The sequence below is a fragment of the Styela clava genome, chromosome 8 (assembly GCF_964204865.1).
Source record: "Styela clava chromosome 8, kaStyClav1.hap1.2, whole genome shotgun sequence".
In the NCBI taxonomy this organism is placed as follows: domain Eukaryota; kingdom Metazoa; phylum Chordata; class Ascidiacea; order Stolidobranchia; family Styelidae; genus Styela; species Styela clava.
This window is the reverse complement of record NC_135257.1, coordinates 22,201,896-22,346,074: the sequence shown is the minus strand read 5'-3', so window position 1 is coordinate 22,346,074 and position 144,179 is coordinate 22,201,896. Positions and strand designations below refer to the sequence as shown.

Here is a 144,179-nt window from a genome sequence, read left to right as displayed (position 1 = left end):
TTTCTTATTTTCTTTCAATACCTCAACTTTTCTGTTTTCTGAGTAATTTTGCGGCCTTTTTGACTGAATCTGTCGCGTCGCCATCCGTTATTACCCAGACCATGTCGGGCACTTTTTCTCTGTTGTGGTGTTTCAGCATTGCCGTTCTTGTGTAGGAGAGAGCGCATCCAAGAGATGTTTCTGTGGGGTTGAATATCAGGGTAGTTATTTGTTTTAAACAACCGTTTCACGCCTTCACTAAAAGTAAAGCCTAAGTACACGTGGCTTTGTGGTCCAAGATTTAGGCTTTGCTGAATGGTACCGTAGGTCAAAAATTTTGAATTCAAATTCCATGCCCAGCTTTTCGCACAGGTTGTATTTAATCGAGTTGGTCTCTATAATTATTTGATGCGCATCTTTTATGAAGGTATTAAACGGAAATGTGGGTAAAATAGATACTTTTCAATAGAAATGTATTGTAAAGCATAATCCTAAAACAGTCTACTCAAAAATTTCCGTGAAATATAAAATTCGCGACCCTTGTCAGCAAGATTAAATCAGAGGTAAAAAGAATTTTGGAATATTCAGTTATTCGTATATACTATATAGGCTTCTCTGCTAAAAGCATTATCACGTATATCGTTTAAACATAATCAAATACGTATTATTAAATTAAAAACTCGATTCGCTGTCAACATATTATTGGAAATTGGCATTTCTCCACGGGCCGCACAATTTTCCCCCGCGGACCGCAGCTTGCACATCCTGTTCAAGTATTGATTATAAACTTACTTCCTCCTGGACCGGAAGTAGCTCGACCTTTTTCACCATGTCATTTATGCCATACTTTCCAAACAGTATTTTGTTTCTGGTGTCAACATTTGTTGCAAATCGGACTGCCGAGAATTGAACCTTGTTGTCCTCAAAAGATCTGGATATTTTGAACTAATTTTATTACATACCGGTATCTCTAGAGTTTCAGTGGTTCTCAAACTTTATTCTTCTGTGACCACTTTTGTTGCACAAAAACTTATCTGTGGTACATTAACTTTCTCATGCAAGATATAAACTACAAGAAAAACAAGACAAAAAAATATTCAAAGACAGACACTTCCACTTTAATAATTAAAAAAAGAATTATCATAAAAACAACATCATCATTTATTCAAAGTTTAACTAGTTTATCAATAGCACCAGTAATTTTTATAGGTTTGTGGTAATGTTTCTGTGACCCAGAAGTGGGCCATGGCCCACCGGTTGAGAACCGGTGCTCTGGATCAAGGTTTTTTGAACTTGTCATTTGGTTATTATTGTTAATTAAGTAAATTGTCGAAAATTTGTTTGATTCTTCCACTGTAACGAATTCATTCTTTTGCTATCACTGTTTGGCTTTTGTTCTATTAAAAGTGGCGAACAACATAACTAATGTAAATTCGTCAAAACAAAGCTAGTTTGGAAAGCCCTGAACTACACAATCAAAGTTTAAAACGTCAAAGAGTACTCTTCATATCAGTTTTAAGAGCTTTATATCAATCCAAGCATCATCTAATTTTAAACTGGGCGGCAACAAAATTTGATATTCTGGATCACAATGCAGGAAACGAATTTGGGTTGGGCCTTTTCGGGGCCTCGCGAAGTAAACGCCGTAACTACTTAACTAACGCTGACCACAACTATGGTGAGAAACTGAACGCTGTAGGTGCTCAAATAACGCCAAATAAAAATGGAATGTGGAAATACAACCCAAATTTTTATTTTTTTGTTTAAATAAAAGTCCGCCTTGTGCGAACACAATTCCCTAAACGGCATGGGACATAGCTGCTTAGCTGAAAATTGAGTAGGCTTAATTTGAACTAAACGCGTGTTTCAAGGATTCTGTAACCGAGGTCAGACTTCTTCAGACAAGCATTTTACAACTGCTTTACTTTTCAAATGAAGTAAAAAAAATTTGGCGTTATTTACTAACGTAATGTGTGTACCAGGTTAGGGTTTGGCCATAATTTCATTCAGATTTTCCTTCTTTTAGTTCTACGAGTTCGGGGACTATCTGTGTTAGCCAAGTGAATATACCCCCTGCCCATAGGTTTTAGTCCCTTTACACAACTTGATTTAAAGTAAGCGAACAAAACTAGTCACCTCCATATTGATACACACACTTCTGGAGCGCCGTTATTTGAGCAGTTCCGGTATTTACTTTACTAGGTCCCAAATCTGAGAGAGATGCTTTTGGTTATTCCAATAAATACTAGCTCGTTATCTGACAGTGGCAGCTAGTCCAGAGTAGAGGTAAGATCGGGCCCAAAAATTCCAGCCCGACCCGACCCAGACCCGTGGGTATCAAACCCGAGCACGACTAAAAAACTAGATTTGCAGGCCCGAGCCCGAAGCAAACCTGAATTTTCACATTTTATTTAAGAGTTCTTTGAATTGTCATTGCAAAAGTTCGGAACAGTATATGTCGTGTTGATGAGGCAACTTCTGTTTTTTGCATATCATGGTTACTCGTGGCCAAAACACGGCCAAAACGCCTCATTTAAAAAAAAGAAAGCGCCGTGTGAGAAAATTATTACACTAATCTCACCCAATAACCTTCGCTATGAAGTGCTTCGTTTTCCCGTAGTCGTCTCTCGTGATTGAACCGGATGAGTCGACGACAATCACAATATCAGCGGCTTTTTCACACTCTGAGAATTAAAAACAAATATTTTTATGAAGGGGGCACTAGGATATAGCGCAGAGGTGGGCAAAATTTTTCAGTATAAGAGCCGCATGCAGCAAGTCAGAAATATCTGGGAGCCGCATAATTTTTGAAATCAATAATATTAGAATACCGTAAACTGAAAAGAACTTTACACGTATAATAACAATATTGCAAAGTATATATATTCTTCAACCGCCTAATGATTTAAAAAATAACTGTTGCGATACAGTTTCTTTTAGTTAAATTTGGATAATATATAATTATTGTCAGCGAGAAAAGACGCACAAAAACTCCGGCGAGCCGCGGTTAGCCCACAAATGATATAGAACTTACCGCCTTTCGCATTATCTATCGTATTTTATGGTTTACAAGGCGCACGTCAGTAAATTGTAAGTAAAAAATATGAGCAACATAATCTGGAATACGGCTACACACTTTACCTCAGGTAGAAAAATAAACTTACTTTGACAGCATGGAAATTTCTTGTCCCATTCTCCAGTTGGCAAGCATGTAACAATTGAATTCATGGGACGCACAAGCTCGTATTTATCATCCGTGCATCTTAATTCACACGAGGACCCGACAGCGCCATCGTAAGAAGTGCAAGTCACTTCACCATGAGGTAAAACATTCATTGGCTCGAAGCTATCCCTCCCTGAAAACATCGAATCAAAATGAGTTAATGGGCTATTTTTCTCAGCAAATGAAGTTGTCAGATTGCTTTCCGGACAAAAAAATGGATGGAATATTAGATCTCATAAGCTTCATAGAAAATTTAGGAACAAATTCCAATAAAAGTCCACTAGCGAAAAATACAAGCTTTAACCACTGAAAATTTTAAAGCAAATGATCCATCAGTGAATGAGAAAAACGATATTTTCATAACAGGAAGAAAAACACCACCATCAACAACAACAATAACATTATATAGCAATACGATTCATGGGGTCCACGCATTCATAGGACGCACAAGTTTGTATTCATCATCCGTGCATCTGAACTCACAAAGAATAATTCTTCCAAAATTTTATATGATATTCGGTGCAATTCTTTTGGCATTTTATATGACATTCGGTGAAATTATTGTAAAATTCTATATGGCATTCGGTATAATTCTTTTGAATATTTCATATGATATTGTGTCCAATTCTCCTGCAAGTTGATATGACATTTGGTATTGATAATTCTTCTGGGATTCTTCTATATGGCACCCGGGTCAATTCTTTTGAAATATTATATGACATTCGGTACTATTTTTCCGAATTTGATATGAATTCGGTGCATTTCTTTTTATTTATGACATTTGATACAGTATTTGTCACCCGAAAGAATGGACGCCACCTTAACATGAAGTAACACAGTCATTTGCTCAAAACATCACTCCCCTCAAAAAGTTTGAAGGAAGAAATATGTTAGCGCAGCGGTTCCCAAAGGGTATGCATTTGCTTTATAAATGAAGCACACAAATTATGTTGATTGGGGTTAAGGCAGAAAAGCGAATATTGTGTTGTGTGATGATATTTTTCCGCGTTTGGCTCCCAGTTGTTTTTAACTTAATTGCTGTTTTGATTGAGTGTTGTAATTGGTTTGAATGGTTCCGCGGGACATAAAATGTTGTCGCGTGCCAAGTTTCAGCTGGGACCGATAGATTCGTGTTTCGTTTTTGGGTTTAGCGCATCTGTCTGCGTTATTGTTTATGTCTGTTTAGTTGCTTTTAGTCTATTTGTGCTGTTTACAAAATAAAGTCGTAGTCGGGCACTATGATTTTACGATTTTATTGTAGCATGTCACGTTTTCAAAAGGTAGATATAAAGGGATAAAAACCTGCGACAGTTACAGTTTGTTTTAAGTCTCGGGTTCAGAGACGGTTCAAATTTTGCCATACATTTAGCTGAGTGATATCTTTCGCGAGGATTGCTTCCTCGGACCAAGCTAACTACAGAACAACTTTGTTAAGCGTTAATAAAAGACTGTGAAGCCACACACACCTGAAATTATTAGAGTCGGTAGTTTTTCATATGTGACATCGCTTACTTAGGAAATAATAACGCTGCGTTTCCAATTACAGCGTCCGCGGTCGCATTACTCGGAATTTAAATCAGTTTATTCTATTGCAAATCATTTTTGCTCGACTTTTCTTATCCTCGATTTGCAAAAACGAAGCCAATATCTTGCATTCGGTCGGAAATTGTTTTTTTTAATTTATCTAACATTCGGCGCAATTCTTACGAAATTTCATCTGAAAATCGTTGCAGTTTTTCTAAATTTACATATGAAATTCGGAGTTATTTTTCTTAAATTCTTTATCCATTCGATCTAATTATTCTGGCATTTTCTGTGGCATTCGGTGCTGTTTTTCTTCACCTTCTAAAATTTTATATGACATTCGGTACAATCAATCGTGAAAATTTACATAACATTCGATATGATTTTTTCAATATTCTATGTGACATTCACGCAATTTTTCTAATTATTATGACATTCGGTACCTTTTTTCTAAAATTCAATATGACGTTCTTCCAAACTTTTATATGACTTTCGGTGTTATGATTTTAAAATCCTTTATTATGACGTTCGGTACAATGCTCGGAATTTTATTATTATTACATCATTTTTAACGCCTTCGTAACACGGAATATCAATTTACATACGAGTAAGCAAAATAGTTCATAAGTTTGATACATCATATATATCAGTGGTTCCCAACCACGGGTCCGCGGACTGGTGCCGGTCCGCGAAGCTTTTTTGCCGGTCCGCGAGAGATTTCGTCGTTTAGTTTTTCTGCCTTTTCAGTCAATTTACCGATACCGAGAAGATGAAGTTGCGTTGATTTATTATGCAATTTCTCTTTCGTCGTCACTCTTTTCCGAGTGATGCACAGCAGGATTTTGAGCCTGGTGCAAGTTGGCAACGACTTTATCATTGTAATATAACTCCATTTTGTTTGAGCCGTCAATCAACTGCAGAAGAATTGATATGATGAACCCGATTAAATCTCTACTTTACAGTCTAGATTCATGAAGGAATCACTGTCACAATTCATTCTAGAGCTCTCTTGATAACGAATATCGATCGCTAAGTTAACAAGTAATCAAATTGTTGTCCTAATTTTCAATCAGTTACTCCTAGCTTTAATTAAAACGAAGCAAATAAATCAACTGTCAGCCGCTGCAGAGCTAAGTGTTACAAAACCCTTTTTTGATGCCAGAATTGATGATTTTTTTGATGAACCAGAAGCAAAATTCTCACTGGAGATAATTATGTTTGTACATGATTTGGCATGTAAATGTTTTTTAGGTGAGATGTGTGCCTTTTTTACGCTTGATGGGTGTCCAGCACTGCATTTTAATACGCAAATATATGTTGATATTTTATATTCCATCCATTTCAATTTTTGGTGGGCACATTATTTGATAGTTTATCCTCATGTTAAATGTTTTTAAGTGTGCCTTTTTCTTCCAAAAGCATAGTGATTGCTCGACATTACGCAAATATATGTAATTATTTCCTGTTCAACTCATTTCAATTTTGCCGGTCCGCGAGTACATATTATTTAATTTTACCGGTCCAATGTAGAAAGGTTGGGAACTACTAATATATATATATATATAACAAGGTAGCCCAAAAACCTATATTAGGTAATTCGGGACAAATTCTAGAGAGAACAAGTGCAGAGTGTCCTAGATTGCTGAAAATTTTGTGAATACTCATAAAAGCTTGAACAACGCAAGCTTTAAAGTGAAAAATGGAGATTTTTATTCTTGTAAAAATAAATTCATAGGTTCCATTTTTTTGGATCGCCCTGCGGTAGTTTCAATAACTTTTGGTATTCATAATCACAGACGCTCGTCCCGGAGCGTCTTCAACTTCTAAGTGAATACGGGTGACTTTTCTTCCAATTTTTTTTTTTTAAATATTATATATTTGTAATGCCTATAAATAGATAAATATCGTGATATCCGTCGTTTATGTTTTTTTTGTACCATTAGAAAGCCATCAGAATTCCAGACAATGCTTAATAGAGTACATGGGAGTTTTATATGACCAAGATGCTATTTTTGTCATTCAAATATTGACTCCTCTAGAAGGCTATTCATTGGACTCCCATCTAGATAATAAGTTGTGGTAGGGTGGATATATAGTCCTAATCGCCACATAAATTGTCACCTCCGTATGACACACTGGGCAATCATATAAAAAATTAAAGAATACATAGGCCATCTTTGTTAGAGCGATATTTTACGCTGTCATAGAGACAGCGGGTCTTCCTTGTGTTTACCAATTATGAACTTGCATGGCAAACAATTCAGGTAATAATAAATGAAGTGGTAAATGAAGTAAAAATGTCGCCGTTTATTCCATTAAAAGAGTTACTGCATATTAGTCGAAAGAAAAGATCTTTATTGAATTCGTCATTGTTTAATATTGGAAATTATCTTGAACTAAAAAAAACACAAGCCGTGCTCAACCTTATCCTGTCGAGAAACAGTATTAAGAAAAACGAAATATTTTACACAGAAACTGAATTTATTTCTTGTTAATTCGAATTTTTGTATCATCACTATATTCATGCTTCTGAACTTAGTAAATGAATCTCTAAGCCTTGCTAAATAGATATCAAACACAATCAGAGTTTATTACTAGTTAATGAGTTCAATATTCAATAATATTTTGAGATGCAAGTAAAAGAATTATTGCTATTTTGTTTAACAATTATAATTTATTTCACTTATTATTTAATATTTACTGTTATTTGCTATAATTAATACAAATTACTAACGTATAAATTTTAAACAGATATCACTGATTTATGTTTTATTGATGATAGCCCAAAAGAATAAAATATCACCAGGCAGACATTTAATCAGATCAGGATCTCACAAAGAACTCCATTGCTCTGTCGGGTAGGAACACCATTTCTTATTCCTTGATATCGATTATTCGGGTTAAAATCAACCGCAAGGTATACATTTGTATAATCTTCATTATCAATTCCTGCGGATGGATAACCTGGACTCCATTTAGTGAATGAATCTGTAGGTGTGACGTCACGAGTCTGCAAAGAAAAGAATAATTATGTATCGCCTATCACAGGATAATACTTGCTCATGCATTTTATTAAATATCAGAAATGACAAATTTATCAGTCAAAATGCGACAATTGTAAACGATGGTCCTTCTAGTGAAATATTGTCGCTCACGTGTTGTCAGGGGAAACCCCGCGTTCTTACGCTTGGCAACAATTTCACTGAACATTTAGCAGTTCCGTAAAATACGAATTTTCTAATATAATGAGATTAGGTTGTTTTAAATGACTTTAATTAACTCCTAATGTAATTTTAAGCAAGTTTTCCATAACAAACGATTTTATGATAAGGGTCAGAGCACTTCACGCCCGTAGCGGCAAGCTGGGACAAACAGCGCAGGATGATCGTGTGACTTAGTGGTAATACATATTGCTTAAAATGCGTTGTGTTATTGCTCATGCACCTTTTCCAAATTTTGTCTTAACTATGGATATTCTGGCTACAATTAATATGGTCATTGTGTGTACAATATTTGAGTCTGGGGTTAACAAGTAGTGGGATAGCTGAGTGACAGATCAACTGAAACTTCTGTTGAAAAGTTTAATGTTACGATGGCGCACAAAAATTTTACATAAATAAATTTCAGTCTAAATTTTCTCGAAATCCAAAACAGGCAACCTCTAAATTTTTTTAAAAATACTGCCGCCGCAGTTCCACTATTAATCAAAAGTATTAACCATTGGATCAATGTGGATTCCGGTCCATATGAGAATCCAAGTTCTTCCTTTTGGAATATTCTTTCTCAAGTAATTCACAATCGCATTGTAAGATTCTTCATCCCGTGTTAAACCAACACTCGCGTTGCGTTTCTTACAAATATCTAGTGCCTTGCCATAGTAGACGTCATCTTTAACAAATATCACAGCGAAATAACAGGTATTTCCAACCTGTAATTTGCAGTTTTCTGAAATGCAACGACAGTATATCTAAAAACATATCGATTGTTGCTGTGAGCAAGATGTGTAGGCCCTTTCAAATAATGCTGTACTTATATATATATATATATATACCAATACCTCAATACTCCCAAATCAAAATATCTCACTTGAAAAATTACAATGAAGTCTTTAACGCAACGCAGATGTTTTTTTCTAGTTGTAGTTATGCAAAAGAATATCCTAAAGCATTCATCACTGGCTGACATAACTCGGCCCCATCGAATGCAGAAAGATAGTTTTATTTTAGAATCACTGTGACGCCATTTTTTTATAACTACTATTCATACCATTCTGATTGAAAAAGAAGTATTTACCTGAATTTGGTTTCAATGTTGTTGTTGGTCTGGTGATCTGTCTGAATTTGTTTGGAACTCGCTGAGGCGTTTCCGACGCAGCAATTTTATGTTCAATCCGTGTGATTGCTAAATTTTAATATAAGTTAATTTATCAGTGTTACAATTGAAAATGCATTTGTCAATGAACTAATATCAGACAGGCGCACTCTAGTAATGTCCTTGTTCTGATTTGTAGTAACAATGTCATTTTGAACTGTTTTCTGTAATTTTTTTTTTTTATACTTTTCAATGTTTTTCTACTGTCAAACGCAAAATCCCAAGATCTCACAAATTGTTGACAAATCCATATACGAATAGAATTGTCATTTGATAATGACGTATCCCGTTTGGGAACCTTTTAACCACGTTGCTGGAATACTTATATGACCTTGTAGATGTACCATCACCCCTAAAATATTTGTCAAGATGTTCTCTGCCCTGTAAAATATATCCCGGTTAACTACAATGTCAACAAAGAAAATTATTTCACAGATTTTACCTTTTTTCATATTTTCGTTGTCTTCTGTCAACTTATTATTCATGTCTTGTACTTTAGCCAAATCTAATAAAAAATATCATTTCAGAATAAAATTGACAATAATATTTTTTTAGTTCAATTTATACAATATAAGTGCAAGAAATGTATAATAATTCTTGTAGAAAGCTGCATTAAGTCAGGGTAGTTTTTTACCAAAAGGCTATTCAAAGTCAGTATATATAACTAACCTTCCTTCAATTGTTTAATTTCATTAGACTGATTTTCAACTTTACTCTGAAGATTGCTAATTTTTGCAGATTGTTTTTCAACTTTGCTGTCACTTCCTGATGAAAATAAAATATATTGATTAATATACCATAAACAGTCCTGGTGAATATACAAATAAAACTACAAATTATTTACAAAAAAAGTACGCGTAGAATATTTGTAACTACATTCCTATCTATTCATCAACAAAAATTATTTGAATACAGTATTTCAGATTCCAACCGTCATTTTCAGAGCCATCCATTATTTTCATTTTTTCTTCGAAGTTTTTCCCCAGTTCCGTTAAATCTGATTTGAAATTTTCGATATCTGAAATAAAACTTTTTGAATTATTGATATGATTTCGAATGAATTTTTGAGACAAAACAAATTACATAGTTGAGTAATGAATAAAAGGTTGATTCTTGTTTTGCACTTAAAAAAAAAACTTGAAATATTGCAGATGTAATGAAAAAAATATCAACATTTTTTAAAGAAAGGCCTAAGTTGGGATAAGTTTTTGTTGCATTATTTGCTGTTTTGTCATTTTTCTGCTAACAGAATAAATGTGAAACTTTACAGTACCGATATTTCGACGAGATCGCTGAAATTCGTCACGGAACCACGGCACATGTACATCATCCCGCAAAAAGTTGAACCGAAAAAAAAATTTCATAGAGCACACGGAATTTTTCGAATTGAGTAAAAGTAATATACTTCTACAGAAAATAACAAAATTTCGAAACATTTGTTATTTTAGTTAAACAGAAAAACGATTATTTCACAACAAGAAGAAGAATGACAACGTTATCCTATAACGCAAATCTAATTGCTCTTCCTTCGTGGACATCAGTTTGAGAGCTAATGTGTTAGAGTACCCAAACGAAAAGGTTCAAACGTCATCGTTTTCAGAGATTGAGGTTTTTCTCTTTCATTAAATAATGCTCGTCAAAAACTCAATTTCGTTACAATTCATAACAATAATTTTATGTAAGAAAGAATAAAAAAATATACTTGCCTAAAATATTCCTTGATACTATAGGAAACAAGTTGACAGTATTCTGAGATTGTGCCGCATTCTTAGATTTGCATGTAATTGGGAATTCTTTGTCTCGCAGATGTTCATCAATGTTAAAACCTGGTTTGTCCCATCCTACAGCCAACGGATCACATTGTACAATCTGACAACCAGGCTTAGGAGAGCAGTGAAACACTGTTTCATCGTGACAACAGCATGGCGCGATGACGTAGATTAAGATAAAAACGATTGAGATTTTCATCTCGAGGTTTCTGTGTAGTTAAGAATTAACTAAATGAAAAAAGTTCAAGTTTAAACCTCTTTATATTTATATTTCAATGTGAAATAAAATCTATGGTTTTTGCTATAGTTACCGCTAATGGGGTTAACTTATTCTTAGAGAGTTTCACGTACCGTGGTTCTTTAGCACTACAAATCCAAGTGAACTTCATCGGAGACCTAGTTATTATTGGCGGCAAGGTTACGCCATGGCAAATTCAGATTCTGTTTATCACATTCAAATTTCATATGGAATTTTATTCGATCAAAAATTGGAATTCCTGTGAAGCAGTTTTAGTGTTTAGACGAATGATAAATGTTCTACAAATTTGTCATTTCATGGTAACATAGCATTATTATTTCGTACTTTTCCTGGATGAATAATATCAGTATCATAAGCTGTTTCTTGTATTCAAACTCTGAGAAACTGGCAAACTATTCTATTCTACCAGTTGCCTTCATATATATAAATGACATTGAACTAACTGCTAATATAGTTTCCATCGTCTCGCTTTTATGCTTGAAAATATACCGCATTCAAATATATTTGGAACCAGAGGCTTGTTATGTCGTGACGAAGTTTCGGATCTTAATCGGATTTGCGGTTGCGCGTGACGTTCATTATGTGATATACAATGACATTGTAAAATTAATTTAGGTATTTTGCAATATTCTATTTTTAATGAAATTACAATGAATTTGAAAATATAAGTTTACATATGCCATTAAAATCTACACGTAATTCAACAGAAATCAAAATGTATGTTCAGTTTATGGCGCTAAAAATGATAATAAAAATGACTGAGAAATTACTCGGACTTTTCGGTAATTTATGAATAAAACAAAATCTAATACTTTACTTATTTAACTTACGAAGAGTTTGCCAATCGCTGAGAAAAATTTTGTGGGATATCCGTACAATAAAGTAAATGAAAGGGCTGTTTGAAATTAGGACCATAAGATTTTTCTTGGCGGTCTTTGTTTGAGACCCAAATTTAAAATTTTCTTAAAGCAAGGTTCCGAGCCTTCAACGAATTGTAAAAAATAATGAAAGAGAAGCTGCCGAAACTCTACAAAAATATATGAGTCAGTCATGTATTTAAAATATCTGTAGATTTTTCGAAATGTGGTATGCCGGTTATTCCGCGTGGCTATTAAGAACAAAATGTGGTACACTATTTCCATGAAGTAAGTTAGTTCAGAAAAAAAACTTGTTTTAATATGTTGTCCTTATGTTGTCGTATATTACCCGTTAGGCTTGCCAATCATACTGAAAGACTATTGGATGTGTCTGAAACGATCATTTAGTACAAAATTGCCACAGTAACGGTCTTGGACGATGGGTTATGGGCTTATGGCAACTTTAGTTATTCTAAAAAAAAAATTCCTAAATGATGCATTACTTGCTAACTATTATATGACTGATAAAATAAAAGCAATTTGGCTAAAAATATTTATTTTCATTGCGTTTTTATCTCGTACTACTGACATTAGGCATGAAATATTTTCATTTTATTTTTAACTTTTGTCTTGATATATTGACGCAAATACCTCTTTACTTCAGGATTGCCTATCACTAGTGCGTTGGAAGAGTCAAATAAAAACGATGGCAAATAGGCAAATAACAGACTGTTACAGAAAAAATTGAGCAATGTTTCCCATATTGAAGATTTTAAATTAAAGGTTCCGCGCCAATTCCAATTGAAATTTTTATTTTTTTTACATGTTTAGGATAATCTAATCTAAAGTAATTCAACTTCATTTTACCTCTTTGTTTTGTCTGTTAGGACAAAATATTAGTTGACCCAGAATCAGGATGAAATTAATTTACGAATTTAGGCTCCAAATTCATTCTTATAATTGCGCTCAGCGATCGTTCCCAATGATCGCGCAATATCTTTCGAGTTCGTGGAACAAAACGCACAGTTCTTGCAGGAAATAAAACAAAATAAATAACGTCGATGTCCAACAGGGCGCAATACTTGACACGTACGTAATAATAAGAACCGAAATTTGGATGTAGATAGATGGCAGGAATAATCAAACCAAAATCACGGAAAATATTTAAGCCTATATAACATAGTAAAATTTAAAAAGTCTGCTCACAAACTCATCTATAGGGCGGGCCGCAAATAACAGTCCCACGGGCCGCGGGTTGGCCAGCCTTGATCTATCGGATTGGCCCAGACTCGTCGTATTTTGCGCATATACAGTAACTTACTCGACTGTTTAAAATCACATGAGCGCCGACTGAAACTGGTCCAAGGCAATTTTTTGGGTTCCTTATTAAATTAACTAAATATCAGGCGGGATCGACCCGAGACGTATACAGTATTTTTTGTGAATATAGCTTATCAGTTATTGAAATTTTTCATATTGTGTATATATTATATTTTGTATATATTTTTCCATATAGTGTATAATCGGTAGATACTGGGAGTATATAGACAAATATTCCAGTTCGTATCCACTTCGCAATGTCGAGCTGTGCCGTTGTGTAGTTATTCCATCGGAAGCGCAAATAAAATGATTATTTTAAAGATTGTCACATTACCAAAAAAAGTTCCACCATATTTATGATTTTTCGTGCGTGCGCAATCTTCTCAAAACGCAATAAATTGATGCATTATATTAATGTTCACAAATATGCTCTTGTCGAGAAGATTTTTTGATAAAATTTTGCTTCAAATATAACCTTCGATCTGATCAATTTGATTATGTGTAATATATCTATTTGTCTATTTGTTATATATCAAATGTTTCAGCAATTGTGTAGATTGAGTGTCGACTTTCTCCATTGTTTGCATGTGTCGTGCAAAATACTTTATGTGTTTGCTCTAAATTTTGCTGTTCGTTCTCTATTTTAGATGGATAGGAAATTAAAAGATTCTCGTTGCATGACGTAGTGAATATATTACTATCGTCAAAGTACGGCTCTGAATCCGAGGAATCTCTGAATTCTTCGTCTTCATGCTGAAAGGGGGAAATCAGCCAAGTGACGAATGCTTGTAATCAAAGCACACGAAACAGTGCCTCGGGATATATTAACCAGTTGTCTAATTTTATTGTTTATACATTGTTTAGAATAGGTAATAGTTATAGGTACAGAATGATGCAACAGTACATCTCGTATCTGGCGTATTATGCACACAAGACTTTACATGGTACAGTATATGAACTAAACATTGACCATCATTTTACTTGAGATTATACTTGATTGGGTGATATAGGCGGATCCTGGCAGGTGTTTGTGACACGTTTAGCTCTCATATGAGTTGTTAGTTTTCATGTTGCAAATAGTCTTGTATTGACGGTATTAAAGTTGTGATAAAAATACGGTATGACTTATATTTAAATAATGTTTAAACTTCAGGCTAGGTCTTATTTTTGGGGAAACACGGTAGGTATGATAATGAACAAAATGTCTGATTTGCGATCTGTGAGGCCAGCATACTTCAGTCAGTCATCAATTCAATTTATATTTATAGATTGTACCTCATTATGTTAACAAATACATTTGGTATCACATTCATTCTTTGTATTGGCTTTACGAAGATTCAACGGACGACATGTATGTTAGAAGAGACGACAACATACGAAGAGAAAGCAAGAGATAGAATGTTTAGTGCTAAAAACATAAAATCAAAGATAGGTGAAAAAACAATACTTGTTGCTATATTTGTACGAAATAAGGAACATTCGTTGCCATATTTTTTACGAGGCCTTGAAGATTTGAAATATGATAAAGAACTGATGTGGCTGTGGATTGTTTCTGACCATAATCGAGATAACTCTACAAAGCAACTGGAAGCCTGGGTAGAAGTTTTCAAAGACAAATATGCAAAGATTGAATTTGAGAAACCAGATTTACCAGTTGAATACAACGGACAAAGGAGCGATTTAGATTGGACAAATGATAGATACATTCGACTGCTTAAACTGAGGCAATTTGCTTTGAACAAAGCCAGAAGGATTGATGTCGATTTCATTTTATATATTGATGCTGATAATATTTTAATGAATCCATACACTTTGAATTACCTCACTGAAAAATCTGAGACCATCATTGCACCTTTGTTGAATTCAAATACCGATTATTCCAACTTTTGGGGTAAGGTGAACGAACAGGGACATCATGTAAAGAATAATCTGTACAAGCAAATAATAACACGAAAACAAACCGGGACTTTTGATGTTCCATTTGTACATTCAACATTCATGATAAATTTAAAAAATAAAGATTCTGGAAAAGTTAGATTTCTACCAATTCCACCCTGTTACGACTACAAATTTAATGATAATATGGTTTTTCGTTACCAGTGTGATTTCAAAGGCGTTCATATGTATATTGATAATTCCGCCTTTTATGGGTATTTACCAGAACCACAAGATAATGACGAAGATCTGGAAGATGAAATTTATAATTTTTTGAGAATGAGAATGGATGTCATGACATTGCCACCAATAGGCGTTGGAATAACAATACGAAAGTCTATACACGTTCCGGATAAGGCGATTATTACGAGTCTTCCGGTTGATCATGTGTTTGTAATAAATTTGGAGCGAAATCGCGATCGCAGATTACGGATAAATAAAAGCTTCGCAATGCATGGAATTAATTACACGTTATTTGAGGCTGTTGATGGAAAATTATTAAACAAAAGTTATATGGATAGTCTCGGAATCAAAGTACTTCCAGGATATAAAAGCCCAGATGGTGGTGCTGATATGACCGTGGGTGAAATTGGCTGTTTTTTGAGTCATTATTTCATTTGGAAAAAGATTTTGAAGAATAAATACGAATCTACTATTATTTTTGAAGACGATGTTCAATTCAGACCAAAATTTATACAGAAATTTAAAAATGCTATGAAAAAAGTTGAAAATGAGAAAATTCCTTGGGATTTGATTTATTTGGAAAGAATTCCAATAAAAAAAGGAGAGGAAGAACCGGTGATGTTAGAAAATGAAAGTGGTCCTAACTTGGTTCAGCCAGTATATTCTCTCTGGGCCATAGCATACATGATATCTTACGCTGGGGCGAAAAAATTAATCGATGCCGAACCGTTAAGTAAAATTATTGCCGTGGATGTGTTTCTTCCTGTTATGTATGGAAAACAGCCTTTATCTTATATTAATGAGTATTTTCTAAAAAAGAACCTCAACGCGCTTTCATTTAAACCGACCATCGTAAAACAAACACACTACTACAACAATGTTAACCATGTTAGCGATACCGCAAATTCCAAATTCGTCTGTGATATCCTGGATTAGTTACTCAGAAGTGTGAAGTACAATTCAACAATTCTAAATCACAAACATAAACATACTCCGAAATCATAATAATATTTGAATCCTACTTTGGAACTCTTAATAATAAAAGCTGATACCAACTAATGGTTGGAAGTAAGGGCGCTTTCGTAGTATGTGAACCAAGATGGCGGACACCGGAACGGTATGTGTATCAGGTCAGGGTTTGGCCTAATTTTATTCCAATTTTTCCTATTTTAGTTCTATTACGAGTTTGGGGACTAACATGATTCCCGGAGTATTTGTGAATGAAATTATGGCCTAACCCTAACCTGGTACACATACCACGTTCCGGTGTCCGCCATCTTGGTTCACATACTTCAGGAGTACCAAAATATGTCCGTTTTCGATACCGGTTGACCAAACTGCGACAATCGACTCGTGGACAGTTAACTTGATATTTCGGGTCAGCAAAGTTTTTGTTGTTAAAACTCTGATGTTTCAACAATTAAATCCTATGTCAAATTTTGACCCCTAGTTTGTGGAGGTCTGAAATGCAGATCCAAGAATGCTCAAAATCATTTTGAATCTCGCTCCATACAATTCGAAAACACAACTCTAGTTCAGATTTAAATGCTAGCCAAAAGATTCCAACTTTCGACTTTACAATTTCCTTGCTGCCGCTCAAAATTTTGTAAACTTTGGTCTCGACATCAAAGCTATTGGGAACATACAAATTCCGAATTGCAGATCCAGTAGAAAAACTGCGAAAATCTTAAACCATGCCCCATACTATAAAATTGAACCGTGACTAAACAATCACGGAAATTTAGTGAAATATATATTCATCTCAATCAGTTCTGTTTTAGGAAATTTTGTGATCCAAATTAATGACAAGCTGAGAAATTTGAAACAAACATGTTTTGTTGAATGTAATTTAAAGGAACTTTGAGTTAATTTTATATTTATACTCTATACTTTTATATTTATGTCTCATTGTATTTTAGTAAAATGTTAACATTGTTTCTCCAATAACATTATTTATAAAGTGCAACAACAGCCTGTGTCGTGTAGTTTTGTATTACCCATATAGACTGCTAACAACAGTTTTTTTTTCATTTTGTACTCTACATCAGTGAATAAAGATGATCTTCAAAATAAGTTATCTTTTTTATTATTTGTATAATACAAGACATCAACGCACAAAATTGCGATTTCCACACTGTGGCTGCTAATCCGAACATTGATTAAATTGAAGTGTAAAAAATAACTCAATGAATTCAAAAATGAGACCCGTGCATTTGACACTGTCACAGCAATTAAATGTGCCTAGCCCCGACATCGCATATTGGCGTCATTATTTGTATATTTACATTACGTACTGTGCTGTGATGAATTATTATCATAATACCAGCCTGGTTTAGTATATGCAAAACTAGTACGGAGCAACCATTATAGTTTAGTGAATGCTTTTAAAGTCTATGCCAGTGGTTTTTAACCATTTAGGTAGAGCGGAACTCTAATGAGACGTTTCAGATGCTCGAGAAACTCATGTGCAATTCATTATATGTATCAATAAATATGCTAATAAAAAAATGTGAAACAAACACCTGAAGATCTTTTTCGGGGCACTGGCGAAAAACACTTACTATATGATTTTGTTGGTTCCATTACATTTGAACCCACGTACATTTGAACCCATGACAATTGCACCTGTATGCTATTGCACCTATGGAATTTTTTTTGTTTCACGGATAGTTAAACCCATACTAAGCCTAACCCATGGGTTTTAGCACCCGCATATAGATTGAACCCGTGGATATACGCATGGGTTCAAATGTACATGGGTTCAAATGTACGGTCACCGATTTTGTTATACCCGTCTATATGATTATATTTAAACAAAGTAATAAATCACCCATACTTATAGTAATAATACAGTTATCTTTTTTTCTTCTAAATCCGACCGCAACACACTTTCATTACGTTAGCTTTAAATATTTAACATAGTTGTTGCTCTTTCACTCGATTGCCCTTAGCCGCAATGAATCACGCATACTAATAGTGATAACAGGGATATCATCAGTTCCTGGTACCTCAGTTGTCCCGTGTAGAGTACAGCCGTGTGGGTGTGGCGTGTTTGCTGTTGTTTAAATCGGATCTAGAGCTTGTCAGTTATCTGCATAATCCGAGGTGGCATATTATTAGTCGTGTTCACGTTTATTTTACGTTGCTTTCGATAAGTAAACGGTTCTGTTAAGTCGGGTCGTGGTATCCGATGTGCTTTGATCGTGGGGTTGGTTGATTCAGATTCAGATATTTATTTCCGTCATGCAAGAAATATTGTACAAATGAACAGTAAAAATAAATCGAGAGAAGAAATAACAGACGTACAATAATTCGACTGCAATAGACGAGGAGTCGCGAATAAACTATAAAGTTAACGTGTCAGCGACACCTAAATAGCTGTAAACAGCAGCAGATGAAGTTAAATAAACAGGATTTAAACATATATATTTTTTGAATGTCACAATTTGGAAAATGTAAGTCGAATTGGGGAAGTCAGTTAGGAGAAAATAGTTAAATCGAAGATAATCATGAGAAACGAGAGAAAAACAAGAGCGCGTCAGGAGGGGAAAAAATGCTCAAATCGTCAGCGTCATGCTCGGGTCGGCACCGTCACAGCTGTCGGGCTTCTGATTGACATGACGCTGCCTTGCGGAGATAAATAACGGGGAATTCCCAGCAAACCACAATAAGGGAATTAGTTTTGGAGGTATAAATACATAATGAAGTTTGGGCAACAGAATCACAATACGAGAAGTTAAGTACACGGCGAAGAGATTTGGGGTAACGTAGCTTGTGGAAGAATAGTGAAAATATTCAATAACACTGGAAATGAATGATATGAACAAATAAGAAAAACATCACATTCAGCAAAATTGTCATCAAATACAGGATTGATGACCAGTGAATTAGACTACTGGATGTTATAAGCATTGAGGTAGTGATTTTTTAATTCTTTTTTAAATGTATTATAGTTCTTAGAGCGTATGGTAACTGAAAGCATATTCCAAAGTTTTATACCAATGAACTTAATGGAATTTTGTGTGCGGCTAGATGAATAGCGAGTCATATAATATGAGCTATTGGCAGAAGACCGAGTTGCATGAGAGTGAATGACGCTTTGCTTAACAAAATAGCCGGAGAATGCAGCCGGCAGTTTTTTATTATGATGTTGGTGCATAATTTTCAGCACTTCAGTTTTATAAATATCTGCATTTTTAAGTATTTTCATCTTATAATAGTAGGATTCTAAATTGCACCGTTGGCGCGTTTGTTGGTATTAGGCCTCATATAGAGTACCCATATCTGTATAAACTATATATCTACACGGCACGACTACTACCAGCATTGCTTCTAACGTATATAAATCGACACACAATTTCTCAGCTGTGATAAATTGGCGGTGCATGAAATCAAGAAGAATGTGATATTCAATAAATTGAATCCTATCTATTGACGATTGACGAATTCGCGCTAGCGCTGTACTTCAAATCCACTCCAATATTCACAATACCAGCATTAGATAAGATAAAAGTAGTAATCAATAAAAGGAAGTGCCGTCAAACTATCAGCTTTTGTATACGTCCAACCACAATGCACTTTAATTATGTTAGCTTGATTATTAATGTTGTTATTTGATTACCTTTCCCTGCAATGAATCATTTATGTCGATTGAGATAGATAAGATCAAATTTGTATCTGTTGCTCTGTGTAAACCTTGTATTCGACGAGTTTGCTCTGATGATTAAGTCGGTCACTAGCCGCAGCATCACGTTATCTTTCATTATTCAACATTGCTGTTGGCTTCTCCAAACCTTTTACTTGACTTTCGCAATTCACAATGAATCACGCATACTTATAGTGTTAATAGCGACATCCTTAGTGTTTTTCTAAATCCCACCGCAACACTTTCATCACGTTAGCTTAAATTATTTAACATAGTTGTTGTTCTTTCACGTAATTGCCGCAATGAATCATGCATGCTAATAGTGATAACAGTGATATCCTCGTTTTTTTTTACCTCAGTTGCTCTGTGTGAAGCACAGCCGTGATTTTGGGGTGTTTTCTGTTGTTTGAATCCGATGTAGAGTCTGCCTATGTATACAGTATCTGTATAATCGAAGTGCCATTTTATTCGGCACGGAACGTTTCTTCCGTTAAGTAAACGTAGCGTTCCATCGGTTTAAAAGGGGATCTGCAATAATTATTTCGATCTTTTGACGAATTCGCGCTAGCGCTCTACTTGAAATCCACTCGGAATAAAACACGATAGCAGCATTAGATAAGATATAAGTTGTAATCAATAAACAGACGTGACGTCAAGATAAGTATAACAGTTTCATTATTAAAAGTCATTCTGGAACCAATTTATTTTGATTGTTGAGAAAGCAAAAAATGTGTAGATACTCTGGAGATTCTTGAATGTGAAGTGTTTTTAGGACTTGGTGGAATGAGTCATTCTCTAATTTTAGCAATTTTCAGAATCGCGTTTTTCAATTTTGCGTTGAATAGTGTTTCAGTAGTTATGGGCCGACAAGTCGAAAGATAAAGTTACATGCGTCATTGTCGGAAATACAGATATTACGTAAACACGATTGTTGCGTATTTGCATAATGTAATAATATAGAATTAGAATGATCATTGGTTCTCGAATGTTTTCCATCGCGCTCACGCCCGAATCTTTTTTTTTGCCTATGACAAAGAGAATTCAAGCTAGGGGTTAAGCTACCTCTTTACTGCGACCTTTCATAAATAAATATGGAAAGCTTGAATATGACACCAAGTATGTCACATGCCATAACTGAAGCACTTTTGTGATAAGTGAGTATCTCCAAAATCCTACCTAATTTATCAGTGTATTGAACACTTTCCAATTGTAAATGATCATTCTGCAATATAATTTTTACCGCCTTTACAAATTATTTTTAGTTTTCATAAATCCTTCGGCACTGAAACAAATCACCAGACCTTCGGAGTTTTATAAATTGTTCTACTCACTATACTAACTAGGGGGTTTCGTTCTCCAACCAATTCTTTTAGCATATTTCCACAATACTTAATTTTTAAGTTTTATAGTCCGATCTTATTGTATACTTTTTCAGTACATCATTTGTAATTGCTTAGTTTAACAAGCTTCAAACTTGAAAGTTTAATTAGAGATTTCATTTATAACTCTTGTCTTACCTTTACAGAATATCATTTCTCTACGCTCCTTGTCGAATGAGAATCACTTTAGAATGTTTGCTGAGTACTGCATTCTGGATGATAGAATACGGTTAGTATAAAAACGTAAATGAATGTCGAAGTGCTGACATACAATTCTTTATCTAAGTACATAAAATTATAGCCCAAGTCGAAAATGACATCTAAATTGTTCTACATTTTTTGTTTCATAGCAAACCAATCACCGCAAAAAAATTCTAAGTCGTCTGAATCCGCCCTAGAAGTTGATTTATAAATCTTATTTATACCTATTGAATAGTCTGACCGAAATGTCGAAAAACAATATTAAACCTTTACACTTCCTAATGGGTTTCGTTCTCTAACCATTTCTTTTAGCATATTTTCACAGTACATAATTTCTGAGTTTTTATAGTCAAAAACGATTCCTGTGAAAGTGAAAGTCTTATTTATAGTTTTCCAAAAGCCCAACAGAAATGTATGTCTGAATCAAAGTATTTAAATATTTCATAATTCTTGTCTTACTTTTACAGAACATCATTTCTCAGTACTCATTGTCAGACGATCATTACCTTGATTGTTGCTGTTTTGTTTGCTGGGTGTTGTACGAGTATTCTGGGTGATTTTATACGGTTAGTAGAAAACGTAGATGATTGTCGAAGTGCTGGCATACAATTCTCTATCTATGTACATAAAATTATAGCCGAAGTCAAAATTGAGATCTGAATTAACCCACATGGATTGTGTCATTGTAAATCAAGCAAAAATTAGAATAGGGTAGGAATTAGACCAGCCAAAATCAATTGGTTGAACAAAACGTTTTCAAAAAATGTAACGACTTTTCTTACCGAGTTTTTTGCTTTCCTGTTGTCAAGTTTTACTTCCTAAGTTTAACCCTATTCTTCAATATCTTCATCCTGTTCTACTTGCAGGAGACGGTCGTAAAATTTATTTATAGCATATCTCAACCACCTAACTCCCTGAGCTAATGAAAAATACTACCTACAGATCATAATCTTATTTTAGTCGGTAGAATTAGACCTGTCAAACTCATCGCTCGACTTGCAAGCAGTCAACTTTATTTTTCAACATTTTTGATAATTTCCCTTTATATTATTTTATCTGTGATATTATGCAATCACAGTGAATCTTTTTATAAACATTAAAAACTTGATCAAGCATCGAGCAACCCGTTGAACATGCTTTAATCTTTATTTATACATTCATCGTTGTCGTTTTAAACGTTTTAAGCATTCTGCCTATTCAATTCATTCTGCCTTGTGTTCTCATAGAATAAATTATCTTATTTCACAAACCTCTTTTGTGATCAACATAATCCGTACGAAACAGTCTCAGGAAAAAAGTTCCATACAGAAACCAAATTTATTACCAGTTAATCAGTAATTTTAATATCAATATATTCATTCATTCATTCATACTTCTAAAATTTGGTAAATCAAGTTTGAATCTTAAAATGTTGAACAGAAGTTGAATTTATTACTGAAAAACAATTCAAAATTTTCGAGTTTCTTAATTTGAGTAAATCAAATTTTATTCCAACGAAATGAAAATGTTTGCAGAACTAAAAAAATATTTAAACGCAGATTAATCTAATTATACCTTATAGCACAAATTATTTAATATTTAGTGTTATATTACGTAATTATTACGAATACTAATCTCATCAATTCATCTCGTGTGTTAACAAGTAAGGGCAAAGATCTGAGCAAAACTGTTACATTGCACAATTACTGTATTACTAGGACTGAGCATTTTGAATCAAATCGTCGATTATTCGAATCGGTTCTGAGTAAAATTTCGAATCGCCATCATCTTCTTTTTTTTGTTCGGCAATGGTCGAGGTGAATTCTTCAATTTTTTTTATTATTTTTTCAAGGCAGTTCTGACATATTACAATTTCCTGTAGTGAGGTATTGATAAAACGTGTTTCTTATTGCGTGTGAACGCACAGCAATCTGTTTTCTGAAGTTCAGATGTTGACAGGACCAATTACATAAAAAAGTCGCATCAATATTACATATTTTCTAAGTATTCGAGATTCGATTCGAAAAAATGTTTGATTCGATTCTGAAATCTTCAGGTATTTGAAAATGCCCATTACTATATGTTACTAAACTCTGATTGAACTAAGACGCAGCTAGCGATGAGATGCAGATAAATTATTATTGTATGCAAAATATATTTATGTCCTGTTGACCCGATTGGTGTATAAACGAATAATCTTTATGACCTTAGTGACGTTGTGCATACGTTTTGAAAGCAAATTGCTCCATGTGCCCATAACGTTGAAAGTAACAAAGGACGATAAAAATGTGGATGTTGTAAGTAACGCTAAAAACAATACACAAATATCGACATCGTCGATAATTATTTTTTTCTCGCGAAAAACTATGCGTGTGAAAAACACGTTAATATGCGATCATCGGCGACAAGAAGTCAAAAACAATTAGAGGAGTAATAGAATGAAGATAAAACAATTGAAAGGCGACTTCATAAAATACTAAAAATAAAACGAAATGCACTAAAATTGTGTTGTAGGGTCGCTGCGACAGATGAAAACAGTATTTCAGACACAATACCAAAACCTATAACCGTGCGGCACGCACTCTGCCAAGTTGCCTTTGGAAATTATTCCATCCTCGCTGAAGTTTAAACACAATTATTCGTATACGCGATGTATTTTGATGTACTCCTCCCAATATTATGATTATATATAATATAAACTAATGTTGAGTATCACTTTTTATTGTACTACAATAAATCGCATCCTTGATTTTATTGCAATTTTTCGGTAGTTTTTAACATTTGCAACAGCAGCTCAAATGCGTGGAATTCAAAACATCGCAAAAATAGGAATCAAAACTAGACATGTTTCTAATATACCGTTTGCACAATTATAGCTAATCAAACATTAACTTGAACTACCCTTGGATGTATCTGACCTCGCATTTCAACCATCTGGTCATGAAACTCTATAAATTTCCACATAAGTATAGATAGTAAAAACATGAGATACCAACCATCGGATCAAACTTAATTCCTGTCCATAACCAAATGCGCAGCTTTCCCTCCGGAAAAATTTTTCTCAAAAAATCCATAATCGCTTTGTAAGATTCTTTATCTCGGATCAAACCAACATCTGCGTTACGTTTCTTACCAATACGAACTTCTGTACTGTAATAGACATCTAATAGTTTTTTCTAATACTCAAACAATAAACAAAGAAAAAGTCAGATTCTCACCCTCTTTTCCAAAAACATCAGTGTTTTTCATTTTATCATTGACGTTCTTTTTCAGATCTCGTAAATCTGATTGGATATGTCCGATATCTGAATGAACATATAAAAGCAAACAAATTTAATATATTGATGTACATGCTGCGACTTCGATAGATTCAAAGTGTTGGCGCTCCCGTAAGGTGTGCACCAAGATGGCGCACAACCTGATAACCCAAACCTGGTACACATTCTATGTTCAGGTTGTTCGCCATCTTGGTGCACCTAATGCGGTGCATGCAAATGTTATCGTTGTTACAGAGTACAATGAAATCTCATGCCAAGGTATTACATGCCAAAATTATACAAGAATGATCTATTGGAATAACGTATTACTAACGAGTATCACTCATCTTATTACGTTTTATTGCCTGAATGAATAATTTTAGATGATGACCTTGATACACGGTCAATGCTTACCCAAAGTATTTCTGGTTACTAATGACAGTATTCTGAGATTGTGCCGCATTCTTAAATTTGCATGTAATCGGGAATTGTTTGTCATGCAGATGTTCATCAATGTTAAAACCTGGTCTATCCCATCATACAGCAACCGGATCACATTGTGCAATCTGGCAACCCGGCTTGGGTGAGCAGTGAAACACTGTTTCATCTTGACCCCAGAATGAAGTTATGACGTATATTAAGCTAAAAACGATTGAGATTTTCATCTCGAGGTTTCAGTGTATTCAAGTAGTAACTGAATGAATGAAAGATCAAATTTGAGTTTTAAAATCAGAATATCAGAATTAAAAATGGTCTGTAACAAATCGCGGTTTCACAACGGGAGACAAATGTATCTTAGAATAGTTTCTTTTCGTAGTCTACTAAACTGGAATACTACGGGAAATACTCGGCTAGTCCCCGATCTCTAAATAGAACTAAAATAACAAAAATTGGAATAAAACTATGTCCTAACCCAAACCTGGTCCACAAACTACACTCCGTCGTCCGTCATCTTGGTTTGCATACTACAGAACCAATAAATGACATATAAAGCCTAGTGGTAAGACCATTTCCAGAATCCGCAAACATTAATCGGTACCCCTGAAATATGCGCACTAAGATATCGCACAACCTGAACCCTGACCAGGTAAACAACCTGAGTTCAGGTTGTGCGCCATCTTGGTGCGCATACTTCAAGAGGTCCCAAATTACAGAGTTAATTTGACCGCTGTCAATTTTTTCCGAAGGTGTAGTATTATATTGTAATATAAACAAACATTACAGTCTGTTTTATTTACAAATAATTTTATCTTCTCTGAATTCTGCTTTCAACTCATATTCAATCTGTATAGATTAATGCAGATCTATTTTAATAGATGCTAGAGTGGGGGTGCGCAAAATTTTATCGGCGGGCCATATAACCAACTTCGTACACCAAACCGGGCCACACAAAAAATTTAGCGGGAAAGGCAAGAGAATGCGCTATTATTTCTCAGCTTTGCAGTAATAAAACAACGAAAAATTTAACGCGGCGACATAAGCAAAAAAAACTGTGTTTTCATCCATGTCAGCGCCTATTCAAAAATAAAACTACCAGCTTGTTTTTATGAAAACTGATTAACACATTGTAACGCGTCTAGAACGATATCAAGATTTCTCAGCGCAAAAAGAATAATTCTAAATATTACCAGTATCATAAACGTTCCCTTCTTTCAACTATGAAAATCTCGCGAACTATTCTATCAACTAGTTGCCTCATATAGTCTATATTAAACTCTATTGATAATATAGTTCCATTGCCTAGCTTTTATGCTTGAAAATTCACCGTAGGCGAATATATTTGGAAGCATACGCTTGATATGTCGTGACAAAGTTTCAGATCTTAATCGGATCAGCGCTGCCGCGTGACGTTCATTTTTGGTTAACAATGACATTTCAGAATTAATTTTACTATTATGCAATTTTATATTTTTAAAGAAATCGCAATGAATTTCAAAATATAAGTTGACATATTTAGTATTTTGAAATCTTCAGTGAATTTGACAGTAATAAAAAGTTTACTTAATCTTGCAAATGCTAATATAAGTTTGGTGTCAAATTACTCAAATTTTCTGTAATTCATAACAAAAGCGAGACTTATTATTTTACATATTTAATTTACCCTTGGGAACTCAAAAAACACGCGAATCGAGCAAAGATGTATTGTGTTCAACCCTTATGATTATTACTGCTCCTGACTATAATACTCTCAATATAAAAATGAGTAATTTGTACATTAAAATAATAGATAAATATACACGTTATTATAAAAACCATAAATCTACGGTTTGACAATCTAAAGCTGACATGGATAAACTACGGCCCACTGAGTTATTCAATCTGGCCCGCCTGATGCTGCTACAACCAAACTAAAAATAAATGTTGATGTTTTATGACGAGTTTCATTGTTTTCCACTTTTGTAACACTCTAAATATTGTTCATAAAATATACCTTTCAAGTCACACTACCCGCTCGTCTAAATGGGCAAAATTTCTGGACCATGGACCAAAAATCTTGCCCACCTCTGATCTAAAGCATTCGTACAAAAATATTATTTATCAACTGAAACGCCGATATAACATGTGAAGAATTGTTGCAGTGACTTAACCTAAGAAAATACAACATGTTAAGAATACGAACCGGTAAAATATGAACCCTCACTATAAAAAAGATGCCAACCAAACGCACGGTAGCAGCAATGTCATGTACTTGGTTATGAACACTATGTATAACTTGACTTGTGGCCACTTTGCCATCAAGAAAGATATCGGTGGACGTGACTAATGAGGGTTGCCTCGGCGAAACTTGCTTCATCGATGGTGTTGTAGTGCTTCCTCGCCCAAGCTTGCTTAGCATCCTTGTGGTTGTAAATTCGATGTGAACGCACTTTATCAGTTTAGTGGTGGTGTCGCCATGCCATCACGCGATGACAATCAAGTCGTTGGAGATCTGTCTTGTATGTTTTCTTCAATACCCCGACATATGATACCCTGGATATGAAATGGACACGGAGAAAATAGAGTGCTGGGCTTTAATTAGATTCTCCAAGTATGTAAACATCTCTTCTGGCCCCTTACTCGGAACTTTTTCTCCTTCTATTTGTAGTAGATTGCTGTTATCTACGACCCGTCTTTTTCTCTTACCATCAACCTCTATCGAAAGGCCGCTACACTTTTTCATATTTAGGCGCAGGTCTCTCATCCTGTGGATCAAACTGTATTTAGTAAGCGGTTCACTTGGTGTTGAAGTGTTGCTTCGGCCCCCGTCGAAATAATGGCGTCATCTGCTATCCTATGAGCGAGAACCCTACCGCTTTCTAGTGAAGGTTTCAGGTTTTAGAGAGCCGAGAAGGGTTCATCCAGTATCGTGGAGTGCTTCACAACAATGATCGGGATGATTGTGACGCTATTTAACGTCTTTGTTGCACAGTTGTAACAACTCGTGAGATACGCTACCAACGGAGGTGTACCCATCCTCACGGCAGCGCATCTGATACTCTAGTGGTACACTGAGTTAAAAGCTTCCCTCAAAGCCATGAACGCATTGGATTCTGGTGTTGTTTTGCATTGTCCAGCAGAGCGTCAAGTAGCAGAATATTTCCAGCACAACCATCAGTTGGGGCGAACGCACGCTGGGCTGGCTTGAGAGAAGCCGGGAGCCGATGTGTCAGATTTTCTAAGGGCATCAAGGACTTCCCCCTTGCTGATCGGCTCCATTACGTCCCAAGCTTTTGATTTTCAAGAGACTTGATTGTACGAGTATCTACTATCTTTGGTGCGTCTATGACCTTTTTCAAAAATTCAGTTAATTTCTTGTTTTAATGAACTATTCCTATTCCTCAATGAACTTTAATAAATAAATCTCCCGCTCAGCGCTATCTTTTCGCTCTTCGCAATTCAGTGATTGTAGGGGAAGGTGGGACACGTTGGGACATCGGGCACAGTGGAAAATCAGCTCTCACACTGATACTATATCCACAATCCTGTCCGTGGTTCAATGTTTCAATCCGCCCTTCGGTGAGTTACAACGTCCCCGCGAACGGAAAAAGGACGGGTAGAACGGCGCAAGCTATGAGGTGAAATTGGTTTTAGGGGGTTGAAACTAAAATTTTACCGTTCCAGTTTTTTCTTTTTTTTACTTCAGCATTTCCAACATGACAAACCACCGTCTGATATTTTTCAGCTTTAGTCCACTGTAAAATAATCATAACGTTGGCGAGTGGATGTGCCTTCCGAATTTCGCCGTGGGATGGTCTGAAAATATTTGTTTCCTATAAGGAACAATGGACCGGGGTTCAGTGGAACATGCCCTACAAGGCACAATTCGAGAGTGTTTGATACACTAAGTGCTCAGAGACCTAGAGATGCGTTATATTTTGTGTAATATTATAATTTTCTTTCGACCCATGGCCCAATATGGAATATATTCGAGGATCAATAATATTTTCAGATTTAGATTCGAGGGAAGAAATAATCAAATTTGTTTGCAAATTTTTTTGTCAAAATATCTGAACTATTTCAGTTGAACATTGATTTTAAAAATATTAAATCTTCAAATTTGAAGTCTCCCTGTTCTTTAGACGATTATGCTGATTAATTGCCTATTTTCAAGGGCATACTTCGTTGAATTTTGACAGACTGAACCATTGTGCCCCAGGGTCTGTCCGAATGTGCCCCACAATTGGGGTTCAGTGGGACACTTGACAGACGTTTTTCAACGCATTTCGGTAGTAAGATGTGTGTCGCAAGGGAATTTCTTAGTCGCTGAATAAAAACTACATTTACCCCTCTATGCGTTAGTCCCGCCAACTTAAGAGTGAATATGCAGAACTAACGGCTCAAAATATGCAAAAGAAAAAAAGTGTCCCAACCTTCCCCACTTTCCCCTACGTGAGAGTATTCCAGCCTGCGCTTATGACTTTTAGTCATTTGCCTCGTTTATGTTATATATTGTCTTTTTTCGAATTTAGGACTTTCTGGTGATTCAACAGAGTTCCATTCTTTCCCTGAACTCCGATCTTTTCCTATTCGATTAAATTGTACCCAGAGTGCGGTAAATAAATATCTGCTGCTGAAAGTAATAAATGTTCTTTACTTTCCCTTTTTGTCAAGAGAGATGTCTTCTAGTACAAGCAGATGACCTTCTCCGTAGTGCTACTTTGCTAGAGTGCGTAATGTGATCTTTTTGAAACGAAGTTACATGTTTCCTCCGTCCGTTCTTCTTGCAGTGATTTGAACTCCAATCTTCTCATCCTCGCTTAAGTTGTACGCAGAGTTCGATGAGGAAATATCTGCTGTTTGAAGAAATATTTATTATTTGATAATACTGTACATTCTTTTTTGTCGAGACGGATGTCTTCTAGTGCAATCAGATGACATTTCTCGTAGTTCCACCTGGCTAGAGAGCGTAATGTGATATGATCTTGGTGAAACGAAGTTACATGTTTCCTCCGTCAGTACACTCTTAAGTCGGATTTTGTGGTGAATCAACGGCTGCAGTATTGGCAGGGAAAGCTTGCTAAAGAGTCGCTTCTATTCGAAGATATGATAGGGCTCAAACCACATCCTCTCGCAGAGACAAGGGATTAGGTGCATTTTTTCAATATTTTTCCGTTTTGTACCCGGTTTGACACTCCAAAAGAAGGTAGTAATCCTATATGGAGATTAAAACCTATTCGGTATTTGCTACTTGAGATATGAAAATACTCCAAGGTATTGTATGACTCTTGCCACCATGAGGCACCGGAGAGGAATACGTTTACCCTAATTGCATAAGCAATGTCTCTTACCGTGCAATTTTTCCCGCTTCCATTGTTCGCTTCAATGTTTAATAGTTCTGGCTGGAGCTTGGGCTAATGCTAACCGGGCTTCTTTGAGTTGTCGGCATTGAGTTGCATCATATTAGTGACTCTTCAGTTCTTCCTGATGATCTTATCGTGAGATATCGCGTAGCATACGAAAGTGTCTAACAGACAAAAAGACAAATACCTATCAACATACACACCGATCGAGATCGATAAGTAATAATAAATATTTATATAATCTGAGTTAAATAACTATTCATTCAATGCAGCAAAGTTTCTAAAATATTTTTTCAATTACTGCTCATAGGCTATTGCTTAGTATAAGGTTTTGAAAAACAACGACTTGATAATAAATCTCGAGACGCTGAAGTTCACAATGACAATAGTTCGTAGCTTATTCCTGTTCATGCAACATGGTTTTTGTTGAATGGTTTACCTGAGTTCTTATCATTTTGTTAATGTTTGGTCTAATAGTCGACAGCAGAGATAAATGAATAATTTACAAATTCATTTCCATCAAATCATAAATTGTTTAATTTTCCTTTACAGACAAAGAAAATTTACATAATATTCGAACAGGGAAATTTACATGATGTTCTATGTACAAATCGACAGGATTTGGATAAGACCCCGAGTAGATTCTAAAAAGATTTCTTGGCAGCTGGTGTTTCGGAGAGTTGGGGAGACGTCTTTCGAGTATTCCACTGTTGATCTTGTCGCGTTGGTCATTTTCTCTTGCTGTTGAGGTAAAGCTCAAACAGCAATACCAGATTTACCAGAGGGCTCAGTTCAAATGCTGAATCTAATTCCCGAGAGAAAAAATCAAACTCACGAAAGAAATGCTATCATAGACGACATGAAATTCGCGAGAGATGATGAAACGGTGTCTATTGCTTTTAACAGCTATTGTTTCGAAATTCATTATGACAATGGTGCAGTGGTCAACTTACTATTTGCAGTCTCTTCAAGGCAAGAAAATGGAACAGCAAAAGCGAAAAGATGTATTACTGGCAACCAGTTTAATGTTTTTGGTCTTATCCAGCTGCTTTCAACTTTCTTCAAAGAGAAATCATCGTGCATAAAGGTGCGTTCGTTGGTTTTTTAAATATATTGGCAATTAACTGTGGTTATTTCAGCTTCTCAAAAAAATCTTATTGCTAACAGTGATGGTATCTACATAGGACTCACGATTTCTAAAGCCGACGGCCATACCGTTTTAAATATTACTCCAGTACTAAGAATGCCTTAAACGTAGGCTTGAATATTCTGATATTAGGACAATTAATATGTTTCAGCTTTCGTAACTTTAGTTTAATTTCTTACTTCACAAATGATTCCATGAGTATCACCGATACTAAGCTTCAATTCCTTCAAACATTAGCAGAACCTTAAGACAGTACACGATGAAATGATGGAACGAAAACAAAACATGACTTAGACAAAAGCATGCCAAGTATGATTCCAAAAACAGATGGAGTAAAGAATACCAAAATATGCAATATAATAGTATAAATTTCATCAGCCACAGGTTATATAATATAACAGTATTGATTTGAGATGTTCTAAACTGTTGAGATTCAAATCAATTCGGATTCAATGGCGCATCGTATTTCGAAGCAAAGCATAATATTTTTCAGATTTCCCAATTTATTTGTATCGAACCATGAATGAAAACAAAGACTTATATGGTAAATTATGCTAAGATTTGGAATGTTTGATTTAGAATAAAATTAATCTGTAAGGGACATCTCCAGTGAGACAGCAAGACCTGGTGCATCTATATTTGATGATGGGCATTACAAAATCTTTCGTGATGGCGAAGTGGCCACGAAGGTATATATAGTATTTATTTAGGTGCATTGCATTCGTGCTACCGCTCGTTTGGTTGGCATATTTTTTACAGTGTGGATTCACGTTTTTACAGCTCGTTTTTATACATATTGTTATTTTCTTAGGTTGAGTCACTGCAATTCCTCGCATGTTATGGTCGGTTTTTTATTTGACAAATAGTTTTCTTGTACAAATGCTCTAGATCAGAGGTAGGCAAGATTTTTAGTCCACTGGCCCAAAATGTTGCCCATCTAAACTGGCGGGCCATGTAAGCGTGACGTAACATTTTATTTACAGTGTTTACAATATTTACAGTGTTACAAAAGCAAAAGTCGAACACAATGAGCGTTGTGCCGAAACTAAATGTAATCGCAATTTCAACAATTTCCTTGAGTTATTTTTCAGCTGAAACATCCAGATTTGGTTTTAGTTTGGTTGTAGCAATATCAGGCGGGCCAGATTAAAATACTAAGCGTGTCGTAGTTTGCTCATGTCAGCTTTAGGTTGTCAAACCGAATATTTATGCTTTTTATAAAAACGTGTAAGTTTATCCATATATTTTAATGTATAATATTCATTTGCATGTCTAGAGTATTATAGTCGGGGGTAGCCATAAGGGAGTTGTACACCGAGTAGCGTTGTTCAATACATCTTTGCCCATTCGCGTACTTTTTGCGTTTCCAAGGGAAGACTAAATATTTAAAATAATAGGTCTCGCTTTATTTATAAAATACAGGAAAGTTTGAGTAATTTTACACCTAAGTTATATTAGCATTTGCAGAGTATTAAACAGATGAAGTAAACATTATATTACTGTCAAATTCATTGAAAATTTCAATAGCATATGTAGTAAACCCATATTTTAAATTTCATTGCAATTAATTTAAAAATAGAAAATTGCAAAAAACTAAATATAATTCTGCGATGTCATTGTTGTTTATCGTATCATGAACGTCACGCGACATCGCTAATCCGATTAAGATCTGAAACTTCGTCACGACATAACGAGCGTATGCTTCCAAATATATTGGCCTGCGGTGAACTTCCAAGCATAAAAGCAATACCAAAGAAACTATATTATCAGTTAGGTAAATATCGACTAGATGAGGCAAACTGGCGATGATAGACTAGTTCGTGAGGTTCTCGGAGTTCTAATAGAAGAAACCGTTTATGATACTGGTGATATTTAGAATTATTAATTATGCGCTGAGAATCTTGATATCGTTCCGGACGCGTTACAATGAATTAATCAGTTTTAATAAATCAAGCCGGAAGGCGCCCATTGGATCTTTAACGACGGCACGATCAATAGAGCTGGTTTTCGAAAATGCCAGTTCTTTTTAAACCATATCGTAGACCAGGCCTGCACAACTCAAATTACCACGAGGGCCACAAGCATAAATCTGAAGTCCCGGCGGGCTGCAAACTTTGCCATATACATATTTCACAAGATGAACTACAAATCAAAATAATTTTGTAAAACACATAAATTAAATGAATACTTTCATTACTGGGGAGCTTAAAAATATGAAGAATCTTATTTTCTTGAGTAAAAACAAGGTACAGTATTTTTGCATATGAGATGGCAAACATGTATTTAGTGGTTCATCTACCTTGAAAACCCACCCTTCATTTTCAATACTTCTTTTGTATTAGAATTAGGTATTGTGTGTTGCAGTATAAACTGACAGCAGAAAAATATTTTACTCGGGTTCAGTTTTGTAAAATCGTCTCAAATATATGTATGATAATTTATTTAGTCATATGTATCATTATTGGATGTTTCCATTGTATGCTAGACTAGACAAACAATCCGTTTAGTAGCAATAGATTCTCCTGTGTTGTACTTTTTGACTGTTAAATTACATTTTTCTACAAAATCTGTTCCAATTTATTTGAAATTTTACAGTAAAAAGCATTATCTTTTGTGCGAGAATTTCTGCACCATTCATAAAAAAAGGAATTGTTTTTTAAGTTCGAAATTCGAATCAAAAAAGAAAATTCAGTTTTATAAACTGCAAGTAAAAAATAATGGGGTTAATAATAGGTTGCTAATATGCACTAATGGGTGTGAGATTGTATACCGATATTGTTTTAAGCGTGATCCAGTCTGAATACGGAGATATCTAAATCAGGGTTTCCCAAACTGGGAAGCGAGGGATCGAGCGACGAATTTTAGGGGTCACGAAGGCCTCACCAATTTCACACAAAGTTCGATATTCATTGAAACTAGTGCAAAACACAAATCTCACGATTTTGGAATTTGATCGGAGTAGCGGCGGGCTTGCATAACAATGTCGGCTTTGATTGTTAGACACGAGAAGTGGCGTGTTTCCAAACCACCCGCGGGCCGCACAGAAGTATTTAGCGGGCCGCATGCGGCCCGCGGGCCGTATGTTGTGCAGGCCTGTCGTAGACATACTAGCGTGACTGACATATTGTGGCTAAAAATAAAAAAAGTAATGTTCACCAAAATCCAAATAGCTTCACCAGTTTGAGGAGTATCGAGACCAAAGACGACTTGAAAAGAGTATTTTGCTATGCGGAAGGTAACGTCGTTGGAATTTAATTTCAATTTTCGACTTGATTGGCGAGAAAACTGCGATATATTGTGATATAAAATTTTATAACGATCGGCGCGTTTTATGTTGTTGCCATGGAAACATAACCTCTACCTGGACTTTTCATAAAACACACAACACTAGCGACAGAATAACCACGTAAAAATGTCACCCAGATTGGTCCAGCCGTTAAGACGCCACAGCTGGGCAAACCGACAGACATGCAAAACGATTGAGAAAAGGGTCTTCTGGAGCGGAGATTCAATAGAATTTATAGAATGCAACGTGACTTGATGTTACCTGGAAACTCAAATGAAGATTCACTAGAGACTTCAATATCAGTGCGGGATAAACAGCGAGAGCAGCGAATACTTCAGATACAAATACAAATGCTGTTACGCTAAGCTTTATATGTCAGTTATACAAAGAAGCGCATTTTCGAAAGCTGCTATATTCTTATCAATAGTGACATTGTTATAAATATGAGATGCCAATTCTAAAAAGACTATATCGCGTCAGAATCGGCTATGTCCTGCGCAAAAAGCTTAGTCTTTTTTCATATAGTCATAGGTTATAGTTGTAAAATGCTTGTCTGAAGAAGTCTGACCTCGGTCAGACGAAACGTTACAGAAATATATTTGTGTTCGTGTGCAGCAAGACTTTTGAATTGAATAGAATCTTTTTTTCAATATGCGAATTTATCTTTTTGAAATTCTATGTCACTTTTACAATACTTCGCATTTAAATCGCTAAACTATTTGTAATTGTTTCTGATCTTTTTATATTAAACGACCTTTAGAAAATAAATTTTCCAAAAACGTATCGTTTTTAAATTCAAGACACCAATTCTAAATTGCAATATTGCGGCAAATACCCTAGCACAGGGGTGTACAACATGCGGCCAGCGGGCCACAACCCAGCCCGCCGAGCCATTCAATGTAGCCCTTGTCAGTACTCAGATTTTGCTCCATCAAACATAAAATTTTAATCGACAGTTTTATTTTTGAATAGGAGCTGACAAGGATAAAAACACACGGTTATTTGCTCCTGTCGCAGCGTTAAATCTTACGTTGTTTTGTTACTGCAAGCCTAAGCAATAATAGCGCATTCTCTTGCCTTTTCCGCTCAATTTTTTGTGTAGCCTGGTTTTGTCTGAAGTTGGTTATATGGTCCGCAGACAAAAATGTAGTGCACCCTCACTCTAGCATCTATGATAATAGACCTGCATTAATCTATACAGAATGAATATCAGTCAAATATTAAAAGAACTCTGTAATTCAGTGCACAATACCAAGCGATATCAATGGTAGCGACTCCCGGAAATGGTCTTACCAGCAGCTTTATATGTCATTTATGCGTTATCCTGTAGTATGCGAACCAAGATGGCGGACATTGAAACGTAGTATGTGTACCAGGTTGGGGTTAGGCTATAATTTTATTCCAATATTGCCCATTTTAGTTCTATTGCGGGTTCGGTAACTAGCCAAGTGACTAGCCTAACTATAACCTGCTACACATTCCACGTTCCGGCGCCCGCCATCTTGGTTCGCATACTACAGGAAAACCCATTTATGAGAGAAATACATGTCCACTGAAACCAGACCAGTAGACCACGAAAAGAAACTATTCTACGGGTCAGGGGTTTGCGCGTAATTTCAAAAAAATCGTTTCGGTCCACAAGATTAGACAATCTATCAGGGCGCTCTGGAATCGCTGGTTTGACTGTGCCATTTCTAAAAAGACATTCAATTTAAAATAGCCAACAACAACTTCAGAAGTGGCACAAGCGAAGTCGATATGTATATTCGAAGATACATTCGTCTCAGTTTGTGAAACCGCGATTCGTTACAGAACATTTGAAATTCTGATATTCTCTTTCAAAACTCAAATTTGATCTCTTATTCATTTAGTTACTATTTGAATACATTGAAACTTCGAGATGAAAATCTTAGTAGTTTTTATCTTAATATACGTCACCACTTCATCCTGGTGCCAAGATGAGACAGTGTTCCACTGCTCTCCCAAGCCTGGTTGCCAGATCGCACAATGTGATCCTGTTGCTATAGGATGGGACAGACCAGGCTTCAACATCGATGAACATCTGCATGACAAAGAGTTTCCGATTACATGCAAACCTAAGAGTGCGAAAATTTTGCAGAATACTGTCAACTTGTTTTCGTTAGTGACCAGAAATACTTTGGGTAAGCGTTGATTTATATTGCTCAATGCTCAATTTACCAAGACGGTCTTTTCCATGAAGCGTGTTCCAAGGTCAGCAGCTAAAATTATTCGCTCAGGAAATAAAAACGTAATAAGGAATGAACAAGATGAGTTTCACGCAGTCATACATTGATATATTAGATCAACATTGCAGGAAGCGCATTTCATCGTACTCTGTAACAAATCTATTGAAGTCGCAGCATTTACATTAATAAATTAAATTTGCTTTTATATATTCATCCAGACATTGGACATATCAAATCAGATTTAAGAGATCTAGAAGAGAACGTCAATGATAAAATAAAAAACACTGATGTTTCTGAGGAAGAGGGTGAGAATCTGACATTATCTTTATTCATTGCTTGAGTATTAGAAAAAACTATTTGCTCACGAATACTCTATGTGTCTTTGTCTTTATTAATGGATCTTATATTTTTACCAGAAAGTGACATCAAAAACAAAGAACAATCTAAAGAAATTAACAATCTCCGAGAGAAAGATAGACGACAGTCTGAGGAAATAAAGAAATTGAAGGAAGGTCGGTTATATATTTGTCAAAATGTTATAATGAAGGTTATTAGCGGAAACATGATGATGCACTTAGTGCTAGCTACAAATAAACTATTGCTTTATATTGCTGCGTTAGGAAGCAACATATAAATCTAAATTCAAAATATATTTGTCGGATGTTTGTTAAGAGCGTCGGAATTTCATTTTTCATTAGATTTCGCCAAAGTTGAAGACATGAATAATAATTTGGTTAAAGACAACAAAAAGATTATCAAAGATAATATCTTAGTACTCCCTTAGTATATGCACCAGGTTAGGGTTGAGGCGTAATTTTATTCCTATTTTCCTTATTTTAGTTCTATTACGAAATCAAGACTGTCTGTGTTAGCCTAGTGAATATACCCCCAGCCCATAGGTTCCAGTCCCTTCACACAACTTGTACAGTAGGCAAATAAAATTAGTCATCTCAATATTAGTACACATACTTCTGGAGCGCCGAAAATTGGCCTGAAATATTATAGAAGACTTTGTCTTTATAAATAGATCTCAAATTTTTACCAGAAAGTGACAGCAAATTTAAAGAACAATCTAAAGAAATTAACAATCTCCGAGAGAAAGATAGACGGCAGTCTGGGGCAATAAAGGAATTGAAGGAAGGTTGGTTATATATTCGTCAACATATTACAATGCGGGAAAATGATGATGCACTTTGTGCTAACTATAAGCTGCTGCTTTAGGAAGCAAAATCTAAATCGAAAATATTATTTCCGTATATTTATTCTAAACATTCAAATTTCATTTTTCATTAGATTTGACCAAAGTTCTAGAAATGAATATTAATGTGGTAGAAGACAACAAAAAGATGAAGAAAGATAAAACTGTTAATTAATTATTTGGCATCGTAATTTACCCGAACATATTTTTCTGAGAGTGTTCCCTTCAAATAGGCAAACTTCATTTGAAGTAGTCGCATTCTCATTGCGACATAGGCACGCTCATATAGGCGTTCTCGTTTATGGAATTTGAATAAAAACTTGTTGAATTAAGATTAAGGTCGTGTGCTTCTCGAAGAGCGAGCAGTAATTAGATCGCCCAAACTTTTTACACTAACAACTGGATTAAAAAATTGGAGCGTGTTGAAAATCGAATTGTGCAGCTAAAGCTTCAGTGTTTTAGGAAAGTGATTGATAGATTAAGATAAGCGTTTATTATATTAACATTCAGCAATATCCCGGATTGAACAAAAACTTTCCGTTACGGAAAAGCCTGAGCAACTGCGAACTAGGTCCAGGCAAACGGCCGTACCAACAACAAAGAGTCAAACAACATTGGAACAAACAACAATAAATCAAACAACATTGAAACCAACCCCTCCGCCAGGTGAATAATTCATTCAATCCATTTTGACTAATAATTTGCATCGGATTTAACAAAAGTCCTAGAACGTCTGACTAAGCCAACTAGCTTGATTTATGTTGTAAGATACTTGGTTCTTGCTCGAAGCAACGAATTATCAATATTTATCAATTAATTTGTATTCAAATATACAGTTGTTACATTTCAGAAAACTGCAAATTAAAAATCGGAAATATCTGTTATTTCGCTTTGATACGAGTTGAAGAAGATGTCAACTACGACATAGCAGTTGATCATTGTAAGAAACGTAACGCAGATGTTGGCTTGATCCGAGATGAAAAATCTTACAATGCGATTATAAATTACTTGAGAAGGAATATTCCAAAAGAACAGAAGTTTATTTATATATTGACAAAAATCCAGTTTAATCCAATCGTTAGTATATTATGTTTATGCTATCTATATATTATATTTATGCTATCGACATATAGGAGGAATGGGATACAGATACAGCCAAGGATAGTTCAAGTTTATGTTTGATTAATAGCTATAGCTGTGTAAAAGGTATATTGAAATTATATTCAAGTATCGCCTGTTCTTAAATCCAATTAAATAGATCATAAATATTTTAATAACATCTAGTTTTGATTCGTATTTTTGCGATGTTTCGAATTCAACGCATTTGAGCTGTTCGTGCAGCAGTGATTGTTAAATAATACCAAAATTTGCAATGGAATCAAGGATGCAATTTGGTGTAGTACAATAAATATTGATACTAATATGAATATCAGTTTATCTTTTATAAAATCAAAATTCTGGAAAAAGTACGAGTACATCAAACTACATCGCGTATACAAATAATTGTTTTTAAACTTCAGCGAGGATAGAATAATTTCCAAAGGCAATTTAGCAACGTGCATCTCGCATACCAATGAAATTTCGACCTTAGATTTCGGTATAGTGTCTAAAATACTGTTTTTCAGCCGCCACAGCGACCCGACAACAGTGTTTTTCACATTATGCCGCCTTCCAATTGTTTTCGGTCTCAGTATTCAATCTTTTACCCCTCTGATTATTTTTAACTTCTTGTCGGCGATGATCACATAATAACGTGTTTTCCACACTTGACGCACAGTTTCCCGCGAGAAAGATTAAGATAACATCATACGTTCTCGTGGTACAAGACGTAGAAATATACCAACGCATATGATATAAATAACCACGTCACACTGGTGGACAATCGTAGGTTTTAAAAATTCAGACATTTTAAAATGCGTTTGTAGCGACTTTTTTGTTTTTCCGAAATTTTTAAAATTGATTTCGGGCCTTGCAGGTTTTGATTTCTATATTAAATTGGAATCTGGTACCATTAACGGTAGAATGCACGTCAAATAAAAATATTACAGGTATTGGTCTTGTGTACACTTTAATATGGTAGCATTAATTCGCCACTGAACAGCGCATTGAATCTGGCATGGAAAACCATTCTTTTAGAAGACGTTTGATCACGAATTATGTGACCAAATTTAATTACAATTTCGATATTTGTGTAATGCTTTTATTGTTACTCGCAAATTGGACATTTTCAACTTCATGAAAAGTTATGGGCACATGAAGCACGTCCATGCATCTACACAAGTTACCAAAGCCTGTTCGTTTATACACCCATCGTTTTTGGTCAAAAAACATAAATGGATTTTGCATACAAAAATAATTTATCTGCATCCTGTCGCTAGTTATGTCTTGGGTAAGGTTAGTTGCTTTTCCCATGCTGCCTCGGCTTAGCTTAGGTTCGTACTATGGTTAGTTTAATCAGCGTTTAGTAATATATATAGGAAAGGGCATTTTCTAATACCTGAAGATTTCAGAATCGAATCAAATATTTTTTCGAATCTCGATAACTTAAGAGATATATATATTATTTTATGCGACTTTTTTACTAGAATTGGCCTGTCAAAAAATGAATTACTGAAAACAGATTGCTGAGAGTTCACACACAATAAGAAACACGTTTAATCAATAACTCACCATAGGAAATTGTCATATGTCGGGATAGTCATATGTCGGAAATAATATCGCTTCGAAAAAAAATGAGGAATTCACCTCGACCATTGCGGGAAAGAAAAACAAACAAGATTCGATTCGAAATTTTGCTCAGAACCGATTCGAATAATTGTCGATTCGATTCAAAATTCCCAGCTCTAGTAATACAGTAATTGCGAAATTTAACAGTTTTGCAAAGATCTTTGCCCTTACTTGTTAACACATGAGAGACTAAAATAACTTGAGTTTACAGTTAACTAGGCATTAATCTTTGATAATAGGGAAAAAATGCATTTATAATTTAAAATCAATTGCGTGTTCAAGTACGATTAAGCGATGACTGACAGCTAATAATTCTGTTCTTCTCAGACACGTGACGTCAAACCTGCAGATTCATTTATTGAATGGAGTCAAAATAAATGGACCGCAGAATATCCAATTACGGGAGCCGAGTATAAAGATTACAGAAATATTTTCCTTCTTGTTCTATCCGACCTGAATTCTCGTCATCAAGAGATGGTAAATGCTCCTTCTACCACGAAGGTTCATGGAGTTATTTGTGAGATCCTGATCTAATGAAACGTCAGCCTGGTTGTATTTTGTTCCTCTGGTTCTATCATCAGTAAAATATAAAATAGAAATCAATCGTTTCCTAATTGAAATTTGTACAATTTGTACAATAACTTGTAATAATTACAGCATATAACAGTAAATATTATTTAATAATTGCAAAATAGTATGATTAGATTGATGTTTGATTAAAATAAAGATAATTCTGTAACATAAATCCCACATCATTCAAATTAAGAAATGTTCCTCATATTTTATGAATTTGCAAACATTTTCGTTAAAACAAAATTTGATACTCAATTTGAAAATTCGATTATTAACTAGTAATAAATTCATCTTTTGTTCAATATTTGAAAATTCAAACGTGGTTTACTTAATTTTAGAAGTAATATAAATTTACTAATATTACAAATTATAACTGGTATAAAATTTGGCTTCTGTGTAGAACTTTTTTTTCTCTAAGACTGTTTCTCAGAGGGATCACAAAATTAGTTTGTAAAATTGAAACGTTCAAAACAACGATAAATGTAGTTCTAATTCTACCGAATGAAATACGGTTATGATCTGGAGGTAGTATTTTTCAATAAGCTCAAGGGGTTAGTTAGGTGTTTGAGATGAGCTCTAATTAAATTTTTTGACCGTATCGTGTCAATAGAACAGGATGTAGGTATTGAAAAATATAACCTACTTATGAAGTAAAACTCGCAAATTCGACAATAGGAATGCAGAGATCTTGTAAAGAAAAGCCGTTACATATTTTAAAAACGTTTTGTTCAACTAATTGATGTTAGCTGGTCCAATTCATTTGTTGTGCCAAGACAACCATTTGCGTTAAGTTCAATAGATGTTGAGCGATATAATTTAATAGGAAGTCAGTTTGAATTATATTATTTCACATCCCAGAAAACCGAGTCTCAAAAATATCGTGTCTCAATTGCTCCACGTGTCGCAAAGTTGTGAAACTACACCAAGGTGAACCATACCTGATTAAATTACTGTAATTGCTATTGATCCAAAATATTATTTCTTATTTCGAAAATTCTAATGGCGATACATGCATTAGAGATATACAGAACCGCTTTTATTTATCGCTGATACTGGTACCGATCCCATATCGACGCGCCAATATTTTGAAAAATCGGTATTTCGATTAAATTTTGATTACCTTCTGAATTGTAAGGGACTGTTAGAATAAAATAGTTGTCGGCGAACTAAATTTTAAGTTATCACTATTTCAGATTGACGAGCAAATATTCCAGAGCATAAGAAATTGATATTTGTGATTCAAATGCATAAATGACATGTCATTAGAATCAATGATAACAGAAATTGCACCGTAAATTGCTTTGCAACCTAGTCCGTATGCAAAGTTGTTCTTCAACGGTTTGTTGAACAGATTATGGCGGTCTTTGCAGACGTTTTGTTGTGCACAGGTGTGCAAGGAATCTTGGTGTTTGATTTGAATGATCTACAAAATTGTAGGTATATATAGTTGAATATATTCGGTAATTTCATCACTTGTTTTACCAAGTGCATTTCATTCCATTCCCTTTTCTACCCATGTCTCATATATAGATTAATTTATTCAAGTTCATCTTATTCATCAGATGATTTGTGTGTCAATTTTTACGATATTTTGCCCATGTCGCACGGATTAAGCCCTTAAGGTCAAAAAATTAAATGGGAGACATAGTGGATGTGGCACAGACGGTACAAATGGGACGCTCACATAAAAAGAATATTGGCATGCAGCACAAATGCAAAGGTATATACAAGTGTACTGTAACTATTATTGTTGCAAGTGGTGCGAGTAATACAATGGGGAAATGAATACATTAGACAAACGAAACAAGTGTGTAGCATGTGAAATAACTTGAGTTAGATACATGTAATCTAAGTTACAAGTGATAAACACTACATTTTATGCTTGTTGATGTAACAATCCAAGTTATGTTATTAAAAAAGAATTACCAACAAAGATAGTTTGTATATCATAACTCGAAGTATGGTTACTCACCAAAATATCAAGACAAACATGATAAATCCAATCGTCCGATTCAGTCGTCACTCATATCTATGCAAAGTTGTTGAAATTACATTAGGTATATAATTTACCGAAAGACCTTGTTCATTTCATCACGCACTCCGACACCAACAATCGGATCGGATTTTTTTAGTTCAATAGCCAGGAATGATGACATGAGAGAAAATGATAACATGCAGCACAAATGCAGCGATATAGACTAGTGTAGCCTACTACGAATATCATTAGGGAAATTGATACATGAGACAAGCGATACAAGTGTATAGCACGTGGATCAACCCAACTTGCTCCAGGCATATGCAAACTAAAATACAGCTGACACTGACTTTCTCGAAACTCGGAATGCTTGGTGTGATTACGACTACTAAACGCTACAGTTCATACTTGTTGATGTCACAATCCAAGTCATGTTATCAAAAAAGAAGAATTGCCATCAAAGATAGTTCGCATATTTTAACTCGGATACTTTTTTAATTCAATAGCAGGAATAGCTGTAAAATATTTTTATTTCAAAAAATACCTGAAAAACATCTGTCATAAATGGTATTTACAATCTTCAGTTTTATCGGGTATATGTTCACATATACGCCAATTTCTACAGCCTAAAAATGCTCTATCTGATTCATTGTCCAAACATTTTGATTTACAATAAAATTAACTAGCTATGAAGATAATATGTCAAAATGCATCTCATCGGGCTGAATATTTTCCAAATGTTTATTTCAAATATGGAAACGGTGCGCATTCAATCGTCACAAACCATACTTACTTGACGAGGCGGTCAACCGCGATCACGAAGGCGGTTCTACCTAGGCGAGGTTTAGTGATTGCACCCAGACTGAATTGACCCTAGCGAATATCCCAAATAGGATAACTCGGTCGTCTAACTTCTGCATGTGGAGACTGCGTTCGCGCTATCTTTTTTGCATATTTGCTACTAATATTCTGTTGACTTACGAGTTAGGTCAATAAGCGGCCACGCTGCTTTCATTAGTTGTGGCCGTCTTGATTCTTGTTTGGGTATGTTATATTTCTCATGACCAATCTCACAATCCATTTATTGATATTAGTCCATGACATGCCTTGCCCTTATCCAAGTTGTTCCGTTATCCAACCGACTCTAGATTTATTCCGTATTTGCAGTTTCACTGAGCGCCACAATTTGGAAACATCATTGTTCGCTGTTTAAGGTATGTATTGGAGTTATGGCTCTTTGTTTTGAATGTCCTGGGCGAGATTTATCGGTTGCATTTGGCCAGTTATCACATCTGTGATCAGACTGGTGATTTTCGCGGCCCTCTGCTGATCTGCTGGAGTCCAAAATCATTTTCTGTGTTGTTTTGGTTTTACCATCGCCCTGAAGAGCTTTGCACATTCACATTGGTGTAATTTATAGTAACTGTGGTCACATTATGCTGCAACAAATATAGAATCTAGAATAATATATGAGTAATAATAGCATAACTATAGGACTTGATATACCGAGTGTCGTAGGTTAATAATGATTTAATCATCACTGCATTGTTTGGTTCACAATCTCCTACAGTGGGTTTCCAGGATTACCACAAATGTGCTGATATGTGGAGGACATAAACACCCAATGCTATGCTTTTGGTCACACCGAGTTGGAACTAAGCTATCTCATCATATATATCTGAAGTAAAGTAACGTTGTGTTCTGTTAGAACTTAAAGGGGTGACCTGGTGGGTATGGGTATACAGATCGAAGACGATGTAATCATTTTATCCCTACACCTAACTCCGCGGAACATGAACGCAACCAATCTCATCTGAAAATGGGAGTCAAGCAAGCGACCTCGCTTCATTGTCATTTTTTTTTCAAGCCATATTAACCCTGTTTTTTCTTTTAAAATCTCCAAATTTCAATTTTTAAAATCTCCGAATTTCGAATTTTAAAATCTCCGAAAGAGCATTACAAATGATCTGAAATATCTGCAGATATTTTCAAATCCAAAAATTGTGGTGCCCATCAAGCAACTGTTCCTCTTCGACTTCCAAAAGATATCACAGCTAAATTTATTTCAAGATAATAAGACAAGTTTATAAAATTTCTATTCCTACATTTAAAATCATTATATTCATAACTTACACTATATAACAATAGCCTAAATCTCCAAAGTTAACTTCGATATATTATACAATAAAAAATAATTAGATTAGCAAAATAGAACAATTCAAGATATAAATTCCATTAAATCTCGAATAACAATTATTTAATAGACTTGTATTTTGAATAAAATATATAATAACTATTATGTTTTAAATAAAATGATCAAAATATTAGACAATTAAGTGGTTACGCTTAAGAATTATCGCTTATTTAATCAAATGGGATAGCCATTAGTAGAAATTCTTTTCAGAAAGGTAATAAATGATTTATATTTTATTGATAATAGATACATAGGAACAAAATGCAATCAGAATGATATTTTATTAGATCAGGATCTCACAAATAACTCCATGAAGCTTTCTGCTAGGAGCGCCATTCAACATCAATTGATATCTGAGATCCAGTTTGGATTTGACGAAAAGGTGAACATTTGTGGAAGTTTTGTGAGAGATTCCAGTGAATGGATAATGTTGAGACCATTTGATGAAAGAATTTGTAGGTGTGACGTCACGAGTCTGGGAAGAATAAATGATAGACAGAGATTATCTCTGGATCATGCTTTATCACGGGTTTGGATTAATTTCATAAATAGCGTTTTTATTCAATGTTCATAATTTAATATCGTTTAAGGCAGTGGTTCTCAACCGGGGGCTCTCGGCTCCCTAAGGGGGCCACAGAGCAGTTGGAGGGGGCCACAACGCTGGGCCCAAATCTAATTTTACTTTTCATTATACAAGAAATCTCCCAGTTTTTGCTAGTTTACCGCTCAGCAAGGTTATTTCAGAAGATGTTTTCACTTTTTTATGCGCGGAATTGTTTGAACAGAATGGAACTTGAAATCTATCAATAAAAATTACTCTATAAATACTACTGAAATATCAAAGTGGGGGGCCATGAGTGCTAAAAGCCTTCGAAAGGGGGCCACAAGTCATAAAAGGTTGAGAACCACTGGTTTAACGCAATCATATATTCAATCACGCGTCTCGCATGTTATCAAGTAAAACATCATACTCATGCTCAATGATTTGTTCAAAACTATTACACTGCATATCTACTATACAACTAAACTCTTATCAGGTCAGTGCCAGACGAGTTTTCCAATTAAATTAGATGTAAATAAAAGAGTAGAAATAGCCTACGAGCAGAAATTTAAATCTAGCTAACACGATGGCGCACATAAATTATATACTCATACCACAAGAACCAGTAACAATATATTGGAAGTAGATAATGTGTCCACATTGTTTCTTGTGTTAAAAGTACCACATGTAGTTAAACAAACAGAACACTGATTGCACTGTTTTAGCTATTAAACAAATCCAAGTGGTCTCAAGTGGCTGGAACATTTGATTCCTAAAAAAATTACGCGAACTGTATACTTCTCTCTATTTTATTCCCACCTTCAGTATGGAATTGTGACATGGGGCTCTGCTGATAAAAGTAGACTGCATGACCTATCAGTTTTACAAAATCGAGCGCTTCGCAATATGATAAGTACTGCTTTGCCTCATAGTATGAGTCCCGTATACAGGCGTTTGGGTGCTCCCGAAGTATGCGAACCAAGATGGCGGACATCGGAACGTAACAGGTTAGGGTTAGGCGACAATTATTTTTCCAATTTTCCTTATTTTAGTCCTATTATAAGTTCGAAGACTAGCCAAGAGCCTCCCGTAGTATTTATACCTAAAATTAAGGCCTAACCCTAACCTAGTACACATATTACATTCCGATGTCCGCCATCTTGGTTCGCATACTTCGGGAGCCCCGGCGTTTGAGTCTTCTTAAATTAAATGATGTTTATATTTATAAAGTTGCAAAGTTGATGTTTCAATTTAGGCATGGCATGCTTCCAGAAGCATTGAATTCATATTTTACAGACTGTAGTTCTGTGCATTCATATGGCACTCGCTCTGCAACTAAAGGTGCATTCTTTATTTTTCGTACAAGTTCAAAATTTGCACAAAATTCAATCAAAGTCACTGGACCCAGAATCTGGAATAATATTCCTGATAATTTTAAAACATTTTCGTATAATAAATTTAAAATTGAGTACATGAAGCACATCATATCCAAATATTAATTAATGGAGGAGCCAGGTCTATCTTACTGGTTACTGATGACTCCTGTAGATAGGTGTCAGGGAGGTTACCTATATCTGGTTTTCTGCCTATTGTATTGTAATTTACTACTGTAATTAGTAGTGCCTGTAAATTTATGTCATTGACCAGTATCAAACTATGCCTATATTTGTGACATGTGCATATCCAATTATAGACTGTCCAACAATTTTTAAATTTATTTGCCTGCTATGCATACCCTATACAGCTGTATATAATTTTTGATTTTCCCCAAAATTTTGAATCACTACTATAATAGCATATTGTGATACCCTGCATTTATTGCCTATGTTTATGGATTTTCTAACCTTGTACTTCTACTCAAAAATTAAACTGAGTAATGTATATTTCCATTTGTGTATGTTTGAAATTTTTGTCTTATTAGGCTTTCTATAGTTTGTGTATTGAACTATCCAGAAAGTTAGCCTCATATTGTTTTGTGCATAATCGAGTTTTTCAATAGTCCTAAATGAGAATTCTTTCTGAAATAATCGACAACATCAAACTCTGCAATTAAACATTTTGGTTACAATGTTATTTGTACCAAACACTACATGGATTGTATTATGTGGATCAAAATACCATTTCAGTAAAATTAGTAGCATAACCTTTCAAAATGTGTGGCACTTATAAATTTGTGGGATTCTTTTAATGAATTTGATAACTCAAATATGATATGACTCCAATATACCTCCTGCCTACATCATATATCATAGCCCACTCCTCTGAATCGCCCATACTGTAATGGGTTGAATCAAGCCCTGTTCATTGCTCTTGTATTTATCATGTTTTGTATTATTGATACTTTGGTTATCCTTGTCTAAATGATGAGCCAATATGTATATTATGTATTACTACTTTTATAATTTGTATGGGGTCATGCCACTCTAGTAAATTACAACTCCGCAACTTGTCGTGATAGGCTACTTGTTCTGAGCACACGTGCTGGAACCCTAAAGAAATGAATTGCCATCTTGGTACACAGGTGTAAAAGTAAAACTATACCTTGTCTGTATCCTTGAATCCATATACACTTGCAATTCCAATATGCTTGACTTGTGCATTCCAAGTGAATTGTTATTGTTTTCTCATCGTGATATTGGAGATTACTGTTTTTTATTTGTTTTTTGTTTGCAATCCTTCGATAATGTTACATATCGTGGGTTGTACTTTGCTGCTCTACACCTAAATCTCATCTTATATTGCATCCATAATATTTCCTAAGCAACTTTAACTCTTTATTTTTATATTTGATTACTATTATTTAAGGTTCCTATTTAAAGTGTCCCAAAGCGTGTTATAAAAGATTTGGGTTTTCTATGTTTGCAATCCTTCGCTATATTCACCAATGTTACATATCGTGTGTTGTACTTAGCTGCTCTAAACCAAAATTTCATCTTATATTACATCCATGATATTTCCTAAACAACTTTAACTCTCTATTTTTATATTGGATTACTTATTAAATGTCCATATTTAAAGTAAGCCAAATTATGTTGTAAAATGTTGCATTCTTCATTTTTTATTCCTAGGGCTAATATGCCAAGCTTATATTGCATTCATGATACTTTCTCTGTAAAATGAGTTCATATATTCTTACAATTCAATTATGACTTAAATGTTCGTCATCAAATTGTCCCAAATCGTGTTATAAAATGTTACATTCTTTATTTTATTAAGTGAATATGCCAAGCTAAAAGCTCATTTCCATCATCCCTAAATTTGTTAATCAAATCACAATACTTCTTCATTGAGCTCCCTGTTCAATCTAATTTGCATGAATGGCCTTGTCCAAATAAATGCATTTTGTATACAACAAAAATCTGTATTGTTTCGATGATCCAACCCGTGCTTCTGATTATATAACACTAGTATGTGTATGTTATAATGGAACTCCACCCTTGTTCAAATTCCTGCATGTTCTGTATTAACTTATCTTCACCCATAAGTTTACAAATTACCCTAATAAATCGTATCTTATTAGAGTACCTGGGCATGACTAAGCAGTTTATATTTTGGAAATCAAATTCAATATGTGGCGAATTTCGGTCAGTTGAAAGAACCGTATACCATAGTTTTCGCTTCGATAATAAAACATGTAAATATTGTATATAGTAAACAAACATGAGAGGTATTAATAGAATGACACCGAACCTATTATTTATTTTTTATGCTTATTGAATTGGGTGGCAACTGACTCTGATGACCTCCAACGGTCGTATCGTTGCCTCCCAGTCATGTACAGAAAACGTTTTTTTAATTTTGTTATGTATGTATGTATATATTATTTTCTTGGTTTGACAAAATGAAATAAACTCTCTCTCTTTCTCTCTCTCTCAAATCATTATTAGCCATGTCTGATTATATTTCTTCACCGTGTATAGATAACCCTAAGATACTAACCATTGGATCAAAGTGGATTCCTGTCCATATTCTAATCCACGTCTCACTCTTGGGCATATTCTTTATCAGGTATTTCATAATCTCATTGTAGGATTCTTCGTCTCGAATCAAACCAACATCTGCGTTACTTTTCTTACAAATCGCATTGGCTTCGGTGTAGTTGACGTAATATTTCCCAAATATGACAGTGAAATAGCAGATATTTCCAATCTTTAATTTGCAATTTTCTAAGAAGAAACGGCTGTTTATTTAAAACAAACACAATAAATTATTAAATTTCAAAAATTCTTTTACATAGATGAGATCCCAAGGGTACCTTCTAGCAATGTTACTCTTCCAATTTTCCGCTTAGCCGTTCGTGTTTTTAGAAAAACACCCCCGCTAGGTTCTAAAATGAAAAAAATTAGTGATTATCCAGTACGGGTTAAGAATGATTTTGAATTCTCGTCGCAATCTGCTTTCTTAACAGAAACCCTGACTGGATAATTACTAATTATCTTATTTTGACCGTTGACAGGGACTTTGTGCAAATGATCCCGTGTTATGCCAAGCAGTGAAGCCTAATACATAATGCTTCTGTTCTTTCTGGTGTAAAAAAAATTTCTGAAAGATTCAAATAGGAAATATCACAAGCTAAGTAACATAACACGCTCCATCGAATGCAGAAATATCTCAATTTTTGTATTCACTTCCATGCAAAATGCTCCTCAAACATTCATAACCCACAGAATTTTGCAATCCATATGATAATTTGGGCAATATTAGTTATTTTAGTTTAGGTAATAATTCGAATAGGAGTTACTACTATATTTATTATTACTCTATCACTTAGTCTATAAAAGTATTTTTTTAATGCTGGATATCGCTAATTTGATAAGAATTTGGGCGCCGCGATGTTTGATCATTCATTTTTACATATTATCTAAATTCTAAACAATAAAAAATGCCAGAATAGTTTATGTAATACATAAAATGAGCTTAACCAAATAACATGGTATAGAATACTATTAAGCAGATACCTTTCTTCATCTCATTCCTTGTTTCCTTTTGTTCTTCTACCAAATTCTCATCAATTCCTTGTAATTCTATCAAATTAAAAAAAAAAGATTTGATAAGAATTTTGATAAAGTTTTCCACGTAATCTAATATTCTGTTGACTATTTGGTTGATTTTACCTTTCTTTACCGCGTTTGTTTTCTTTTGTGCATTCAATTCTACTGCCAACTTTTTAGTTATTTCTTGAATTTTAATCAAATCTAAAAAAAACAAAAAAATATATAAAAGGCTATTGGCGGGCTCATAAATTTAAGCCAAAAGCGTTTGGGAAGTTAATTAAAAATACAACCAATACGGAGAAATTCGACTAGAAAATTCAACAAATTAGAAGAATCAAGAATGATATGAAGAAAAATTCAAAACTACCGGTTGTAATATAATGTATTAATTGTTGTTGTAGGCCATGGCAGTAAGCAATTGGTAATTACTGGTAATGTAGATGTTTAGCAGTAAAATGAAAAATGCGATGTGGTTTTCAAACATGTGATGATCTGTTAATCTAAGAGTTAACAAGATGTATGATTTCGCCTTAGATGATAAGAATAAGAACTCTTTTTCCTTCATAATATACACCAACCTTTCTTCAGCTCACTGATCTCAGCAGTTTGTTCCGCAATTTTCTTCTGCTCATCCAACTCTTTCGTACGGAGTTTGGCAAAATCTGATAAAAGAAATCGCATGCAAAAGGTAGCACACTACGATCTTTCAGCCACCGTTAAGGTTGAACAATTGCGAACGTAAAGTTACTCAATGTTACATGAAAGCAATCTCTTTTACCAACGTTATCTTCACAGTGTAGACTGTACAGTGTACAACAAGGCAAACTCGCTATTTTCTGCACAGTGAAGACTTGAAAATGATCATTTTTCAATTATTTACATATTGATCTGCTTTTAAATAGTTATTAAAATATAATTATATACTTCGATAGTAATTTTAAACCAACCTTCCTTCAATTTCCTTACTTCATCAGACTGTTGCATAACTTTCTCTTGGAGCTTATTAATTCCCATCGATTGTTCTTCACTTTTATTGAAAATTTCTGATAAAAAATAAAAAATAATTCTAATTCAGTATAATGACACAAAATTTTCTGAAAGACTCATTTTTTGTTCGAAATTCATTCAAAATCTACACATAAAATATTTGTAAGCAAATACTCATATATTATTCAATGTCAAAGTATTATATAAAAAATTTCGTATTTTTACCCTCTTTTCCAAAACCCTGGACGTTTTTCAATTTGTCATCGAGGTTCTCTTCCAGTTGTCTAAAATCTGATCTGATAATTCCGATATCTGATCGAACGAATAAATCAAATTTAATTACCTTATTGATTTCAATTCTATATATTGCAAATGGTATCGTTGTTTGATAGGCGTTCGTCAAAGAATCAAAATACGGTTGATAGAAGTAACTAACTATTCACTTCTCATGTCTCCCAATGTGATAAGGATTTCAACGGAAGTATCAAAACATTTACGGTTAGGCATTGTTTACCCAACTTAATACACTCTGGGAGACACGGGATTTCTAATCTGCAAAGTCAACGCTGTTTAGTCAAACTCGTTGACCGCTCCGCCATCGCGTCGCACTAAATGATTATGATTACGTCCGTTAGAATTCGTAACAATCATGGTTGCGTTTAATAAAAGCTGAATAAGGATGTTTTGATTTAAAATACTCAGAATTATTGAATAAAGCAGATACTTGCCTAAAGTATTCCTTGATACTAAAGAAAACAGATTTATAGAATTCTGAAATTGTGATGCATTATTCGATTTGCATGTAATCGGAAATTCTTTGTCATACAGATGTTCATCAATGTTGAAACCTGGTCTGCCCCATCCAACAGCAACCGGATTACATTGTGCAATCTGGCAACCCGGCTTTGGAGAGCAGTGAAACACTGTTTCATCTTGACACCAGGATGAAACGATGCCGTAGATTATAATAGAAGCAATTGAGATTTTCATTTCTAGATTTTGATGTATTTGCGTGAACTGAAAAAAAGTTCACATCCGTATCTGGAACTTGAACTGTTACGACGAGTTTCATAAATAAGTCATGGCAAAAACTTTTTTAAAACTCCATGAATATGACTTGATTATTAGTAGGAATTTAGTAGAATTAGTAGAGTTTCTTTGTTAGTGTAGAGCCGAGGCCCAACTAATATTTTCGAATTTTTTGGACCTGAAATCGACAGTTTAATATGAAAGGATTGTGAGAAAGTAATTTGAAAGGATTTGCAAGCTGTAAGTAATTTCTAACAACAAAAACTTGACGTTTACTCGTCATTTTAGTACCAGTTGAAAAATTCTATCCTTAAATTGTATAATATCTCATACTTTGCTTTAAAATTACTCTGAAACTTTAGTTTTCAGGAAAAAAGAACCATTTACCACTCTAATTCCAAGTAAGCTCTTTCAAACTATGAAAAACATTGAAAAACCACCAAACACCTTGCAAAAACAGTAAAAATCCATCAAAACCGCAAAAAAATACCAAAAACCTTGCTTGTAAATCGAATCATATTCATTCACAAATATACCATTCATTACACTCACGTCAGGTTTTTGTGTTCGCCTCCGAGCACAAATGACATTTGTTATAGAAATGCAATCAATTATGTTATGCAACTATAAATATACTATCAAAAGTGACAGTAAAGTTATCTAAACTTTTTGTAGGTTAACGAGGTAAAGATAAAGTTTGATAGTTTGTTTTTTATTCTTTTCAAGGTTCGATAAACATGCCTGAATGAATTGCCTATCGTTAATACGTTGTTTTGATACTGAACCAAAAGCAAGTATGGAACACAAAAAACGCTATTTTTAAAGCCCGATGTTTGAAACAAAAAATCTGAAACTTACGATGTACACAATTAAAATCAGTCCTGATTGCATGTACGTTATTTTACATCGTGACTAGACAAATTTAAAAATACAGGCTAGACGCTCAATCAAGTCTGGGTAGTAGATGCCGAAGGATATATTGCGTGTGCCGCGAAAATCATTAGCAATATGCACGTTTTGAAGATATTGATTGATTCGTCATTTCAAAATGGGCAATATGCATAACTTCAATTTCAGAGTAATCAATGGCTTATTACAGTGATTAAATATATTTTTATTTATTTTTCAAAGCTTTTATACAAAATATCTATGGAGTAATCTAATGAGGTTCACGATGAATTAGTCAAGTTTTGAGAAACATTCAATCACGAGTGACGCTGATCGATAAGCAGTATTGGTTTTTCGCGCCTCCCTTTAACCTGAATGTAATTTTTACGTTCCTCCATTATATTGTTCGTACAAAGTGTATTGCCAATATGGTGAAAAATAAAATACTGATATTTCCCCGGGGAAATATGAAAATCGCGGATACGCAGAAATATGTTTCTATATGGACAAGGATTCAATTTGATCCAATGGTGGGTACAGTGAGACTTAGTTGTGTGAAATATGGGACCTTTTTTAAGTTATCACCCCTGTAGCTACATGTATGGACTAATATTAAATAGGGATAATCTAACCTTTTGGATTTTTACAATAGTTGTTGATCAGACCGAAGTCCAAGTACTTTAATAAAAAATAATCTATTTTATACGTCGGGAATACAACGCTAATCGTGCTACTAAGCTGCTTTTTTACGTTAATTCTTTTGTGATACGCTGTGGAGAACTCGAGCTTGAGCTCGTCACATTTATGAAAGCTTTGTTCTACTAACCAAAATTGTCCTTGGAACTCAGCTTTTTTCACCAGCACTAAGTCATTTATTCAATAATTCTTTTCGTTTAGGAATATTTCCTTCGTCTTTAAAGATAGCTAGAGTTATACCAATATTTAAACATGGCAACAAAAATAATCCCTCAAACTATAGACCAACTTCTGTCTTATCTTCCATTGGCATTACTTTGGAAAAAATATCACATACAAGAATGATTAGTTTTTGTACCAAATTTAACATAATCGACAAATGTCAATTTAGATTTCTAGCCATTCAACGAGTCATGCTATTCTTGACGTGACTTCGTCGATTTATGATAAAATAGACGAAGGCGAGTTTGTCTGCTGCACTTTTTTAGATCTTAAAAAGCTAGTGGAACACAGTATCCTTACTCACAAGTTAGCACATTACGGTTTTAGAGGTACGGCGGGCAAATTACTATGTGATTACCTGGCCAATAGATTCCAATACGTTGAATTGGATTCCCATAGATCTCCGATATTGCCCATTCATTGTGGAATTGTGCAAGGATCTGTACTTGGACCTCTTGCGTTTCTGAATTTCATAAACGACTTATCTAACAGCTCAAATCTTTTGAGTAAATTATTTGTTGATGACGCTTGTCTGCTTGCCAGTGCGACAGATTTGACCACATTACAAGACAAGGTGAACACTGAAATAAATAAAATACATGACTGGATGACATGCAATAAACTTACAGTAAATATAGGCAAATCTGAAGTCATGTTATTCAGTCCAAACTCTCGCATTAGACATATGAATTTTTCAATAAAAATTAAAGGCTCCAAATTGGAAATTGTCTCGTCTTATAAATATCTTGTGCTCCACATTGATAGTCAGTTAAAATGGAATACACACACCACAGAAATCCATAGGAAACTGTCAAGATCCGTAGGGATTTTAGGAAAGGTAAAAAACTATTTACAAAATTCCACCTTGGGAACCGTTTACTTTGAACTTTTTCAATCTTATATACAATACGCCATAGCTGCTTGGGGCTCTACAACTCAGTCCAACATTCATAGATTAGAGGTTTTACAGAATAGAGCCGTTAGAATCCTCGCTAGAGCACCATATCGTTCGAATTTAAATTATTCATACCACAAAACTAGAGTGCTTAAATTGACTGACATCCATAATAGCTAGAAATCTCAAAAATTATGCATCAATTTCAAAACAATCAATTACCAGCAGCTTTCGACAACTATTTTGTCTCGCTAAGTTCAGTGCATGAACATAACACTCGTTCTTCAACAAGGCGTAACTACTTTGTTCCTTGCTTCTCACTTGCCAAATCCCAAAAGTCCCTTAGATTCATAGGTGTACAAATTTGGAATAACCTACCCCAAATTCTACGTGATTCGTCTTATGCCACTTTCAAAATAGAGTATAAAAAACTCGTGATTTCCACCTACCAGTCCAGTTGCAAAGTGACTCCTCCAGGATTACTTGCTCATACAATGAGTTTACTCGACTTGATCCACAGCCCTCAGGTCCAAGTCACCTGTAATAAACGTTTTACTATTCTTAATAAATGGAATGAATTATCAATGTTTATTTGGCAAATGTGTCCGATATCTACTTAAAATACTTTTATTGATATATATTGTTAATATACTGACTCACTTATGCCCTCACAGATATATGTGGAGGTACATTTACGCTTTTTGTCTCAAAAATTAGAGGCAGAATATGCCAATGTTCTGATTCCAGTAGATTTGACAGCATAGTCTAGACCAGTGGTTCTCAAACTTTTTAAACACATATGCTTAACGGTCCCCTTTCAATTTGTCCGATGACTCGCGGTTCACTAAAGAAATGAAGCAAATAGCAACGCGGTGTTTCAAGCATTCATCTATTGAATGACACTAAAACAGTTCGATGAGATAGTTGCGCCTGCTTGGCTTCCACTAGTTTTTCTACCTTGGGTTCTGTTTTGGATAATGCAACCTTCATATCCAGGCTTGTCCATGGGACATATTTTTCTGTTCCATTCCCATCTCTTGCCATAGCAATTATGCCTGTCCCATCCCAACAAGAGAGCTATGCTCAAGTATATGGACACGAAGTTTATAACGAAATGTTTTACCATCATTTCCCGAAAACCATATAATGTATTCGTGTCCCGTGGGAAATACAAATGTGTGCTGTGCCATCCCATCCCATGGGGTTACCATAGGAATTTTGCTTCAAATCAAACTGCTTCTGTGCCGAGGTTAAAGTTGTCTCGCGGTCCCCCTAAAATAGCTTCGCGGACCCCTAATCGACCGCGGACCCCAGTTTGAGAACCAATGGTCTAGTTCAGGGTGGTCCAAGGTTGTGAGCTCCGCGGGCCACAAAATTATTTTGGCATTGGTCACGGGCTACAATAGTACCAATGTAAACAGTGCAATACAAAACAAGTACTTTTATTGTGTAAACACATAGTTATCACATAGGCATTGCCAACCTAGGCTAATGAAATCCGCATCCGATGTTTAGTTTTCTATCATGCCTATATTGTTAGCATATATTTCCGACCCAAATGATGGAAATCCAGGTAACAATTTAGACTGCCCATCACATCTTCAACTTCGCTAGTTGCTTCAGATAGCCATCATACTAGTCAATTCAGTTACAGTAGTGATATAACAACAATATGTCACATGAGAAGCAATTTGAAATACGATATTCTGATTACTCTCCGAATGCGGTGTGGGCCACAGATAATGGAGCGGCGGGTTGGACCACCTTGGTCTAGGCTGAAATGGGATTATGTTAATCAGCTACTACAGCTGTCCTACTTACCCATATCGTATTATTAGTATATTTATTTTACATGTTTGTAATTCTGTTAATTTTTTATTTCTATAATTGAGTCCCCTATATATTCTGCATGAACTGCCATACCATAGTATTGTACTGTTGTGACTTTAAACCTATGTAATTTAATGACTTAAATTCTGCATGAACAGTCTTATTGAACAGTTGTGTATTTACATTTTTGTAATTCAATGATTTCTATATTCTACATGACCTATTTGATTGCACTACAGAACCGTTGTGATTTAAAATTCTGAAATTAGTTATATTTATGCCACACAAATTGACTATTTGTGAGTAATGTAACTCAATGCAATTACATGGTTTAGTGATCTCTTAATCCGTTGCCCAAACCTGTAGATACATTTTATTCATTTGTTTCTCTTCATATTGTTTTTGTGTACAAATTTGTCCCCAGCCTTTATGTACCATGCATCAGCACAGTGCCGGTACCGTCCAACTCAGCTTGCAATATGGTGCCCCAGTCACTTTGACGTTACCGTATTTGTGCTGTAGTTATCATGGTTATCTGCCAGTCGGCGTTCGGAGTCGTTTGCTCAGTGAATCCGGAAATATCCGGTCTTTTTAAACATATTTATGCCAATGTTAGTATTTTGGCGTCCGACTCCTCATTTTAGTACTATATTTAGTTCGAATTTTGTTCTTGTTGGACCCAATGTTAGACTATTCATAGGTGTCGCTGCTCGATAACCAATGCTGGTTTATCGCGTCCCCTTTCATCCTGAAATGCATTATTTCCTCTCTTTTCTTATCTCGTTCTGTATGTACATTATTTCTTATAGGGTGATAAAATAAACTACTGATTACCTTTGCCGCTGACTAGGTAAACTAATGTCAGAAATCATAACGGCTAGCTAGAATATTGAAACCAACCCTAATGCAAAATCTTGCACCATCACTCAAAGGGAAAAGCGATTTCTTCAAAACGATACAAAGAACAAAAACAACATAATCGTTATGTCCAATAATAGTCCATGGTCAGGCTATTAAGCTGCTGTATGCCGTGATTGGATCAGCGGTGTGGCCCAACATGCTAAGCGTTTGGAATACGCTCGCGTTTTGAAGAGACATGTAAATGTCCTTGGGGTAGTGTTTAATATTAAATTAGTGAAAAAGAACTGTCTACCAATTGTTGAAAAATAAACACGAAAGAAATGCTCAGATCGGAGACCGCCGACTTATCGATCTGCGGTTTTGATTCCTTCGCTTTGACTCAATAACGACACCACGTGCCCCATCATCAATTTTTCAATACCTCGCTAATCATACGACATAAATCATCCAAAATTAATAGGCTGCTGGGATATAATGAATGCACATGCAAAATTTGGAGCAGATTCAACCTCGCTTTCGTGAGATATCACGTAACATACGAAACAGACAAACAAACAGACCTGTCAACCTACCTACCGATCGAGATCGATAAGTAATAATTGGACATAAAAGTCGTTCGTTGTACTGTTACAGTAATGCTTGGGCACTTTGGGTAAAAGGCGATCGAGTAGGCGTGAGGAAATAAAGTATTCCCGGACCTCCTGAAGTATGCGCACCAAGATGGCGCACAACCTGAACTCAGGTTGTGTACCAGGTTAGGGTTCAGGTTATGCGACATCTTGGTGCGCATACTTCAGGAGCACCGTATTCCCATACTTCAATTTGGGGTGAAAGAGTCGGGAAGTTTGAAAACAATTGAAAATAATAGCACAGCATCAATTATCTTTATGTACTCAAAATTGCAATCAATTGGCCTAAGAGTTTCAGAGAAAATCGATTTTGCTCAACAACAATTCACACTAGCTCGTCCAATAAAGTTGGACTTTTCAAAACAAACGGCTATCAAAGTTAATTAATGAAAAATCTCCGGTCCATAGCTGATTAGGACTTAGAAGCATACCAACTTGTTCTATATAACTGATATTTTAGGACTCAGAATTCGGCATGTTTTCACTGGGACTGTAGCAGTCGTATTTACAAACTCTTCAACTTTTCGTTCTTGGAAGTCTTTCGGAATTGACTTTCTTCTCAAATTGGATCGATTGTATATTTTGCCATACATCACAGGCACTCTCTATCTTTGTTTCCGTCTCCAGACTGCTCTTTCTACATGAACCCGAAGTTAAGTATTCTTACTAGATTACAAGGTCTCATCACTGGCAGGTGATGCGATAACCCAGTGGTTATAAGGCGTTAGACAAGTCAACCACATGCCCACCACTTCACCAAGCATAATAAATTGAGTAGAAAATGACAGATAGACTTCGCTTGTGCATAACCTTACTCAATATGAGAGAGTATGAAATGCCATAGCAATGGTACCCATCATTAGCATTGGACTATGCCAGGGGTCGGCAACTTTTTGTCGCTCGCAGGCCAAAATTAAGGGCTGCAAGTCAGTGTGGGCAGCACACATTTTTAGAAAGTTAAAAACCAAACGGATGATACTTCTTATAATAAAAATCAAGCAGTGATACATCCTTCGAATGAAATATAGATTTATTTTTTCATCGCATTGCATCTCAAAAAATCCCATTTGAATATTTTTCTGCGCCATTGAACCCTTTGCACTTAACATCAACTTTTTTTGCGTTTTGTTACTGTTTAACTAATTGTTATTAAATTATAGGCTCATTAAAGGAGTAATTGTGAATTATATACTTGTTAGTTTACAATTTAATCTACACGTGACTCGCAATAAATTCTGTCGTCTATCGCCAAAACAGCGGTTTTGTTACTATAATTCAGTAAAGCGTCGCGGGTCGGATTATATTAATCCGCGGGTCACACGATCCGCTTCCAGTACCACATCTTTGCAACAGATTCTATATTTCAATTCAGTATTTCAGATAATCAAAGTCAAATTGTTTACAGGAACCCAATAAAAAAAATTAATTTGACAATCGAACATGAACAAGGAGTCCTCTTACTTCAATACACAATACCATAGTACAGTCAGTCGAGTACTACTCTATATTCAAAGTTTTTTTTCTTTTTCAAGGCATGTTTTCATCAATTCCTCATATGTAGGAATGTTTGGATAATGCAACCTTCATATCCAGGCTTGTCCATGGAACATATTTTTCTGTTTCATTCCCATAGCAATTATGCCCGTCACATCCCAACAAGAGAGCTATGCTCAAGTATATGGATACGAAGTCTATAACGAAATGTTTTACCATCATTTCCCGAAAACCTTATGCCAAACCTTGCCAAATATAACTATCAGCATATTACGAAAAGGTCTTCTAAATGGATTCTACCACATCACAAAAATTAAATAGTTTGTCAGTATGTGGAAGGAAGTGCCCCATACGAGGGTGATCTCAAAATCACTTCTTACATTGTAAACATTTTCGATTACACCAGCTCAAAGAAGAAGCACAGTCAGCTAAGATGTCATAAACTATTAACATTAGGAACCATACTACTGTGTAAGACTGTAATGGCCTAGTTCAGGGTGGTCCAATGTTGAGGGCTCCGCAGGCCGCAAAATTATTTTGGCATTGGTCGCGGGCCACAATAGTACCAAGAATAGGTAAACAGTGTAATACAAAACAAGCACTCAACAGGCATTGCCAACCTAGGCTAATGCAATCCACATTCGATTTGTAGTTTTCTTTCATGCCTATATTGTTAGCATATATTCCTGACCAAAACGATAGAAATCCAAATAACAATTTAAACTGCCCATCACATCATTCAACTTCGCTAGTTGCTTCAGCTAGACATCATACTAGTCAATTCAGTCACAGTGGTGATATAACAACAATATGTCGAACGATTTTTCTGATTTATTTTATGAGAAGCAATTTAAAATACAATATTTTGATTACTCTTCGAATGCGGCGCGGGCCACAGATAAAGAAGCAGCATGTGGCCCGCGGGCCTGGGTTTGGACCACCCTGGCATCGTAGTTCATAAGCTTGGGTTCAAGCCCACCACCTCATCCAGGGCGTGATAAATTGAGTAAGCAATGCCGAACCTTAGTATAGTGGCAATTACCTTACATTGTCTGCTTGCTTAGAGCTCGGCTCGGAGGGAAAATGTACAAAACCTCCATTTTATATCGAAAAACATTGTGGCTGTTATGTAGTATTGTTGTCATGGTGACTGTTTTCTAGTTGATGTAGCAATGAGATTTTCTCTTCTAATTTCTTTTGGGACATGCTCCTTTTTTTTCTTCTTGCTATAGTTGTGATCCAATGAAGTCGGATTAGCACAAATTGAACTCTGATTGCTGGGTTGACTGTTTGGGGTGATCGAATCATTAGCACTGAACAGAATAAAATTGCGATGTTATATCTCCTCCTACTTTTGTATAAAAAAATTTGATCGCAGCAAGGTCACATGCACTTGCCTAAAAATAAAGAAGACTGATCTATGAGCAAAGTTACAGAATACCCTGAAGTGTTAAGGATTGAGGCGCGGCGCGGTAGCTCTTCGTGCTAAGCGTTAGGAATACGTTCGCCACCGCACCTCTGATTACTCTGCGTGGGTTTGCAGGTTCGAATCCCATGTGGGGATGATTATATGCGAGAGGATGGCTGGACTCTTCGCCACCGTAAGGTCCTCCACGTAACCGCTTTCTCCACCATCAAGTCCATGCTTCGAAAACAAATAACTAACTAATGGTAACCGGCCGAGAGGCTGTGGTTCTCCATATGGTGAAGCAGCCTTACCTCATTTCCTCTCCCCCGGGATAAATATGTAAATCCTATCCTGATGCCAGACTTGAAGGAGTTCAAGTCAACATGATCCAGAAAACAGCAATGAAATAGGGAATTCCACATAACTGAATATTGTGGAAAAAACTAAAAATTCAAATGGAAATTCAAATCATTCCCAACACCAACATATTAAATTAATAATATTTTATTTTGAAACTTTGCAGGGTGTTTTTCTCGAATCTCACATTTTTGCAATAATGAGAGAGGGGTAGAGCTAAGATCTGCAGTCCGAGCATGACCCTGCCCAAATTTTGGGGCCTAAAACGTCAATCATTACGTTCGGGTCAGGTTTCTGTATCGCTGACTTTTTTTTAAATGAGGCGTTTCGGCTGTGTTTTGGCCACGAGAGACCGTGGTCTGCAAAAGAAACTCATCAACACGACACATATAAACTCTTGCAATGATATTTCAAAAACCTCCCAAATAAAATATAAAATTTCGGGTTTGCCTCGCGCTCGGTCCCTCAAATCCAGTTAATTAGTCGAGCTCGGGTCGGGTCTAACACCCACAGGCCTGGGTCGGGCTGGAATTTTGGGCCCAATTGAGTGGTCTACAATAAGATAAATATGATATTCAGTTTTACCTCAATTTTTCTGGCAGTGATCTCTCTGTAACCACTCTTTTAGGCAGTGGTCTCTCTGGAACTGACTTGGTCCAACTAAATATTGATGGAACTGAGTTGTAATGTAGGAGACGCCTACCTGAAGGTGACTCATATATATCTTCAGGTCTGAAGTGCTTGCCACAAACCCTCGTGCTTCTTGTTACCTGTCAAAATAACCCAAGAATACATTCACTAGAAATGTTACAAAATGCGTTTTTTCGCGCAAAAAAATGTACCCATTCTGTCTGCTAAATACCGTTACGCCGTGTCTGAATACCGCTACACAGCTTGAAATTTTGACATAACTCAGATAAAATACACAATTATGATCTCGTATTTGAACATTTTCATAAGTGCATAAATTTCCCAACATTTGGAGCTTTTAACAATTACGCTCAAGTTATATGTACTGCAAATTAATGATATTGTCGAGTGTCGACAGACACCAAAAAAAAAATATATTGACTTTTTTATTTCTTTCCTAATTTGATACTTAGGCTACCAATTTTTATGAAGTTTGTTCAATCAGAACATCGCTAAATATTACCCACAACGAACCACTGTCAAACTAATATGCACAGTTCAAGCCTTGATTTTTGACAATCTTCCTGCGGCCTCAATAACCTTTGCCACAATAAAAACCTGAAATAGTCCCAATATTCCATAGATGTGTCACAAATCGAAAGATTAGTAATTGATATGTGTTGATATTTTTTACATATTCAATAAAGTTCTTATTATATAAAGTCAATTCGCATATGTTCACGAACCGCTACAAATTAATTCAAGGCACTGGTACTATGATCTCAGAATGAGTCTGTCAGCGCGCATCAGTTATCGTTTGAATGTCGACATTTTCCCTCGCAGTGATTTCTCTCGTTTTACGTTTCACTAAACGCGGTTAATGTCTTACTTACGAGTTAAATATTAAATGATAATTAATTGTTCATCAAGTAAAGTCGGATATGAAAAACGCTAAATCAGTTTATTGCTGCGTATGCGTAGACTTACGTAGTGGGGAAGGTCCTAGCCGACCAGAGGTTATGTACAGTTCGGAAACTTTCTTGTACATATTTATTTGGAAAAAGAAGCTAATTTCTTTAAAAAGAATATGAACTATGTTGCATTAGGTTCTTCTATTCACAATATCCTTTCGTTCCAAATTTTTTTCATTTACCTCCAAAAATAGCAGAGATGCATTCTGTTGTTTATCGGTCTGACATTCTTGCGGTCACAGTTTTTGAGTTGGCATAAATATAATACCTTAAGGAAAAAGTTGGCCTATCGCTGTATCGGGCGGTACTAAAATGCCGATGTCTCCGTTATTTTTTGGCCGGTTTCTTACAAACTTGGAATAGTTTTCTTATTTTCACTCAGATCTATCAACTGGCACAGTTTTTATTATATATTTAAATCGGATGAACTTTATTTTTTTTCGTAACGTACCGTACCGGTACCTACCGTACATTCACAATTTTAGCTCTCCCCAGGGGTAAATATGTTAATCCTCTCCTATTTCTGATTGATTACATAGATTATCAGCATTAACATTCAAGACTAACACAAGGCGAAAGTTCAGAAAACGCTTCCATTGAGGTTTAAAACACTAGGCATATAAATGTAAGTTAGCATTACAGTATTCAGGTATTAGGATATTTCAGTCTTGCATACCGGTAGGCCTACTGACCCAATAATATTCCAAACAGGCTACCGGGTATTCATGATACCTATTTAATATTGTAAACATTAGCCATAGTGTGAATGTTGTTCGTGAACTAAAATCTCACTTACTTGAAAGTATTTGCCAGGTTCGCGACGAATATTCACAATCCAGGCTCTTTTCCGTTTGACATCCTTAGGAAATGAATGAAACGATAAGTTTGGTGAATAACGTCTATCACCATTACACAGTGGGACACAGCAATGCAACTTAGAACCACTAGACACTCTAGCCGACATTGCTATCACAGATTAAAAGACGAACTAACCGACGGACAGCAGAAAGACTGCGCTTGCCCTCATATTAAATGGCCGCACACAGAAACGAAATCGAATAGACTTCATTACCGGTATAACTTGCCAGGAAAAAAATCTATAGAAAATATTGTGTTTAATAGCCAAAACATCTTGTGCAACATTAAAGTAGATTTAAAATAAAAAATTAACAGTAAGAAACTATTTCAGGGAAAACACGTTCCAGTTATTAATTCTGATAACGATTTTAAAAGCACAACAAAAAATCTGTAACGTGAAAATAGAAAAGCGGACTTGCTAAGTACCGGTATCGCACAACTGGCATCAGTAGTCAGTACCTACAGCTGTGAAGTCATTGGAGGTTTGCGCCCAAGTTACCGGTGCTTGCCTTTTCAGAAATATTTTAAACGAAATTGGCTCAGTCCAACGCGGAAAGAATATTTAAGTGCCACTGCCACAATCGTTGGTAGCTTTGAAAAAAAAACAATTGTAGTTACGGTATGTATGTCTCTAGTAGACTACAACCTTCAAACTGCTTCCATTCTTCCAGCAATTAAGTACCGTAAGCGTTTTAAGTTCAAGTTAGCATAATTTTTATATAGTCTATTTTTTTATTTTCACATTTATCTATTTACTAAGTAATATACCGGTACCTTATGTTTCTCTATAATTCAGTAATTTCCTCTCTGCTGTTGGGTGAGCGAACATGTACCGGTAGGTACCGGTACCACTTCTTTTGACAACACCTTTCAATCTAATAACGTACTGTAATACGCTACCGTACGGTAAGTACGTTTTATACCTCATATAAGTATGGTATAAGTTCATTTCGACTCCATAATCAGCATAAACATAAAATGATTTGTAAAAATAAAAACTTATTATGAAATCAGGACAGCAAACAAAACCTTAGATAGGTAAGGTTTAAAACGTAGTCTACCTACAGAATGTATATATGATGAAAGGTTTTGCCAAGGAGAAGCGGTACCATAGTCTACGTGTTCACTCACTTGAAGTAATTGAAATATTTCACACACGCTCACACACACAACCATACAGAAGTTATAAAGTAAGAGGAACATGATAAATTACATCGTTAAAATAAATAAATAAAAATTACTTAAGCTTTATTTTAAGCTCAGTTTTATTTTGTTTCTTCCAAATTTTTTTTATTGTCTTTTATGCTGATTATTGAGTCAAAATATATTTTTACTTACTTGCCCTAATACCGGTAAGCGATTAATTGATTGACTTTAAATAAATTTATTATATATCATGTTGTGCAATGACAGAATGACCTGAAATGAAAATTTTCTGATTGAGATTATTCCTAAAACTACGAAAAAATATTCTAATAAAGATAGTTTTGATTTGTTTTGGACATATCTGTTCACAATGTGAGTTAGTTAGAGTTTTGGACCCGATTATTTTGGCGTCACCGGTCAAAAGGTTTGGGTTCGAATCTCGTATCCACAACCTCACCACCCAATCATTCCTGACTTGAATGATTGACCACGATTTGCCATTTGATTGAAGTTTTCTCCTTTCAGCATAAATGGGATCTCGTGTAGTTTCGTACCTAACATACTTTTAGTGAGCGTAGCATAAAAAAATTTTACATGTCAATCCTAACCGACTACCCCCTTCAAAAATTAGGTCATTACGACATCACAATCACGTCATAGAGCTTGCCGAATATACGTAAAATCATCGGAAATGGCATCAACGCCGACGATGAAGAACTGACTAATGTCAGCGATCTCTCTCATACTGGGATTGTTGCGACGAGAAAACGAGAGAAATAGACTAGCTGTTCGATTTTGGGTGCACAGACATGCGCGTCTTAGATCAGATGACAGTTCGTATAGTTTGAAGGGCTCTATTACGTCACTGTATCGTCATTTTTGGATGGAGTGGTCAGGTGGGGGTTAGGATTGACACGTAAAAAAATTTTACGCTACACCCACTAGAAGTACGTGAGGTAGGAAACTACATCAGACCCCGTAAATGATACTAATATTTTAATATTATCTACAACTTTATCTTATTTTCAGAATTTTAGTATTTTAATCGAAAATTAAGGACGTACAATTAATAAGTACTTAATAACTAACAAAGCCATAGGGATGGAGGCACGTAGACGTCGCAAAGCAAGAATGGATCGTGATGGCTCCTCTGAACGAGGCCGAGATGGCGAGAGCGGTCCTCAACGAAATGGATCATCTGCCATTAAAAAGTTATTCTTCGTTTTTTTTGTTGTATTTGGAATCGGAGCACTTGGATATTCTTTATCAGTATTACGGCCTGTCGAGATGGACGACATCCCAATTTTTCAAGCTGATATCAAAATCAACCAAGTACTGGAACAAGGAGAGCGAATTATTGTCGGGCAAGTTGGCCCTGAATCCATGGCAATTGATAAAAATGGAAATATATATACTGGTCTACGGGATGGCAGAATTATTAAAATTCATCCAAGTGCGACAGGTGAACTAGGAGTTGGATTGGTTGAAGATTTTAGAAATGGACCAATACCGGGTGTTGAACCTATTGATGGACATGTAATACCCCGCCCACTTGGACTCCGCCTCCGTGGAGATATTTTGTATGTTGTAGATGCCTATTACGGTATTTATACTCTGAATATGAAAACAAAAGAAGTGCGCCCCCTAGTGAAACCAGACGATGTGGAACCAAGCATGAAATTTCCAAATGATTTAGATATTTCGAAAGATGGGAAATACATTTATTTCACAGATACGAGCTCGAAGTGGAATCTGGGTCTTTTCTATTATGATGTCCTGGAGGGAGAATGCTTGGGGCGTTTATTCCGACTAACGGTCAAAACTGGTGAAATTAAACTCCTTGCTTCGAAGCTCTGCTTTGCAAATGGCGTGCAACTTTCAAACGATGAGAGCAGGGTCGCTGTTTCTGAAACCACTCGATTCCGAGTCCTTTTCCTCGACACCAAAACTGGAAAAGTTGAAAAAGTTACGGACGTACCCAGCATGCCAGATAATATCCGTCGTAGCCAAAAAGGGGGTTTTTGGGTCGCATTACCAATTGGTCGATCACATTTCGTAGATTTTCTTTGGAAATACTCGATTTTACGTCGAGTTTTTGCTGGTTTGGTGCCTTATTCATTGTATCCACGTTTTGCAAGTGATAAATATGGATTGGCGGTTGAATTGGACGCTAATGGTAACATTGTTTCGTACGTTCATGACATCACAGGGAAAACATCAAAAACTGTCTCTGAATTAATGGAGACGAAAGATGGCGCTCTGTTTGCTGGTTCTTATAAGGAGCCATATATGGTGAAAGTTGAAAAGAGATAATTATAAAGATTAAGCGGTGCTATTATAGCATGAGGCCCATTGCCATTGTCTCCCACCCAGTCTGAGATATATCAGGGTAGGGTCAGATCTATCCAATAAATCGCTAAACTAAACGGGTATCTCTACATTTGAACCCACGTACATTTGAACCCATGCGTATATGCGCAGGTTCAATCTATATGCAGGCTAAAACCCATGGGTTAGGTATAGTATGGGTTCAAATATCCGTAAAACAAAAAAAATTCCATAGGTGCAACGTGCAATAGTATGCAGGTGCAATTGTCATGGGTTCAAATGTAATGGAACCAGATACCACAGTGTGAGTTCTATCACTACTTACTTAGATGAAGTCTGAGGTCTATCGCGTCTCTTGATGCGTTTGTATAGGTCAATTCTTGGATGTGTACAAATTAGTATTTACTAAAATTTAACGCATAAAAATAAATGATGCCCATTAGGGATGGAAATGCAGCAATAGATCTCACGCTATATCATTATACCTCACTTTAGTACCAGCTTTCTGTATATCTCATGCTATAGGGTAGTGGTTCTTATGCTATAGTATCACTGAGAAGCTTTTATTTTTATGTATGGGTGTCAAAAATGAATCGAATATATTTGAAATTGTTTAATTCGGTGACCGTACATTTGAACCCATGTACATTTGAACCCATGCGTATATCCACGGGTTCAATCTATATGCGGGTGCTAAAACCCATGGGTAGGGTTAGTATGGGTTTAACTATCCGTGAAACAAAAAAAATTCCATAGATGCAACAGCATACAGGTGCAATTGTCATGGGTTCAAATGTACGTGGGTTCAAATGTAATGGAACCGTTTAATTCAGATGTAGAAATATTTTATTTTAAATAATTTAGAAAATTTTGACATATACATATCTGTCATTTCAAGCTATCCTATCTCAAATTATCCAAAAGCAATAAAATATTTGAAAAAAAATCATAATTAGTTATATTTTCTGTAATAAATTTTTTCTTTCAAAAATAATTAAGTTTAATTTAATATAAAATTTGTCATTTTGAGATGTTGACCAGACCAGAAATTGCTCAAAATAAATTGAACATTTGAATATTTTCGAATTTGGTTATATGCAATTATTATAGTAAATTATTGATTTTAAGAATATTCAAGGATATTTTAAAATTATCATTTTGAGCTTTCAGCACAGAACAATAACTTATACATTTGTTTTCATTACCCTATACTGGACATGCACATGGGTCATGACCCCCATGGTTCAAAAGTGATGCTCTCACGAGAAGTGAACAGTCAAACTGCCTAATCTGAAATTTTTTTTACCATTTTGTATTATATATAACTGTAAGTATGTTTCAAAAAGGTAATTTTTGATATTACTTAGTGTTTTGAGCCATCCACTGCAAAATTATATGCGCAAATAACAGTACTCCATTAGTGTATGTACCAAGTTAAGTTTGGGCCAAAATTTTATTCCAATTTTCCTTATTTTAGTTCTATCACGAGTTCGGGGACCATCTGTGTTAGCCAAGTGAATATACGCCTTGTCCATATGTTTCAGTCTCTTTACACAACTTGATGTAAAGTAGGTGAACAAAATTAGTTACCTCCATATTGGTACACACACTTCTGGAGCGCCCAACTAGCTGATATTGAACTTATCATTAAGTAGATCAATTGGATCTAATTAAATGTTCTGACTTAGGATAGATATAACGCTCGGAGTTAATGGTTTGAATGCAACTGGATAATGAATTCGTTTAGGACATCCCATGGTTTGCATTTCACTATTTTCAGTTGATTTTTTTCCACTGATTTTCTGTGCTGAAATTTTGTATCAATTTATAATTGTGAATCTGTTTTTATTTAAATCCTGTTATGATACCAATTAGAGGGCACGACTATGCAGATCAGATATCTCAGATTCAAACCTTGTGCATGTTAAGTGATTGTTCAATGTCATGTTCAAAGAGGATCTCAACCAGTTTCAATCCCTACGTCCACTACCTCATAAAAATTCAGTATTTTCTTTCTGAATGTAAACAAAAATGGCTTGAACCCTGTAACCGGCGCTTCAGAGAAGTGTGTGTTTCAATATGGAGGGAACGAAACTCGGACCTCCGGAAGTATGTGCACCAAGATGGCGCACAACATGAACATAGTATGTGTACCAGGTTAGGTACATACTTCGGGAGCAGCCAAAACTTTAGTCTTGATATTCCAGTTGTCCCAAATATTGAGTGCTTGACTAAAGTATGAATTACATGATATTTAAATAAATTCACTTTGATTTAAAATTGTTTAAAAAGATTGATGACGTCATCAGCTGTGATGTCATAACTTTAAATGCCTTGCATAGTAGGCCTATCTGTAATAAATGAGGGCAATTTTATTTGAAAAACTAGCGAATACAAATTGTGCTGTTTGATTCTATGCATTTTCCAGAATTTAATAAAAAGTGAGTTTTTAAGATATTTTCGTGATGGATTTCGAGTTGTGAAAAATGTGAATGTAAACCAGGGGTAGGCAAGGTTACTCGACTAGGGGCAAACACTTTTGCCCACTCAAGACTGGCGGGCCATGCAAGTGTGATGTAAAATGTTACATTTTTTGAACAATATTTACAGTGTTACAAAAGTAGAGGTGTGAAACAATGAGACTTGTGCCAAAACTAAATTTAATCGCAATCTCAACATATTCCTTGAGCTATTTTTAAATTAAAACATTAAAATTTGGTTTTAGTTTGGTTGTGGCGGCATCAGGCGGGCCAGATTGGATTATCTAAGAACAGGACAGTGCCGGTCTCTGTTTTGTACGACTTTGATCCAGAATCACCACTTACTCCGGCTGTTTTTTCTGAAGCTTTGTACTAGTGGCATGGGTTAGACCAGGAGTCCCGACCCCAAATGGGTCCGAGTGATAAGTAGGTTGGGTCGCAAACAGGTCGTGGGATCGCTGAGGTATGGTAGAGGATGGATGTACAACACATCTAAGATTTGACAAACCAAGGTAAATTCAACAGTTTGTACCATGGCTGACTGTAAAACAGGTCCATAGGCATCGCTATATGCTTATGCTATAGAAAATGTAGGTGCTTATTGTGACATCAATGTCTGGTTTTAGCTTATTTACCTTAATACCACCACATGACCAAACTCAAAAGTTCAATGAAAGAAGCTCTAAAGCAGGGGTCGGCAACCATTTGTAGCTCGTGGGCCAAAATTAAAGGTTGCAAGTCATTGACGGGCCGCACATATTTTTTAGTTAAAATCCGAACGGATGACCGATGACTCACATTTTTTCACACAGATCAGAGGTTAAATTTTAAGCAGCGCGCGATTTCGGATATTTTTTGCACTATATTATACTACTTTGCATTATATTTGCACTTAGCATCAACTTTTCGGCGTTTTGTTGCCATTTGTCTAAATTATAATTAAATTATAGGCTCATTAAACGAGTAATTGTGACTTATATACTTGTAACGATATAATATAATTTAGTCTACACGTAAATTCTTCTGCGTAAAGAATATATGCGAAAAAAAAGGGCTGTTTTGTTACTATAATTCAGTGAAGTGTCGCGGACCGGATTATATTGCTCCGCGGGCCGGATCCGGCCCGCGGACCGTAGGTTGAGGACCCCTGCTCTAAAGTATCATGAAATATATATGTATTCACCTGGGGTGGCACTGGACACTTGATAGTTGTCCGAGGGGTCGTCCTGAAAAAAGCTTGAGAACCCCTGGGTTAGATTTTTCTATATTCATTCAGATGAGAAAAAGTCGGCCTAATTATACATCGAACCACTTATAAGAAGTCGAAGTCTAAATGTGGTCTCTTGACGGAGTAGAGCGTGCGTAAAAACAACGTAAAAGAGTTTTCTTTTTATGGAAGCATATAGCTCTTTAGTGTGAGCCGCCTAAAAGGGATTTGACGCGCATCGTAATCATATCAGCCTTCTTATTCTCCACGATAATTATCACGCCTATCTTATCGAGATAAAGACGTTTTACATACCATTCTTGTCTGATATAAATCTGGTCCGTCAATGTTCGAAACGGAAGGCAGGTGTTGTTTCTACATGAATAATGTATTAACACATGACTACCCTTTCACATATTATTGGATTAATGTCAGAGTTCTCGGAGTAGAAAACCACAATATGACACTGATTGAATTGAAAATTTAGCCCTGCTGAGAAGGCGATTTTTTATCTTCGCCCCGAACAAAGCTCAAGACGAAAGAGGCCACTGATTCTCCATGGCGGAGCGTACGTAACCGCTTATCAAAGTCCGTACAGTTGGAATGTTAAATCAGGCCTTTTTTATATGATTTTGGCTGGTAAATGAGTGAGCTTATTAAATAGCAATCAATTTGTCTATTTATCATTCCAAAAGTACGGACTTGGTTGCGGATTACAGGTAACGTGAACCCCCCTGTGGCGGCCAGTCTCATCCTCTAGTCGTCTAGCGCGGGGGTGTGTACGATTTTTTGTCAGTGGGCCAACCAGCTTTAGACATTATATATTTTTATCAAGCGCCTTTTCAAACTTAAACTGTCGAATTAAAATTTTATGCTTGATGTGGGAAAATTGGAGTGTTGACAAGGGCCACACTAAATAGCTTGGTGGCTCGCGGGCCGCCTGCTGCACATTCATAATTCAGCGCGTAATGATCCTGGAACATCCTGCAAATCAGACCGTAAATTTTAAAAAAGGTTGAATTTTAATTGACAAACCAAAAGAAGTTTCATAGATTAAATGGAATCTCAGTTTTAAACTTGTAAAAAGTAATCAGACGTCAATTGTAAATCTTAAATTGGATTGAATTGTTGTCGTGATTCAATATAAAAATCCTGTAATTCTGACCAAAAGTTTAAAAAATGCGAAAGATTTTTTTCAAATTGTTTTACGTCGCGACTCTCGCTTCGTACAAGGCCATGTGCATGAGCCACTAATATCCCACGATGCTGTTATTTAGAATGGGCGGAATAATTCGGGTTCGGTATTATATTGAAAACCCAGATTTTAATTAGTAATCAGAAGTCGATCACTAAATATGATTGAATTGAATTAATTTATTATTCACGGGTATTTGCTCCTCAGACAAATTATAAAAACTGGCATTATGCAAGAAATGTCCCCAAGTTCCTACTTATCGCCAAACAAGTTTATTGTTGTTACCCCAAACTCTCGTACATGAAATTGAGTTTTCTATTATCTTCGTAAAATAATATTGGTTCGCAATGAGCTATGCACGCGCGCCTCAGCATGCGCCGATAAAGTAATGCTTTATAGATAACATCGCTAACGGAAAGCGAAAAATAAATATCCGATTCACCACAATGACGTTATTTTTCATCGCGTTTTATTGTATTGCGCGATGTTGGTTGTTTGACCACATTTAATATTTACTGTGGTTTGACTACCAAAGCCTCGCTCATCAATCAAAACAGTCCTCTAGCAATCAAAATATTATACCCTAAAATGCTTAGTAAGATACTCAAACCTTGGGTATCGCTGCTAGATAACCAGCATTGATTCCCCGAATCTTCCCCTTCTCAGTGAAATTTTGATTCAACATAATTGCTTTGAACTTCACTGGATGGAAAAATATACTCTCGCTTTTCATAGCACTGGCGGCGTGCCAAACTTGTCTGCTGCCCAGGGCGAGTCTCTGATAATAATGTCCATCGTCCTAACTTTAAAAATAATTCGGGAGATAAACAAATTATAGATGTTGTTTTACATGAGAATAAATAAATTAAAGGTTAAGTAAAAGTTGAAATGTTTGTGATATTGCGCTATATCACGCAATGACGCGACGAGCACATATCGTTAAAAACATGTGCAATAGGGGTAGCCAGAGGTAAACAAAAATAATTCAATTTTGTTTTTGCATGCAATTTAGCGGCATTTTCAGTGAAACGTAAATTCTTACGTCTATTTAAAGTTTCAACACCATTTTGCTCTATTCTTGAACGATTTACTAAAAACGGACGTTTCCTGACCAACAATAACCATTTCTCTAAGTCTAAATGAACCAACCGAAATAGATGGAAATGAGCTATTAGATAGCTTGGATTACTTCGACATCAAAGTAAGTCTGCAGTGGCAGCCTTTATCTAGCTTTCTTTGAAGCAGAAGACAAAGTTTTGTCAATATACACCCCCCCCCCCCAACAAATTTTGGGCTGGCTACGACCTTGTCCCCTAGGCCCGCCTCGCTGTTTTTAGTTGGGCCCCGACTTCAAGTATTGATTCAATCGGTATCTACCTACGCGTAATGCGCCACCATAATTATATAAAGATTCAATAGTTCTTGGCATTTCAGTGGGGGGTTGTTACTTTGCTCAGAGATGACTTTACTTCTGATGCGCCGCGATACTTCTATATGGTTTCAGTAAATCTTGGCATTTCAATGGTCGCCAATAACTTACACTTGCTTTGAGCGAATCTCTTAAAAATAATAAAAGAAGCCTTGTACATGATTTCAATAATGATAATTTAGTCACTGGAGCTATCAAAATAACGCTCAAATTTTAGTTAATTTACAATTTTTTTCATATTGGTCGTTCATATCGATCGCGATTGACAACCCGTTTGATTCTCTTATGACGTTACAATAAACAATACACAGATTAGTTTTAATGAATTATGAATGAGTAAATGGATTTAATACGTAACAACTGGACAACATATGTCCACTGTGACGCAAAAAACGTCACAGATGAATACCGTGATAATTCAATAATCATATAAAGACTTGCCGTCAATCAAGTATGTGTTTATAATAGCTATGGATATTAAATATAGCGTTATTTGGCTTTGGATATATTGCAGTGCTTACCGTGTTTCCCCGAAAATAAGACTGGGTCTAATTTCAATTTTCTTCCGAAAAATAACACCAAGGCTTATTTTCGGGGGTTGTATTTTCATTTATCAAAAACAAAATTACAAAACAGATAATTAGGAGATTTTCAAATGTACAAAAGATGAAAACCGATATCTATTTACTTATAAATACCACGTTTTTATTCAAAATAGCTTCAAAAAATAGATTATTATTAATCATTTAAACGTGTAGTGATTTTTTGCTATCAACTAAGTCAATGACTAGGTCTTATTCTAATGGGCTTATATTAAAATGATTTTTGAAATTAGGGATAGATCTTATTTTCGGGGAAACACGGTATATGACGAGACGTGTGCATTTCTGTATAACACGTTTTAGGATTCTTTTGAGAAAAACACCCCCGCCACGTTTCAAAATGAAAAAAGATAGTAATTATTTAGTTCGGGTTATTATTTCAAAACGTGGCGAGGTGTTTTCCTAAAATTTCACATTTTTGCATTAGTGGCGGGGACTTTGTACAAAAGATCCAACCAATTTTCTCCAGTCAAATACAATACAATAAATACTATTTAAACACTGAAGATAGCCACCGTTTCATACCGGTCGAACTGGGAATGTTTACTTGACTGGGAATGCCCTTATCAGCGCGTAATCGTGGAAGTCCAAAGTACGATTAATCGACACTATAACGCATTTGAGCAAACAAAGAAACGCAAAGATTACATTTATCAAGAATTCTTAACCCATGTGACCGGAAGACATCGAACAAGCCACAATTGGGGCTAATTTGATCGATTATGATGTCACACATGGATGAATCAGGTGGCTGGGGCGATGCCCGAAAAACGGTATTAAATTCTTCTTCGAAATGACGGGTTTTATGTCGATTCCCATGTGACAATCGATAAGTTGTTTTTATATAGTCCCCGTAGCTTTCTTGGCCCATCAGTGGTTGTAACTTCGCGAAACGTTATTGCCCAGAGCACTGGACAGCGAGCAATATAACTTTACAATCTAGCAGAAGTGCCAACCCCCAAAAAATACACTCGAACGCATGCCCATAATGCTCAATTTCAAATATAGCTGAGTAATGCCCCACCACCGTTTAGTTCAAAATAAACCAAACTAAACACCAATTTATTGAGCTCTTCCTTTATTCCGTTTGTTTGATAGAGTTGGGTTATTGCCCAACTTTTCCGTATATTCTGAAATAACATAAACCCATTAACAGTAATCATTTGAATTAATCCCAAACCTGAACTAACAACCAAGTAATAGTTCCTGACATACCAACACTGCGAAGCTCTACCCACTAAGAAAAGAATGAATCCCAATATATTTAAAACAATTTACATTTATTATTTTCTTTCTACTTTACGCACAATAATAATAATATACAATACAGTACATACAGGGGCGGAAAAATTGCACATCTAACAAATGCAGTATCCATCATATGTATAAGCCAAAGATAGTAGCTTTTACCCAAACATAGGGATGGCTAAATTCAGGACCGGGACTCTTAGTTTAACATGTTTCCAAACTGCCCAGGTTGGCGTCAAAATTTTGAATTTCCCGGAGTCAGATATCCATTTTCAATGGTAATAATTAACGTCTATAAGTTAAGATGGCTAAAACAAGGGCCATGGATTTTTAAATTAGCATGTTTTCACTCGAGTTGAACTGCCCAGGGTCAGCGTCTAAATTATGAATTTCCCAGATTATCAATGGGGATAAATGGAGAGAAAATTTCCTCAGAGACTCAAAAGTTAAAGGAGGCTTGAATACAAAGAGTTTTCATTGTCAAAAATGGATTTTTTTTTAGAGTTCGAAGTTGAGTCAAAAGTGTTTATAATTGCCAGTCAGGGTCGAATTTTTCTCAACATGATGCTGAATGTAAATTTTCCCAGACACTACATGGATGGCAAAAACTGAAACATAGCATTTTGTTTAAGGCATGTCAACTGAATTTATGGTAGTTTTAAAATACACGAAATATATACCATTCAAAAAATTAAGTTATATCCAAAAAACAAAGTTATTTTTTGCCAATTTTAAAATGTAAGGATCAGGAAAATATCACCATATTAAGCTATTTATTTTATAGAGCCCCTGCAATATATGAAAAATTCGTCACCCAAGATTTATTCTTAATGAACGCCGAAACATTTTCTGAACACAACAGCACTTATTTCAGTCATCCCTGGATATTAAAGAACAAAATTTCCAACGATCAAAAAAAATTAGTATAACAAAAACTGATAAAGATGGATAAAGTCTAGCATAAATCAGACGTACCAAGGGATATTTATACAGTAGACAACATATAGGCATAAATGAAGAAATGGTTTACATAGGATGGCCCACTAGAGAGACTATAGGCTTTATACTTAAAAACAGTATAGTAACTTATCTCACAAACTAAATTTGAAATTTCTGAATTTCTACATTGTTATTCATATTTTCAAATTTTCCTCGAAACTAGGCTAGTTGGGCTGTGATTATAAATGTCAATATAAAAGTAGAATTTCAATTTCAAACTTGATTTTGAATTTTCCAAATTTCATGTTTTTATTCATTTCTCTAACATTTGGCTTTAAAGTAAGCCCTGTAGAAGTCGCTTAGGCAGCCATTGAAAATGTCAATGCATAAATAAAATTCTAATTTTTCAAAATAAATTTCAAAAAATTTGAATTTTTGACCAATCTACTTTGAACAGGGTCCTGTATAAGTCCTGCACCCCAGCTCGGCACATATTAGTGACAGCTGACAGTGTTTACAACATTATTACATCACATAGAAAGAAAGTAGTCAGTTTTATTTATAGCATTAAAAAGGAAAGTACGGCAGAAAGTCAACATTTTTATATGGATAATATTATATATCCTACATACAGCAAAGTTTTTCTCTCAGGTCACATTTTCAAATTCTCAAGATCGAACAAAAAAAATTCAACCAATTAAATTAAGCAGAACTGGCATCTTTATTTTAGGATTTAAAACTCATAAGAAAAACAGCGCTACCATGACTAAGTATTGATCTGAAAATATAACTAAATGCAGAAATGTAATTAAATCTCTAAATTAAGCGAAATACCAATATTTCAAACTGAAATCAGTGCTACCACGAAAACAGATAGGACTGCAAATTGTAAGAAAAGTTTTCCACATTTTAACAGACATATAGACTTATACAAGGAAACTTTAATAGTGCAAGAAACAAATATATACAAAGGCCAGTGGACACGTACTTAAAACCGTTTTGCAAACCACACAGAGTTTCTCAGATGAATAATGAAACATGCCACCAACTCAGTCAAAAAATCTTGCTAGATTTACCTATTTATTGTTTATAATTGGTTAATAATTCTTATTCGTGACATTAACTGGAGCGAAGGGTGTAATTCGCTATATAATTAAGCAGTCTTTCCTGATAAATATAAAAAATTTGAATATATTGGAATCAGTCGAGTCAAATAAATGAAAGAACTGTGGAATTTTTTTTGATTATCGGGAGCCTTTAAACCAGGACAAAGTTTTAGACTTCTAAAGTAAAAGTATGAATTGTCAATTGTGCAGCAAGATTCTTGAATGTCTTAGAATAGCGATCTTTGATTGTTACAGCCTCCTTGCATTACAAATCCACCAGTGCAAAAGCATAAGTTGGTCCCACAGACACATACTTTTTATAAATGTCATAATTTTTTTATTTCAAACATGGATGAATAAAACCCAACACAGAACAGACAATTATAAGAAACTCTGGTGGTAGCACAGTAAGCAGGGTTGGCTTAAACATCATTATTAAAGCCTTTTTATACATTAAAAATGCTATTGCAAAAGAAATCCCGCTAATTTTGTCAGTAAGTCTTTATTTTAACCACTTTAATATGAGAGGAAATCTTAACAGCATCCCCCACCGTCGCTCTGTTGCCGGGGACGATTCCCTGAAAGGCCTGATGATGAAGGGGAGTGTTGGGGGCCAATTTTAATCCCGTTTGCTTCATTGTTGATGTCAAAAACCCCTTCCTGAATTTTTTCGTAAATCTCTTTGGCTGTATCAATGAATGCATCTTCTACGTTTGCCGCTGTCTTTGCAGATGTCTCCATGAATACGAGACCATGCTCCCGTGCAAACGCTTCTCCTAAAAATAAAAAAATTATTCAATAAAAGTCCTACTAAAAATATGTATATGTAACTAATTATGCACATTATATGCCATGTAAGTTTGTGTAAAAAAATACATTTTATAAACATAACTTGCAGAGTTACAAAAGCAAAACAATAAGCCAATAATTTAATCGCAATCTTAACAAATTCCTTGAGCTATTTTTTAGCTGATATATCTAAGTTTGGCTGTGGAAGCATCAGGCGGGCCAGATTGAATTATCCAATGGGCCCGATTTGGCCCATGGGCTGCAGTTTGCCCATGCCAGGTTCAGAAAGACAGTGTGTGTAAGGTGGTTGGCATTAGATTTGGTGGCTTAAAACTAGAAAAAACGACATTCGAATTAGCAAGCGTCGCATAGAAAAATTTAAAAAACAGATATTGATCCTTATACCTTCTTCCTTTTTGACTTCACGCCGAGCTTCTAGATCGCTTTTATTTCCAATTAACATGATAACCATATTAGATGAGGAATGTTGTCGAGCGTCCTCTAGCCACGTCGTCAGATGGTTGAAAGTATCACGTCTTGTGATGTCATAAACGAGTAGAGCGCCTGCGGCTCCACGATAATATGACCTTGTGATTGAACGAAATGACTCTTGGCCTGCTGTATCCCAGATTTGTAGTTTTATCTGTTTTCCGTCAATTGTGATCATCCGAGCGCCGAATTCGACACCGATCGTTAAATCGTGGACAGGTTGAAATCTTTTGTCGGTAAATTGTAACAGAAGACACGACTTTCCGACGCCGGTATCTCCGATGATAATATATTTGAACAAATATGCGTACGACATTTTGCAAAATTCAAAAAATACGACAATTCTAATGAGGATACGTAAATCACCAAGATTATTTAAACTAAATTTGAAGTCTGGAAAAATTTTTATAATAAGCTTTTTATCATAACAAAAAGAGATCAAGTTTCAGATTTTACCTATGAGTGCGATACTATTTCTGCGGATAGATTAAACTTGACTTCTACCAGTCTACTGTGTTAGAAACTCAAAATCTCACTGAATAAACATGTGTCTGGAAACATTTAGTGTATGTATAGCCTACCACACATAAGATTATTTACACTCCAAAACTGCATAAGTTGCAAAACATCTGGTGAAACTGTAAAATGAATATCAAAACTGATTACATACCTACTGGCATAGTATTATTAGGACTTTAAGAGATACACAATCTGACAATTCAGCAATTTAAATTAAAAGTTGTTACCAGAAGAAACAGTGTGTGTTGACTCGCCTTAAAGCAGAGCAGCAGAGTGTAGCAACTGCCAGACTTCTGATACAGTTGGCCTGTGACCGCACGAGCCAATTTACAAATTCGGAAACTAGCGTTTCTCCCGCATTTTCCTTAACAGGCTAGACTATATCTTATGCAATTAACGACTCTTTGAATACAAAACCTGATGCCACCACATTAAATTAACACTGCGTGACTCACAAATCATTTTTAAAAAGTGTGTTTCCCATGGGCAGACTGGTTACACAACAGCTTGCCTGTTTCCGGTCATTAATGCTCGCAGACATGCGCGCAACGGGGTCCTATTGATGAGATAATTACAATACATAAGCCGTCCTATATTAACAGAATATTTGAACAACGCTAACAGCTTTTTATCTCTCATTAAAATGGGATTAAAATTGTTTATTTGAGCGAAAATCGATTGGTATAAGCAAGGCAATCCATCAACCAGACCTTCGCAGTTCACAAAGCAACATACGTTGTGGTGGTGTAAGGAGCGTGATCGAAAACTGACAATGCTGTGCTGGGTTACTCATTTATTCAAGACATTTAAAACGACATATAATATGAGATAGAATTTTCTTATTTCCAAAAGGTAAGCCGATATTAAAGTTCAAATAACCTGTGGCCTCTAACCCGGTTAGCGGTACCAGTCTATAGCTTTCTACATCCATGCAATAGATGACTCCAACCACTAATAACTACGACGTTGCGTGCGTCATGCACCAAGAATTACGTGACGTGACAATCGTATTGACGACGTTAAAATACCGTTGCCAAATAGTATTGCTTTGAAGCATGTGTGATTAGGAAAAACAAGCTGGTCTCGCTTACACTAGAAATTTCAATTGTTACTTCAAACCACAGCGCCAACAGAAGATTCGAGAGATTCTTTCGCGACCCCTCATCAACTGCTAGGAGTCGAAATGTTTTTCGTTTTTTTTTTATTAGGATAGGAACATTTACATATTTATCCCGGGGGAGAGAAAAGCCGACAAGACGGCTTATCCATATGGCGAACCACGGCCTCTCGTCCGGTTACCATTCCAAGTCGGGTATGGGATTAGTTTTACTGTATTTTTCTTTTTCTTTTCGGAAGCATGGACTTGGTGGTGGAGGAAGCCGTAACCGACCAGCGGTTACGTGAACCACCCAACGACGGCGAGGAATCCAGCAATCCTCTCGCACATAACCATCCCTGCATGGGATTCGAACCTGCGAACCCACGCAGAGTAGTTAGAGGTGCGGTGGCGAGCGTATTCCTAACGCTTAGCCCGTTGAGCCACACCGCCGCGCCGTATTACATGTGTATTGTCGTGAAAAAATATCTGAATCTGATATGACCACGGTTTAACTATGCAAATTAAAATGCTCTTCCCAAGTTTAGTTTGTGATATGGATAATAACTGAAAATTCTGATTTTGTGATACAAAATAAATTTGTCTTTACTTTTTTTAGGTAACTTAACTTCACGAGCCGTGCCACTGCGGCCGCATTGGTTGCAGTGGCACAAGGCCGGCTCTTCTACGATTTTTGCAAAAGATAAATGCGCTTCGACACGGAATGGAGTCAAATACGGGATATAATTTACATATTAATCCATGGGGGTAGGAAAGCCGCCAAGACGACCCAATCATATGGCGAACCAAAGCCTGCCTCTCGTCCAATTGCCAGTTCATGTCAGGCATGGGATTAGTTCGCCAGTCATTTGTTTTCAGATGGGAGAACCCGTGACCGGCCAGCGATTACGGGAAGCACCCTACGGCGGCGAGGAGTCGAGGAATTCTTTTTCACATCCAGGAGTTCTTTCTCTCATCCCTACATGGGATTCGAACCTGCAAACCCACGCAGGGTAATCATAGGTGCGGTGGCGAGCGTATTCCTTACCCTTAGCTCGATGCGCCACACTTCCTGAGCCCACCTCAGAGTCAACGACTCGAAGTTGTTGTAACTAAGCCGTTTGGTCGCCCCACGTGATTATTGTGATCTGACTTTGCCCGATTTGGCTCGTCCAAATCTCTGCTCTCTAAGTCTCTAAAAACAGTGGTTTATCCTGCGACCTATTTCTCAAATATTGTAGTAGACGCCCATTCATAAAAGTACAAGATTAAAAAAATAAATATATATTTGGTAACTAAAACATGGAAACGTATTGCCAGTAATATAATAATGATATGCATAAAATCTTATTGGATTCTCTTCAAATGAATAGTATGGGCTCAGTGTTGAGTTATTACATATATATATTGAAATATAATATCAGTAGCTAATGGTCAGCGGATCAGTTTCTTAAATTTCTCGCATTTTTGCACTTCTAGCTTATTAGCAATTAAAACGAACTCTAGCATAAGTTTATAAATAAAAAAGGCAAAAAAATTGTAAAATAGGAATTATCAGAATAAAGCTGGTCGTTGATAAACGAGTTGCTTGACCAGTTGTTGCAGTTGTCGACGACACTGTGACTAAATACAAAAGTCTTGTGATTAAACGCTGGATTTAGGAGTGTGAAACGCTGTTTGAGTGACATCTTGTGTCCCATCACTAATTAATTAATAACTCCCTAATTATACGACATTATTCGCGCCAAATCAATAGGCTGATAAGATAAATGCACATGCAAAATCCGGAGCAGATTCAATCTCTTATTCGTGAGATATCGCGTGCATCTAACAGACAAACAGACAAATACCTATCAACCTACTTACCGATTAAAATCTATAAGTAATAACACTGGAATGATGAATAGGGGGATCTATAAGCCACGCGCCCTAGAATGTTAGAAACCACTGGTGTAGAAGTCGCAGATTCAAAATCTCAGATTCAAATCCCATGTCCACCATGTCACCCGGAGTATAATAAAGTTGGTGAGCGATCCCAAACCAAAAAGATTAGAATTGAAACCAATACTAGGATAAGATTAACGTACTACCCCGGAGAGAACAAGAACGATGAGACAGATGGCTTAATCCCATGGCAAACCACGGCCTCTCGTCCGGTTACCAGTCCATGTCGTGTATGGGATTAGTTAGCCAGGTATTTGTTTTCGGAAGCATGGACTTGATTCCGGTTCTTTTTTAAATAGTAAGTCCTAGTGTCAGTGGTACTTGTAACTCGAAGTGAAAGGCAAAAAAAACTTCGTGTAAAATACTGCTTAGCGATTCGCCTGGTTTTCCGGAAAGCTGTTTAGTGTTTAGTTCACCCATTGACGTTTATTTTAGTATTTACGTCCAATATAACTCTGGGTTTGAATCTATTCGTAGATGTCAGTTTTCTACAAAGCCCACACTGATATTACGACGTCTAACACATGGTATTTCCAACCTAATAATGAGTTTGAAGACTATTTGTAGTATCCACTTTGCAAAGGCCTAAAAATTACGTTTAACGCTTTTAACAATGTATAACCATGAATGTCAGACAAATCCATCAATTTTTATTACATTGCAACGGCATTCAGACAAAGTCAAACTGGCGTATTACGACAGTTTGTGAGGTTACTTATCCACGTCTTACTTCCCCAATTGACGTCTTTCCGGAAAACCTCAGTGTGATGATATTTTACAAAATGCCAATCCGGAAGAATCCCGGTTTTACTAAAATATGGTAACTCTTAAACATATCAGCGTTGTTTGTACAGTGCCTTGTTCCAAGTGGAGAGAGTGAAAAGCCCTCCCCCCTCAAAGAAAAAAAAAAATTAAATCGCCAATCCTTCCTACCTTTTCTTCCATGAGGGGATATATGCTTTATCTTCGGTGAAGACGTTGGGTAAATTCTTCCTTCTGTAGTACGAGCGATATATCTTGGAGTACGAGTGCTTCGCCACCATTCCCACCAGTTTCCACTTGGAGTCGCTATATTGCTAGCAGTCGTCGATTTTGTTGAAGCTAGAATTGAATAGGATTTACAAATATATCTCGAAGGAGAGGAAAGTCCATAAGATGGCTATATCAACATTTTTTTATTCCGCCACATCTGCCGTCGAGCTCCTCAACAAACTTTGTGCTCTGAGGTTTCACGGAAACGAAGCGCCACTTCCATGTTCGTATGTCTTAGCTATCTCCATATGTCTTATACAAGATCAAAGCAATGCTAACCTTATTGAATACACATTACTCACATATTTTAAGGTTGAGGTGGTCGGAGTCTATTCCCTCGTTGTTGTATCCGGAATCATCTTTATTTTGTGAGTCCATTCCGCGCATTGTCGAGGTAAGTTTCCAAACAAGCGAAGTTGTTGAGCTTGTAGAAGTAGATAAGGTTGGCAGTGCTGGATCTGAGAAAAAATCCAAGTTATTAAATTAGGGGCATTCAACCTACCGCGCGCGGCCAAATACGCCCCAAAAGGAAAAATTGTGCGGCCCACGGTGAAGTGTCAATTTTAAATGAGGTGAACCCGCGAAAGCGAGTTTTTAACTTAGTTTAATCTGGTATGTGCGAGTAATTCCCAATTCCTTTGCGCTGCAAAGCCTATACCTGAGTCCGATTTATTATCTATGCCTTCAACGTTACAATGTCCTAACAGCTAGCTTGTGCAAAGCAAACAAACACGTCATAGGTCAATAACCAAATTTTTCATGCCTGGAACTACTAGAAAGCCTATGTTGAATGAAAGTGCGGCCTGCGTTTTCACCCAGTCATTTGTATCTGGCCCTCCTGTATTAAAGGTTGCACACCCCTGCTTTAAGTCGGTTACTTGGGTTACTAGGGCTGGGCATCATCGAATACCTAATGATTTGAGAATCGAATCAAATATATATTTTTTTCGAATCGAATCTATAATACTTGGAAGATATGTAGTTGCATTGTAATAAGTCCTTCAGACACATAAATCAGCGAAAACACATAATCCAACACTCAGTCAATAACTCACTTATAAGACAAAAGTCATATGTTAGAATTACATATTAAAAATATGGCTTGAATAAAATAATGAGGGATTTGCCTAGACCTGCAGTCGGAAAAAAAAGATGGCAGCAATTAGAAATTTTGGTGCTCCTGAAGTATGCGCACCAAGATGTCGCACAACCTGAAACCTAACCTGGTAGACAACGTGAGTTCAGGTTGTGCGCCATCTTGGTTACGGAAATGAATAAGGCAATCTATTCTCGGGAAACATCCACTGCAGCTCCTTATATATATATCAGTGAGTGATTATGCAGAGCCTAGTTCGGAGTGTAAAATGTCGAATGTACAAAGTTGGAGAGTAGAGCCATAGTTGTCAAATTTTACGTAGCGTGGTTGAAATCAAAATTTTGATCTTCGCAGAAGGAAATGAAGATCGGGATTTTGTTTAAAAGTTCATAAAAGTTTTTGTCGCCAAAACATTTTTATATATAGTGAGTCTCACTTTCATAGTACTCCAAGTCGAATCCATCCTCTTTCTTGTCATTGCTTGTTTTATGAGAGGTCGATGTAAGTTTCCAGTACCATGGAGTCGTGGTGGATCGTGTTGTAGCTGGTGGCGTCGTGGCTAAAGAATCGCAAATTTATTCCTTGGTTATTGATTTGGGTCGGCGTATCAAATTCAGTATAAGGAAATTAAAAGTCTTCTACAGACTTCTTAAAACTTGAAGTTCTGAAAATTTTGAATTCCATGAATACGTTGGTCACGAACAAAAGCCTTTATCACGACAACAACAATTCAGCAAAACGGCCATGTCTGCTGTGTCTCCAAAAACATTGAATCTCTCGTATCTCACATAACAAATACCATTCCTAAGTTAAGTCAAGTCAAAATGGCTTGCTATGGACCAGTTCCCAACATTATATGCATCGGGCCCCCTTCCGAGGGGTTTTAGCTCTCACGGTCTCGTTTATGATTCCAGTGGTATTTTGATTGATCATTCTCGATAAAGTTAAAACACATGGTGAAATAACCTTATTAAACAATGAAACTAGGAATAAGTGGGAGTTTCCACGATAAGGGAAATGTAAAATGAGTTAGCGCGTCTAGCAGTGTGGCCCTTTTCAACCGATTGGGGGCCCCTGGTTATGAACCGCTGGTATAGACCGCAGGTTCAAAACCTGGTTAGCTCGTGATCAGCTATAGTTAGACTAGGCTATCCAAACCCAAAGCGGCTTTCAATTGCTTTGAATCTTGTTCGGGGCTAAAAGATAGAAAAATAGGCCATGTATCTCACTAATAACAAATCTTACTTTTGTAGTAGTCCATGTCGAATTCATCTTCTTTATTGTATAGGGTTGTTGTATGAGAAGTGAACTTCTTTGTGGTGAATCGTGTCGCTGGCGGGGTCGGGGCTAAAAGAAATCGTGAGTTTATGTTCCGGAACCTTTATTCTGCAACGCTTTACATTTTCTGCTATGCGCCAGATTAATAAAATACACGGTAACATTGGACATTCAGATTGTAAAAGAATACCATGTTTCCGGGTTTCCGTGGGTATTGGTTTGGAGTGAAACAACGAAACCAGAATGTGAAAATTGAAAAGAGTATCTTTCCATCTTCAAGTCTGAAATCGATGGTCCAAACCCCAACTACAAGAATTTAGCAAAACAATATGTTCGTGCTCATTGAACATTAAAAACCCTCATATCTCATGAAAACAAATCTCACTTTTATAGTCATCCAGGTCGAATTCATCTACTTGCTTTTTCGTGTTTGTTTTAGAAGTCGTCACTGAAAAGATTCGTAAATTTATGTTCCGGAACTTTCATTATGCAACGTTTTACATTCTCTGATATGCATCAGATTTAATGAAACACGGTAACATTAAACATCTGAACTTTATTGTTGGCAATTTAGTCTTGTCTCTATAGTTTTGAGTCTGAAGGGTTTAAAAAGCGTTCCAAGGTATGATATATTGGAACCTCTTGAAGTATGCGCACCAAGATGGCGCACAACCTGAACTTAGGTTGTGTACCAGATGAGGGTTCAGGTTGTGCGACATCTTGGTGCGCATACTTCAGGAGTACCATATATTGTTATGTATAATACGAAAAACAAACTTTTTTTTCATATTCACAGAAGTTGGGTTGCGACCCTCATCCTCATGGCTATGCCACCACTGTAAATATCCATGCTTGGAACCTTTCCATCTTACGTGAAATTTTTTATCCAAATTAATTATTCTTGTCCCCGTTATTCTCATTTAATTAAAAGGCAAATTTTACAAACAATCGAATAAAAGGAATTATGAGGTCGTGTTTTCTGGCGTCATGGCGTTTTATTAGTCAACATTTTTAGACTTGTTTCATATCTTACGGGGCTCCGTATGATATCTCTCTCTGGCCGTATGTTACCAGTTTTTCATTTTAGAGAGGTTTTTTGAAATCCAGGGGAATGGGAAATAATTTGCCATTAGTGATAGAACTACATATGCATATGTAACTTGTTAAAATGTGTTTGACAGACAATCTGCACTAATGAATATGTCACTTTCTGGATATTCAAATACATTTATACTGAAGTAAGGTATCTAATGTGCGATATCACACCTTAAAATTGGGGGGTTACAATTTTAGTGGATTTCCAACTCCTATATACTGAAGTAAGGTATCCAATGGGGGGGGGGGGGGGGGGGAGGGGGGGGGTTACAATTTTAGTGGATTTCCAACTCCTATAGAGGGGTGTAGGGAAATTACTGCCCTCTTGGGTATATAATAAATTCCACGGTATTACGATTTGACCATAGGCAATAAATAGTTGGAAAGCTGTCTTCTCATGCTAGTTGTAAGATCAGTGGTTGTTACAGATGGATGAATTTGATGGTGGAGGAAGCTGTAACAACACCAGTGGTATGTTGTCCTCCCTACAACAGCAATGAGTCCAGCGATCCTCTCGCATGTAACCCCCTGTATCACAAATAACAATCGTTACATCCTTTAGTTTATTAATTTTCATAACAATTAGATCCACACCATTTATTTATACACGCTTGGTGTTTCATATTTGCACGAAATACAACGTAAGGTATGACGTAACTACTACATAAAATGACGTCATAAAGCGACAAAACATTTATTATCATCATGCACTACTTTTTTAAAAATAAAAACAGAAATTATTCAACTATAATTACTCCAGAGCAGTGTCCCCATCCAGAGATTTTTGATTTCGGGAATATAGGCAATTTGTTTGGTTTCGCGACCTCAAAATAGGGGTCCCTACCCCCTCAGTAGATCGCAAAAGGGCTCATATGGGGTTGCGGTAAAGTCTTTTTTAACAATAACTAATGTCAAAACAAAATATTGATAACTTTCGTAAGATTTAGAACCACCATCGCCGAAATTCAATCTTTTGTGCAAGATTATGAAGCATGTTGTTCCTATTAAAGGATTTGTAAATTTTATTATTTCTGTATTATTAAATTTTTCTCTATTTTTATTTTATTTAGTTCCTTTGAGTGTAATGAATTTGGCTGTGCCAAGTAGGTTGTGATCAAAAAAGTTTGAAAAACACTGGTTTAGACTTAAGCGAATCCAGGATCTAAATAGGCTGAAGGGGTTTATTAAAAAAAATATGAATGTGTGACGTCATACTAAAGATGACATCATCTTATCTAGAAAGTGACATCATACAAGGCCTAATAACAAAAAATAATTGAATTTGATTCAATTTCTTGGGAAATACATCAGGAACCACTGCTCTGCATTCACTTTGTGAAAAATAGTTATTCTGACGAAAGACAGCATAATTGCTGATGAAAGCAGCAAATAAAAATGAAAAAAATGAACTTTTTGAGAAAATTGTTTTCTTATCAGCGTTATATTTGAGGAATTGTTGAGCCACAAAAATGATACATTACATAAGTACCGAACAATTGACAAAATCAAATCTTAGCGAAAACGTCACATAAAAGACAATTATTGCCCCATGTATCCCAATGAAAACAACCCATAGTTACCCAGGGTGAAATAAATTGGGTAGCAGTGTTGAACAAGAAAGCTTTCAGGCTTTCAAAAAAGAGAAGTTCCTTAAATAAGTGTGGCCGATTGCACAATGCCTATTCTAAAAGAAACATCATTCATTGCCAGTGTACCCAACAAAAACAATATGTACTTAATACTCACTGTACCCCACATTCCCAATAGGTTCCATTTCATGGATTTTTCAATTTTTTCATTTTACTACTGAACTTAAGGGGATATGTAACAAAGTAAAAGATGGCAAGTGTTTCACGGTAATCAAAAAAAATAAATTATTCGGTAAAATGTTAAAGTTACCCTTTCGATTAATTATTTATGTTTCAGTGCATAGTGCACTACCATAATTCTATATAGATCCGGTAGTTTTTCACATTCAAGATATCGTAACTTTGCTCTGAGTCTTTTTCATTTTTAATTGAGTATGCATGGTAATTGTCTCAAAATATAATAAGTAAGGTTTAATATTAAAATTGTTCAATATAGCTCAATGCAGTGATTCCTGACCATTTATGCTCATGGCCCCTTTCTTGGGCTTTTGGCACCCATGCCCCCCCCCCTCTGTTTACAGTTCCAGTGGTATTTATAGTGTTACTTTGATTGGTAGATTCCAAATCCCATTATTTTCAAACAATTCATGCCCAACAAAGTGAAGACACCCTGTGAAATAATGAAACTAGGAAGAATGAGGAGTTTTCTTGGCAAGAGAAAATAAAATCAGTTCTGCGTCTTTGTGGTTCCCCAAGGCCATTGAGGCTTTGTACCTTAGCTATGCTGATAAGTGAAACGTAACGAAGTCTTCTAAAAAATTCTGATCTAAATTGAAACTTTGATTGAAATAGCAAAAGCAATATTTACATCAAATCAAATATATATAGGACGGGACGCTTATGGTTCACAAGAGGATAAGCCATATTATCAGCTTTCCTCTCTCTCTCTCTAGTATGAATGTGATAACATACCTTCATAAGGTACACTTTAAAAACTCACAAAAGTATATCAATGAATTCCAGTTTTAAGCCTCAAAATTTTTCAAGCAAAACAAAATTTAAAAACGCAACTAATGTAATGTCACAAAAAAATTGTCATGAGAAATAAGATAAATTCCAATAAAAACATTCTTCCTCTGTATTCCAAGCTTAAGAGAAAATGTCATGGCCATAGTGTTAATCAGATAAACATTGATAAAAGATAAAATGTTCGGCAATAAAGTCACGAGTCTCAAGTAAAATTCAAGTACAATCATTCAGCAAAAAGCCAGGTCTGCTGCGAACCCTTGTTATAAAATTTCTCCCTCTGGAAAGTTTCACCCATTGAAACTTTCCTTCATAGAATATTTTACGGAGACGAGACTTAACCGTATTATAAAGAGACTTTCTTGACGAAAGTGGGATTTTTAGACTAGTTTTTAGGGCCGTTAAAAGGGCCCCCCTACAAGAGAGAGGCAAGAGACAAACTCCTCAATAGGCTTATACACCAGATTCAGAAATTATAAATGTCAAAGCTTGAATGATTAATTTGTCCTAATCATTTGTTATACAGTAGTGGGCTGTTTTGAGAGATTTTCTGATGTTTAATCTAAGGTTCGGCGATATGTAGGAAAATCCCCAAAGGTACTGAAATTTTTCATACATTGTTTCTGATGTTCAATCTAGAGACCAATAAGTAGGGGAATCCCCAAAAGAGGAGGTACTGAAAACTTTCCATATTGTTGTTATAAACATATGATTCAGAAATTACACATATAGAGGGTTTTAGACAGAAAGGCAAAAGCTCGAATTTTGAAATATATTTCTTTTGAGAATGAAAACAAATGGTTTGCTTCAAGCTAGCATCTGATCATAGTTCAGCTTGAACCAAAGCAGCATTCACCAAAGTATTTAAACAAAAAAAGTTCAAAATAAAAAGCATATCATTCAAATTTTTTAAAAACAGCTTATTCAAGTTTCGCCCTTTCGGGTTGAAACCCTCGATATAACAGATTTAAGTATCTTTATACAGTAGTAGTTGGAGTCGGAGCTACGTTGTTGGACGGTGGTGAAGGAGCGCGACCTGCTTCTGGAGTCGCCGAGGTGTATCCCTTATCTTTCCCTTTCGAATTGCTAAAGGCTTTGTAGCCGAAGTAGCCACCGATCCCTCCGAATGCAAGCAATGCAATAACTATAATAGCTATAGCCCATGATGGGAAAGGTACATGGGGTGATGGGGTGGACGACGTAGGTTTTCCTCCTGTAGAATCTGAAATTGTTTTCAAAAAGTTAGAGTGATGTTTTTCGGAAAAGAAGAAAGTCGATAAGATGGCTTAATCATATGGCAAACCACGGCCTCTTGTTCAGGTCCATACCAGTCTACATCAAGTATGGGATTAGTTAGCCAGTTATTTTTTTCAGATGCACAAACTTGACTTACGTAATTAAAATAAAAAGAAATTTGCTCAAAGAAAGGTCACGTACACTCACAGGCAACCACACTAAAATGACCGAAACTACCAAAACTGGCGAATCATAGTATAGAATTGTGCATCCGTAAATATGGATTGAGACGTAAAGCAGTTCATGTTAATATGATCAGAAGACATTAGGAGGTTGTGAATTGCACAAAACTGTCACGGAAAAGTTGCATTTTCATGATTTATATGCTAATTCAATCAATGCAGATTATGAGTTTATTTTTGTGCCTCTAAACAATCATAAAGCGACTGATGAACTGAATGACAGATATTTCCAGTCATACTTTTATCCCAACAATACCTTTAGCAGATTTGCCCAGTATATGCCAATTTCTAGACCCAAACAGAAAAGTAATTTTTTCAAGAAAATGGAGTAATAATTTGGCATAGCAATTTAATTCATCTTGCGCAGCAAAGTTTAGGAATCAACTGATATAATGCACTGTTATCGAAGCATGCATGAAATAAATATATATAACCTGTAGTCGATGTGCTGGTAGAGGTGGATGAAGTCCCAGAACCTGATAATATAGTAGATTGTTTGAGGTATTATTTGTACCAAGCACTTAAAACACTAAAATAATTGGAGGTTTATGAGGCATTCTCAAACGCTTATTCCAACAAGATAGGATTGGGATTCAATCTGTGGGAGACGAAGGCTTATAGAGCATCTCTTTGAGTTACCAGTCCGGTATTGGATTAGTTAGCCAGTTATTTGTTTTCAGAAGCAAAGACCCGAGGAGGAAGCTGTAACAGACAAACGGTTACGTGAACCACTCTACGATCAGCGAAGAGCAGCTATCCTCTCGCACATATTTATCCCACAGCGGATTCCAAACTACACACCCATGCAAGGTAACCAGAAATCTGATGGTTAGAGAGTTTCTGGAGCTCAACATGATGTCAAGCATGGGCCTTGACAAACAGATGTTGGCATTAAAATCTACTAGGAATGGAACATTTTTGATTAGGTTTTTGTGACTCGACACCCCATGGTGGCTGGCATTGGGTTCAAAAATTTAACCTGCAATTCTACACAGTCAATGATGAAGCCAACAATCCTTCAAATAAATTCTTTTGAAAAGAAATAAAATGAGGATAATTTAACAAATAAAAGAAACAAAAAAAGCAAAATAAAAAAAACTTCTACCACTATTTATATATATCAGACAGCATAATCACATGCAAATTTAAACCTGGATATTCTGCCACTTTGAACCATACTAACATAAGGAAGCATGAAACAAAAGAGTTCTGGCTTTGCAAGTGTCGAATGGACAAGAGAAGCAAAACAAAGAAACTGGTAGCATTTTTTGGCAAATATTTGCAAGGATGGCCAAAATGAATGAAATTTCCAAGCACGCTTTGAATTTTTAAGAAAATTATATCAAATCAAGGTCACACACGTTCGCTCAGAAATGAAGGAGACTTATCTCTGTGCAAAGTTTCTAGCAACCAATGAAAAGCTGCTGTGACTAGAAATAATTAAGGCGTTGAATTACATGTTAATAAATACGGATTAATGTGAGAATTGAAGCATTTCATGTGATGAAGTAGTGAATTCCAAATAGGTAGGTGGAGTTCTTGGAAAATTTGTTGTTTTCGGAATAGTAAATATGAATAATAGTAATATTTTGAATAGTTTCCTTTGACTTACATTTCACTGTAATAGAAAGTTTACACCAATGAAGGAGTAAATTTTGTGTATGAACTTTGCCCAAAGACTGTTTTCAAATGTATTCATATATTAGAAATTATTCAAGTATCCCTTTTTCTACCCCAACATCCCACATGCAAAAATATCATTTTGACATTTGGCCACCCTTGCTGACTTAAATTCATTAATTTAAGCATCTTTAGACACATCACATCACAAGCATGCGACAACAATTGAGACCTGGCTTCTCTACTCGTCCTTCTATATCACTGGTGGTGGTGGTAGGAGTCTCTAGAGAGGTGTTGGTGATTGGAGCTGAATTAATGATTATGATATGAAATTATGAAGCGCAAAAAATTTGCAATTTTGATTCCAAGTGATTCAAAAGTCCTGCTGCACACTAACGCAAATGTATTTCAGTAATGTTTCTTCCTCTTGGCCTACCTCAGATCACATTTAGGATAGGATAGGATTTACATATTTATCCCGGGGGAGAGGAAAGCCGATAAGACGGCTTATCCATATGGCGAACCACGGCCTCTCGTCCGGTTACCATTCCAAGTCGGGTATGGAATTAGATTTACTGTATTGTTTGTTTTCGAAAGCATGGACTTGGTGGTGGAGGAAGCCGTAACCGACCAGCGTTACGTGAACCACCCAACGACGGCGAGGAGTCCAGCAATACTCTCGCACATAACCATCCCTGCATGGGATTCGAACCTGCGAACCCACGCAGAGTAGTTAGAGGTGCGGTGGCGAGCGTATTCCTAACGCTTAGCCCGTTGAGCCACACCGCCGCGCCAACAACAAGAAAAGCAGTTACATGCATATTTGAACAATGGGTGAAACACAATGAAAGTTAAAAAATCAATAAAATTTCTCAATTATTTGACGGCGTAAAAGGGTCATGTTTTTGACGGTTGAATTTGATTAGATTAGTCTTTAAAATTAATGTGTATCAAAATGACACAATTCCAAAATTTCGTATTATGTAAGTGCACTGCACACTAACGCAAATATATTTTTGGGACACAAAACATAAGTTTTGTCTGTGACATTGTCATATAGTTGAAGTCAGGGTTAGGGAAATCCTTAAATCCCTGAGTCGTAAGTTAAACCACGAGTCAGTCGAAGTCAATAACTGATTAACCGAAAGTTTTAGTCGCTGGGATTCAGGTACGGGCCAGAGTCCTTAAATTAGTCGACTTGAATCACTTCATTCATTCATCATGACATAAATCATTCTTGAATGGTGACTGAGTCCAAATCACCTGTCAAAGATATCTATATTTGAAGTCGGCCTTCAGTCAGATGAAACGTTACAGAAATACGAATGTGTTAGTGTAAAGCAAGACTCTTAGATCAAATATGATGAATATTTTATTTCTTGCTTTTTTAAATCCGCGAGGCACAGAGATGGATAAGTAGTTAATCTCAAAGAGAAATAGGTTTTTGTTAGTGTGCAGAAAGACTCTTGAATCTAATAGAATAATCATATTTACTCTTGCTAGAGCATCCTTGCATTATATGCATGCGATTTACCAGAGAAAAAATTATAGAGGAATGATAAGTACTAGATCAGCCCCTCATAACCCTGATTTGGTAGCTAGAATCTCAAATTGGCTTCTATTACGAGAGATCAATGGTCCAACTTTTTTCTAGTTCGGGGTTCTTAATTTTTATTCTGTAATTCTAAGTGATATATACCACGTATTTTAAAAAAGCGCTAGGTGTCGACAGTTTCTCTAAGTGAAAGCAACATAACATCTGTAATGCAACAGAGTAGTCGGAGAGTAGGTTTCAAACTTCACTCTTAAAAAGGCTCTTGACAAAATGTCACTGATAGTTACTATTATTGGAATAACAACGTAGCGAGTCTGATGTTTTACACCATAGTTAGGTCAGGTTGCCCCTAAAAAATCTGATATTTCTTATACGTGAATCAAACATGCCAGGTGCAATACCGGAGGCCAATCTATTTTTGGAAGTACCATTATATATTTAGTTTGGTACTGAAGGCCCAATTTTCTACATTATGGATAAACTTGACACTAAGTGTCTGGAATCTTTAATTTGTAATGCTAACATAAAGTAGGCGTAAGAAATACCACAACAGGTATTTTTGGTTTAAATATTAACTCCCATTGCCTTGTAGCACTCTAGTAAATTTATTTTAGAATTTATGGATAAACGGGACGCCAAAGAGTTTTAATAAAATCTGGAACCTTCGGTTTGCAATGCAAACATATAGTAGGCACAATGAAACCGCTAGTATTTTTAGTTTCAACATCAACCCTTCACTTAGTAGCGCTCAAGTAATTTTTTTGGATTGGTTACCCCTAAACATAACATTAGCCAAGGCAAATTAACATTTATACGCCGAATTACACCAATCATTATAGATAATAAGCAAGCATAACATCATATTTTGCTTTGAAGGACAAAGGCATGCATCATGCTGCGATAATGACCTGTAGCTGGGCTTTCTGTCGATCCCAGAGATTGAGTGGTGGATGGAGTTGTAGATGAGGTGGTGACAGGAGAAGCTGAATACGCATTGGTAAAAGTAAGTCACACAAAACTGTTCCAATATCTCATAAATTTTAGGTAAAATAATCCCATAGCATTCAGGACTTAAAAATAACAATAAGCAATAGCCTTCTCCAATCGACAAGCACTAAAAATTCAAAATCAAATGCCAATAAGTTGTAAGAAAGAGATTTCTCCCTACCCTATAACAATTAGGCTAAACAGTCTATATGCCTACTTTGTGCCCAATAATATGCGTTTTAGAACTGATCAAACATGATGCCTATTAAAGTCACTTCAATATCAGGATAACTTCAATATTCAATTTAAAACTTCAATAATATTTATCTCAGGAGAGGAAATGATGATTCTTCCCTCCAAGTCATTCATATGAACCAAATAACTAATTTACTATTCCAATACTTGACATGGGCTGGTAATCAGATGAGAGGCTTTGGTTCGGCATTAGATTAACCCATTTCGTCAACTTTCCTCCCACCCCGATAAACCTATTTGGTATAAGTTTGAATCGGAATCTCAAAATATCATGTCTCCTTTTCCTGTTTTGGTCCACTTATCATGCTTTGGGGTTCAAGTAAACATATGAGATAGGATTTTCTGTTATGTGACACGAGTAAATGGACAAGTGCAACAATAATACAACAATATTTATTTTAAATTTTTCTTTTTACAGTGATTCGTGCAAATTACACTGATGATAATTCAGAATATATTTCGTACTTAATGCAACTTCTAACACTGATTAAAAATAGAATTATGCATAAATTACTTTAACTATTGTGTGTTACTAAATTAAATCTCTGTGAAATTTTTCTGTTAAACTATAGACTCTTTCTTCGTTCCGCGAGGAATTTTGTTGTTTTATTATTTTTCTGTCGGCAAAGCCGATAGTTGGTTGCTTGAACGTTTTTTTTGGTTTATTATTATTTGTTCTAGACTGTGCCAAAACCCTGAAGTACGTTCCTTAAACATAGGTTATTTATTTTTCATTCATTTCCAATATTCTGTTGCCCGCCCGCGAAGTCATTCTATTTTACTACAGCCTCACTAAAATCAGTTCTAGCCATCACCTTTGCAAAAATATTTTCAAATTTGGCGGCATCAGGAGGTGAAAATATAAATTTGGTCAGAAAAAAAAAATGTGTGTCATGCAATAATATTGACCTGTAGAGGTTTGCGTGGGTTCCAAGATACCGGTGGTTGTTTGAGTCTCAGATGAAGTGGTGGTCGGAGCTGAATAAATGTAACTGAATATATGATATACTTCCTGCCCTTTTTTTACATTTCAGAAAGAGGGGTTCCGACCAGTGACGCAGCCAGGGGGGTTTTCAAAGACGAAAAAAAGTCAAAGACGAAAAAAGTCGCTAATACCATTGCGAATTCCGACCATCCCTGGTTGAACCTACGAATATTTTTTATTTTAGACACAACTTTCACTCTACACCAGACTCTGCACAACCAGACAATGTGGCGCGGCGGTGTGGCTCAACGGGCTAAGCTTTAGGAATATGCTCGCCACCGCACCTCTAATTACTCTGCGTGGGTTCGCAGGTTCGAATCCCATGCGGGAATGGTTATGTGCGAGAGGATTGCTGGACTCCTCGCCGTCGTTGGGAGGTTCATGTAACCGCTGGTCGGTTACGGCTTACTCCACCACCAAGTCCATGCTTCCGAAAACAAACAATATAACTAATCCCATACCCGACTTGGAATGGTAACCGGACGAGAGGCCGCGGTTCGCCATATGGATAAGCCGTCTTATCGCCTTTCCTCTCCCCCAGGATAAATATGTAAATCCTATCCTATCCTAATGTAAGGTAACAAACTTTATAGATTTCCTAGTTCGGTATTGCCTGCTCAATTTACTACATCCTGGTGGCAGGGACGTAGCCAGGGTGGGTTCTGAAAATATTGAGTCTGCAGCCCTGTTAAAATGTTAGATTATTGCTTCACACTTTATTAATAATTCTGAATCACCCTTCCCTAGTTCTAACTATCACCTTTGCAAAAATCATTTTAAATTTAGCGGAATCAGGAGGTTGGTTCAGGTAAGACTGCGATGTCGCATAAATTTGTTCAAAAATAATGAAAAAATTGTGCCTCATGCAATGATATTGACCTGTAGAGGTTTGTGTGGGTTCCAACATACCCGTGGTGGTTTGAGTCTCAGATGCAGTGGTGGTCGGAGCTGAATAAATGTAACTGAATATAATGAACTAGCACATGATTTCGGTAAAGAGCTGAATTTAATTACTTTCCTATATTGCAGTCAAAACTTGGGTGTTGAACCCAGGAATTTTCAACGGCATGGGATCTAATATTTCTAATTGCCAAGTTTACGCAACAGCTAGTCGATCGAAAAAGCATTTCAAGCTATGACAAATTGCTATACTTCATGCCCTTCAGGAGTCATCCTCAACAGACAATCAAAGAAGGCCTACATAAGCCAATGACTGCTGCTGGATTATTTATGTTCGGAAATATAATCTCAGAATCTATTTAAAATCATCGCTGTGGAGCCGGAGGTAGGTGCGTTTCGAATAGTATTGGAGACTTATTTTGGAGTCACTGGATTTGAAAAAATGGAATTTCAAAATTTAATGGCGATATTTTATCAACAGAAATTCAACAAAATTTGCCCAAATTTACTTTCCCAGAACTAGTCAGTGCCAAAAATTCATTTCTTGCCCACCAGGAGTGTGTAGTTATTTTCAAATGGCTCAGAGTTGGGTGGGAATTTCACAGCCCAGTCTACAGCCCAGTTTAAAATGGTAAGTTACTAAGTTTTAATTCACTCTTCTATAGTAAGTTTTTTTTGGAACTGGGCTGGAACTAACAATCTAAATATGTTTCAATCTGCAGATTTAGAATTATTTTTAAATGGTTTAGGCTTTGTGTATTCAATTGTGACACCCATGTTTGGAATAGTACATTACTTAGTTTCAACTATTTTTAATTGCAACAATTCTACCGAAATTTTGAATCACATACCCCTAATTCTAGCTATCACCCCATCACCTCTGTAAAAATCATTTTGAATTTAGCGGAATCAGGAGGTTAGCTCAGGCATGATTGCGGTGCCGCATAAATTATACATTCATTCAGAAAAAAACTGAACTGGAATTGTGCGTCATGCGATAATATTGACCTGTAGGGGCTTGAGTGGGTTCCACAGCACTGGTGGTAGTTGGAGTCTCAGATGCAGTTGTGGTCGGAGCTGAATAAATGGTAGTGAACATGAATGAACAAGCACATGATGGCGATAGAGGTTTAAATATAATTACTTTTCTATATTGCAGTCAAAATTATCCCAAACAAATCTTTACGTGTTTCTCGAGACTTATTGTGAAAACATATTAATTCAGCGACCCATACCCTATCTCCATCTTTTCACACCGGAACCTGGGATATGGACGTGCCATAAACTGACTATTGTACATATCGCCGTTGTGCCATACCTATTTGTCTTGTGTATTTTACTGGAGTTTTATTTGTAGCGTCAATTTCATTTCTGTTGTCCTAGTATAACGCAGCAGTACTAAACTGTTGTTATCATTGTTAGGGGTACATGTCGCACATCTGTGTCTTAGGCCAGTAAGGTCTTGAACATGTATCCCGTCTCTGTTTTACTGTTTAATTGGGGCTCCCGAAGTATGCGAACCAAGATGGCGGACATCGGAATGTAATATCTGTACTAGGTTAGGGTTAGGCCATAATTTTAGGTATAAATACTACGGGATGCTCCTGGCTAGTCTTCGAACTGATAATAGGACTAAAATAGGGAAAATTAGAAAAAAATTATCGCCTAACCCTAACCTGTTACCCATGTTACGTTCCGATGTCCGCCATCTTGGTTCGCATACTTCGGGAGCCCCGTTTAATTATTATGCATATACTGTTACATTTTTGGGGCAAATGAACATACATACATACAAATTAGGGTGTTGAACTCAAGAGTCGCAGCCAGGAATTTTTACCTCCGGGACATCTGAAATTTCTAATTGTCAAGTCAGACCGTAACAGCTAGCCCACTGGTTCTCAACTGCTGGGCCATAGAGACATTTTCAAGTGGGCCACAAGCTTATCAAAAATTACTATGGTTGTTGAAAAGTTTAGTTTCATTTGTGTCATTATGGACAATTTTTTATTGTAGTAGCAATGAGTGATGCTGCTGCTTTTCGTTCTAAATATTAAAGTGAAAATATTTATTTTTCCCTTGCATGAGAAAGTTAATGGGCCACAGAATTTTTAAGAACGAAAGTGGGCCACGAAAGAAAAAAAGATTGAGAACCACTGAGCTAGCCAGTCTAAAAAGAGTTCCAAGCTACGATATATATTGCTTTGTATGATACGGAAAAATGTTTTTTTTTCTACATTTCCAAAAAGGGGGTTCCGACCCTCGTTTCTAGTTACGAATAATTGCTATATATGATACAGAAAAATGGGACCTCCTGAAGTATGCGCACCAAGATGACGCACAACCTGAACTCAGGTTGAGTACCAGGTTAGGGTTCAGGTTGTGCGACATCTTGGTGTGCATACTTCAGGAGCACCGAAAAATGTTTGTTTTTTTACATTTCGAATGGGGGAGGGGGAGTCTGACCCGACCATGGGTATGAAAAAATTTTACCGCAAGGTTTTCAAATTAGGTTTCAATTTGTTTCTGTAACCAACCGTTTGGCAACATCACTATGAAATTTTCGTACCCCAATTCTATGATTGCCCAAAAAAATATTGCTCCCATACATAAATACCAAATTCATTGTACAGGTTTTTTCTATTTTTTAAGCATTCTCAACTGACTATTAATAAATGCTTGCTCAGGCCAAAGTTTTCATTATTAATATTTGGTACACACTGAACTGGTGCTAATACTCCTTCCACCTCCTTCGCAGCACTAAAAATGTTATTTTTTAGTATGAAAATTTTCTTCACCCTGAAAACTTAACTGGTGTAACCCCCCTTTTGTCTGCTTCAATTGTACTAGAAATCAATAACATAAGCTTGATTACATGTTTAATCACTCGTGACAATATAATTAAACGCATGCAGCTTCGATGAAAAATAATCAGTGAAACCATTTACCATTAATTAGCAATTAGTTTGACCAAAAAAACATAGGATAAAAAAACAAGGCCAACATGCCCTCCAAATCGTCTGTATTTTTTTTACTTTGTTGTTAACCTTTAAAATACACAAAGCCAAGGACACTGAATTACTGGGCCACACTAACATTTTCAGGCAGGCAACAAATCTTCTAAAAATGGCTCTCTGGGAGTTATTGATAACTTAATTGAATTTTGTTGTATTAGTAATGAATGATGATGCTATTTTTTTCATACTAAAAGGTGATTCCTATTTGATTATTAAAGTGGATTTGTCTGTCCTTGCAAAAATAATTTTTTGTTTTTCTTCTCATTTTACTCTTGCATTAGAAATTTAATAGGCAACAGATTTTTTTGTGCAATATAAGTGGGCCCCCCCCCAAAAAAGGGTTGAGGAACGCTGGCCTAGGATTTTGTACGTCAAATAGACAACGGAATAATGGATAAACTTAGAAACAGAAAATTTTACTATGGGGACACCTAGTGGCAGTCTACTAATGAGAAAAATCGAATATGAAAAATAAAATGAGACATAGGATGAAATAATCGACAAAAAGTTAAAATTTGCGCAAACAAATAAGTAACTTAAGTACATTATGGCAATTTAAAAAAAACACTGTATTGCTTCACATTATCTTGTAGATATTTTTTTCCTTCAAAAAAAACCTTCACCATGTCTCGTCAAATTTTACTTTAAAATCGAAAATTCCAATTAATCCAAAAATAATCATTCATATATTGTTGTTTAGAAGTAATTGAAACAGTTCCCACAGGAAAATGTAATTTTGAGCAACTGAAGTCCCACAAGAAAAAGCAAAAAGGAGGCGTGGGAGGGACTAGCATGACAAGCATAACATTTGTCCAATCAAATGAATATCTTATTTTTGAAACAACTTAAGAAAAATCATTGAAAAACGGGAAAGCCCGAGTGATGAATGAAAATTTTTTGTCTTTTGCAACAACCTACATGCCTGAGGCAGCATTTTCACCTCTTATCAATGTGATAATAAAATACAGGTTGAGACTTGTGACTTGACTTGTGTTGTAGATGAAACATTACCTTTACTCGTTGGTTAGACACAGAAATTGATACGACATAGGATGGGGGCCCGTCAAAACTAAGATTCACAAATAGGGGTACGTGGCCCTAAAAGTTTCTTAAACTCTGCTCTATACGGAACTCTATGAGAGAAACCTCGGGGCTCCGTCAGCTATTCGTTTGTTTCATGGCATGGTGAGTGTATTGTGTGTGCAAAATTAGTATAGGGAGAAAATATAGTGTGTGGGTGTCTAATATCAATGTTTGAATCGATTTGAAAATATTTATAGGCTAATGAATGTCTGGAATTCTCAGTTTTAAATATTTATGCCTCACGATAATTGGACAAAAAGCAAAAAACATGGAAAAGACTGGGCTAGCAGTCTGATCAGTGTATTAGTCCAGATTTGGAAGGTTACTTATTTCGATTTTCTTAAAAGATAAATTTGTGATAAAAAGGGGGAACAAAAAACTCTAAAATGAAATTAAAAAAAAAAACAATTTAACCACACCAAACTTAAAGCCAACCAAATAAATATCTCATGGCAATCGAAGAAAAAACATTGAAAAGAATGATCCAGAATGGAAGCCTAAAAGATGTAGTACTTCACATTTCACATTTATTTATTTTCTTCTAAAAGGCACAGATTCTTGATAAGACAAGTAGTGGAAACCAAACACCTTTTGAACCCAAATTTTTGGTTATTTAAAGTCCTTCCAGAAGTAGTTAAACTTGTCAATTTTAATAAACCATGGTATTAAATTATAGTTCTTCCTTTCCAAAATCATACATTTACTTCATATTAGAATGACCAATATAAAAATCATTCGAATCATTTAGGACAACTAGAGGCCCGTAGTTGACATAGAAATTTATAAAAACAATTATTTTTATCTTGATAACTGAAATATTGAAGAAAAAAAACACTGAAAAAATTATAAACATGACATAGAATTATGAAGACACTAAATGTTTAAGCATGATAAATAATCTGCAAGGGATGCATTTGGGTATTCATAAACATACCCCCTTTTGAGATTTCAACAAAAATTATGTAGACACTGAAAGTTTAAGCATGATGAAAATAAATAGAAGAGATGCATTTGGGTATTCCCCCTCCCAACCATACCCAGGAGACCCTATTTTCCTCCCCCTATTTTCTAATTTCGACAATCTTTTTTAATATTTTTAGTTGTGCTTTATTATTTAAATATATATCTCATGACTTGTGGAAACCTGAGATTATTTTCTTACAATTCACTGTATAAACAAAACGCAGGAGAATATTTTGTCAGCTAAACTCGAACTGGTTAGGTAAATATACAACTAAAGGGCTTCAAATACCTTTGTCAGTGTTTACCAATATTTTACGTTAAAATCATATTTATTCTCAAATCTTTTTTCAAATTTCCATGTTTTGTGATCTATTTATTACTATACGTTGTCCTGATAAAGTCTGTCGGTATAGACCAGATGTGTGCAGCAGGCGATCCGCGGGCCACAACCAGTCCCGCCAAGCCATTTAGTGTGGCCCCTGTCATCACTCAAGATCTTTCCTATCAAGAATCGATTATTACTAATTCGACAGTCTATGTTTGAAAAGGCCCACACGTGGGTAAAGACACATAATGTTAGGTCTTGTCGCTGCATTAAATCTTTCATCGTTTTTTCCGGTGGATTTCCGTAAGGCTAAGCGATAGCATCTCGCCTTCCCTGCTTAATTTTTTGTATGGCCTGGTTATTAAAGGTGGTTATGTGGCCCGCGGCCAAAAAATGTTGCACACTACTGGTATAAACATTGAAAACTTTAGCTTGACTTACATCAGTTCGGCATTTATTCGTAAGTCACTAAGTTGGTCTATTTTTCAACATTCAGTACTTAACCTATTTTTTAAAACTAATATCCTTCTTTTATTCTAATTCAAAATACAAGGTGGTCGCTAGAAAAACAGAAAATTTGTCATTCATCTTTATAAAAATATCTTTTTTCAAAGGCATATGTTATATTACACTCATAGATGCTTAAAATGTTGTCCGCACACTTCAGAGCAGTGTCCTAACCTAGAAGTTCAAGCTTGTGTAGCGTTTTGAACATTAACATGTAGAATATCATTTGAGTTTTTCCCAAGCTCGTTTTAAATCATCATTTGTAAGAATAAATACCTGTTTGACGATTTTTCTGTTTTTCTAGCGACCGCCAATATTCTATGTTTTGACTCGCAGCCATTTTTTAATGACAAATTAATTTTTCATGATACCGACCAGCAGAAGAAAAAAACAGAAATAGTTCAAATAAAGTAAACTCAAAGTCATCAAGTTTAACCATAAATGCCAAGATAAGACTTCAAAATAAACACAGGGCTAAAACCAAAAAATATGAAGAAATTTGAAAATAATCAACAGTAAGCCAGTTAAAAGAGAGCGGACAAAACATATTCAAACTCCTGAAATACCTGACACCTCATTATAACTGATATATATCACCTTGTCTGGGACGGAACGTAGAGGAAGACATAACAAACTAGAGAATGCAAGAACTACACCACAATGGCAACAAGTCCAATCTTTTTCTAGTTTAACCTACTGTTGTTGTTGCTATATTCACATTTAGTTACATAATTCTAACCTACTATCACCTGAACTGTACCTGATACTAACCCACCTACCTTTCCTCCAATAAACTGTTGCTGCTCTTGAGGTTTTTCTTTGCTATTCTGCATCTTATTTCTGCGTATCCTAACTAGGGAATACTGATAGAATTAGTTTGAGGCAAATTTCGATTTGTCATGGGTATGACAGCCTGGTTTAGGCTACTATTCTAGCTGACCGAACTATTCGAATTTGGTCATCCCTAATCCTAGCCTGCTGCGGTAAGCTGTCGAAACGGTTCACCAGACATTTTAAGTACCGTATCTCAAATATGTTAACAAAGTCACCCATGCAGAAATAAAATGAAAAAATTTCAAAAGATTTACAAACGAAAAAATTTGGGAACATATGGAACAGAATATTGATATACAAAGCACTGCCCTTTATATGGGAGATGGGAGGGGACGACACTAACACCCAGAGCTGAAGTTTGGTAACCCTCTCTTCTACACTAGATGATGGCATTGGAACTGTTCAACACTAACTGATTATAGCACTTGAGGATTCAATCAAATTTCATATCAGGTCGTGCTGGAATAGACCGGGCATAGCGTAATAATATTTAAGATGAATGGGCAAATGCATCACATTTTAGCCCAAAAACCATTTTTCCAGTAATGGATGCCTAAACCTCAATTGCAAAGAGCTACTGAAACTGCATTATAATGTTGCATTATGCACCTCCACTCAGAAAAAAGACTCATCTCTGAGCAAAACTATGAGTGACCAGAGAAATGTCAAGGGATACTAAAACTATACAGAATGATTGAATTTTCAATAATTGCACACATCCTTGAATTGAATAATTTGCTCCATTATTTTTGAATCCCAGGATGATGATAGTTTATAGCTTTTGACATTTCTGCTGTCACCCATTACTTCTTTGCTTCCGAGTAAGTGTGCGTAATTTTTTTAGCGTCTTCATCCACCCTGGAAATGCTATCCTTATTTTTTTTACACGTATATGTAAGTTGCATATTTCCAGTATTGGTGGAAAAATAAATTACTGATCCTGAGATGAGTGACTTTTATCACGGTGTGAGTGCGTCAAACCTCGCTTTTTTCATAGAAAAGAAACGTTTTGGAAGTAAAATAACTCAATTTTATTATGATACCATATTTAGCTTTAGACAATTTCAATGATTTTTGAGACAAAAGATGAGCATTCCATGATAATGTGGTGAATGAAACAATTGGGAAAGATTGTTTCAAAACATAGAGGAAAAAGCGAAATGTCAATATCTGTACTTTAAATCAGTGGTTTTCAAACACTGTGGCGTGACCCACAAAGGGGGCCGAGAAATTTTTATTATCAAAAATTAACATTTAACTTTAAGGCTTTCATTTGATTTCTGAAAATTGTAAAAAAAAAAAGAAATCTTATAAAAAATTAAATTTTTTGCCAATCCATCTGTTTGATATGGATTGATTCAGAATATTTGATATTCAATATTTCAGAAATATCATTTTGCAATGTTTTCGGAAAAGTGGATTTGACAATTTATGCCATCACTTTCAGACGACTTTAACGCTTTTAAAATATAAAAAAGAAAGAGAGAGAAAAAGAGTGTGTAAAATTAAGTTTATGAAGATAATAAGCTGCAAAATTCACATATGAATTATGCAAGATAACTTAATTGAATTATTTGACTAGCTATACTAATACCTAAGAAACACACAGGTGAATTGTGCGAGAAATATTGCATTGTGAGGTAATAAAACATTATCTGTGGCACGCGTCACATTCGGAGAGGAATCGAAAGATCGCATTTCGTGTTATTTCGTCAAAAAATTAACCTAAAAATCTTTTGACATATTATTGCACCACTAATGTCACTGAATTGACTAGTGTTATGGCTTGCTGAGGCAACTAGCGAAGTTAAACGAGTGAAGTTCTCGGCACTATTGTGGCCTGCGAACAATGCAAAAGTAATTTTGTGGCCCGCGAAGCTGCCAATCTTGGACCACCCTGCTCGATATATTTGGTAAAACAGGTCAAGTAGTTTGAACACTAGACTTTATTAAAAAACTAATACCGGTATGTGTATCGTGTGCAAGGAATATCTGGACAATTTGGAATAAATTACATACTCAACTTTCGGCAAGTGAACTATAACTGCTTTTCTATAAAATTTTCTACCCTTGGAACAAATTAATAAGCTATGCAATCTAAGAATTCTGCTGCGCATTGACACAAATGTATTTCTGTAACGTTGACAAAAATCAGACTGTTTCAGATTGTCTTAAACTGATTGTCCAAAGAAGTCTGACTTGGTCGAAACGTTACTTTGTGTTAGTGTGCAGCAGGAGTCTTAAATTGCATAGCATAGTTATCTTTATTCCTGCTACAGCATCCTTGCATTATAAGCATACAATTCCACTAGCGCAAAAGCATTGAGGAAGGATTGAAAGTGAGCCTCTACTGATAGTAAGTTTACTAATTATGTTAATTCATGATTTTGCTACTAAACAGATGAAATAAGAGCATTTAAAATTGAAATTGCAAAACAGAAAATTTCCAAGAGAGAGGAAAGCCTAGAAGATAGCAAACACTGACTTATCATTCAACTTTTGTTTTGAAATCTTTGCTGCAATTTTTTTCGTTTTGTTTTAACGGCTAACAGTTCTAAAGGACTAAATTTTTAATATGTGTAACTCCTTAGGGAGGAATTTTGCTAGTGCCCTTAGTTGTAAAATACTCTCTAGTGCCACCTATGATTCCACGAAATGTAAAAGTGTAAAGTAATCACTCCCCGAAAATTTTTGTTAGTAATGAAGTGTTATGGGTTAAGGGGAATTCCCCAGAAATGCATCCCTTGTCTCAAAAAACATGAAAACAATCAAAAAAGCATAAAATGATAACATTGAAATGTGCGTTCAAATTTACAATGTTTTTTTTTCAATGCATAATTTGTGGGGGGAGGGGGGAAAAGGAGGCAAATTTTTAGGACTTAATGAATGTAAAGGATATTATTGTAAAATTCCTGAAATTTGGAAATACTTATTTTCTCAATATTGATTTTTTTTTTTAAATTTCCCCCCCCCCCCGATTTTGGAATAAATAATCTGACAATTTTGTGTCATTTAGCTTCTCAAAATAGGAAATGAAACTTCAGAGTACCAAGATTTTGGGTCCAAAAACTCAGTGACACGGGAGAGGGGGGGGGGGTTGGTATTCTATTTATTTATAAATATTCAAAAACATTGTAAATTTGTTACATTGATAAAAAATGAGTTTTTTCTATTTTGAGCATTTTCAGCAAAAACGTCTATGTATGTAATTCCATTACAATTGAAAAAAAAAACATTGGTTTTAATAGGGTGTTTGAAGAAATCCACCAAAAAAATTCAGAAATAAATCAAAACAAGTGGTCATCGCCTTTTCGATTAATTTTGGAAAATTTAACTCAAAAATGATTAAAAATATGTTTTGAAATTATTAATTACTTACTAGATTACTTACTAATTACTAGATACAAAGTTGTATCGAGTTTAGATTTATAGAAGCATCTTGAAAGCATTTTTACATCTTTCACATTTTAGCAGCAAATTTGTAATAAATGTAACATTTTGAAAAATTCGATGAAATAATTTAGACATCTAGAAAACCAATTCATTTACAAAAGTACATTTACATTTTGTTCTGAAAAAGGTCTGGTACAAGCAGTCACTTTTATCTCCAACGATATGTAATGAGCAAATATTTTTCGAAGGACAGAAATCATTCTGGTTCGACATTGTCTACCTAAATTTTTACACACTGGGTTGGGTGAAGAGATGTGTAACTTTAGAATTCGAATGGCAGTGAGTTTGAAATGAGGCAATTTTTGCTGAAAATACACTAAACAAAACGCCCTAAAACTGAAAAATTTTTCCTAAACTGATGAATTAACGAAAGGTGCAGATTCTGGGTTAGTAGCGTGTCCAGGGGAATTTTTATCAGGGGATTCCCGAGAACTTGCAGCCCGTGCAGCCCTCTTTTTCTTTTTTCTTTTACGTTGGCGGGTACAACAAATTATTAAAACGACGATTAACGCAATGCAGACGGTGGAGACCGATATTCCGATCACTATTTGAATGATTTTTCTGCTTTCTTCTGCAATTCGTACAAAAATTGTTAAAATAAATGTAACTTGTTAAAAGCTTAGAAAAGGAATCATAGACTCCCGTAGTGTGTGTACCAGGTGACGGTTAGGCCATAATTTAATTCCGATATTCCTTATTTTAGTTTATTACGAAATTCGGGGACTAAGTGAATATCCCATTCCCATAGGTTTAAGTCCCTTCACACAACTTGATGTAAATTAGGCAAACAAAATTAGTTACCTCTATATTGGTACACATACTTCTGGAGCGCCCAAAAATGAATGTAACATTCATAGTTCATCACCAAGATGAATTTTATTGCACAGGTCGACAGTGCAAAATAATCTCATAAAAAATCTTTGATATATGGAACTAAACATTTTTCAATAAAAATCAGTCTATACCCCGGATTCAAAATCATTCAAATTTGTCCTTGAGGAATGACAATCAGTCCAACCCGGCCTATGTAACAAGCTATAAGATGGCTCAATTATCATATCCATATCCATGTCATATAAAAGACTTCTTTAATCTTCTGTTGTGAGTGCCTAATTAATATTTGCTTATTTTGCCCCAAAGAATTCTAAATGTTGTCTCGGAATTCTGACTCACGAAATTTAAAAATGCGATCCAATCCAAAATATAATAAGCACTCCACAGCAATACACAAAATTCATTCTATTTTCTATTCATTATCCGTGGTGAAGTTAATTTCTACAGGTAACTGAGATGTGAAACGTGATGCCATAAGCTCATGTTAAATGAGCATATCATTACAAGTGCAGTTTCAAGTATTTTGTGGGATCTGAAGATGCCGCAAAACCATGGCGGGATTTCCAAACCATGGCCGCTGGCAACTGACTTTTTAGCTGCCACAAACCAATGGCGAGCTGCCGTTCTCACGGCAGCAAATTGAAAACCAAAGGCGGATAAAATTTTACTGCCGTAACCACGGCATGTCGGCCGTAATGGCAGGGCTGCCCTGGAGGTGATAATATTGGGTAAGTTGGAACATTTTTCTCATGGATTCAGGTTAAGTAGATATAATTCCGCATGATAAACTAAAATCTGGTACATGACTTTGTGAATATACCGGTAATAGCGCCATAACCATGACAAGAGGTGCCATCGGTTCGTTCGTGGCAGGAGCTGCTATGAAGCGGTGAGAGCTGGGCATAGCAAAATTAATTTGAGTCTAGTGGCTGAAAGTATCAGATTCGAGCCCGAAAATCATCTCCAGAAATGAACGCCTACCCCTCAAACGCCAAGAGATACTAAAACTATGCATATTTATGACACTCATCTCTGAGCAAAGTTATGAGCAATCTAGGAAATGTCAAGAGATGCTCAAACTATACAGAATGATTGAATTATCAATAATAGCACAGGTCCTTAAATTGAATAATTTGCTCCATTATTCAAAATCCCAGAATAATAATTGTTCATAGTTCCAATAGCTTTTGACATTTAATTTAATCACCCATTACTTTGCTCAGAGATGACCTTTTTGTTTCCGAGTAAGTGTGCGTGATTATTTTAGCGTCTTCATCCACCCTGAAAATGCTATCCTTATTTTTTTTACACATATTATGTAGGATGCGTATTTCCAGCATTGGTGGAAAAATAAATTACTGATCCTGAGATGAGTGACTTTTATCGCGATGTAAGTGCGTCATACCTCGCTTTTTTCATAAAAAAGAAACGTTTTAGAAGCAAAAAACTCAATTTTTTATGATACCACATTTAGCTTTAGACAATTTTAATGATTTTTGAGACAAAAGATGAGCATTCCATGATAATGTGATGAATGAAACAACTGGGAGAGATTGTTTCAATACATTGAGAAAAAAGAGCAATGTCAATACCTATACTCTAAATTAGTGGTTTTCAAGCGGTGGGGTGTGACCCACAAAGGGGGCGCAGACAATGAAATAAGAGCATTTGGAATGGAAATTGCAAAACAGAAAATATTCAAGCGAGAGGAAAGGCTAGTCGACAGCAAACACTGACTTATCATTTGACTTTTGTTTTGAAATCTTTGCTGCAATTCTTTTTGTTTTGTTCTAACAGCTAACAGTTCTATTCTGCGTTCAAATTTCAAGGACGATATTTTTAATAAGTGCAACTCCCTAGGAAGAAATTTTGCTAGTGCCCTTAGTAGTAAAATACTCTCTAGTGCCACCTATGATTCTACGGAATGTAAAAGTGTAAAGTATTCACTTCCCGAATTTTTTTTGTTAGTAATGAAGTGTTGTGGGTTAGGGGGAATTCCCCAGAAATGCATCCCTTGTCTCAAATAACATTAAAACAATCAAAAAAAGCATAAAATGATAACATTGAAATATGCTTTCAAAGTTACAATGTTTTTTTTCAGTGCATAATTTGTGGGGGGAGGGGGGCGAAAAAAAAATGAGTCAAATTTTTAGGACTTACAAATGTAAAGAATAATATTTTGAAATTCATGAAATTTGAAGATAATTATTTTTTCAATATTGATTTTTTTTTTAAATATTCGCCCCCCCCCCCCAAATTTTGAAAAATATTAACATCTAACGGATTTTGTGCAATTTAGATTCTCAAAATAGGAAATGAAATTTCAGAGTAACAAGATATTTGGGTCCGACACTCAGTGACATAGGGAGAGGAGGTGGTTAAATTTTATTTTCTAGAAATATTCAAAAACATTGTAAATTTGTTACATTGCTAAAAAAATGAGTTTATTGCTATTTTAAGCATTTTCAGCAAAAATGTCCATATAATTCCATCACAATTTAAAAAAAAATTTTTAGTTTTCAGCAGAGCGATCAGATAATTCCACCAGAAAATACTGAAGATTTTCTGCTTTTTGGTTAATTTTACGTAATCGAAAATGATCAAATGATTAAATTATGTTTTAGAATTGTTAATCACTTGAATTTAGATAAAAATTGAATTTAAAGAAGGGTCTTGAAAGCATTTTTACATCTTTCACATTTTAGCAGCGAATTTGTAATAAATGTAACATTTTGAAAAATTCCAAAAATTAAATAGTTTAGACATCTAGAAAACAAATTCATTGACAAAAGTACATTTACATTTTATTCTGAAAAAGGTCCCGTACAAGCAGTCACTTTTATCTCCAACGATATGTAATGAGCAAATATTTTTCGAAGGACAGAAATCTTTCGGGTGCGACATTGTCTACCTAAATTTTTACACCCTGGGTTGGGTGAAGAGACTTGAGATGTGTAACTTTAGAATTCGAATGGCAGTGAGTTTGAAATGAGGCAATTTTTGCTGAAAATACACTAAACAAAACGCTGAAAAACTGAAAAGTTTTTCCTAAACTGATGAATTAACGAAAAGTGCTGATTCTGGGTTCGTAGCGTGTCCAGGGGAATTTTTATCAGGGGATTCCCGAGAACTTGTGGCCCGTGCAGCTCTCTTATTCTTTTTTCTTTTACAATGCCGGGTACAACAAATAATTAAAACGACGATTACCGCAATGCAGACGATGGAGACCATTATTCCGATCCTTATTTGAAGGATTTTCCCAATTTCTTCTGCAATTCGTACAAAAATTATTAAAATGAATTCTAAACTTGAGATGTAAAATGTATTGCCATAAGCTTATGTTAAATTACCTCATTATTACAAGTGTTTCAAGTATTTTGCGGCGTCTGAAGTTGCCGCAAAACCATGGCAGGATTTCCAAACCATGGCCGCTATGGCCAAACCCATGGCGACTGACTTTTAAGCTGCCGCAAACTAATGGCGAGCTGCCGTTACCGCGGCAGCAAATTGGAAACCAGAGGCGGGTGAAATTTTGCTGCCGTAACCAAGGCATGTCGGCTGTAATGGCAGGGCTGCCCCTGATGGTGATAATATTGAGTAAGTTGGAACATTTTTCTTATAGATACAGTTTTGATGGATTTGAGATTAGGTTGCAGGTTTAAGTAGATATAATTACGCATGATAAACTAATATCTGGTACATGACTTTGCGAATATAAGGTAATAGCACCAGAACCACAGCAAGAGCTGCCATCGGTTCGTCCATGGAAGGAGCTGCTATGAAGTGTTAGGAACAACGCCTCTATTATTAGCCGTCTAAATGGAGCCTTTATAATATGTTAGAGATCTATTTCTGTTAGCATTTGGTAGATGAGTATACATAACATTAATAGTTTGAAAGCTGGCATCAGTAGAACTACAGTTTTAAAAAAAATGAGGATATGTGAGAATAAAACTTTGCCAGAATGAATGAAGCCATTTTACAAGAGGTATATTCTGTCTTTTCGATTTGCGAAACCGTTTCACAAAAATACCGCGTGCGAATAAAAACTTGCCTTTTTTTACTTAAATTAAGTTACTATATAAAAAATTCTCACACCATGCAAAAAAATCCCACACAGAAAAAACATCTTACTTGATTTGCAAACTGGTGTTGTAGTCCAAGAACCATCAGCTTTGCATGTTCCTGTCGACCCCCCTTCCAAGGTGTAACCATTGTCGCATAAGTAAGTGACCGCCTCATCCTTGATGTACAAGTCCTTCTCAGGATCAACTTTTCCGTGGTCGAGAGTTTGTTTAGCACATGGTGTATCTGTGAAAAGCAAATGAAAAAAAATTAAATTTAGCATAGGGTACCAAGAACACATATTTCTACGATCTTGTTTGACAATTTTTCACACATTTTACTGATTTTTGAAGGCGTTTTCATATTTTCACTCCAAATAAATTTCTGTTTGAGCGGGCAGTGATACATGAAATTTTACAAATATGAGGGAGCCAGAGGTGTACCCATGGGGGTGATTTTGTGGGTCGAAACCCCATCTTTTGAAATGTAAATAAAAAAGCATTTTCGGTATCACACATAGCGATTTGCAAGCTTGAAACATTTTTTTGAACCCCCGAGACCATTGAAATTCAAATTTTTCTGGGCTCCAGTCGAACCCGATAGCTCAGTGGTTCTCAACCTTTTTTCTTTCGTGGCCCACTTTCGTCGCATAAAAATTCGGTGACCCACTAACTTTCTCATGCAAGGAAAAACTACAAGAAAAACAAGATTCTGTTTGCAAAAATAAATACTTTCGCTTTAAGAATTAGAACAAAAAGCAGCAGCATCATTCATTGTTACTATGATCAAAATTTAACTATAATGACACGAATGAAACTAAATTTTTCAATAACCATAGTAATTTTTAATAGGCGGGAATAGGAGGGAAAACATTTGCATGAGTATTAAAAGTTTGGTACTCATGTAGTATGTAAACCAAGATGGAGGACACCAGGACATAGTATGTGTTAGCACCAGGTTAGGGTTAGGGCAATAATTTCAGGTACAAATACTACGGGAGTCACTTGGCTAGTCTCTGGACTCGTAATAGAAGTAAAATAGGAATGTTGGAATAAAATTATGGCTGGTGTCCCGGTGTCCGCTATCTTGGTTCACATACTACGGGAGCGCCCAAGCTTCCACTGCTATGCTGAAAGTTGGTTCATTTTGAATAGACTGAAATCATTCAGGCCCAGCATATCATTCAGAGGTGTAGCCAGAATTTAAAAAAAAAGGTTTCTGACATTTTTAGTTGCCAAGTTGGACAGCTAGCGGGTCCCGACAAGAGAACACAGGTGTTCAAGTGTTTTGAGGGTCTAATAATTGTTCAAACCCCAAAAAAACTACTATTTATGATACAGAAAAATGCCTTTTTAACATTTCAAAAATGGGTCCCAACGCTCAAACCCTCTTAGTTATGCCCTTGGTACCGGGGATGGGCCTGCAACATAGGCATGAGATTTGAATGTGAAATCTCCAACTTATGACACCGACAGTCCAAGATTAACACTTTAACTATTAGGCCAATGATTAAATAAAACCTAATGCTTACCTAGACCATCACAGTCCGAAGAGGACAAAGTCTTGATGTTGTCCAATTCCACATCCCCCGTTGCCACAAGTTCAAGTTGTACCTAGAGTTACAGAAAAAAGTTATAGACCTAAATAGCGAAATAATTTCTTCTCTGATGCCTCGCCGGAAGCATAAGTAAAAGAAAAGGAATTACTTTCAAGTGGAACTTCCATAAGTGATGTTTGAGTGTTCCCTCTAAGAAAATTTTACTCTGAGCTAATGTTTGTTATAGTGAGCATGAATATTTCAGGGCTGAGTTAGCAGAGTCCTAAATGATTTACAAACTTTGTAAAATATTACAATAGTATAAATGTATAATATATTATCAGAATGTACATTTATTTATAATAACTTTTTATGTTTATACACTTTATATATGTTCATTACTGAATTTTGATACATAGCTGATTCATTATCGAGCAGTAAAAAATTTGACAAACTACACTTCGGAAACGTAGCTAATACTGCAAGTGCGCAAGAATGAAATTTTACTTCAAAAATGTTTTGGTGGTACTGCGCTATGGCACCTTAGAGAAAACTATGGTCTGAGGTAAATCTGGAGTGAGAGTTTAGATATGTTTGACAATGGATAAATAATATATCCCAAACTCTCAGGAGTTGGGAGCAGTGGCACTCGTAGAATGGCTTCCATGGCAAAGTTTAAAAACTTGATTGTTAAATTTTTAACGACTGTTGTTGAATTTAGATACTTGTACGTTATTATCTAAGTAAAAATATGAATTTCAGTTCTTTCCAATTTGAAATTATTTTATTAAAACATTTCATGATTGGAACTTTTCGTTTTTTTGTGCCCCTTGCACGACCATAGATACGACACTGGTTAGAAGTCGAAATTTCAAATCCTCCATAGAATTTAAGGTTTCTAAGATTGAAATTTCTGACGAGAAATCAAAAAGCGTTAGGTTGAATTATCTGAGCATTCTCAGCAGACAATTATTTTTCATACGCTATAGTAGTGGTTTCCAATATTTTTCGTCAGGATCTCCTTTTGACCACAGAGTCGAAATTTTAAATTATCTGAGTTATGAGTAAGTATAAGACAATTTCCGTTCCTGGCTTCTAATTATTATTTTTTAAATGATTACGCCCTGAAGCTGACAAATCATAACAAATTTATAAATTGTGGTTTTGTGAAAATAGTTTTTTTTTAGAGAAACTGTAACATAAAACGGCATAAAACTTTCATTATAACACAGTTTGGTGTTATTTCTTTGCGAAAGTGGAAAAAAAGATATGCGATGGTAGTTCGCTATGCCTGACAAAGCCATCAGGCTATGCCACAGCGAAAAGCTTGATAAATTTGTACTATGTAGATTGAGATACGACTTCAAAACATCCTTTTCTGTAAAGTACATTCTTACAAACCTCAGTGTCCGCCGACTTAACTTTTTTCAACTTAAATTTCTCAGTTTTCCAATCGGTTGAGGCAGAAAATGGCCAGATTGCTTCTCTGAAATATATAGAATGTATTAGGATCTGTAATTGGAATTCCATCACTGTATCTCTTTTCCAAACCATGAACTGATTCAAGTCACATTACAATCGGTATTTACTTGCATTTAATGATTCTAATGCTAACAACTAAATCATTATAAACTCGTTCATTTAATTCTTAGGGTAATTGTACATCCAGTCGAAGAATATCAAAGTAATTGAATATTTGCTAGCACAGGACCTTGTTCAGAAGAACCAAACAGATATTAAGCAACAGATATTTGGCAAACAAACAAATTCCAACTTCAGTTATGGACCTTGAATTTTATTAGATATGTTCTTAATAACAGACAATTAGGGCAGTATGGTTCCCGTGACCACTGGTTAATTATGGCTTCCTCCACAATCTAGTCCAGGGCTGGACAATTATTTTTGCTAACGGGCCACATTGAATATGCAAAATGCAATTGCGGGCTGGACTAAGTAAAGTAAATTACGCGTTTTTAATGTATTTTATCACACATATAATAATAAAAAAATTGTATTATACATATTGTACTTCGTTAAAATTTTTATTTAAAGCACAGGTATTAAAACTAGTTCAAAACATAAATATCGCGATTTCGAGACGTTACATAAGTTCAGAGAAACGGCTCGCATGCGAATTTTATCATTAATGCTGAGGGGTGAGTAACAATGCGTAATTAGGGTCATGCTTTCGGTGGCCAAACATGGTGATTCATATAACTTTGCGGTCATCGGAGCATTTTTAACGTGAACAGGGGTCACGTTGCGAGCTTAAAAGTTTGGGATGCACTGCTTTCAAAATACAACGGCTATCTGCGGATATAAAAATGTGAGATTAACTGCCGGAATATACTTAGTTTTGATACCTATTTTTGCGATACGGGTATATTTAAAATGCATTGATATGGGCACATTAAAAAATCTTGCTATATTATTTTTTTAACTTAACCCGCGATTGCTTTGACAAAATATAAGCATTTCTATTCTGAAATACCACCGCATTCTGTGGACATAAAAATGTGAGGTAAAGTGCCAGACTACTTTTATTCATGTTTTGCGAATTCGATAAATGGGATTTGTTCTTGCAATACTGACTTGGCTCTATTTTATAGAATTTACCATTGGAAAAATCCCTACGTCTGCGGTAAAACCACTCCAAGAAAAATTAATTTTAGAATTGATGATGGGGTACATCGCGCGCACGAAAGCCATCCAATTAAAATGTGTTTCAACTTCTGCAACAGCGTTTTTAATCTGTTGAGAGCCTTCTAAATCAAACTTGTTTCTGTCCAGATTTTAGTATTTTATATTGCCGCTCTAAAATCTAGATTCAGGTTGCTTGCAGATGCACTTCTTTCTTTATCTTTAGCATTTAGTCGCCGAATAACTATTTCTTAATGGTTTCACAGTTCCGTATACAAGACATATATATGTTGAGGGAAATATGTGATTTGAGGAGAATAATCTCCGACTTAAAGAAGGTGTTTACGATCTAAATAACACCTCGCGCTGACGAAAACAATCGGCAATTTAAACAAAAACTTCCACTATTCTAAATATTTCTTTTGTTCACATTCAAGGTATATTTTATAAGTAAATCAAATTGAAAATGTTTGAATCTAGAAACCTGCTCGCGGGCCAGATGAAACGTTGCCACGGGCCGGATGTGGCCCGCGGACCGCAACTTGCCCAGGCCTGATCTAGTCCATACACTTGAAAACAAATTCCTGGCTAAATAATCCCATAACCAACATGGACCGGTATATAAAATTAGGCGTCTTCTCATCTTTCTTCTCCCCCTGGATAAATTTGAAAATCTTATCCCATCTACTCACGTTTCTGCTCCATTGTATGCGTAAGCTACCAGTTCGTCTTTTGATGTCCCTTTTATGGCGACACTCATGCATTGTTCATCATTCCCAGCCAAAGGCAAGGCCCCGGACCGGATTTTACCATTACCAACGAGTGCATAGCCTGAAATGTATCGGAAATAAAAGAATTGCTATTTAATGAGCGAAGCCACGTGGACTCACTCATAAAAAGGGATTGCGATAACTGAATACTAGACTATTCTGAATACATTCTAAAAATTGCCAATCTGGAATTCGGTAATGCGGTAGTAGTAAACAGAATTTACACTTGGTTATAAATTGATAGCAATAATGAGATTTATAGTCTTACTGCTTCTCTGCATCTCAATGGCAACTCATAATTTCGCTCAAAGAAAAGTCTCATCTAAGTGAAAGCACATAATTCACCATGATAATTCCACACAGTTTCAGTAACTGTTTTCATTTAAGCGAACACAAGAGATCAGTATTTTCTGAGTGCACATAATCCAGCACCATATTTCTATAAAATTAGTTACCATAGTTACTTTATAATTTCTAAAGCTCTTTGCAATTGAGTTGTCATCTGCAACTTTGCTCAAAGATGAGTCTCCTTTATTTAAGAGTAAGTACATGTTAGCTTGCTTTGAGAAACTCATAAAAAAAAAAAAAAATCAAGTCATTTATTAATATAAAACTATACCTGGTAAGCCCGTACTGTCCGGATCTGTGTATGTTCTAGCAAACGTTCCACTCACAACCGTGTAGCCACATGTAGAAGTGGCTAATTCCTCAAAACCACATTCAATAGCGACTGAAAAAGGGGAGAAATTTTAGGTCATTCTTCGGAGGTCCAGCATACATGAAGCTAAAAATGAACACTCTAGAACAGGACCGCGGACCGCTGTGTGTGAATCTAATATTGACGAACCCCCATCTCAAGTCGTATCAATTTTTGTGCCAACGAGGAAAAATAATGTTTCCATAGACGAAATAAAACTCATGAACGTCTGAGCCATTACAAACCTACTTTGAATACTGGCAGCAGCAGGTCAACGACATATTATCAAGATCATGATTTATTTGTATATATTTCAGACTCTTTTCTTATCGTCATGGACTCCAGTTTGGGAAACCCTGTTCTAGAACAGTGGTTCTCAAACAGTGGGACATGCTCCACAAGGGGCATAGACAATATTTGGAGGGGACATGAAACTTGATAAAATAAAATTATTTGTTAGTTTTGATCTTGCTTATAACTTATATTTTGGATATTTACGTTTCCTCCACATACTTTTTAAATTTAATATGAGTCTGAATTAGTCGTAAATTTTTCTGGGTACGCAAATTTATTCAGATAGGGGGGAAAGGGGGGCAGTTTGATGTAACGATTGGTTGTAAACGATACCTCGTTTTCACGATTTTGAATGCTATTCGTCAGTTTTTTGTTGTGTTTTGGAAATTCAAGTATGAATCATCATTTTGCCTTATTAGAAGTTGTAGTTAAATTCCAATAATCAAAAATTAGTCTAGATATAGCTGTGATAAAAAAGGCCAAATTTCTCTATCGGTACGCAATGTTTTCTGCGAAGGATGCACTCGTACACTCTTGCGATGTGCTTTCGGCGAAACTGTTGCTGCGTACTAGGGTTGCCAACTATGAAGGGTCTCAACAGCTCGATAACCAGTTTTGGTTCCCCGCGGCTTCCCTTCCCCAGTAATTTAAATATAATTTTTCTCTATATTTTTGCATGTTTTTTTTTTGTTTAGTTACTGGTTGGAAAAAATAAACTTGACTTGACTTGACTCTCAATAAAGGACATAGATTACCGTCATCATTTATTTTGTAATTTGCAGGAAAGAACAACGTAAAACAATGAAAAAAAAAACAGTTTGATAAGATCATAGCAGTTTGAAAAACACTTACCTAAACATGTTGGTACAGCCCCCCAGCTTCCATTTTCGTCGCAAGTTCCGGTGTTAGAGCCTTGCATTTTATAACCTGTGTCGCATTTATAAGTCACAATCTGATTATACTCCAAGTCAGGTGCGGTCGATGTGTCCACAGTCCCGTTTTTAGGAGCTTTGGGTGCTTGACAAGTACGTACTGTAACAAAAAGTATAAAAGTCGTAAAAGCGTTAGTGGGTAAATTACAGGGCTGACCATTTTCAAATACTCGATGAATTCAGAATTGAATTAAATCTTAAATACTCTCCCGTTGTCCGGAGCTTTTAGGTGCTGGACAAGTGAGTACTGTAATAAAAAATAAAATAAGTCATAGGAGCGTTTTTCAATAGGGTAGGAATACAGACTATATTATTCAGTGTTGTTTCATGGGTTCCACAGGTTTCCATTCAAACCCCAAAGTCTATATCAGGGCTACTCAACTGGTGGACCGCGGTCCGAATCCGCACCTTTCGAGTATTTGATTCGGACCGATTCTAATTCTTTTTTTCAAGCATTAGCACTTTTTTGAAGTTTTCTTTTATAAAATGACATTTATAGTTTTGAATATAAGGATGCCGAAATATAATTTCTGGAAAGACCCAAATAATTTTGAAGTTTTGTATGCGGATCTTCGGTAAAAATAGTTGAGTAGCCCTGGTATAATATTTGAATTGTTTCAATATAATCAAATATGTACCGGTATGTAATCTACGCTTCTGCAACCGGGGTGAGATCGTGGGCAGTAAATTCGAACCAGAGTTTTTCTACTTTTAATACCAACATACTTGAGTCTAATGCTTTTAACTACCATGCGCACTTACACTAGTAAACACTCAAGGGACGATATTTATTGAGTCAACATTTCGTGGAATTGAGTGTTGATTTTGTATAACGAGGAAGAAGTGGTGCAATCTTAGTTCAAACAAACATTATCAGTGATTATCAAACAGTGGGCGCGCCCCACAAGGGGGTGTAGATAATTTTTTGAGGGAGCGCGAAGCTAATTAGAAAATAGAAATATTTGTTGGATTTGATCTTGCCTGCCTTTTTTTGGATATTTACATTTCTTTAGATAAGATATAGCCATTGCTGTGTTCTGTGTTATGTCATAAAAAGTCAAATGGGTCGCCATAAGCTGTGGTAATAAATAGTCCCAACTCTAAAAAGTTTGGGAACCACTGGTCTAGATCAATCCGAAGATAGAGTTATGGAACTATTCAGAAATAAGCCTCTCTAGACATTACTAGAAATTAAAAATGTTTTCTCAGATAAAATTGTTTTCAAAGTCTGAATTCAAACAAAAACTTAAAAAAACAACGGTTATTATTCAGAAATATTCTAGAACTATTCTTTCATGACCGTCTCTAGATATTATTGGCGATTCAGAATGTTTTCTCAGACGAAACTTGTTATGACAGTCTGAATTTGTTTAATGACTTTAGAAGCAACAGCCCTTATAAATCATAATATTGACGTTGATAGTGATGTTTGTCATTTCGTTGCGTAAAGTATCCTGAGTACATAGAAACGAGTTTCGTTGCCAAGACAAGGAAATTTATGACCTAGTTGACAGATATGTATTTGGAATTATATTCTCAGAAATTTGATATATTATGAACATAGCTTGGATTATTACTATAATGAATTGTTGTGGTTTTTCAAATAATAGATAAAGTTGTAACAGCTTTTATAAGACGACATTACAACACAAATACAGCTGCTTTCTGGTGGGACTCATGAATAGCTAGCAAAATATTAGCCAATTTTCGGATGCAACTAAAAAGTAACTATTCTATGTTATTCTCGAAATCAAAGATTTGAAAAAAAAATGTATTTATTAATTCAGATTTCCCCAAAATATTTGATTAATTTTGGACATCACTGTTCATAAAGTCTTGTTACAATTTTCACTTTGTATGAAGTCAGTTCTCAATATATCTTAACCAGGTTTGTTTTATTTTTTCCAACAAGCTTCCTTCATTTAATATAGCTGTAAGGGCGAACAAAAAATATACAATATCGATAAATACTCTTTCAATTTGAAAAACTTTATGACTCTACGAACACAATGTATTTCCTCTACCAAAAAGCATCAGACAGCAAATATTAGAATTTGTCTCCTACAATTATGTGATGTCAGCATGAGTCACAGTTTGTGTTCAAAGAACTGTTCCATTCTCAATTGTTTCACAAACAAAATATTTACGCAAACGACCCCCAAAGGAGACAAATTCATTAATAAAAGTTTGTTCAGAGCAAGGTCACAGGCTCTTGGATGTTTAAAATGAGTAATTCCCTTGAAATTCCGGCACTCCAGAAGTATGTGTATCAATAAGGAGGTAACTAATTCTTTTTGCCTACTTTATATCAAGTTGTGTGCAAGGACGAAAACCTATGGGCAGGGGGTATATTCACTTGACTAACACAGACAGTCTCGATCTCGTAATAAAACTAAAATAAGGAAAATCGAAATAAAATCATGGCCTAACCCTAACGAGTACACATACTACGGGATTACCGAACCCCCCCTTTTGATTTTTCTGAAAAGTGAAAAAGTTGCCGATAACACGTGCAATTGCCTTCTGCTAAAATCGCCGTTCGTTTTCATCAACGCGGCATGTTATTTATGCCGTGAACGCCCTTTACATTGGTGTTCTCTTTAAATCACAAATTTGTGCCGTGGGAACAATGATAATTATTTCATTTTTGTACCCGCACGGAAATGTGAAAACTGAAATAGAGTGCAATTGCCTTCTGCTAAAATCGCCCATGTTTTCATCAGCGTGTTATTTAGGCCGTAAACGCCCTTACCTCAGTTTTTATTCTTTCTAAATCATAAATTTGTGACACGATAAACATGATAATTATTTTATTTTGGTACTTTGCACGGAATTGTGAATTCGTGAGTTATTATACGTTCATCGGTGGCGAGGTTCTACAGACAAAAGAAGGAGTAAAACCGCGATCTAAATTTGATTGAAAAGCGGCATCATAAAATACTGAAAATAAAACCGTAAACAATATAAGTTTTGTTGAGTCCCGCGACAGTCTAAAAACGCTTTTCTAGTCGCAAAATCGCAAAATTTCGTGTGCCTACGGCGCACATGTTTGGTCGCTGTTCAGGAACATACCGTCACTAAAATCAAAACACGGTTAATTGTGGGTGGGATTCGCCTTTCATCCATTACTTTAAAATTGTCGTAGAAAATTTTCGTGTTATCATTAAACAAGGTTGAAAACGCGAATTTTTCCCGGTTTGTGATGTTATATAAGATAATTAATCCGAACTATATCCATCAATTTTTATTGTACTGAAATAAATTTTACTCAATGAGAATTTACAGCAGATTTACGGCTTTTTCAGGAGGTTTTATCTTTAAAAATAATCGGAGTGTCAGCATTGTGATTGAACTGAGTCAATGTTACAAGCACATCTCAAATTTGTCGAATTTGCAAAATAGAAAAAATACGAATCAAAACAATATATGATAGGCGACGGGCAGTTACCACAAATTTTTATTTTTATGTCGGCCGAGGTATTTTAAAATTGTGAAATGTAAAAAATGGTTTTGTTTTGTCGACGCAAACGCTGGTTAAATTGAAGACAATTAAATTAATAAAGCAAGACATTTTAAATATGCCCTTATCGGTCACGAATTGATTACTTTGCACAACAGAAAAATCCTTTTTCGTTGTAAACGTCGGCTCTTTTAACAAGTGGCGTAATCGCGGCGATGAATATGTATTTTTGATTTAACGATATACTTCATATGCATTTTCATTGTACGAAATAAAATTGTACTTTTCGGGATTATATATCAGTTATTGAGATTTTTCTAACGGCGATAACGAGTTGGCAAGATTCCAAAAATTCCTATTAAAATTAAATACACCGTTTATCTCATATTTTTATGTCCACCGATCGCCGTAGCATTTCAGAGAACTAATGTTTTAATTTTGACGTAAGAAGAAGCAACCGCGAGTTACGTTGGACACAATTAAACTAATATATAAAGACATTTTAGAATTTTGTAGTTGTCAGAGATTGAATATTTCACGCGACAAGAATAATCATTATACGCTGAAAAGACGTCCCTTTAACGAGCGCGTAATGCGAAGACTGTTACAGACGGCAATGGGAATTTATGATTATGAAACCCCCCCCTTTTGAAAATCCTGGCTGCGCCTGCTAGCACAGGTATATATCTGAGGTGACAACAACTTATCCTTTTGCAATACTTTTGTGTTTGTTGACCCGTGTGCATATAATGCAAGGATGCTGTAGCAAGAGTGAATGCTATTCTAAGTAAATCGTGAATCTCGATGCACAAATATATTTCTTGCAGGACCAACTACTTATCCTCCTATGCTTATGCGCTGGTGGAGCCGTGTGCATATAATCCAAGAATCTTTTTATTATGGTCTTGTGCTGGAGGTCTGTATGCGTATAATGCAAGGATCCTGTAGCAGGAGTAAAGATAATTTCTTGGGAAGTCACACCATGGTCAGACGAAACGTTACAGAAATATACAGGGTGGCCCAAAAGTAGGTATATAGATATTAAACTATTTTATATGCTTTGAAGCTACTTGCAGTTCACTTTAAGTTACTTGTTAAGTACCACGAAAATTGCTTATTTTTTTAGATAATAAATCTAACGTGTGAACTTTACAATAGTTTTCTAGCTGCTTGAAAGGTAATAAAAAATAAATAAAATAACTGTATACCTACTTTTGGGCCACCCTGTATATTTCTGCAACGTTTCGTCTGACCATGTATTTGTGTTAGTGTGCGGCAGGACTCTTGAATTCCATAGAACAGTCATCTATTATGACAGTGTTCCCCAGCATTTTATATAGCTTGTGGCCCCCTCCCAGGGGCTTTTAGAACTCATGGCCCCCTGTTTGTCATTACATTAATATATAACATTATTGTATCATACGCATACGACTCTATCAGCACATAAGCATAGCAAAAGTATCTGGTCTTACAGAAATATACAGATATATATGTCAGTGTCTTGGGAGACTTTAGAATCCCTTAGACAAGTTATTTTCACTCTTTCTACAGCATTATTACATACACACCCAACAACCCAAAAGCATAGACGGATAAGTCAAGGAGAAATATATTTGTGTAAGTGCGCAGAAAGACACCTTCCAATACAATGTTACGATATTCAATATTATAGAACTCTGAATAGCCTATTCCAGTGGTTCCCAAAATTTTTAGAGTTGGCACCCACTATTTATTACCACAGCTTATGGCGACCCATTTAACTTTAATAAAACATTGATGGAGGAAACGAAAATAAGACCTGGCCTGAAAATAAGACCTAATGTGAATTTTAAAAAAGATTTTAATTAAACTCTATACCCTTAAAATAATTTTAAAATGTGTGGGAGAGGAAAGGTTCAACGACCTGAGGTAAGTTGCAGATTACACCACTATTCAAGATTGTGTGATGTCACAATCACAATTAGTGGCGCAGCCAGGAGCGAAAGACAGTAAACTCGAATGAGCCAAGAAAGAACGGTGTGCGGGATGGGATGGAGCGCTCAATCCCTCGGTGGCGGGCGAGAGAGTGCTGCGTCGCCGGCATCGGCGTCGAGAATAGCCGAGCCGAAAAGAGTCGAGTGACTGCACGTGAAAGCATACTAACCTAACCCTAGGTAAGGCTTGTAAGAGCGAAAGACAGTAAACTCGAATGAGCCAAGAAAGAGCGGCGTGCAGGATGGTATGGGATAGAGCGCTCGACCCCGAACCCCCCCCCCCTTTTGAATTTTTTTGAAAACAGAAAAAGGCGCCAATAACGCATGCAATTGCTTTCTGCTAAAATCGCCGTATGTTTTCATCAAGACGGCGTGTTATTTAGGCCGCAAGCGCCTTCTCGTTGATATTTATTCTCTCTGAATCACAAATTTGTGCCACGGGAACAATTATAATTATTTTATTTTTGTACTCGCACGGAATTGTGAAAACTGAAAAAGCGTGCAATTGCCTTCTGCTAAAATCGCCGATTGTTTTCATCAGTGTGTTATTTAGGCCGTAAACGCCTTTACGTCGGTATTTATTCTCTCTAAATCACAAATTTGTGCCACGATAAACATGATGATTATTTTATTTTTGTACTTTGCAAGGAATTGTGAATTCGGTGAGAGTTATTATACGTTCATCGGCGGCGAGGTTCTAAAGACAAATGAAGGAGTAAACCAGCGATCTAAATTTGACTGAAAATCGACAATATGAAATACTGAAAACAAAACTGTGAACAATAGGCTATAAGATTTGTTGAGTCCCGCGACAGTCTAAAAACGCTTTTCTAGTCTAAAAACGCTTTTGAAAATCGCAAAATTTTGTGTGCCCACGGCACACATTATGTTTCCTCGCTGTTTAGGAACATACCGCCATTAAAATCGAAACACGATTAATTGTGGGTGGGATCCATTACTTTAAAATTGTCGTCGGAAATTTTAGTGTTATCATTAAACAAGGTTGAAAACGCGATTTTTTCCCTGTTAGTGATGATATATAAGATAATTAATCTGAAGTATATCCATCAATTTTTATTCTACTGAAATAAATTTTACTCCATGAGAATTTACAGCAGATTTACGGATTTTTCGAAAGCTTTTATCTTTAAAAATAATCGGAGTGGCAGCATTGCGATTGAACGGAGTCAATGTTACAAGCACATCTCAAATTTGTCAAATTCGCAAAATAGAAAAAATACGGATCAAAACAATATATAATAGGGCAGTTTACCACACTTTATTTTAAATTAATAAAGCAGGACATTTTAAATATGCCCTTATCGGTCATGGATTGGTTACCTTGCGCAAGAGAAAAATCATTTTTCGTTAGAAAAGTCGGCTCTTTTAACAAGTGACGTAATCGCGGCGACTGTTCGGCGTGGATTTCGAGGCGGTGAATTTGTATTTTTGATTTACTGGTATACTTTATATCTATTTTCATTGTATGAAGTAAAATTGTACTAAACGTGATTTTATATCAGATATCGAGATTTTACTAAAGGCGATAACGAGGTCATAAGATTGCAAAAATACGTATCAAAATTAAATATATCAGGCAGCTTATCTCATTGTTTTATGTCCACGGCAGTAATGTTTCTATTTTGACGTAGAAAGTCGAGACCGCGAGTTGCGTTTGGGACAATAAAATTAATATATACGTAAGGACATTTTAGAATCTCGTAGTTGTCATGAATTGAATATTTTACGCGATAGAAGCTGAAAAGGCGGCTCTATTAACGAGCACGTGATCGCGGTGACAGTTACAGACGGCATTAGTAATTTCCGATTTTGAAACCCCCCCCTTTTAAAAATTCTGGCTGCGCGCCTGATCACAATTATGATATTTGTCACATGATTTTTGTATAGGAAATAAGAATAAAACCAATGGATGTTGGTTTTAATATAATGTTTATTAAAAAATCTCGTGATTTTCTACAATGTAATTTTATTTTTGATAAATGAACACAAAAGACCTCTTCCAAAAAAAACATAGCGTTATTTTTCAAAAGACAATAAATCTTAATCCTGTCTAAATTTTGGGGAAATACGGTAAGAAGTGCTGTACAGTGTACAAAACTGCTATGCGTAAAAGACCCACATGGTCATTCTTTGTGTGGCAAATTTTTATTTCTTTGAGAAGATCATAAAAAGGAAACTTTCACAGATTAGAATTCAAATTCAATTTCTTTTGTTTTTTTTGGAAGATTTACGTATTCGAGTCGCCACCGATCCTAATAACCAGTATATTTAATCAAAGCTTTCTACATCTTTTCACGACCCAACAAGATTCCTTAGTTTGGGACTGCTGGCCTATTCCATTCTATTTATTAGGGTGGTCTAAAAAGAACCTGCAACATAGGACCTGCCAGATTAGCACATCAAACATGGACTTACTCTTGCAAGTTGGCGGGGCTTCCTCAGGTAACCATTTTGCATCAGCCATGCATTTCCGAGTCGCTGTACCCGAGATGTCATATCCTGAAAAATAATAGTTTTGTGTATGAGTAAAAATATATTGAGTGAAATCCTATCCAGTTTCTAATCCAGCAGTTCTGAAACAATCATGAACACTGGTCGATTACAGCTTCCTCCACCATCAAGTCAATGCTTCCGAAAACAAAATACCTAACTAATTTAATACCCTACATAGACTGGTAACCGGACGACGGGCCGTGGTTTTCCATATGATTGATAGGCGTCTTATCTCTTTTCTCTCTCCCGGGATAAATATGTAAACACTATAATATCGGGTACTTTTGTTCAAGCTTAATATATCATAGCTGTGCAAGCTTATCATGAAAATCTATTTATTAGTGGTAGATAAATTTATAAGTAAATTCAGTTTCAATTCAACCATAAATAAATTTAATACTCAGCAAAATCATCATGCAAATTATGACTCATCAGAAATTCCTGTCTAAAACAATGATGAACACAATCATGTCGGGCTGTAATTTTTTCAAAGAAACTATGGCAGGAAGTACGCATCCAGTAACAAGAAGTTGAAAAGGCAAAGTCTATCAGAAAAGCAGAATCTGCAGTAAAACCAAATTTCTAATGCCAAATTATGAGAAATTACTTCTTTTAACATTCTGTCATTTTGGACTGGGTGTTAACTCAGTATAAATGTAAATTAGTAAATGCCCATAAACATAATCAACTAACTCCCAACGAGTCCCAAGACACATCAACAGGAATGAGCTCTCAATTACATAAGAGCACAAGACTACTTCACCTTCACAGCTGGTTGGTCATGATCAGTCATCTGTGACTGATGACATCACAGATCATGCTCAGCCATCTGAGAAAATGCTAGTTGCCAGAAATACAATAAAGATACATTTAATGCCAGTGAAGGAGTGAAAAATGAAATGTAGGCCTATTGAAATAAGATGAATCCTCACCTGTGTTACAATAATAAGTAATAGAATCGCCGAATAAGAAACTCGTTCCTGTGTAGGCACCATTAGAAATTGTTTCAGGGGCTCCACAATTCTTTCTTTGGCAATAAAAATTGATAGGCGACCACTCATAATCAGTTTGACAATTGATCATAAAGTTCCCTGCCCCCTCGTAACCTTTAAAAAGAGATTGATTTAGTGATAGGGACCAAGAGTGTAACGAGAATATTGGTCAGAAACCGAAGACTTATCGATCGAAAGTTAGGGGATCCCCCCAGCGCTCTTATTCCATAGTGACACCTTGTGTCCCATCACTAACGATAACTCGCTAATTATATGACATAATTCGCCCAAAATCAATAGGCTTCTGGTCCGAGATATGATGAATGCACATGCAAAATCTGGAGCAGATTCAATCTCGCTTTCGTGAGATATCGCGTGCATCTAACAGACTTACAGACAGACAAATACCTTAATACCAAATACGATTAAAATCGATAAGTAATAAATTATGCAGATATTGCCCGGAAAGATTTCTGGCATTTTATTAAAACATTAGCTCATTATATATCAGTGGCGTCTTATACAAAGCCTTGTTCGAAGTGAAAATCATTTAATATGCTTCAGGCAGCATTTTCTGTCCCTCGTACCCTTTATTAAAAATTGATGGATTTAGTGACACAGATTATAGATCAGACGTGGGCAAAATACGGCTCGCGAGCCAAATACGGCCCGTTGGGTAATTCAATCTGGCCCGCCTGATGTTGCAACAACCAAACCTGAATCGAATTTGGATATTTTAGCTAATATTAGCTCATGAATTTGTTGAGATTGCGGTTATATTTTTAGTTTTGGCACGAGGCATATTGTTTTCCACTTTTGCTTTTGTAACATAATTTGCCATGTAATAATTATTGTAACGATCGATCTTATCTATATGTGACTTGACAAACATCACGGATCATTCAATACTGTTCCAATTATGACATCACACAGGCTGGATCAGATTGAGTCACGCATGTAGTTCATTTCTAATTCAAGCGCCCGTGCTTGAATAAGGGCCGGTTTAAATGAGGGCCCAGTTAGTGAGTTTGGTTAAAAAAATATGGGCCCGGGCTACAAAACGAGCAAATACGGTACTTGAGTTATACTGTATGAGTGGTCATGACATGTCTTCAAGAAAATCTCTAAGAAAAAAAACTCGAAATATGTACCTGTGTTGCATTTGTACGTGACCGTTTGTCCAGGTTGATAGCCAAGAATGTCAGGATCTGTGTCAGCATAGGCGCCATCAGCGCTGGGAGGTAGATCACAGCCTCCTGAAAGATAAAATAACATTCCAGTTGAAATGCTTTCCACCTAACTCAGGGTATAAGACAGGTCCCTGGGAGATAGAAATTGCAGGCTACAAATTCCATACCATGTATGTTCTTTACGCAAAAGAATTTATGTGTAGAATAAATTATATTATAACGTTACACGAATATAATTCACAATGTGAATCACAATGATAAAATGTGATTCATCATTCATCCATTCGAAGACGGTTTAACCATATGGCGAACCACGGCATCTTGTCTGGTTACCATTCCAAGTCGGGTATGAGATTAGTTATATTGTTTGTTTTTCGGAAGCATGGACTTGGTGGTGGAGGAAGCCGTAACCGACCAGCGGTTACGTGAACCATCCAACGACGACAAGGAGTCCAGCAATCCTCTCGCACATAACCATCCCTGCATGGGATTCGAACCTGCAAGCCCACGCAGAGTAATAAAATTCAGCAGTTTTCAAAAGTATTCCTGTTATTCCTGTTCATACAATGTAAAGTCATTTAAAATCTCTATTACAGACAAACTTCATCAGGGAAGGAGAAATCAACGCAATTGAACCACTATCTCAAAGGTACAAACACTCTTTGTATAATAAGGGCATGAATATCCCTGTCCGGCAAACAGAAATTTTTTAAAATTCAGCTTTTCTCGTCCATCACATCTGAATGCCTATTCTTTATCAAACTTTTTCTTATCAATACAAAACAAAGTCATTTCAAATGTCTATTACAGACAAATCTCATAGGTGCAGGAGAGACCAAATTACATAACAACCTATAGGATAGGATAGGAGGATAGGATTTACATATTCATCCCGGGGGAGAGGAAAACCGATAAGATGGCTTATCCATATGGCGAACCACGGCCTCTCGGCTTAGCCCGATGAGCCACACCGCCGCACGAATGATAAACTTATAAGACGCAATTAAGCTCCTAACCTAGTACACATATTACATTCCGATGTCCGCCATCTTGGTTCGCATACTTCGGGAGCACCCTCATTATATTATATACGGTGTCCATAAAGTCTTAAAATATTTAAATTGCAAATGGAATTTATCGATACTATATATTGTTTAGGCCCTTACAGATGTACTAAATGAAATAAAAATCGTTGGCGCAATCCGTTTGGAATGCATTCGTCCACCAAGAAAAGTTTTCTGAAAATCGTGTATATTATTATTTAACAAACAATTACTGATTACAAAACAACAAACCTGGTCAAGATTTATTGAGAATTGACTTTACAAGAAAACTGAAATTGTAAAGGTACTTTATGGGTACCCTGTATAACAATCGAAAACTTAATAAATATGTGATTTTCTCGTCCATCATGGCTGACTGCACATCTTATTATCAAACACACTCCAGCACTATCCATACAACACAAAATCATCGTTGTTTGCTCAACTGAATCAATAAAAGTTCAAACGACTTTCGGTTTCAACCAGTTTTAAGATCTAAAACAATGGTCAGCAAACTTTATGTACCAATGGGCCAAAATACACAATGAAAGCTGTGGGCAATATTATTTTTGTGTATAAAACATGCTAACATATGAAGTACCTGGTGCAAACTGAATTTTTTTAGATTTCTGGCAACTGGCATTTCCCCAGATGGCTGAGCATAACCAGTGATGTCATCAGTTACAGATGAATGATCGTGTTTCTAGACCGAATTTTTTTGATGATTTTGGGGGGCTGTCTTATTTCATTTTTTCTTGGGTCAACTCATTTTTCGCAATACTTTTCAAGCATGATTTGTATTAACTTTGAATGTGGGTTGGGTTGGTATATTACATAAGGTATTCGACACTAAAGGGTTTGCCAATCATGGCTACCACTTATTTAATTTACTTTGTACGGCCAGTTGCACAGCTTTTCGAAAGTCTATACCAGAGATGAACCTTTTTCTATGAATGGGTTAAAAATTATATTTTTATCGCGGAACAGAAGAGAGTGGGTCACAAAAATTTCATTCAATGTTTGTATCTATAAAAAACTTCTGAAACAAATCTTATAAGCTTCTGTTGGTGCTGTTGTAGTTTTGGGCTTTACTTATGCAGCACTTCTATCAGGGACTTTTTATGGCACTCGATTTATGAAATTAGAGTACGAAACACACAAATGAATAACCAAAAAGTTTAGGATGATGCAAACTATTTTACGGTTCCAAAGAGTTTGAAGGGAATTCCACTCTGATAAAGTTATATTTTTTGATCAGCTTTCAACCACATTAAAGCACTTTTACACTGCCCAATTGTTATTTCAGATTTCTAGATTTTTATTTCAAGTCTGAAAGATTTTGTTTTCTTAACAGCATAGTAGGCGAGAAACTAATAAAATGCAAGGTAGCATCTATTTCTCGTATAACTTCTGAAAGTCTGCAGATGCACTTCCGAAAGAGACAAAACATTGCGAGAAATGAACATCAAATGCATTGTTATGTCATAAACAATGTCAGAGCCAATAGATGAATAACGGTACACAGCAGTGCGGACATGCGTCCAAGATTGGGGGTTTCGAAAATGACCATACCGACCCAGAAATTAACAATTTGAACAAGAGCGATCGCAGCCCTGACTGCCCAATTGATGGTACATTATTATAGTTCAGTTTTTGTTGGATTAATTCAAGGTTGGTTTTATCTATTTTCATCACTGATATGTTGGCATTTTTTTCATTTTGTTCGTGCCTTGGCGGGTCACTGCTGTGGTCTTTGGGAAAATAACAATCGACGCCAACTCTTCAATCGTTGAATAAATTTAAAAAAAGGAAGATCAGACATAACGGTTTACAATGATTTCAACCTGAAGCCGCTACATGGATAATATTAAATATCACAAATGTGTTAAATTTTAATAAAACAGATTCTTATCAAATTTCAACTTATTGGCTCAAATAATATTTTATACATTTAAAAACAAAATTATTAGTTGTGAATATAAAAGTAATTTATGAATATATCTTAGTAATCAATGAGCTATTACTCACTAAATATTAAATGATCAGATCGCCAAAGTAAAACCAAATTAGCTGTGTCACAATCTTGAAATTGAATTTTTTATTATCTGTCATTACAAAACCAAGGCCATCTTTTGATCCGAGTTTTAAAGCTGTAGCTGTTTTAGTTTTGATTTTAGATAATGCTTTATGTCTATTTTAAGGTTTGGTTGTTCAAAGTGAAAATAACGAAATGCGATTTTCACAAAAGCTCAAAATGTGGAATGAGCTACCGTAATTTCGTTTTACTGTGTTGAATGTTCAATTGAGCGAGCTGTTTCGACGTTTGTTCAATACAGTCTGTAACAAGCTTATATAGGAAGCTAGAAATACGTATTTGCTTCAAGATTTTTTTTAGACAACACTGCAGTTTTATCTGCCCAGCTTGAATAGGCTACAAAAGAAGAGTTTATAAGCCTCTAGGCATCAATAGATAAAAGCCTCAGTCGGTACAAGCCTAGGACATTGAAACTTTCAACTTGAAAGCACAACCCAAAGCTATTTCTATGGTTTTTATTACGGATATTTATAGTCTGTTGTATTCACAATACACGCTAAAATCTTAGCGAAATAATTTTCAATAAATAAAACTTGATCTTTTATCATTGTAGTGTGTCATGTTTACAATAACAGCTCACAATATTAAATCTCAATAAATGTATATAAATATAATTATGTCTGGCTGGTTTATGTCAAAGACCGCCAAAACTAATTTATGACTCAACATTCCAAAAAATGTTTTTCAAATATAAAATATCAGAATTAAATTATTACTAAGTTTCTTACAACGAATATGTCCTATTTCAAAATAATTAAGAATGTGTTATTTCATTTTCAGGTCTCATTTCATAATATACCCAAAATGTGTCCTAATTTCAAGATGTCAATAAATTTATAAAAACTATTTCCTTGTATTCAAAACAAAACCAATAACCTATTCCATTAATGTGGATTTAGATTAGTAAACTATTGAGTTTTGCCAGTGGGAAATATATCATTTATGGTGATTCAAATATACACCAGAATTTCATGCTCATTTCAAGCTCTGCTCAAGGTCATAAAATTGTAGCAGACAGCTGCATGGCCAACTCAGCAAATAAATTCCCTCATTAAATATTAATAGCTATGGTGGGCCCTTGTACACACAGAGTTTGAAATGAACTCATTTTTTTTTACACTTACACCAAAATCATGTGACAAAACACTCCCTATTAGTAATGGCTGTTACTCATAATGTGTAATGAATTGTGAAGGAGTGACTAAATATAGAATGGAATTATTTTTCATATGCTAACAAGGAAATAATAAAAGTGTTAGCCAAAGGCGAATATTAAACTATTCCGAATACATTCTGAAATAGTGAATATAATACTCTAAATATACTGTACACTACTATAAGCCTTACTTAATAAGGTTTTGTTTGTGCTTTGGATTTCATAATCAGTTTTTATTTATTTGTTTTTATCAATTATTTTATCGTCTATTATGCTGATTATGGAGTTGAAATAAACTTATAGCCTACTTTTGTTCAATAGTGGACTTTGTACAGACCATTGTGAATTCATACAAATCATATTTAAATATTGAAAAAGAGTTCAGATAATCATTTATTTGATTAATTTTTAATCATTTGCAAGGAATAACTCACTCTTTAAATACAATCTAAAACGAAATTTTGTAAAAATGATATTGCATTCTTATTAATTGGGCCATATTATGTTCAATAGTCAAATTGTGCATTGATGGAAATTTGAATCCGCTGATACTGAATTTTTAATAAGATAGACATTGATTTTATCAATTTTCATTATTTACAGTGTATACATGCAAAACTACTTAAATTAACTATTACAAATTTTTGATTTTAGTTCAATTCGCAAAAATATTATCATTGAGTGATTTAATAACATTGCATACATCTAACTGATTCTCCTATCCATCTGCATAACTGTGAGTGACTCGGCAGTGACGCACATTGTGCTAAGCGCTAGGAATACGCTCGCCACCGCACCTCTTATTACCCTGCGTGGGTACGTAGGTTCGAATCCAATGTGGGAATAATTATGTGCGAGAGGATTGCTGGACTTTTCGCCGCTGCAGGGTGGTTCATGTAACTGCTGGTTGACTATGGCTTCTTCCACCATCAAGTCCATACATCTGGAAACAAATAACTGACTAACTAACCCCATACCTGACGTAGACTGGTAACCAGATGAGAAGCCGTGGTTCGCTATATGATTAAGTTAGCCAGTCTCATCAGTTTTCTCACCTAGTGGTGTCATTATTGCAGATAGGATACTGTAGCAAGAATGTAAAGGCTACATTGAATAGTTCAAACGTATTACACTCCCAGAAATTTTATTGTTTTGCTTTTCCTCTGACTTAAGTCACACTTCCTGAAACAAGCATTCTCTAGTCACAGTTGAATTACCATATGTTCGACTGAAGTCTAGGCGCTCCAGAAGTGTATGTACCAATATGGAGGTAACTAATTTTGTTCGCCTACTTTACATCAAGTTGTGTAAAGGGACTGAAACCTATGACTGAAACACATGAGACAAACACATTAAACGGTAATTCAAAAGTTGCCAAAACTTAAATGCGGTGTAAACATAAATGTTATAGAATAAAACCACATAATGTATCCGACTTATTCTATCCTTGTTATGATTTCGCTAAAATTGAACTGTTAAATAGACTCAAGGTATGGTCATTGACACTTTCGCTACAGTGTTCATATAATTAAAAAAAAAAAAATTTATGACGCTTGAAATTTTTAATGACAGCTTTGTGATATTATCTAAGATTCCTTTCGGTGGTGAAAACTAGCAATTACAAAAAATGAGAATCGAGAAATACCGGACTCAGGGATAAGAGCTTATAGCCAACAGATTACAACAACTAAAAATTCTTTGGAGAAACAAGTTCTAGAAATTTGAAGTATCGTATATCCTTGTATATAAGCCAAATTTAAAACTCAAAAAGATGTTGCCAAGGTATCGACTTATACACGCATAACTCTGATCGCACTTAAACAAAATGACATTATGCTAACTTAATTCCAACAGCTACAACTAATACGGTGTGTTATGATTTGTAGGGTCGGCTTCTATGCGAGTTTTTATAAATTCTTCATTTTATTGATGGTCAGCTTGTATGCGAGAATGTGCGATAGTAAAATTTACACAAAAAATACTCACTTGTGCAATTAGTTTGAACGTGGCTCCATTTCCTTGTAGATCTACAAATTCTTTTTTCTATCCCTACTCTGTAATATCCACCATTGCAAGTATGCTTGGCTTTAGCGCCATATTTGCGGCCATCTGGCATCGATACGACTCCATTAGCCAAGGTGCCGGTTAGGTCAGGACATTCAGCATCTGAACAAATGACAATTTTTCATTAAATGATTTTGGGGGCAGGGCAAAATATTTTGAATAAGGGAATAGTGAATCAAATATTAAAATATGGGCGCTCAAGAAGTATGTGTACCAATATGGAGGTAACTAATTTGTTCGCTTACTTTACATCAAGTTGTGTAAAGAGACTGAAACATATGGGTCTAAAATATTGGACAAACTATATGTGAATAAACACAGCGCCGAGATTTTTTGTTTGTACAGATTGTTGTTGTCAGCATTTGCATTATTTCTAAGTTGTTGGCAGCCAATAAGAACATAAAATTCATGCATGGGTAGGTGTAAGTTCTGCAGTGGTGGTCATCTATTCTCTAATTTATTGCCAATTTCAGACATAACAATATGCTACACATGATAACAATATGGTTCACATAAATTAATATACAAATATGCTGGTGGGTAGTAGAATACTCTAGGCTTATATATTAGAATTTGTAAAGGCATAATGGATACTTGATTGATACAAAATTATCCGAATACAAGTAGTACTTTTGTGAATAGAGTTGACTATTATTGTAATATCATGGTACCAATGACAGAAAGCGTCAGAGAACTCCTTCATATGGTCAATTGTACAAAGTGTACAATTTCAATAAATTTACTGTGTCATAATTTGCTATAGTTTTTTTTTCGATAGCTATAAACTATCAATTATTTTGTGTACAGATACTGTCGGTTTGTGGCTTCATTCTGATATTTCTATTGAAGCTTATTCCCTATTTTATTGGGTTTTAATAAACTAAAACAAAAATGTGTCAGGTCTGATTTTAGAATGTATTCGGAATTCCAGATTTAGAAATATTATTTTAGAATGTATTCGGAATAGTTTAGTATTCGGAAATGGCCATCCCTGGTTCGTGCTATATCAGATCCGAGTCATATTTATTATTATTAACATAGTTATTAACTAGTATACCTACCGGGGTTATAACATGACAATCCACACTTATCATCGCACAGGCAAGACTTGTTGCCTGTACAATCCGCATTTATTAAACATTCTTTTCTGCACTCTCTGGTCGGATCTTCTGCTATAGCAGCGGCCTCATCCCTTGCTTGACAATCTTGTGAAGTTGTCAGGCAAACAGCTTTGAATAAAAGGAATAGTGAAATTTACTGAAGTACACACGATGGCCTAGTGGTTAAAGAATTGGACTTAAATGTGACATACTGGCATCGTAGGTTAAACATCTTGGGTTTAAACCCCATGTCCACCACAATCACAGTCTAACACGGGGCTACTCAACTGGGGGCCGCGGTCCGAATCTGGACCTTTCGATTATCAAATTTGGACCGCAGCTGCTTCTTGATTTTGAAATCATCTTTTTTTAAATATTTTACAGTTGTGATGCAATGCATTTTTCGCTAAACCACTGAATAATATTTGAGACGCAATAGCATTATATGTCTCACCGAAAATCGACTTACTTGATTAGCTCCCTAGCATTTCAGCAAGGTGTCAATGGTGATGGCGTAAAAACTAAAGTTTAGCGGTCGGACACACTGTTTTACAGATTTTTAGACATCATGGGGAATAATGGGCATGCCATTCATTAGTTTTAGGTTGTATTTTCAAAATTTAAAAATAGATCAAGTACCTCAAATTTGCAAAATCTCTAACAGTTGTACAGTATGCTCGTACTACCTAGAACCAAGGGTGAAATACTTGGCAAAAAACAAAAAAAAATATACTTTATTTCTCCAACAACGGACAAATATCGGTATATTTGTTATTGCACGTGAGGTCGAATCATGAATATGGACATCGTGGTATATCTTGATGTTGATTAGAAAGAAAACTCGCCTTCCCCGCAACCAATAGAATATTCCACATTTATTCAGCAAAGTCAGCGGTCAGCTAGCTTGACAACTAAAGCCTTGTCATACCTTTACCAATGCGTGATAATGGGCATCGTTCTTCTATTTTGTTGTTAAACGATGCATTTAAAGTTATGTTCGCAGAGTTAAAATATAATTTTTAGAATGACGCATTTAGAATGGACCGCGGCAATTTTCAATTTTTGTGTACAGACCTTTGGTAAAAATAGTTGAGTAGCCCTGGTCTAACAAATTAGATAGTATACACTAAACCAAAAAAAAGTCTGGACCTTTAGGGAAATAATTACCTTCTAACCTCTTATATAGGTCGCGGTGGTCTGATGATAAAAGTGTTAGAACTTATTAACTATGCTAGTATATCAGGTTACAGAACGCTAGACCGAAAAGAAACGCAGTTAATTAATTTGATTTGTTAACGGAGAGACATTATTTTTCAGCCAATATGAAAAAAAATCATTCGAGCCAGAATCGTCCCTGGTACTGATATCTCTCGTACAGGGAAAGGGAATAAAAATTATGTATATTTGTTCCACCAAAACATTTTCTGACATGAATTGAAAATAAATAAGCATCAAGGAGATTGCCGACAAAACAGATGCACTGGATGCGGTACTAAGAATAAATATGAATGAATTAGCAACAAAATAAAGAACCAGGTGTGGCAAAATATTAAATGGTTGGGCAGAAACATCACAAAAAGGTTAATGCCTAAGAAAATACTGAGACAATAAATTTGCTTTGAAGCTTTGGTGAGACATGATTTTCACCTCATTTGGCATATCATCCCATATTTTTACTCCCTCACTTAATGAGCAATTTTGAGTTTTGGATTGAGATAAACAAGGTAAATATAGAATTCTAACAGCCCTATTTTGAAGCACTTTCTTTCTACGCTAAATTGATTTTTCAAAGTAGTTATATGACGTTGAGATCTCATACCACACACATACTCTGGACTATTCTAGGTGTCTCCCCAGGACAATTCCAAAAATTTTGCATGTTGTGAGATGCAATATATTTTTACATTGCCAGCAATATGTTTTGTAATATTGTCAAATGAGTTGCTATATTTTGGTTGGAAAAAACTGCATAAAAATTCCACACAAGACTTACCTAGTAAGTACATAGTAAATATAATGCCAACAATGTGCATATTGTATTTGAAACTACAGGATGTGATACTAGTAACTACAAAAGTACAAAATCAAGTAAATGCACCTGTGCAAGATATGACACCACCAGAGGGACCTACAGACTATGACTCTCGAAAAATGCTGTTATACTGCTACAATTATTTCATAACGACTGTTCTAAACACTGCAGTCCACTTTCACATCACATATTCTGCACGTAACAGCATAGAGATGGCTCATCCAAAACTGAAAATTACAGTTCCTGGATTTTTTGTGACTCTACGGGACATGTCAAAAGTGCGGCCCTGGGGGACAAATTTGAAATGCCAGTTAACATTAACTAATGAGCAAAGTTAATTAGTTTGCCTGACACACAAAGAAGGTGAACGAAGGATTCCATTCCAAAATTTTTCTTTGTAAAATACTGAAATCTACATTGCTAAAACTAAAACACTTTTTTGTGACCCTACAGGGAAATTTTCAATGATACTATTCAAAACGAGGAAATATGACACGATAAATGAAAAGAAATTGCCTACACTGGGACGTGACAAGTCCAATGCATCTATTTAAAACTAAATGAGTGTATCCAACAATCAGAAACTTCGTGTTATGAGTCATCACAAAACATGCCAGTTACATTAAAATTTCTACACTTCAGTCCACTTTGTGCAAACCACTTCAAGATGGGTGAAATTTAACCTTCTTGATAAAATAAATGCAATCTAATGACATTCAAGAATCCTTTTCCATAAAAAAACGCAAAACAATCATTAATGTCACTACACTTTTAAAAAATATTTCAATCCCACAGCTGCTTGGAATGACCCTTAATACTGTCATAAATTGAGGTTATAATATAAAACATAACACTCACCACATATCAGTATAACTACAGCTACAATCTTCTTATTGTGCAGCATCTTACTAATTCTACAAATAAACCATCACAAATAATTCCAAATTTCCTTGGTAAATCCAGACAAGTCAATAAATTCCCTAGAATGAAAAAGCTGAGGTTGCAAAGATTTTGACTCCCGTTTATATAGTATATTATGCTAATATACTGTAATGTTATATAAATATATTCACCTGATAAAAAAGAAAAGAAGCAGTCTGGAAGCGTGTTTTGATACAGTGATACATAGGCATAGGTATTTTGAACCAAAGTTACCCCAGTCCACACTCGCTCAGCCCACACTCAGCCTGACGTCAAGGGGTTAACCAACTATTTTACCACTTTATAAACGTTAATACATAAAAACTTGGTGGCTATGACAATATAGAGACCATATTGGATATACACAGCACAAATGCAATACCAAGCACGGACCAGTTACCCCTAGTATGGCCTGTCAAAAACGAGTGTGGGCTAGCGTCTCACGAGTGTGGGCTAGCGTCACACGAGTGTGGGCTGGCATCCTACGAGTGTGGGCTAGCGTCACACGAGTGTGGGCTGGCGTTCTGACACTGTTATACGGTAAGATAAGGCATCCTAAACGCTCACAGATAACTAAATTACATATATCCACGTTTACCTCAGCACCAGAACCTCTCAGAGTCCGGCAATTGATAGCACAAAATGGCCACAAATGCCGGGAAAATGATTCAAAATCAACTGAACAATAATATCTCTAACCAGTGTTACCAGATATGACGGTAAACAAGCCTGAATTGACCGTCGAAACTTAAAAATAAGAAAATTGAAATCTAAGCTAAGTGTCTGTTCTTTTTAGGAAGAAAAATGTAGTTATGAATAAACCATAATTGATTTGCACAAATACATCTTGTACAATAAAGAATAAACATGATGAAAACATTTCACCAGCAGGTACACATTGTCTAGAAGGCTTTTGATGTCAAAATTCAACAGTTCATCGAAAAGAAATCAACGAAATGTTTACCACGGAATTAAATTATCATAATATACAGTATATGATCTTACAAATTTCAAAAAATTTTACCGTAGAGAAAGACTTCAAATTTAAAATCAAAATTAGCACACTCGACAGTTATCAATATTTCGCGGTAATGGTGTTCCACGTCAAATTTCAATTGTAAATGATCCTATGGTTTGTTGCTCAAAAAATTGAATAGTCATATTACATAGTATTTCATCTAAAATTTATTAAAAAATGAAAAAATTTTACCGTCGGGAAAGACTTTAAAATTAAAGTCAAAATTAGCACACTCAACCGTTTTCAATATTTCGCGGTAATGGTGTTCCACGTCAAATTTTAATTGTAAATTGAAAGTGATTCTATGATTTGTTCCTCAAAAAATTGAATAGTCATATTACATAGTATTTCATCTGAAAAATATTGAAAAACTAAATAAATTCTACTGTCGGGAAAGACTTTAAAATTAAAGTCAAAATTAGCACACTCGACCGTTATCAATATTTCGCGGTAATGGTGTTCCACGTCAAATTTTAATTGTAAATTGAAAATGATCCTATGGTTTGTTTCTCGAAAAATTTAGAAGTCATATTGCACAGTATTTTATCTAAAATATATCAAAAAATAAAAAAATTTTACCGTCGGGAAAGACTTTAAAATTAAAGTCAAAATTAGCACACTCGACCGTTATCAATATTTCACGGTAATAGTGTTCTACGTCAAATTTCAATTGTAAATTGAAAATGATCCTATGGTTTGTTCCTTAAAAAATTGAATAGTCACATTACATACTAATTAATATAGAAAACATTAAAAAATAAAAAAATTCTACCGTCGGGAAAGACTGTAAAATTAAAGTCAAAATGAGCACACTCAACCGTTTTCAATATTTCGCGGTAATGAAATTCCACGTCAAATTTTAACTGTAAATTGAAAATGATCCTATGGTTTGTTTCTCAAAAAATTTAAGAGTCATATCACATAGTATTTCATCTGAAAAACATCAGAAAATAAAAAAATTTTACCGTCGGGAAAGACTTCAAAATCAAAGTCAAAATTAGCACACTCGACCGTTATCAATATTTCACGGTAATGGTGTTCTACGTCAAATTTCAATTGTAAATTGAAAATGATCCTATGGTTTGTTCCTCAAAAAATTGAATAGTCATATTACATAATACTTCATCTAAAAAATATTATAAAATAAAAAAATTCTACCGTCAAAAAAAATTTTAAAATTAAAGTCAAAATTAGCGCACTCAACCGTTATCAATATTTCGCGGTAATGGTGTTCCACGTCAAATTTTAATTGTAAATTGAAATTGATCCTATGGTTTGTTCCTCAAAAAATTGAATAAACACCATTACCGCGAAATATTGATAACGGTCGAGTGTGCTAATTTTGATTTTAAATTTGAAGTCTTTCTCTACGGTAAAATTTTTTGAAATTTGTAAGATCATATACTGTGTATTATGATAATTTAATTCCGTGGTAAACATTTCGTTGATTTCTTTTCGATGAACTGTTGAATTTTGACATCTAAAGCCTTCGAGACAATGTGTATCTGCTGGTGAAATGTTTTCATCATGTTTATTCTTTATTGTACAAGATGTATTTGTGCAAATCAATTATGGTTTATTCATAACTACATTTTTCTTCATAAAAAGAACAGACACTTAGCTTAGATTTCAATTTTCTTATTTTTGAGTTTCGACGGTCAATTCAGGCTTGTTTACCGTCATATCTGGTAACACTGGTTAAAGATATTATTGTTCAGTTGATTTTGAATCATTTTCCCGGCATTTGTGGCCATTTTGTGCTATCAATTGCCGGACTCTGAGAGGTTCTGGTGCTGAGGTAAACGTGGATATATGTAATTTAGTAATCTATGAGCGTTTAGGATGTCTTAACTTACCGTATAACACTGTCAGAACGCCAGCCCACACTCGTGTGACGCTAGCCCACACTCGTAGGATGCCAGCCCACACTCGTGTGACGCTAGCCCACACTCGTTTTTGACAGGCCATACTAGGGGTAACTGGTCCGTGCTTGGTATTGCAT

The 144,179-nt window shown here is 35.6% G+C and overlaps 10 protein-coding genes, 1 non-coding gene and 1 pseudogene across 29 annotated transcripts; 4 read left to right on the top strand and 8 right to left on the bottom strand.

Moving 5' to 3' along the window:
- Positions 1–7,404: 7,404 nt before the first annotated feature.
- Positions 7,405–10,135, bottom strand: LOC120325921 (uncharacterized). The gene is made up of 6 exons (XM_078114906.1): positions 10,029–10,135; positions 9,767–9,862; positions 9,540–9,602; positions 9,020–9,127; positions 8,445–8,671; positions 7,405–7,736 (listed from the first exon to the last, which is right to left on the bottom strand). Exons 1-6 carry the CDS (start codon positions 10,057–10,059, stop codon positions 7,545–7,547), a joined length of 717 nt encoding a protein of 238 aa, XP_077971032.1. The 5' UTR covers positions 10,060–10,135; the 3' UTR covers positions 7,405–7,544.
- A 4,520-nt stretch (positions 10,136–14,655) lies between these two features.
- On the top strand, positions 14,656–16,356 carry LOC120325913 (procollagen galactosyltransferase 1 pseudogene; annotated as a pseudogene).
- A 20,633-nt stretch (positions 16,357–36,989) lies between these two features.
- Positions 36,990–38,674, top strand: LOC120345974 (uncharacterized). Its single transcript, XM_078115167.1, has 5 exons — positions 36,990–37,256; positions 37,520–37,606; positions 37,718–37,813; positions 38,347–38,442; positions 38,595–38,674. Exons 1-5 carry the CDS (start codon positions 36,995–36,997, stop codon positions 38,672–38,674), a joined length of 621 nt encoding a protein of 206 aa, XP_077971293.1. The 5' UTR covers positions 36,990–36,994.
- Positions 38,675–44,559: 5,885 nt separating this feature from the next.
- On the top strand, positions 44,560–44,721 carry LOC120325957 (U1 spliceosomal RNA). The gene has a single exon (XR_005567384.2). It is a non-coding gene; the product is annotated as a U1 spliceosomal RNA (small nuclear RNA).
- Positions 44,722–46,052: 1,331 nt separating this feature from the next.
- LOC120325577 (uncharacterized) lies at positions 46,053–52,541 on the bottom strand. 2 transcript variants are annotated; one of them, XM_078115680.1, is made up of 7 exons: positions 52,451–52,541; positions 52,082–52,165; positions 51,624–51,704; positions 51,468–51,533; positions 50,765–50,836; positions 50,449–50,675; positions 46,053–46,443 (listed from the first exon to the last, which is right to left on the bottom strand). In XM_078115680.1, the coding sequence occupies exons 1-7, from the start codon at positions 52,515–52,517 to the stop codon at positions 46,252–46,254; spliced, it is 789 nt and encodes a 262-aa protein (XP_077971806.1). In that variant the 5' UTR covers positions 52,518–52,541; the 3' UTR covers positions 46,053–46,251. The 2 variants fall into 2 exon arrangements, with proteins under 2 accessions (XP_077971806.1, XP_039247603.2); XM_039391669.2 differs by lacking the exon at positions 50,765–50,836.
- Positions 52,542–52,689: 148 nt separating this feature from the next.
- LOC120345975 (uncharacterized) lies at positions 52,690–56,761 on the bottom strand. Its single transcript, XM_078115166.1, has 4 exons — positions 56,670–56,761; positions 55,684–55,906; positions 53,219–53,507; positions 52,690–52,802 (listed from the first exon to the last, which is right to left on the bottom strand). The coding sequence occupies exons 2-4, from the start codon at positions 55,744–55,746 to the stop codon at positions 52,690–52,692; spliced, it is 465 nt and encodes a 154-aa protein (XP_077971292.1). The 5' UTR covers positions 55,747–55,906; positions 56,670–56,761.
- A 4,469-nt stretch (positions 56,762–61,230) lies between these two features.
- Positions 61,231–65,508, bottom strand: LOC120348570 (THAP domain-containing protein 2-like). The gene is made up of 3 exons (XM_039418732.2): positions 65,197–65,508; positions 63,385–63,569; positions 61,231–62,347 (listed from the first exon to the last, which is right to left on the bottom strand). Exons 1-3 carry the CDS (start codon positions 65,362–65,364, stop codon positions 62,176–62,178), a joined length of 525 nt encoding a protein of 174 aa, XP_039274666.2. The 5' UTR covers positions 65,365–65,508; the 3' UTR covers positions 61,231–62,175.
- Positions 65,509–67,408: 1,900 nt separating this feature from the next.
- LOC120346086 (adipocyte plasma membrane-associated protein-like) lies at positions 67,409–71,187 on the top strand. The gene has a single exon (XM_039415734.2). The coding sequence runs from the start codon at positions 67,506–67,508 to the stop codon at positions 68,715–68,717; it is 1,212 nt and encodes a 403-aa protein (XP_039271668.2). The 5' UTR covers positions 67,409–67,505; the 3' UTR covers positions 68,718–71,187.
- Positions 71,188–76,906: 5,719 nt separating this feature from the next.
- LOC120348532 (ras-related protein Rab-2A) lies at positions 76,907–80,638 on the bottom strand. The gene is made up of 2 exons (XM_039418688.2): positions 80,133–80,638; positions 76,907–79,714 (listed from the first exon to the last, which is right to left on the bottom strand). Exons 1-2 carry the CDS (start codon positions 80,530–80,532, stop codon positions 79,473–79,475), a joined length of 642 nt encoding a protein of 213 aa, XP_039274622.1. The 5' UTR covers positions 80,533–80,638; the 3' UTR covers positions 76,907–79,472.
- Positions 80,639–83,156: 2,518 nt separating this feature from the next.
- Positions 83,157–85,259, bottom strand: LOC120346693 (uncharacterized). The gene is made up of 3 exons (XM_039416497.2): positions 85,110–85,259; positions 84,709–84,876; positions 83,157–83,454 (listed from the first exon to the last, which is right to left on the bottom strand). The coding sequence occupies exons 1-3, from the start codon at positions 85,192–85,194 to the stop codon at positions 83,345–83,347; spliced, it is 363 nt and encodes a 120-aa protein (XP_039272431.2). The 5' UTR covers positions 85,195–85,259; the 3' UTR covers positions 83,157–83,344.
- A 1,060-nt stretch (positions 85,260–86,319) lies between these two features.
- On the bottom strand, positions 86,320–90,050 carry LOC144425890 (uncharacterized). The gene is made up of 4 exons (XM_078115660.1): positions 90,023–90,050; positions 87,567–87,629; positions 87,149–87,250; positions 86,320–86,462 (listed from the first exon to the last, which is right to left on the bottom strand). The coding sequence occupies exons 1-4, from the start codon at positions 90,048–90,050 to the stop codon at positions 86,320–86,322; spliced, it is 336 nt and encodes a 111-aa protein (XP_077971786.1).
- LOC120325662 (C4b-binding protein-like) lies at positions 88,826–141,299 on the bottom strand. 18 transcript variants are annotated; one of them, XM_078115362.1, is made up of 19 exons: positions 141,097–141,299; positions 138,168–138,335; positions 137,029–137,208; positions 130,710–130,814; positions 129,499–129,672; positions 128,489–128,572; positions 120,540–120,719; positions 119,316–119,426; positions 118,619–118,757; positions 116,688–116,772; positions 115,281–115,362; positions 113,819–113,995; positions 99,680–99,748; positions 98,651–98,719; positions 97,696–97,764; positions 96,453–96,527; positions 94,222–94,296; positions 92,804–92,845; positions 88,826–92,113 (listed from the first exon to the last, which is right to left on the bottom strand). In XM_078115362.1, exons 1-19 carry the CDS (start codon positions 141,140–141,142, stop codon positions 91,869–91,871), a joined length of 2,175 nt encoding a protein of 724 aa, XP_077971488.1. In that variant the 5' UTR covers positions 141,143–141,299; the 3' UTR covers positions 88,826–91,868. The 18 variants fall into 18 exon arrangements, with proteins under 18 accessions (XP_077971488.1, XP_077971492.1, XP_077971489.1 ...); XM_078115366.1 differs by lacking the exon at positions 94,222–94,296; XM_078115363.1 differs by lacking the exon at positions 97,696–97,764.
- Between the last annotated feature and the right edge of the window lie 2,880 nt (positions 141,300–144,179).

Coding starts and splice junctions, on each gene's coding strand:
- LOC120325921 (XM_078114906.1), bottom strand. CDS start 10,059: ATGAAAATAATGGATGGCTCTGAAAATGACG. Junction 9,863..10,028: donor GGATGGCTCTGAAAATGACG/GTTGGAATCTGA, acceptor TATTTTCATCAG/GAAGTGACAGCAAAGTTGAA. Junction 7,737..8,444: donor GAATCCACATTGATCCAATG/GTTAATACTTTT, acceptor TTTTCTTTGCAG/ACTCGTGACGTCACACCTAC.
- LOC120345974 (XM_078115167.1), top strand. CDS start 36,995: ATGAAAATCTTAGTAGTTTTTATCTTAATATACGTCACCACTTCATCC. Junction 37,257..37,519: donor AGTGACCAGAAATACTTTGG/GTAAGCGTTGAT, acceptor ATATTCATCCAG/ACATTGGACATATCAAATCA. Junction 37,814..38,346: donor AATAAAGAAATTGAAGGAAG/GTCGGTTATATA, acceptor AATTTTTACCAG/AAAGTGACAGCAAATTTAAA.
- LOC120325577 (XM_078115680.1), bottom strand. CDS start 52,517: ATGGGAATTAATAAGCTCCAAGAGAAAGTTATGCAACAGTCTGATGAA. Junction 52,166..52,450: donor AGTAAGGAAATTGAAGGAAG/GTTGGTTTAAAA, acceptor TTCTTTTATCAG/ATTTTGCCAAACTCCGTACG. Junction 51,534..51,623: donor AACAAACGCGGTAAAGAAAG/GTAAAATCAACC, acceptor TTAATTTGATAG/AATTACAAGGAATTGATGAG.
- LOC120345975 (XM_078115166.1), bottom strand. CDS start 55,746: ATGAATGGGCAATATCGGAGATCTATGGGAATCCAATTCAACGTATTG. Junction 53,508..55,683: donor TATTGGAATCTATTGGCCAG/GTAATCACATAG, acceptor ACTTTTTTTCAG/TTCACGCAAATACATCAAAA. Junction 52,803..53,218: donor AGTATCAAGGAATACTTTAG/GCAAGTATCTGC, acceptor TCGTTCGATCAG/ATATCGGAATTATCAGATCA.
- LOC120348570 (XM_039418732.2), bottom strand. CDS start 65,364: ATGTCGGCTAGAGTGTCTAGTGGTTCTAAGTTGCATTGCTGTGTCCCA. Junction 63,570..65,196: donor AACCTGGCAAATACTTTCAA/GTAAGTGAGATT, acceptor TTATTTTGACAG/GTAACAAGAAGCACGAGGGT. Junction 62,348..63,384: donor TCACTGCCAGAAAAATTGAG/GTAAAACTGAAT, acceptor TATTCTGTTCAG/TGCTAATGATTCGATCACCC.
- LOC120346086 (XM_039415734.2), top strand. CDS start 67,506: ATGGAGGCACGTAGACGTCGCAAAGCAAGAATGGATCGTGATGGCTCC.
- LOC120348532 (XM_039418688.2), bottom strand. CDS start 80,532: ATGTCGTACGCATATTTGTTCAAATATATTATCATCGGAGATACCGGC. Junction 79,715..80,132: donor TGAAGTCAAAAAGGAAGAAG/GTATAAGGATCA, acceptor TTTTATTTTTAG/GAGAAGCGTTTGCACGGGAG.
- LOC120346693 (XM_039416497.2), bottom strand. CDS start 85,194: ATGCGCGGAATGGACTCACAAAATAAAGATGATTCCGGATACAACAAC. Junction 84,877..85,109: donor CCACCTCAACCTTAAAATAT/GTGAGTAATGTG, acceptor ATTCAATTCTAG/CTTCAACAAAATCGACGACT. Junction 83,455..84,708: donor ATCCCCTCATGGAAGAAAAG/GTAGGAAGGATT, acceptor TTTTGTATTTAG/TCACAGTGTCGTCGACAACT.
- LOC144425890 (XM_078115660.1), bottom strand. CDS start 90,050: ATGGAACCTATTGGGAATGTGGGGTACA. Junction 87,630..90,022: donor TATTGGGAATGTGGGGTACA/GTGAGTATTAAG, acceptor GAATCTTTTCAG/TGACGACTTCTAAAACAAAC. Junction 86,463..87,148: donor CGACATGGACTACTACAAAA/GTAAGATTTGTT, acceptor GCGATTCTTTAG/CCACGACGCCACCAGCTACA.
- LOC120325662 (XM_078115362.1), bottom strand. CDS start 141,142: ATGCTGCACAATAAGAAGATTGTAGCTGTAGTTATACTGATATGTG. Junction 96,528..97,695: donor ACCCACGCAAACCTCTACAG/GTCAATATTATT, acceptor ATGCGTATTCAG/CTTCTCCTGTCACCACCTCA. Junction 94,297..96,452: donor GACAGAAAGCCCAGCTACAG/GTCATTATCGCA, acceptor TCATTAATTCAG/CTCCAATCACCAACACCTCT.